Source organism: Misgurnus anguillicaudatus, chromosome 4, assembly GCF_027580225.2.
Source record: "Misgurnus anguillicaudatus chromosome 4, ASM2758022v2, whole genome shotgun sequence".
In the NCBI taxonomy this organism is placed as follows: Eukaryota; Metazoa; Chordata; class Actinopteri; order Cypriniformes; family Cobitidae; genus Misgurnus; species Misgurnus anguillicaudatus.
Genome location: NC_073340.2, coordinates 20,763,345 through 20,874,224, shown reverse-complemented (window position 1 = coordinate 20,874,224; position 110,880 = coordinate 20,763,345). Strand labels below are relative to the sequence as shown.

Sequence of the window (110,880 nt, the reverse complement as noted above, 5' to 3'; positions counted from 1 at the left end):
GCCAAATTTTGTCATATCCTAACAAACCGTACATCAATGGAAAGCTTATTTATTCAGCTTCCAGATAATTTATGTATAAATATCAGGCAAACAGACAGATAGACAGATGCATATTCCAGTGGCATGGTGGAGATTTATTGTATCGTGTATTGTTGCATTGACCCCCGTCCTTTGAATGATTTGAAAATAATGCACACCCACTGAATAATGGCCCCTCCCCATCACATCGTGCCACTTAAAGGCGGGAAAAACACTGAAAAGGGGAGTCGGGCCGAGTACAAAAACACACTTGTAGCCAATCAGCAGTAAGGGGCATGTCTAAATATGTCTTTTATAAACATATATGACATTATATTTACAAATTATTCAATTTAAAGATGGGGTGCATGATTTCTGAAAGCTAATGTTGACATTTCAAATCACCAGCCCCACACATACGCAACCCAGACAACGATGTCAGTTAGTAGACATGCCCCTTACTGCTGATTGGCTACAAGTGTGTTTTGGTACTCTGCCCGACTTTTTTCCAAAGCGTTTCTCAAAAATCATTTACCCCGCCTTTAATAGTGTGTTTGTGACATTTGAATGTCTTCTCTTAAAATCGAAAGTAAACGGGTTTTCCTCGCGGAAGGTATGCATTCGTAAAAAAGAAATGAGATAAATAGCCGTGTAATAAGCAGGATAATGTACAGTCAGCAGGTTGTTATCGCGAAATAAGCCCCTTTGCTGCGTGTCAGGTCTACAATAACAACTTGCTGCCTATACATTATCCCTTACATAACATATCTCAGAATGTTGTGACTGGCCAATCAGAATCAAGTATTTTAGAGTCATGTGTAATAATAACAAATAACATTGCTTTAAAGCCCTTAGCTGTTCTCATGGCTATGATGCACTTGTGAGTTTATTTTCTGACAGTGTAGGAAAGTGAGGCATAAAAAGCCTGACAATTTGCACTACTTACAGTATATAAATTACAATGAAGAGTTGTGAAAAAATAAATACCAGCTGGACTGCATTTGCAAATAAAGTAGGTTGCTTTGTGTAAAATTATAGGGCAGGCTCAATCCAGATGCCCCAAAAAGTCCAGCGAGGTTTGTCCTACAGCGTAGAATAGATCATACCTTTATAAAAGGGTTTTGTACTATATTCAGCAACAAGTGGCATTCAGGAGTAGTGTTTTGCATCAGCTGTGTTCATACAGATCACTGAGACTCATGATATGAGACAGTTGAGTGAATTGATTTAACTCTGTGAGTCAGATGCATTAACTGTTGAAAGCTGGATCAGTGCTTCAACGTCCCCTTCAGGGCCACGTGTGTACAGTATGTGATGTCTCGGTTTGGGGATGCACACTGAAGGTCTGGTCGCGGTGGGAGCGAGAGTGCTTGTAAAACTGACCGGTCGTGGGGTGTTTAACACGCTAAGTGTGTCTGGTCTGCTCCGTGTTGTGCATAGAACCGGTGTGCATTCCCTGGAAGGATAAAAAAGGCAGGATTTTGTCAGCGTTGAAGGCCATGGAGGAGCGCGGCTGTCAGTGATTAATGGCTGGCAGGGTTTACTGTTCTCTGGGTTATGGATTTCCTGTCTCTCCGCCTCTGTGGTGGCTGCCTCTCATTAAACACCGCAATCAAAGGAGCCCCGGCAAGACCCGCAGCTCAAGGTGGGAAAGAGAGTTCACAAACAAACCGAATACAGGTGCCGGACGGATGAAGCCAGCAGAATGACCAGAGGACGGGAGAAGAATGGGTTAACAAGTGTTATAAATCAAATAGCCCAGCAAACACAGATGATCCATGTCCAAAGAAGAGCAGGAGATTATGTCAGAAGACGGATATATTTTAGCAGAACAAAAAAGGGAGGGAGTGGCTCTGCGCTTATCTTGGCGTGTCCGTGTGGTGTTTTGATTGAGAGAGCATGCCCAAATCTAATGAAGTCATCAGAGGCACTGGGAAACCAGCTATAGGAAAAGGAAATGAGTCAAAGCACATTTGAGTGACAGATCGTGTCTCATGACAGCCAAAGGCCCACACCTCATAGTCTTTTCAGCATTAGACAACAAATGAAGGATGCGTCCACTGTACACATGCAGCCTGAAAGTGATGGAAACAAGATCCATTCTCAAGCTCCAGAGATTTCGAGGTCAAACACGGTGCATGGTGGCTGCCGGTGTCTTGAACTTGAGAGCTTAAATTATAGCATTCATTCATGCTACAGGACAGGGCATTAAATTCTCGAATCTAACAAAAAATCGTAATATCAAACATGCTTATAAGGAAACTAAATATGGCATACAGTAATATTGCACAACGTGAAGCGGAGTGTCTAAAAACTCAAGAACTGTTGTAAAAAACTATAATGCATGCACTCAAGAGAATTTATTGCTTTTATAAAACACCAGCAAGAAACAACATGACAGTATATTCAACATTTTATTTATTTGTTTGTTTGTATGAATAATAAATAAAGTCCCTTTAGAGGAGTCACACCACTTGGCGGCCATGTTTGCGATGCCTCTGGGCAGTTATTTCAGTCATGCAAGACGAAAGTCCTACATGAATGGGGAAACTAAAACTCTAAAGCCCCTTCCTTAAATAAAAAATTAATATAAAATAAATTAAAACATTAATTAAAAATGAAGACATATTTTTGACCAATTTTCTAGGCTCAAATTGCAATAAATCACTTTATTTTGAGGTCCATTCACTTGCTCACAGGTTGGCCTCACGAGACTCTGTACAAAACCTTTCCCCAAAGGATCATCAGTCTTTATCAAATGACGACTGGCTCTTATATCAAAAGGCGGGACTTCCTTTACTAGAGTGGACATATTCACAGTTACATATCCCTTCATTCATAGTAATAGGGGTGAGCGGGGCACAAACTAACACGGGGTTAATTGTAAAGCAGCTACTTTACATATTTATATAGGGCCGAGCAATCTGTGCTTTTGGTCTTTTTTCTCTTACTGTCAGAAGATGACCTCCTGTGAAAAGTTTTGATGTGTTTTGGATAAGATATTGAACAAAAAGTGTTTTGGAGGCATAAAAGTACATTTTTTAAACTATGGGCCAAGTGGCTTGGCGAAAAAAAAATAGCACTGATTAGTTGAGGATGCTTCTATTTACAACATTTACGGTTATAAATGTCACAAAAAAGGACATATCCCTCTGGTGCAGAGAAAAGAAAAAGGAAAAAATCTGAGGAAGAGAAAAACAGCAAGATAACTTTTGTTTACTGTTAACTTAAAGGATTAGTCCATTTTCTTAAAAAAAATCAGATAATTTACTCACCACCATGTCCTTCAAAATGTTGATGTCTTTATTTGTTCGTAAGAAATTGTGTTTTTTGAGGAAAACATTCCAGGATTCACAGGACCGGAGATAGATGAGAAGTTGTAGTTTAAAAGTGCACATTTTTTATTTTTCTTGTCAAAAATGACACTCGTTTCGCTAGATAAGACCCTTATGCCTCGTTTGGGATCGTTTAGAGTCCTTTGAAACTGCAATTTTAAACTGCATTAAAACTGTTAAGTGTTGGGGTCCATTAAAGTCCATTAAAATGAGAAAAATCCTGGAATGTTTTTCTCAAAAAACATAATTTCTTCTCGACTGAACAAAGAAAGACATCAACATTTTGGATGACATGGTGGTGAGTAAATTATCTGGATTTTTTTTTAAGAAAATGGACTAATCCTTAAACTAAACTAAGTTAGACTTTGTTGAAAGCTAATGTTAGCTCTCTGACGTTAGTTAATTATAGCCTCGTAGCATATCTTCTTGTTTTAGGAAAGTTCATGTTTGAATAAACGTCGTCTTGACATATTGACTCAAACATATCTCCTGACTGAAACTTAGAGTACTGAATCTCCTGACCAGGTGATACACAGGTGAAGAAGCAGCAGAAACAAGATAGCATATGTAATCGTTAGCATTGCATAGGTTACATAAAAATAACATGATCATCAACATTAAATGGCATATAAATCAAAACTAACTGCCTAATGTTACTGAATGAAATGTCAACACATGATGAGATATAACTTGAGGTTACTATTCCATCTGTGTTTTGATCATCAATCTGAATCTGATGGTCTTTGACAAAAACATGATTTTATCAGGCTTTTGCTCAAAATCTTGTTTTTTATGAAACTACACCACATTCAAGTGTTAATTAACTCTTTCCCCGCCATTGACAAGTAATCTCGTCAAATAAGAGAAAACATTTGCATAAAAAAACGTGTTCCTGATTTTAAACTCTGTGTATGTTTTGATAATCGTTCTGAATCTGATCTCTAACAAATTTCCTTCACAATAATGCAATTATTTCAGCTTTTTGCTAAAAAAAGTGTATTTTTAAAGAGAAATACCCATATTTAAAGGTGACATAGAATGATTGAACGGGGTATTTAACCTTGTTCTGTGATGTGACATGTAGACAAATTTTTTGTTTGGGTCTGTAATGCCTTAGAAGCTTCCTAAAAACCTCCCTCATATAGCTCAATTAGGGTGGGGGATTTTAAACAAGTGGTTTTGCACCTATTTGGCTCCCCCTACTGGCTTAACTTGTAATCTCATTACTGATTGGCTGACTTTGCTGCCACTCAAAAAATGTAGCCAATTATTTTAAAGTGGAGGGGCAGTGAGATGCCTGTGATGTCATAAGCATCAGTTTTTCAGATTGGGCCGTTTTCTGGCTGACATCTAAAAGAGGAATTTCTATGAGACTGAGATGTTTAGCATGTCTAGCACTTTTTGTATGTTCGTGAACACGGGTAGACTACCAAGACAAGGTAAAGATGGGTTTTCATTCTCTGTCCCCTTTAAACTTTTGTTTAAATGTAGCTTAAATAAATTGATTGCAACCACTTACCTTAAAAAAAATTAGTAAATTGAATGAATAATTTTTTTCTTTGTATGTTTATATACAGTATTTTTAGATTTTGTCCTGGAAGGCATTTTGTAAAACTTTTGTGAAAATCACAAAAAAATGTTGGGTGGGGCTTTAAAATGCTGGCTGGGAATAAGTTCAAGCTAGAAAAAAAAAAAAAAAAAAAATATATATATATATATATATATATATATATATATAAAATATGTTGTTTAAAAGAACAGGGTCTGTTTTTTCTTTTGATATATTGCATGTTCAGATATTCATAAACAAAATATTGGGGCTGTTCCATTTTTGTGAAAATGATCAAAAACACTGGTGGTGGCTTATTATTTATACTTATTATTATATATGATTTATTTGAGCCGTTTCAAGCCTATTTTTGTATCATTCACTAAATACGATTTAAAAAGTAATAAGTAATTAAATACTTTTTGAAAAAAGAGTAATTTGTACAGTAATCTAATTACATAATTGAAGATGTAATTAGTAACTAGTAATTCATTTTTCTGAGTAACTTACCCAACACTACACAGAGGTCCATGATGGTAACAAAAAGTGCACTTTTTTTTGTCCTATTTTCCTGACATAACAGTGCATAACAGTTTGTGACTGATAGGTAAGATATAATCACTTTAAGATGCTCATTAACACATTGCAGCACAATTGTTGTTTAAAAACTGCAAACAGAACTAAACAGAAATTGTTACCGAGCCAACAGGCAACAAATCTGCAGATAGCTCTGTGAAGTTCAACAAAATAGCATCCCTGACATTTTAACAAAGCTATTCAGATTACAGAGTTTACACATCAGTACACATGAATTAGAGGCGACCCTATGTTACCGAGCTCCCTGGCAAAATTAATTGCTAATAAAAATGCGAGCAGCAAATAAAATCTCACGGTTAAACATGCAGAGCGCTTGTCTATTATTTCAATAGCCGTCGATCATTTCTTACTATTTAGCGGTGGGAGTTTTGCCTTAAGTGTGTCTGGACAATAACTAGAGGAGGGAATCCAACTATTGTTGTAATAATTATGGGCAAAACTGCATTTAGGGCCAGAGGATAATCTTTCACATAAATAGTAATCATTTCTCTTCCTTACGAAAACAAGTATTTTACTGTGAGTTTGGCCACAGGCGATGAGTCAACTTGCGTAGGCAGTTCTGAGGAAAAGACAGAGCCAGTTCAGGGTCTTAAGAAGAAAATATGCCGAAAGTTTAAAAAAAAGACTAACGGGAAAAGCTCAGATGGAGACTGAGCTTTGTTACCGTGCACCCCATGACTTCTTGATAACTAGCTTCATCATACTCGACCCTAGATTGGGTTTGCGAGCGTTTTCCGTGCAGCCGCCACATTTTTCTCTCGTTTATCCTTCCTTAAAGTGTGCATTGATTAGCAAACATGCCTGTAGGCTCTGGAGATGCCTACCTGTCTACTCTATGAGTCCACAGTCTCTGAGAAACATCACTCATCAGCTTAAATGTCTGACATCTTCCCTCACAGAAACTGACATAGTCTTTACTGCCTACCTCTGAAACAGGCCATATACTACTTCTTAATGTCCCAACAGTAGCACATCTGAAATCCTATATACATAGATATGTAAAGTTATGTAAATAAACATTAGTATATAATAATATTGCGTGCAGTTTGTGTCGCACAGATGGGCGAGCATTTAGGTGGCAGTTGACAACTCTGTAAATAATTGAGCGCCGTTTCAGCAGCACCATCATAAGGACAGCGTATAATGTAGCTTTCGTAGCAGTGCTATTAGACCCGGGCCTTTTATGAGCGCAGACCTACATGTCACATTAAACATCGGCACACAGACATCATGATTGAATAACGTCCCTGTGTCTATATCACGTGTCAATTTCACAAGCCATTACATAAAAAAAAATGTGAAAGGGTGAGAAGGTTTATAGTCACGCCATGCAATTTGTGAGTGGTGTCAGGGTGTGTCACATGGTAGTGTTGCTCTAAATGCTTATCTAATCACGGCCCTCCGTCTTATGTCGGGCTGCACCTTATTACATTAGCCATGACATGGATCAGAGCACATCTAATTCGACTACGTGCAAAAGACGGACGTAAAAAGAAATGACGTGCAGGACGCCCTGAATCCGAATCTTGCAGTGCTAGCTAGAAGCTTTAAACGCTGATGTTGGCACGCAGCCCGAAATTTGTGAGTACAATTGGCTCGCGCAAGATCAGCGAGGCGTGCATTATAATGACACATGTAAAACTGGGAATTCTGGGAAAATCGACTGATTATACAAGAACTCTGGTCTGTGGGACTGCGGCTTTCATGTTGCATCAAGATAGCGATTCCACTGCTGAGTGAGACTCTTTTCCGGATGATTGATTAGACACTAGTCTTGTGATGAGAGTGATCTGGGACAGAGCTAAAACACTGCTTGCTGAGAGGTTACATGGTTCACTGGCCAGAGCTTTGAAAATGGCAACCACCAGCTGCCCAAGGCTCCATTGGAAATGCTTCAAGACACTAAACAGGCCAATTCGAACCATGCATTTTTCGAAAGAAGTACATTTTTTAAAATGATTATAATGATTAATTATAAGCAAACAACGAGTGAATAGTTGAATTTAAAGGTTTAGGTAATGCACATTTTTAGAATTTCACAGCTTCTTTTTGTATACACCAGTGGCGGCCGGTGACTTCTTTTTTCGAGGGCGCTCGATGCGAAGTTCGTCACAACATGTATGTAGCTCGTATGTGCGGTTCCTTTTTTCAAAATATGTGTTCTGCATGTCGAGTGTGCATCACGTGTCTTGTCAAAATAAGTGCCTGCTGCAGACGCTTCTAAAGGGTTTATGATAAAAGAGATGTTTGCCAGATACTCGCATAATCTCATGCATAACTGTTAAGGGAGTGTCTTGCATGTATTTTGTGAATGTGAGCGTATCTTTTATTATAAACTGTTTTGACGTGTGTGCAGCAGGCACTTATTTTGACAAAACACGTGATGCACATGGTTTACATGATGCAACAAACATATTTTGAAAACGCAAGAACTCCGAACACTTGTTTTGAATTAACGCCCCTCGAATGAGCAGTCACGAGCCGCCACTGGTATATACGCTCTTAAAAATAAAGGCTCTTTGTCAGGTTGGTTCCATATAAAACCTTTAACATCAACAGAAACTTTCTTTGGTAAACCAAAAATGCTTCTTGTATATGGCATAACTATGAAAAAGAATTTTTAGCACCTCTAGGTAGCGTGCAAACCAAAGCATTTATGGTGGCGGCCGGCGTATGTTTTCAATTGTTTTCAATGAAAGCGCAGCGCTTTTCAAAAAAAGCCAGCAGCTGGCGGGTTTTGTCCACGCTGAGCACCAACACTCGGCAGTTTTTATGTGCTTTGCGCTGAGGATTGAAAAATGTTCAACTTTGGGTAAAACGCTCAGTAGGGCTGGGCCGGTTTGGATTTTTTTTTTACCGCGGTCGGTAATCAACAAATTCCCGCAGCTTTGTGGTTTATTGGCAAGACAACGAGTTAAATAACATGCATGATTTATTGATCTTCAATACAAAACACGTGCAAATTACTTAAGGAACATTTAAAGTGAATATTATTTCCTTCCACATTTCTTCAATTTAAACATTCAACAACTTGAACAATTAATATTATCAGTTAAAAAAAATGTTAACGCATTGTGCGTGTCCACACATGCCTACAGACATTTCACCACTTTTCTATCCTTAATTTGTGAATAGCCTGTAAATGACGCAAATTATTGCTGCCCTGACGGTCTGGTAAAATAACCATTTGTATGAGAAATCACTTGTACTGCATATGTGTCCATGCTTGAGTATAGCTGGGAAGCTGCACGGAGACACGTGTGTGTGTGCAAGATGACGCGGTCCGTCTGTCTCACGCGCGCCTGGGCAGTCCGCGTCTGTCTCGCGTGCTCGGACAGACCGCTTCTGTCCTCGACCCTTACCATAAACATCTGTCTTTTTCCACAAACAGAGAAAGAAGACGCAAAAGCAAAACTTTTTGAAATGTGTCCTGCTTTAGAAATGGCCACTGTTGTAGGCTAGATGAAAAAGAGACAATCTAACCTCTTTGGAAAATAATCCTCGGACTGATCGCATGCTTTTTATGTTACGTGAAAATTTGATAATGTATGAAACCTGATTCTGTTGTTGATCTGTTGCGGCTGTTTGCACATTCAAATTAGATAAAATGTTTGTACTGTATTACTACTCAATGACAATTTAATATTAAAATCATATCATTTCATGTTCAGTTAACAAGTTGCGGTTGTTAACAAGCTGCGTGTATAACATCCCTACATATACACACAAGTGCAGGCCAATGTTTTTTTTTTTTGCGGTTATGACGGTGAGGAGCTTAGACACGCGGCATGGGTCATGTGACCGCGGTATGGCGGTAATCCGGTTACCGCCCCAGGCCTAACGCTCAGCAATCACAATGGAGGAGATGGCAGGACAAATATCGCAAAAAACAACCGACACATTGTCCAACAATGACTGATAAAAAAGCAGAAGTTACCAATGCGCTCAGCTGAAAAAAAGCTGGCAAGCACCTACACTGCAGTTTCAAATGGCTCTGAACGATCCCAAACGAGGCATAAGGGTCTATCTAGCGAAACGGTTGTCATTTTTCGCAAGAAAAAATAAAAATATGTACTTTTAAACCACAACTTCTCATCTTGCCCCAGATACCTCACATAATACGTCATCACATCAAAAGGTCATGGATGACCAGTGGCGGCTCGTGACTGCACTTCCGAGGATGCGCTAATTCATAATAAGTGTTCGGATTGTCACGTGTGTGGTTCCCTTTTCCTGTGTACATCACGTGTTTTGTCAAAATAAGTGCCTGCTGGAGACGAGTCAAAACTGTTTATGATAAAAGAGACGCTCGCGTTCCCTAAATACACGCAAGACACTCCCTTAACAGTAAACTCTGATTACGCATGAGATTGTGCGAATATCTGGCACACGCGAAGTTCAAGTTCAAGGCAGCAGGCACTTATTTTGGCATGACACGTGATGCACACACGATCTCTCAAAGCGCAGAACACATATTTTGAAATGACGAACCACACACATGACAAGCTACATACATGTTGTGACGAACTTCGCATCGTGAAAAAAAGAAGTCACCAGCCGCCACTGTGGATGACGTATGCAAAACTACCGCCCCAGACAGTTTTTACAAGTGTTGAGAATGAGGACCGTTTCGACGTTGTTTTATGTGGAATGATACTAATGTCTTTGTGTCAGTTTATTGTTTAAAAAAGTCCACAAATGTGCATTTCATATATGTAGCGCGTGACCTTTTGACGTGCTTACGCAATTACGTGAGGTCGCGCTGGCACGTCACATGACTGGTGCATGAAGAGAAGTGGTTTAAAAGTGTTAGTAGCTGAAATCAAAAGTTAATGATCCTAATCTCATATTTAGATTATGAGCCTTGTGACAATATATTACAATGTAGGTAACATACACTGTACCATGTCAGTCATTTCCAAAGATGCTAACCTACTCACAAACAATGAATGCACATCACATGGATGTTGTGTTAAACTGCAACATGAACGCTTTTGCAGTCTTTTGCAAATGACATCATACGATGCATTTTCCCTTCAGACAATTCTTAATTTAATACCCAGCTGAGCTCGCTGTGGAGGAATGGCAATGTTGGGTTTGAGTGATGTTAGTCAGTTTTGCGTTTATCCCAGGGCATTCATCGCCTGCTCTTTAAGCACAGGGCCGTGAGTGCAACTCGCTTCTCGTGTCGCATCAGCACTCTCCATGCAGCCGGCCACCAAACCTCTTTAGCGCATGATGAACATTTAACAACAGCCTTGCTTACATCTGTTATTGTTCTTTAAAGTAATTTCTTTCTCTTGCTCCCTGAAGCATGGTGGAATTGGAAGTGGTCTGCTTTGAATTAAAGCCAAATTACTGCTTGTCCTTAGCACACACACATAAACAAACACCCACACACACATACACACAAACCCGTTTTACTTGTGAAATGATAATATGAAGTTGATTATGATTCTTGCATTATCCTTATGGACGCTATCATTAAACTGGGAGGTTCTTAATTTTCTGGCTTGGCTCAGAGAGCGTTTGATTCTCAGTGGAAATTAATGTTTTATGGAGTCAAAGTTAGCGGAGGCTCACTCTGTACTATCCTAACATTGTGATGATGTGCTTTTTTCTCTTACTTTTTTCCTCCAAAGACTCATCAATTTAGTGCCACGATTTATCTATCGGTGTACTGTAAGTGCAACCAAGATAATTTGGCCGACTGCACGATAACAGAAAACAAGGCTCGCTGGTGCCACCTCTGGTCGGTAAGGGGAAGCACACAAATAGCAGCACCTGACAGCGGGAGCCAATTTCTCCAAATTACTCCTCTGACCTCCACTTTCCATGTGTGATGGTTGAGAGCCAAATGATGGCAATTTCCCTCAAACCGCTCTCAGCTGTCCTGTGTTTTGGCAAGTGATATTGCAATTCCATCCATTTAGATTAGCTACACTGGATAAGATATGACAAAATGAACAAGGGATGTAGTTTGTGTATAATTTATAAGGAGAGATACTTAAATGTGCTTTATTGATTTCCGCATTCACGCATCACCGCTGCTACGCCAAGAATGTTTGTCGGATGACGGTGGGGCCCATTGCGATGCAAAAGGTCCGATCTCTGCAGAGGTGAGATTGACAGATTTATTCTTCAAATTGATAAACTATCTGATTGGTATGCGCCATAATGGCTGTGCACACTGCCTGAGAATAAATCTTTCACATCATTTTTCTGTACCACCACAAATCCAACGCCAGTCAGCCAATGCAGGAATGACAGCAGTAATTTTCGCACTGTCCCACAGTGGAGGAGCCTCATCTTCACGGCGCTGCACCGTCAGCAAAATACGAAGCGGAGTAGAGGCGCAAACCACCCATGCATGAAACACAATGCGCACACACAGAAACAGACACAACGTACCTTCACAGCACCCAAAAGAGAAGAGAAAGATTCAAAGTAATGGGTGTTTGGGTGGTCAGCTTCAAGCTCGAGGGCAATAATACAGCCAGCGCAATTAGCCCAAACATGAAGACCGACTGGAGGAGGGTGAGGATTTATGGCCCGCAGGTCAGCACTTATCGGCCCAGGGCTCTTTCTGACGCTGGATTAATGGGAAATGGTTTTTACAAGCCTCACTGGTTCCCTGAACCAATTCAATGACTTCCAATAAAAAGTACATACATTGAAAAAGTATATATTGAATTTCCTCTTATAGTCTTATAAGATTCTTTTTCAGTGTAAAATCAGCAAAGCAATAAGATTTTTATTTGTTTGTTTAAGTATTTGTTGCTCCGTTTAGCATTCGGTGAACGTCTTTTGAGACATTTACAAAAGTAGATGTGGTTAAATCCTAGCAAGCAAAGTTACGTGACCATTTGGGGCACAGCAGAGCGATTTATACTGGACAGCTACACCCAGAGGAACATTTTGTTGCACTTTTAAAGCGTTAAAAACACACTGGACATCTTGTGTTGTATTTTGAAGTAGCAAACTTTGTCTTAAATGTTTTAGAAATAAAACTAGAAACAATTGAGACAATAAATACTAAGTTCAAGTTTAGGTTTATTTCTAGCACATAATTCATATGTTAAATAATAATAATAATAAATATTGGGTTGGTTTAACACGTGTTTGGGTTGTTTGAACCCAAATGCTGTGGTGTTTCAACCCATGGTTGGGTAAGAACAAACCAGCATAGGTTTATTCAAAACCCAACAGTTGGTTCTGTCCAATATTTACCAGTGGCGGCTGGTGACTTCTTTTTTCGAGGGCGCACGATGCGAAGTTCGTCAAAACATGTATGTAGCCCGTCATGTGTGTGGTTCGTCATTTCAAAATATGTGTTCGGTGCGTCGAGTGAACCTGTGTGCATCACATGTTTTGTCAAAATAAGTGCCTGCTGCAGACGCGTCTAAAGGGTTTATGATAAAAGAGACGCATGCGTTTGCCAGATACTCGCATAATCTCATGCGTAATCAGAGTTTACTTTTCAGGGAGTGTCTTGCGTGTATTTTGTGAATGTGAGCGTCTCTTTTATCATAAACGGTTTTGACACGTGTGCAGCAGGCACTTATTTTGACAAAACACGTGATGCACATGGTTCACATGATGCAACAAATGCATATTTTGAAAACACGAGCAACACACATGACACTCCGAACACATATTTTGAATTAGCGCCCCTCGGAAGAGCAGTCACGAGCCGCCACTGATATTTACCTAACCATGGGTTAATTAATTTCTGTGTAGTGTAAACACAGTTTATGAATTAAAATACAGTACATTATAACAGATAATGGCCAGCTATTTCATCCATTGCAAAGTCTTGGCCTCCCCTCCCCTGGTGTCATGGATGTCCACAATCTCGCTCCCGTTCATCAGAACTCTCATTCACCCGAGTACTAACTCAGAACTTTATTTCCCATCATGCTATGTTTCACATGATCACCGCCACATCTGAATGGCGTGACCAGGGCTATAAATAGCCGAGAGTTTCACACACTCACTGGGTGCATCCGAATGCTCTTAATTTGTGCCATCGGAGAAAAAATTCCAAGGCATGAGTGCATCAAAATACGTCCGAATCCAATGTTTGGTTTATATCCTGTCTCCTGAGATACCTTCATCATCTTTTATGAATGGGCATGCATGGGAAAAGTGATTGGTTGAGCCTGGTCGAGTTTGAAAAAATAAAATTGAGGTCAAGAAAGCGGCACAAATTTAATGTAAATAAAGTTATATTTTCACTTCTTACACCTCTTGATTAAATGTCTAGCGCAAAATTAGTATTGAAGTTTTCAAATATTGGATTAGTTTGCACAAAGGCGCTCTTTGTTTATATTTCAAACAGAAATCAGTTACGCTGCCTATGAAAGCTGTCCGAATGTCAGTTTCCCGGAGCTGCCAGCATGCCTCCATAGTCATTGCCTCATGAGAAAGCAAGGCAACAAGTAAAGGTCTTCTTGGGTCCACATAAATCGAATAAACCGAATCACTTTATACCCGAACCCAACGTGCATAAATATTTTTTTTAAAGAAAGCCCCGAGAAACACCCAAGAAAATTAGACCAGAGTCCGACCCGAACCAGTGGCATTTTTTTTAACCCGACTGGACCTGAATGTAAATGCCACTGACCGACGTGTGTGCAGTCTGCAGCCCCCCACGCAGGGGTCAGACAGAAACCCCGCTGGTCTTGCAACCAATTTGGCGAGCTGCTCCATTTGTTTTACTTTGTTATCTGAGAACGACACCCAGGTAATCGCTAAAATGTATACATTTAAAATTGACTGACATGTCTGTCTCAATGAAAATTAACCTACCGCCAGCCGCACAATAGCCGTTTCTCAATGTCAAGGAAGGATCCTCGGAAGCTAGAATTTCGAGGATGCTACGTCATCGACGTCCATCGAAGGACTGTTCCAATGTCGAGGATCCTTGAAATTTCAGCCAAGGACTGAGTCCTTTGTTCGAGAAATATCCCATATACAGGAAAGGATGCAAATTTGTATCCTTCGCGCTCTTCACGCGCTGAAATCACCCACAATCCTATTGTGGATGCACCGAAAGCACACCTTTCAATCACGCAATGACGTAATGACGTGTACTTGCTAGCCTGTTCCATTTAACGTGTTCTCAGAATGCTTAAAAGGAGCGTCGCCTAGCCTCTGAAGGAAGTGACTTGTAAGGACTAGTCCTGCCAAGGAAGTATCCTTGACATTGAGAAACGGCTACTGTCGCAAGCGCTCTTGGCAAACAGAGGAGAGGTTTGAAAAGGACATTGACACACACACGTGAAAGAGTTTGGGTTTTCTGGTCCGTTCGGCAAAAAACACATTAATTTTAAATTACCCGAGACCCGATGCCGCTAATATTGTACCCGACCCGTGTCCGAGGCACACGTGAAACTTTTAAACCCAAAGCCGATCGGGTCTTGGGTCGGACCTCAGGTTTGTGGATCTAAGTGGACCCGTGAAGACCTAAGTCTTGCTTTCTGGTTACCTTTGGTCTGTTTTTCTGTGTTTGATATCTGCCTAGACTACACTCTGAAGATTGTTCGCTGCCTGCCCTGATCCAAGCCTGTTATCTCTAAGTCTGTGGATGTTGTATTCTATATTACTGCCAGTGTCATCCCTTACATACTGTCTTATCATCCTTGTGCTGCAGTTAATAAATTGAACTGCACATAGATCATACCCGATCGAGTTTATGTTACCAAGGATTGCAGGCCAGAGTAAATATTGTCCATTGCATTATCTGAAGGAGATTACATGGAGGGGTTAGGTTAAAGGATTTATAAAGAAACAGCAAAATTTTAAAATTGTTTGTGTATCAAACTGTTAGCCAGTGTAGAGAGCGTATAATGGGTAGGAGAGATGGAAGACAAAGGCAACAAGTTAAAAACAAATACAGTAGTACACTCTTCGAAAAAATTGTTCAACAGCTGTCACTGGGATGTTACCCTTTTAAAATGTCCTAATATGTACTGTACAGTGTAGGTACAGATTTTTATACAATATACTGTACAGTATGTACATCTGAGGTACCAATATGCACTCTTTAGGTACAAAGATGTACTTTTTGAAAGGGTACCGTCCCAGTTGACACCTTTGCACCTTTTATTCTGAAAGTGTACAGAGATGTAAAATTAGCTTAAATTATTCAAAAAGAAACTTGGTGAGAAACACCAAAATCTGTGACTTTGACTGATCTGACAGTTTGAAACATTAAGTTTCAACTGAAACTCTAAAACAGACACGTCAGTCACTTTTTCGCCTGAGAAAAATCTGAGCAGAAGACTTAATTCGCTCTCCATTTAATTTGATTGTTGTCTTGGAGAAACATTTGAAACATTAAAGAGATCTTATTTGTGATTTTTCCTTCCTACGGGCATCCACCATAGCAGAAATGTGTGCTACAAGCATCGCACACTGTCAGAATGAAAAATTCATCTTTTCTGACAGCACTCATAAATTCCATATTGTCTTATTTCATTTTTTTGTCTCTTTGTGTCTGTTGTTCTCAGTTTCTCATTTCATAGCATTTGCATAAGGAAAGTGACCCCATGAATGTTCTGATTCCAAAGGTTAATGACATTTTGACCTGGTTAAGACATTTTTTAGGATCCATGCCATTATAATGGCCTTTGATCTGCGACACGAGGCAAAAAAAATCTATACACCTATTTTAATCACAATATAAATTGTTTTACTGCAAGGCATGAAAATGTCATTCTGCTCTTTTGTTATTGCAAATCACAACAAAATATATGGTCCAGTCAACTGCGCCAAATCTCATGAAAGATTCATTTTCATTTTTCATCATTGCTTACAAAGGACCCTGAGGACATTGGCAGAACATCTCTTTAATACCTCTGCTATGTGCGTAAAAAGCGGCTATGCAGACTCTACCACAAGCTGAACCAAACCTCATTTAAAGTTCACTTAATCACCAGACTCAAAGCACAATCACAGGAGCCGCATTCATCGCATTCACACCACTGCGACCTTCATAAGACACGCCGACTGAATAACAGACAAGCTGTCATGTCATCTTTGACAAGGCAGATTTCTCCAAGCATACACATACAGATTCAGGGGACCAGAGTTATTTTTATTATTACTAAACTCCTATAAAAACATATTTTAAGAGAGATCAGGCAACACGAAATAAAACAAAATAGGGCTGGGCGATATGCAATGCATAAAACATTAGATGTAATTGAGATAATTGTGCCATAGATAGTCAATAAAAATTATTTATATTGTTGAAAATTAACATTAATGTGCCAAAGATGCTACACTTCCAAAAAATAAAAATGGAAGAACCATTTTTGCTTCCTCAAAAAACCATTCAGTCAAAGATCTCAGAATTATTTAAAGAGCTCAGATGCAAAACCCTCTAAGTGCGTCTGAGATGTTCTTTTTTGTAAATTAGCATTTTTACAAGGCTCTTAATGGATCCTGCCAACAAACCCGTATTTCTGAATTGCCTGAAGCTGGGATTGTATGCATTTAAAGCTAAAGTATTTGATGAACGCATAATACATGCAGAGAGCATTCGGTTACTATAAATATATCAAATTTTTGACAGAGGTGGCGACGGCAACCGACAGGTGTGAAAAGAGACAGGAATGAATGACGCATTAGTTCCCAAAAAGAATGTATAATCTGTAATATTGGGATGGATTGGTTTGGTTTTCAGAAAACAGATACTAAACAAATCATTATCATTTTCAACAAGACAACTGCGGCGGTAGCATAACCAAAAAGCAGGATTTTCATGTGTTAGCTTAATAAAAAGAAAGTAGGAATAGGAAAAAGTAACCTTTTTTGGCTTTGGCCAAATCATTCAATCTATTATTTAATTTTTTAAGTTAGATTAAAGGCAGGGTCCATAATCTCTGAAAGCCAATGTTGACATTTAAAATCACCTAAACAAACATGCCCCTACCCCAATAGAATCTGGACCTTCTGTTGACAAACCCGCCCCACACATACGCAACCCAGGCAACAATGTCGTTAAGTAGAAACGCACCTTACTGCTGATTGGCTACAAGTGTATTTTGGTAGTCGGCCCGACTCCCTTTTCCAAAGCGTTTTTTATATATATTGTGCACTCTGCCTTTAATGATTTTTTTATAGAATCAACACACACATCTTGCTACAAATAAACACTTAAAGTTTGTTTGTGGGACACCATTATCGTACAATTACACCGAAAGTGTCAGGAGTGCAAACGTTAAAACTTACACCATAGATGGTTGTAGCACACAATAAAATTCGGTCTATATACTGATATTGTTTATATATCTGCCTATTATAGATAGATATCCACACATTCATACATCCATGATCCTTTTATTATGCATATCATTTTTTTTGAAAGGGCTTCACAATTAAGACAAAAACAATCAAAACTTTTCACAAATTCACAGGAGATCATCTTCTGACAGTAAGAGAAAAGACAAAAAGCGCAGATTGCTCTGCCCTGTATAAATATGTTAAGTAGCCGTGTTACAATTCGTAATGAGTAATGGGAGTGTTTTGTGCGTAATGTGCAATAAACCAATGAGCGTATCATCTACCATCCCCTTTAGAAGATGCCGATTACCTATTTAGATGGCGGAATTTGTAAAAAAAAACTAAGCAGAGGAAGAAGACCACCAGTTTAAGAAAAATTTGCGTTGATTTTATTTGTATTGAATTTTTTTTGTATTAAAACCTTTGGTTTCTTTTTAAAAGTCATTTTCTTTCAGTCGTGGAAGTAAAATGAGCAGGCTTTTAATTGCTGTAAATATATGGATAGCCAACATGATGGGTGTAATCTAAAAGAATAATTAACAAATATGCAAGAAAAGGTTTGTACTAAGGCTGGGACAATTAATCGTGCAAATGCGCGTTTTCTGAATGAATGAATTTTAATGAATTATCCGCTACATCCAAAAGCCAGAGGGCGCTCTCATGCAGAAACTCCATTTGTGCCACAGAAGAATTTTACTTAAGTGGCGCTGTCCCGCTCACGGGACACCTATGTTTACGTCAATATTTTCCATATAAATTTTATGTATATCACAACAAACTATATATTGTTGGAAAGGTCTAAGCCTCTAGAATACATAAATCAACAGTTTTTTATAAAATAAATTATGTAGGTAGAGTAATTGATTCAATTTTAAAGAGAGTTCGCCTCAAAACATTTATAACATTACTTAAAAAAGGTTCACTAGAAAGGATGTGTAAACTTTTTACACATCTTTGTGTGTTAAGCTTTTAACAAATTATGTGCAATTTTGTGTTGATTTTGTGTTAAAATATAACACAAGTTGTGTCAAAAGTAACACAAAATGTGTTGTTTCAATAATAACACAGAGATGGGTGGATTCTGAGACAACACATTTAGTGTGTTTTCCCAGAATCAACACTAATGTGTTTTTTTTAACACCTTTTGTTATAAGAGTGTTCTCATCTAACCATATCCACAGGTACAAAGTCATCATATACAATGAATCCATGTTTTTTTTTAAATCAAAAATAAATGCAATATTTGCAGCTCTTTACACCTTATAACATCTATTAATCAGTCCTTATTTATGTCCAAGAGACTCAATAATAATATTGTACATTTTAATCATTTTAATTTTTATATTTAAAAACGTTTGTGTGCTGTCCATGTGTGTAAAAAGCAAATGCGCACTGTCCTCTCGTTTATACAGTAGGCGCATATTACTAACGCGCTCTTTAAATAACAAAAACAATATTGCGTAGCCTGTTTTAGGTGCCTCAAAATAGCAATGCACCAGCAATGTGCTTGAACACACCTCGTTTTCAGACCAGAACGCCCATAGGCGCAAAAATGGGCGCAAATGTATTTGCTATGTAAAAACGTGGCACTGAACGTGAAAATGACAACTGCGCCGGGCTGAACCAGCAAAAAACACTTGTGTCGCACTTTGCGCTACATTGCGCCAGGTGTATGATAAGGCCCTACTTTTTTTTTACAGAAAACATTTTAAAGTTAATTAACAAATTAGGCTTTTTTAAATTTGCGCAAAAGGACAAACTTGAATTATTCTGTATCGTCCATTCCTAACAAACAAAACAAATCTGGACCAAAGAAGCCTTGTTTCTAAACTCAGGCACCAATGCACATTTTGTGGATTAGAAATGGTCATTTACAGTTATTTAAATCATAACATACAGTATAATGCTAAATAGGTGTGCAACAAACCAATCGATGCTTTATGAATAAATAAGTGAAAACAGTGAAGGGGCCAATCCACCTTGCACACAAAGTATAGTACAATGTCAATCTTAAGCTCTTTATCCTCTAATGCATCTCAAAACACCATGACAAACTGCATGTTTCATCCATTATTCCTATAGGAAATATCCGGATAGGCTGACAGTGGCAAAAAGACAGCAGGCAATTATTCTTATGGCAACAAATGCAAAACATGCTTTTTTGCCTTGAATAAAAGCCCCGATCTCATTCACTGCCAGTGCAGCTGAAATACAGCACATTAACATTCATTATTGACTTCTACCTCTATCCAGATTCTGTAATTAGATCTCCAACGCTGGACTTGATGGAGAAAGAGAGGACAGCAAGCCTTGAACTCAGCATGGTAATGCTCCTCTTCCATCCATCTCCCGGCCTCTGTGGAATGGATGTAAAACCGAATGTGGTTTCAGGAGGACGCAAGCTGTTCGGAAATGATTTAGCCGTCCATTCCCTAGACCTGGAGATGTGAGGTAATGAGGGCGTGACAGAAACCAGGGGAGCCGTTAAACGTCGGCCTAGAACTGAGTAACGGCACACTACCGTGAATGAACGGCTGCATTCATGAACATGTTGTTAATTATTTAGATCCACTGAAGGTAGAAAACAGGAGGGGGAAAATACAAGTGATTCACTAATGCAATAGCAATACAGTGTAAATGAATTTCCTCAGGTCACTGACATTAAATGGCTTAAGGGCCCTCGCTGCGACGTGATGTGTGCGCTCGCACAAGTTGCCGAACGGCTGGGATTGCAAACACAGTTAATGAATTTATTCATTTTAAACCATTTAGCCAGATAATGAAAAAAGCCATTTAGAGTTTGACGCTCACCATTCAGAATGTAATTGCTGCATACTTCCGCTGATACTGAGAACGCCTGTGCCGCTTACTCACCGTAGAGCGGTAGGAAATGGCCATCTGCCACACTGCGGCCTCTTAGTACATGATTCTTATCCTGAGTATTAATGTTCTCTCTAAACACACCATCCAGAACTAAAGGGATATTACCTTGGGTCTATTACCTCCCGCCATCTGTTTTTTCCATTCGCCTTTCAACATACAAGGAAATATTTGACACAGATGCTGAGTCATTCCCAAACCGATTCAAATTAACTCGATGCGGGTGCGAGGTGCAGATTTTAGCACTCTAGAAATGGGGTTTGACTGCGTGCTTTTCTTCCCATTCCTTTTTTTATACAAATAATGTAGAAATCAATAGCTGTTGTCAGCGTGTGCTTTCGGAGCAGTGGGATTTCGATTTCAGCAGGCGAGTTCGAAGGGAAGGAAAGCAGAACATCCGATCGGACCGCTGAGCGAGACCAGCTAGCAACGGCATTCTGAGAGTAGCGCTAACCACGCGCGCTGCTTCTTTCATCAGTCAATACATCATTTTACTTAGCCAATAACAGAGTCGCTCTCACAAAAGATAATGGATGTTCGTCCTGGTTGCCGCGGGAACTGCTGCAGTAGTAATGTAGATTAATTCACTGCAAACAGATTGATTTTTCTTTCTCTGTCAGAGTCATTTGTTTTTTCCTGGACGCTGTGGTCAACTACTGTAACTGCCCACCTGTGCGTAGAGACATTGACTATTCGGGCAAATGGGCAACTAAAGGTATTAAAATTAGCGCTTTCCCACAATCCTTTGCTTTCCATTCCTCTTAGCACGCTGGGGTGACAGATGGCGTCAGAGGCTGATGGAGACATCAGTGACCCGTGTCGACCCTTCATCACTGTGCAGTCAGCAGTTTTGTGAGGTCAGGGCCAACGCACCACGGAGTCTCCCATTAAATATTTGAGGCCAGTAGGAAGTTGTGATAGAGAAGGATACACAACTGCATTTTTAATACTTTGTTCTGCTGCATGAGAGATCGAAAGAAGAAAACAATTCTGGAATCAAAAAGGTTTCTGCCAAGGAATTTTTTATCCTGTGTGCATTGTTTCATGTGAATGCAAGCCACCGCCACCCATTTACTCTATGATGTGGGACTCTTCGGAAGGGTGATCGGGGAAGCAGAACAGATCTGGGTTCTGTAGAGATGCATCCCACAGCTCAGATACGACTCCGTGTGGAGTTTGTTTGGATATCAGTATGGGTTCCCCTCTGAGACTGACGACTACTGGAATGCAAATAGAATTCAAGAATTCAACAAAGCGATTTTTCACTTTTATTTATTTTAAAAAATTGGTGGAAGCATGTGATCTAATTAAATAATATACTTTAATAAGTAATGTTCCTATAATTGATCATAAAATATGTTCTTATTGGTTTCTTTTCATAATGATTGTGAAACTCACAATGTCTAAGAGGCTTTTTACACGTGGTCACTTCATGCATTTTCTCTGATGCAAATGCCCCCCGAAAAAATTTCGAGACAGATTTAAATCCAGTTTCATCTGGTGGATGAAACTACATATGTCAGCGCATAACTCCTCCCCAAGGTAAGCACGCCACCCGGAAGTTAGCCGGCAAAGAGGCAAACAAACAAAGACGACACACTCATTGCTTCATGAACCGGGTAAAAAAGCTTCCTAGAACTAATAAAAGAGTCCAATGACTAACTTGATTGACATTAAACATAGAAATACAATTTTGAGAGAGAATTTTGTGAACGCTTTTCCCGGTCATGGACCTGTACAATATACAGTAAATATACACTAAGTGCTGCCTTTTGTTGCATAAACGTCATCTTAAGTTTTTTTTTAAGGTGGAGTAATGAATAGTGTGTTTGCATTTTGTGTGGGAGTAGAAGATCTGATTCATATCCGTTTTCGCCTAGATGCATTTATGTGGCCAAATGTAAATGGAACAGTTTCAACAAATCAGATAGCTATCCAAGCTTTAGGTGACTAATATCAGAATGTTTATAATGCCTTTAAGTAATTTTATTCTAAACTTTTCCATTTGGTCAATATTTTTTGATTATCCCGAACTCAAACCTAACATAAGATTTGTCAAACCCTGCAACCACTCAATATCTTTATTTTCTGCTTTTATTGCCTCAGGAAGTTTTATGCTACGTCACACCAAAAGCAAATATGACTATTTGCGCTAGGAGATTACATACAAATCAATGTAAAGATGCAAATAGACTCAAACTTGGGCTATTCGCCTCAAACGTGTCTTTCGCACAAAAATTATTTAACTCAAAAGGAAAATTACGAAAGTACTTACATCCTGTGAGTAATCTAGAGCGAAGAACGTGATGCTTTATGTTTGTTGTGTACGCAGCATTATAGTTCTCAACGAGTCAGGTCAGCCCGACAAACCCGACGGGACCCGCATGTTTGGGTTGTGTTCGGGTAAAAAATATAAGCAAATGACTCGGGTCGGACATTGGCTTAATCTTTTCTTCTCAGTGAAAACAAATATATTAATCATCGCTGCTGTTCACTGTTAGGAAAATCTGGAGGCTGAGTGCAACGTGCATCATGGAGAGGGGCGGGGACAGACCTGACCCCGCTGCGTGCAGTGCACACCTTTAGACTGGAGAAGAAGATGGAGTTGGTGAACTTGCCGCAGGTGAATTCCCGTCGCTACTACAGGAAGGTTACCCGCTGGGTGGGTACATGTTTGAGTTCTTTTTATTTATTATTGTATGATTTTTATTTAAGGCATATATATATAGGATATTTATATATTTAAAGTTTATTGTTTCAGTTGTTTGTATTGTTAAAACGCGTGAACATTAAAGTTTAATTTGAATTCCCATCTGTTGGTCATGATAATACGCGGAGTGCCTAAAACCCCCTTAGCTGTTATAAAATGCACTGTAACACCACTGCTTCGCGGGGCTTATTGCTTTTATAAAACGGTTACTTCATAGGCATAGCAGGATTTCTTATAATTACAACTCATTTGTGTTTTATTTTATTACAAATAGTACAATATAGTACAATAGTACAAATATTACTCTTCCGCCAAACTAGGAAAATATGGATTTGAAGTAGAAACTCCTCAGAGAACTTTTTTTTCTATTTATTGACGAGATGACTCAACAATATTTATTGACATTTATCTGGATATTGACATTAATTGTGCAATTGTAGAAAAATAAAAAAATATGATTAAAGACTGTGGTGTATATTTTCATGAATCAGTACGCAGCAACAGTGGCACGATACTTATGTAATGCGGTCTGAACCGTGGGGTTACCGGGGTATTTTATCACGGCTAGAACGCGTTTCAACCAATCAGATGAAGGACAAGAACTGCTCGTTTTATAATATCAAATTCGCATCCATACATTTTTGTGACTCACAACCACATTGACGCAGAAGTCCTACTGTGTCAACGGAAGCGTATTGGAGAACCAATTATCTGTGACATCACCTGACAGGTACACAGTGCATGAAGATGACTGATATGTAGAACTGCTTCGTAGTCAATCTACCAAACAACTACACTGTAATGAAATAGTTTGTATTGATGTTTGTAAATTGTTTCAGCTGCAACAACATAAATAAATGGCTTTTATGGTAGTGATGGGAAGTCTTCCAATCTTTTTCGTGAACAGGTTCTTTTAAACAGTTTGTTTCATTTCATCACGCCTTGTTGTACATCACTACGTCCAATGCGAGTAATATTTAAAAATGGACAGTGTGAACCTAGTCTTTGACAATAAAGAGAACATTTAAGTAAGGCAGCTAGATTACAGATTATAATAAAGTCTTTATTAACTGACATGTCTATGTATTTACAGTAAATGTATCAAGCACTACTGTACATATACTGTAACAACTGTATTCTCCAGTGAATACAGACTCTCAAATGTAATGTGGATCAAAGTAGGGAAAGGAAATGGTTGTCCCTTCTCTCTGATAATTTCAGAAAATCAATCTCAGTGGATCAGTGCATATTATGTAAGTGTATGTGTGTGAGAGAGAGAAAGTGCACATGCCTCATTGCTCATGTCTTCAACACCTCAATCTCTCTGTCTCCTCTGGTCCAGGTGGATCTCCCATGGCTGCTGCATTGTTTATGAGCAGCAGATTGCCATGGTGATAAGAAGGCCTCACCGGCACACTAATAAGGCAGAGCGGGACTGCTGGAGCCAGGCTGAGGGCCATAAGAGCCCAGGCCCCTGATGAGCATCATTCTGATAAGGTCGATGAATATGGTACATGCCTGTTGATGTTTGCGGAGTGCAGTAAGATGCTCTCTCTCCCTCTCTCTCTCCCTCTCTCTCTCTTTCTTCTCCACACGGCCTCGCTTGCAGATTACTAATGCATTCGTCTGGGGAGGCAAACTGGTCGTCAATACGTTGGAGTCGACGGCAGCCTTGAGCAAGAGGAATCTAAAACGAGGAAGGAGAGAAGAGCAATTTCTAGGCAAATAGGGTAGAGGGAGATTGATGGCAGGATATTCAGACAATATTTTGCTGAGTTTGTCTCTAGAGTTGATCTGCACACGCTTATAACAGTGTAAGTACATAGTAATAACCAACCCTTACAAAAAGTAACCATGTTTTTTCTGTGGTAAAAGTGTAGTAACCATGGTTTTTTGGTGTATTGATTACTATCAGCAAAATCATGGTTTTACTACAGTAATCTTGTTTTTTTAACTGTAGTAAAATCATGGTTAATTTTCGTAAGGGAACATTTGAAATTTTATTTATTTTTTATGTCGTCTTTGCTTCACATTACATGTAATTAATACTGAAATAACAGAAAATTATGCATGGTTATATGCAATTAACCCTAAACCAAACCCCAACCCCACAGTTGTTAATTTTTATTACTCAGTACTTAAAGGGACACTTCACCCATTTGCATTAAGCTTTGTATAGTTAGAACCCCAGTCATGTTTTTGAATGGTCATGCATCATTCCCTCAGTTTCCCCTGAGACAGGAGAAATACAGATTTCAGTGTTGCACTTCATTCTTTCAATGATGTAAAAATCATCATATTGCATCATTGAAAGAAGGAAGTCCAATATCTTTGTTGAGGGGGTGAGACTACAAACACCCATTTTCTCAGTCAAATAGGCACCAAATTCGAAATGTATGTTAGATTTCGACTACAAATATGACACACTTTCAATAAAGATTAATGTTTCTACGGGTGAAATGCTCCTTTAAAGGTACAATGTGGGACTTTAGAAGGATCTTTTGACAGAAATGCAATATAATATACATAACTATTATTACAAAATGAACAGTATGGTTTTTATTAGCTTAGAAAGTGCAGTTTTTATCCACATACACAGTGGGTCCCCTTACATAGAAGTCATCATTTTGTGCCGCCATTTTTCTACAGTAGCCTTAAATGGACAAAACAATAAAGCATTGCGCCTACACCTACTTCTACCTTCTGCCGTTCCTATTAATATTTGTTTGGAAACACATAAACTTTCTTTGGCATATACTTTAGGTGTGCTAAAGAATGGTTTTAAAAAGCCATTGTCAAGTGTATGGAAAAGGTTAAGACTGTAATATAATTTTAATGAGCTCTATTGTATATAATATTTCATCATTTTCACTGCCAATACAGCGTGTAGTTCATGCACCAATCAATTTGAAAAAAGCGGTTTGGTGGTAATGGCCTTTTCCATCACACTACAACCTGAGCTGCCATCATTTTAGGCAAGCGTAAAACTCGCTGGGTTTTTGATTATCACTTAACCATTTAACATGTACATTTGTAATAATTATAGAGCGTGGAACCAAATCTTTCAGACAATACTCTGACTGCAAGTAGATGTGGGTACGTACACTGTTACATAACTGCACATTTTTTGTCACCTGGGTGGTACCCTAACTGTACGTTCACACCGCCGCAGACTTGAGCTTCACAATGGCGTCAAATTGATTGGCGTCGCGTTTGGAGCGACCAGATCATCAATCAGAAAGTTGAAAGAAGCTCAACTTTATGGTAATGAGCTATGACGCAGTTCAGCGGCAAGCAGCGGCAAAACACCAGCAACCAATCGGAATATAGGACAGACGTTCTTCGCTGGCTGATTCCGGAGAAACATACGATGTAAACCAAAACATTAGTTCCAAGAAAACAGACTTCAGAGCGTCAACAAGCTTCTCTGTACTTTTTGACAAGCGTCCTTGACCGGGCAACCTGAGCTTCTTGGAAGCTCAAGCCTGCAGTGGTGTGAACGTACAGTAAGGGCGCACTCACACTATCCAAACCAAACCATGCTCGGGTGCATTAACCCCCAAAGCCTGGATCATTTGACTAGTGTGATCACACCCTGGCCAGCTTACAGAGGTGGGCTGGAGCACGGTTCACTTGGGCTTAAGCGTGGAAGGCTATAGTGTGAGCGCAATCGAGCATGAGCGCGATTCAGAAGCAGAGATATCAATTGCGCGACCATTTACCTTCATTTGCCTTCTTAAAGGACAAGTTCGATATTTTACACTTAAAGCCCTGTTTTCAGATTGTTTATGATGAAATAGAACGGTTTTGAATGAAGTTTGGACATATGATGCTGGCCTGAGAATTTTGGGGTGTTTGTTGTATCACCTCCCACCTCTACAATGGCTGCATAGGAACAATCCTTCCTAAAATGTATTAAACTTTCGTTTACAAAGACGTGAAACTCACCGAGTGGTCAGAGGTGTTCACTGATATGCTCACACAAAAATCGCTGCAAAAGATGCTTTCCAAATACAAATACACGAAAATTCTCGGGTATGTCTCCCGCATATGTCAAAATTTCTTTTAAAACCGTTCTATTTCATCATAAACAATCTGAAAACAGAGCTTGTCCTTTAAAAACCTTCTGATGCGCGCAGCAGGGTTACGTGAATGTCCGAACTGCACATCAACTAAGCAATATGATGGCATGTAAGAGGGCTGTGTGTCATCGTGCACCAAACGACTCTGAATAAAAAACACAGACTTAACATTACAATGGGTTTCAGTGTTAAGAAAGCACTTTACTTCCTGCTTTGTTGAAGAAAACAATAACATCCTGATGACAAAAGCGCGCCCGGGCTCGGATCGATAAAAGTACAGTGTGAGCGCGTGCTTCTGGGGGAGTAGGGAGGGGGGACAATCACGCTGGGCATGGTTTGGATAATGTGAGTGCGCCCTAAGGGGCCAGTCACACCAAAAGCGTTTATGGCAGTTGCAGGCGCCTTTTTTGAATGATATTCTATGGGTGTTTATGCGCGCCGAGCGCCTTGCGGTTTTTTGCCGCCTGCCGCGCACGCATTTTTGAAGGAGCGCTGAGAGCGGAGAAGCGCCCGACGTCATTCGCGTCTTTCCATTGTCCAATCGAATGCCTTACGTTGTGGTATGTGGTAAGGGAAGTTTACAGTTGCTTTAAAGAACCGGACTCCACTCGCTCACTCTCTCCTGCGTGTTTGTGCACCTCTCACCCTCAAACAAGGTCAGAGCAAGCGCCCTCTTTTTAAAGTTTCTGCTAATATGACAGTTAACAGCAAAAGAGCGCTCACGCTTCAATATTTGACTGACAAGACAGCTGACTCGGTGGTTGCTTAGCAATATGAAAAGCCGCGTCGCACTGCTCTTTTTTTAAAAAAAAAGGCAGTGCGTCGCGCCTTGCGTTTGCAAGCGTTTAAAGCGATTTTGGTGTGACTGGCCCCTAAGAGTGGTCCCTAACTCCAGTCCTCGGGCTCCCCCTCCCAGAACGTTTAAGATGTCTCCATATACAGTATAAAACACCCGACTCAGTTCATCAGCGTGTTAGTGTGTTAATAAAAGAAGAGTTTCAAACATTCTGAGGAGTGGAATCTGGTGTTTCATATAAGGAGACAGCTAAAACATTCTGGGAGGGGGGCCAAGGACTGAAATTGGGAACCATTGCCCTAAGGCTTTGTTTTGTACCTTTACATGTATATTAAACATAATACAATGTTGTACCTTTTTTGGGTATATTTCCGTACCTTAAAGATTGATTGTGTACCCCAAAAATTGTAACTGGTACAAAATTGTTCCTTATGGTACACAATAGGTCTTAAGGGTATGCTATTGTAGCCAAAAAGGTCCAACGTTTTAATAGTGTTGTATACCCATAAAGGAACCTTTGAGGGTACCACCCCAGTGACAGAAAATGTACAGTTTTTTACAATTTATTAATGTGCCTATGTGTTTTGTCTTGCTTTGCCGTGCGCAGATACAGTATAAGTCACAGAGGAAGATTTATGCATTCACAGCTGTCTGAGCTCCAGAGAATACAACACTTTCCACATCATACACACTGATTAGTTTTTTCTCTCTCTCCTGATATTGTGCTAGTGTAGACGGTAGATATGGTAAGCAACCACAAACATGACAATATTGTGTGGGGGAAAACTGGGGATGAATTCACTAAAAATAAATTGCACCTGGTGATGGTGTTATTTTCAGAAGTTTAATTTATCAAGTAAAATCGCAGCCCAAAAATCGTGCGGAAAACAATTTGAGCTGCACAACGCAGCGTCTTGGGATTCTGTGAGCAGCAATACAGTAACATTAACTGATCCAGGTGAATAGTGCAGACTTTTGTACTCTATAAAAAGTATATTACCTTGTATAATCTTTGTGCTGAAATACACACACACACACACACACACAGTGAAATTGGTACATTTGCCCCCTGTGTATCGTTTAATCAGTACAGTTTACTGTAATAAAAAACAAAAAGTTTAACTTCATCAAAAAAATAGAAAGCTCTGACTTGGCCACTAACGAAAACCACAATGTTATTTTACCCATGTGTGTGACAAGGATGCATCCTGTCTTTTCCTCTGAGGCTTTAAAATAGCCCTGCCGTTATCATCTACATCGCACAAAGCTTTTGTTGCTTATTCCCTTGGAATTAAGGCTATTGATGCGTTAGAGACAAGGCTAATAGATCACGCTGATGAGAGAGCCTGATGGTAATTCTTACACTCGGGATGGGGCCGCTCGTCTTTGGTGATGACTGAATGCATGATTGCGACTTCTTGAGGGGACAACAATAGCTTCTAATGTGTCAGACTAAAAAAAAAAAAACAAGTGCTGACATCACATGTCAGTGAGAAAAGCAAATCAGGTCTCTCCATGATACTGTGGCCCTCACACCATCTCTATCACATTGTTACAAAGATGATATCAGGAGAGAAATGCAAGTATTGAGCCTTTTAAGAGAAACGGAATTGTCACCCTTTATTTTCAAATTATGGCCAGAACTCTTTATAATAATATTTTTAATAATACATAATTTTAGGGACAGATTTACTAAACGGGGTAAATAAGCACAAGAGCGCAATTCCAAAAGAATGCGTATGGGAATGGTAATTTCTGTGAGTTATTTACTAAAAAGTGCAAATTAAATAACACAGGCACAACAGCTGATTTCCATAATGACCAACGCAATCTACTAAGAGCAGCGCAAATTAATTCAGGGTCCCAAATAAGCAGCACATTGCAGTGGAAAATTCAAGGTGTGTAATCACAGCTAACGAAGCCATAATACACTGAAAATAACTGGAGGACAAAAAAATTAAGTTTTAAAACGTCTGGTATTGTGTGACTTCTCCTAGTGACTGCTATTTTATTTACTTCAGCAATTAAAAAAATAACATGGCTTGGTAAACAATATTTTTGAATATTATGTTCCTCTGGCATTCCAAAAAACTGTTACATGTTAAAACAATCATCTGAATTGTGTAAAGCGTTCTCTGCTCTCTATGGTGCTTATTTTTAGCAATAGTTGCCACTATTTCAAGCGCAAACTCTGCTGACCCTGTACAAGGTCCAAAATTAATTATTATGACTTATAATTATTCCTTTAATTATAAAATATTCCTTTAATTTTTAATGGTCTGTCATGGACCCTGTACCACACATGAGATACTGTTTAAAAGCTTAGAATCTCTACTTTTTGCAGATATGCATCACTTTGACATATATTGTATTTTAAGAAAGTTATTCACACTTAATTTACACTATTCCACCATTGTTTTACAGTTAGGTCCATAAATATTGGGACAGAGGAACTTTTTGTGTTATTTTAGCTGTTTACCAAAATGTATTCCAGTTACAGCCACATTATGAATATTGTCTTACAGTGCACACTTTTAGCTTTATTTTGAGGTTATTCACATCCAAATAGGCTGAAGGATTTAGGAATTACAGCCGTTTAATATGTAGCTCCCCCTTTTTAAAGGGGTCAAAAGTAATGGGACAGTTGACTTAAAAGCTGTTTTATGGACAGGTATTGTCTATTTGTAAATAATTTCCTCATGAATGACAGATGTTAAAGGTCTGGAGTTGATTTTAAATGTGGCAGTTGCATTTGAAAGCTGTAGCTGACATTTGCTGGAATCAAACAAAATTGTCTGCAGGTTGCTGGAACACCCAGGGCCAGAGTTATACACTTAAATATAGACTTCCAGGCGGAAATCTCCAAAATAGCCTCAGAGTGACATGCTTTTATATTGGCGTTAAATAATATCGCAAATACCGGTCATAACACACGCCAACATTAGTTAATAGCATTGCGTGAATCATTTAAATAATCTCCTCCCCAAAATTTTGCGTCTGAATGGGAAACTCCTAGAAATGTATATGCAATAAGGCCAGTCGCAAAAAATAGTCCCGACAGTCATTATTTCAATTCAATTAAATTTTATTTATATAACTTTTCACAATTGTTAATTGTTTCAAAGCAGCTTTACATTAATAGATGCAGGAGAAAACACAGAAAAATTAATGGACAACATAAGCAGCAGAACAAAGCGGCAAAGATTAAACTGTACTATCGAGTGTATTGTGTGTAATAATGTAACGTATAGAAGAGGCTGCTAAGCCAATGTCAGCTGACTCCCCAGGGGTTGAAAAAATACAAAAAAACTGTCATTTAATCAGTGGCGGCTGGTGACTTCTTTTCGAGGGCGCTCGATGCAAAGTTCATGACAACATTTATGTAGCCCGTCATGTGTGTGGTTCGTAATTTAAAAATATGTGTTCTGCGCGTCGAGTGCTCCTATGTGCATCACATGTCTTGTCAAAATAACTGCCTGCTGCAGGTGGGTCTAAAGGGTTTATGATAAAAGAGACGCTCACGTTTCCCAGATCAGAATCAGAATTTACTGTTAAGGGAGTGTCTTGCGTGCGTTTTGTGAACGTGAGCGTCTCTTTATCATAAACGGTTTTGACCGTTTAACACATATTTTGAATTTGCACCCGTCCGATGAGCAGTCACAAGCCACCACTGCATTTAATACTTACCCACGTATCTTGTGATGGTAAATGTTGACCATCTAGCCTTGACTTTTAAAATGCACTCTCAACCTTTTAACATCCAAATGATATTCTAAAGGCATATATAAAAGCAAATCCAATGAGTAAAATATTTGTATGTATAAATGTTTGTTTGTTTATTTGATTGTGTGTGAATATACTTGAAACAAGAGTGGGCTCCTAGGACCCGTTTGAAATCCTGCAGTAGCCCTGGATAAGTGGAGCAGCTGGCCGAGGGGTTTGTTACGGTGTGCTGGGCTTCAAACAAGCACAGCCATCTGGAGCTCCTCCACCCTGAACACTATCACACGCCTGCACAGGGGTGAAAACAAGGGTGTAATGCCATCGTTGAATCCTAGAGTGTTTCCTCCGTACTTAGAGAAGCCACATAAGGGGGATTATGGCTATCCATCACTAGAGGCTTGGTCTTCTATACTGTAATTTTCCCTGACAGATAGTGAGGGGAATACAGCTCGTCCTAAACGTCTCAAGCTATTTGATGTGTAAAGAGCAGCAACCTTTTGTGATGATTTAGAATGCAGATCATTTTTCTAAAGAAATGCCACCCAACACTCCTAAAAACGGTTCTCAAGTCAGATTCTCGACGAATGAAGCCTGGCACATGGCTTCTTTCATACAGTACATTCCCAGAGGCTCACCAGCGAAACTGAATGGTTATCCCACACAAATAAGAAAAAGGATAGAGACATCTAAATGGTGGCAAAAGGCGGCTGTTTTTTTTAAAACTGCCCACATGTGTACTCGCATACACATACACATGCAAATGGGTGAGATGTTTGGAGATGCATAAAATTTCTGCAATCCTGAAGGGTCTACTGTGTCCTGCCTGCCTGTGTTTCCATCCTGAGTAGATGTGTAATTGATTTTTGGTGGGCTTGTCGCTATTGTTTAAGAAGTGATAAATGTTGAAATGGGTGTCTTGTGTTACATGTGCTCTGGAGAGCGTCTGCTCCCCCATAATTCTTCTCTCTGTACGAGGAAGCCCGAATGACCAGATTTAATGGCTTCTCTATCTTTGCCATAGTAAATTACGCTCCAGTACACAATCCGTGTCCCTTTCGCCGCAGATGCTTTACAGTCAATAATAGCTGAAACAATCCCTGAGAGGAAATGATTATTAGTCAAACAGATTTGATTGACATTCCTTTTACAAATAGATTAATGTGGGACTAACGACTGGGATCCAGATGCTGTTAGCTCTACTTTGATTTATCAGGGAAAGGGCAGAAGGTCTCCAAACAGACATCTCACATCCAGGTCTTAAGTGCCATCAAAAAGCTTTTTTCCATCATCTTGTTGAAGCTCTAGCTTTTAAAGGGCAAGTCTCCCAATTTACAACTAGCAGCCATTTTGAAGTAGGTCAATAATAACTGGTGTCTAATAATAATGGGTCTACTTTAAGCCTGTTACTCTTCGGCTGTATGCTTCGAATGCTGTATGCGGTACAAACACGGAGTTAATTCATATTCAGTTCACTTTCAAAACCTTCACACTGACTGTCCGTCGATGGTCCCAACCTTCACCTGTACAGGATAATCCACTGCAATCTTCAAAAATGACTGGAAACACAGCACTGCCAGGAACACTTGACTGACTAACAACCCTTTTTTGCACTTAGAAAAAAATGCACTTGCACTTCTGCTAGCGCTGTACTACTCTGGTACTTACAGAGACAAGGTACAGTAGTACTTCTTGTGTTTATAATAAATGAATTGCTTCTACTGAATATTCTAATTTGCTTTGGATAAAAAACAATTTTTTATATAAAAGTATGATTAAAGAATAAATTCTAAGTCTAAGAATTTATCTTTAAATTACTTAAATACAGTACCTTGCAAAAGATGGATGGATGGATGTATGGAAGGATAGATAGCTAGATATATTCAAAGGTTGTTCGTTTGCTTAAGCAGTTTAGTTAAATGCTACACATTTGTTTTAGTTTTATGTTCAAACACAATTGCAATGCATAATACTGACATGGGTAACCAGTGGTGGCCGGTGACTTCTTTTCTCGAGGGCGCACGATGTGAAGCGTCACAACATGTATGTAGCCCATCATGTGTGTGGTTCGTCATTTCAAAATATGTGTTTGGCGCATCGAGTGAAACTATGTGCATCACGTGTTTTGTCACAACAACTGCCCGCTGTAGACACGTCCAAAGGGTTTATGATAAAAGACGCTCGCGTTTGCCAGATACTCACATAATCTTATCCGTGACACAACAAACACACATTTTGAAAACACAAGCAACACACGACACTCCGATCACATATTTTGAATTGTCCCTGATTGGCCAGCTAATTTGTATGCTGTGATTGGCCTGAATACCTCTGACATCAGCCGGAAACGTGACGCTCCTTACCATGTTTGAAAGATTTGCTCACAATGCAATGCTAACAGGAGTTAATTTACAGGCTGTAAGTCCAAGATGGAGGAATTATGATAATGTCGGTCTTGTCCATGTCAATAGGCCCAGGAAGAAATCTGTTGCCTCCAATCCGTGTATTTGTTGTAGTCCAAGAAAAGAGTTTAACGTTGGAAAGGATAACTCGCGTCATTGTTCACCTTGGGGTTTGTACCCTTTGCATATCGTTAACATGTACTAATACACACTTACCGTGAGTTCACACCAGCCGCGTTTGAGGCGTCAAATTCACGTGTATCGAATCTAGTTTGCCGCTTGAACATTTTGAGTTTACTCGCTTCATTCGCGTGTGAAATTCTAGTCAACGAGACATTCACGTGGAAAATCATGGTATGGGAGGGGCATCTGTGACTCCGCTTGCTTTCTGTAATTACGTCACTACTAGAGCAAGCTCATGATTGGTTACCATGGCGCGTTTTTCCAAAATTTTTCAACTCGCGTGTTTTCCGTGGCTGAATTCGCACCATTCGCATAAATGAGGCGGAATCGCGTCTGCCGCGCTAAGCGCCTCATTTGCACCGCGAGACCTCCAGACGCGGGTCAACGTGTCTTTACATTGACTTAACATTGAAATCACTCGCCCTTGACGCCTCTACCGTGGCTGGTCTGAACGCAGCATAACACACTAAAGGAAATGTAAAATCCTGAAACGGACGATAGATGCTCTTTGAACCAACAAGCAATTTTTTGAGTGTATTCGGTAAACCTGATTTAACCAGGTAAAACTCTCCATGCACTTAGAGGAGTTTGCTGAAAAATCCAACAAGCCAACAAAGCAAATTTCTACCTGAGGTTGGAATGAAGCGTATTTGAAGAAAATGTATTTGATGAAAATATAATAAGTACAGAGAGCATTCGGTCAATATCTTTTTTGACGGACGTGGCGTTTAGTGGCTTTTGCATCTGAGCTCAATAGATATACTGTAGATACAAACAGACAGACAAATAAAGCACCATGTGGAATCAGCCAATTATCTTCTGACGCGATTTGACTCCATGACTATTTCAATACAAAAACAAGTAAGAAACGAGTAGCTAATTTGGTAGACAGATTGGGTAAAAGCATCTGCCAAATACATAAATGTAAATGAGAAAAACTGACTTTATGGATCATGTTCTCAGTAGATCTCGCTACAAAAAGACCGTAATACTGAATTGAAAGAATTCTAGTAGTCTGGTTCGAAACAAACCAAAGAGAATAACATATGAAAACATCACACAGCATACAAAAATAGCAATGCACTGCCGAAAGAGGGTTGTTTAGTTTTTATTTGATGGGAAATTATGGACGTAGACCTAAGCTGCAAGCTCGCATCACATATTAGCTGACATTTACATAGTATTATAGATTCTGGCAAGTGTGGGAAGTGGCTGTTATCTGGGTGGCAGAATTGGCAGTCTAATTAAGATAAAGCACCCTTTTGATATTTAACAGAAAATCTTGCGCATACTGTACTTTAACTTCATACCTATTCCATTATTATCCGTATTAGCTCAAAATGTTGTTTACTGGATATATTGTCTTTGGCTAAAGAGTTCATTTAGTGCTGATGAGTATTGTGATAACTATTTGCTAAAGTGCTCGGCACACAGGAGCCATCAGCATATGCGGATGATGCAATGCACAACAGCTTTGCTAACCCTATACCCACAATTCCCCTCCACTACATGCAGGCTATTTTCTTTCACATTTATTTAAACGTACCATTAGCTTTCCTGTATTTAAAAGCACATTTCCCTAAGGGGTAAGGTGATGCACACACCGTGTGACAGGGGCTGCTCAGCACTGGGTTTTTTTCCGCCGAATACATTTGATTGTGATTCACGCAGAGCAATGTTTAGAAGTAAACAGGGAATTCACACAAACATTTTCATTTTTGAAACAAATGATGATAATTTCTACCTATTTAAGCACGCAGAATGCAAATTGGGTATCAAAGACTTTTAAAAAGAGTAAATCCCTTGGAATCTGCTATGCATAATGACAGTTTCTTTGTATTTTTTTATTTTATTTTTTATATGTTTGGATGCAATACTGTAGCTTGTGATGTTTGTGTATGCGAGGATGGCATGATCTAAGATTGTTTGCGTATTTCACCGCAGTGAGGCTAATAAACCGACAGAAACAGGGAGTCAAATAAGGCAGCGTGTGTGCGTATGTATGCGAGTGAATGTGCGAGAGCCTGTGTCATGAATACAAATGAGAAAACAGCCGGGTTTAAATCTATACCGGTTAACGGTTCTTGAGTTCTGTCTTCCCAAAAGCCCAGTCAGCAAACAACTTGAAGCTAAAAACAACAACTATAAAAAGAATCTCTTTCAACTGTAACTTGATGTGAGAGTTAATTACATATTCAATCCATCCGCATCTATCTTTTTCACCCAATTCTAGCTGTATTTCGTTTGTTAAGCAATCGTTTGTTTAATTATGCACCAATGCAGAGTAACTACTGTTTTATTGGGCTTGTTAGTTTAGCTCAGAGATTACAAACACAGCATGTGGGTAATATGATACAAAAGATGCCAAACAGAAGCTGGAAGATCCCTTAGTGTACTGAAGATAGACAGACATAATATTTACTCTGATGTGTATGTCTGCTTTACTAAAGCACTCTTTGAAATTCTAGTTTCATCATTCAAGCTCTCATGTTGAGCTTATGATACATTACAGCTTAACCCTCAGTAAAGATTTGAGTTTTTTTATTTAAAGGGGCCATATCATGACATATCGGACTTTTTCCATTTTTAAGTGCAATAATTGGGTCTCCAGTGCTTCTATCAACCTAGAAAATGTGAAAAAGATCAACTCAGTAGCTCCCCCTGTGATATCAGAAGGGGATAATATCGCCCCTTAATCTGCACTATCCAACCACAGCACTGCCATTTAGTGCAGAGATCAGCTCATTTGAATTTTAAAGGACACACCCAAAAACTGCACATTTTTACTTACAACTACAAACTGGCATTTTTAACATGATACAATAAATGATCTATATGGTATTTTAAGCTAGAACTTCACATATGTACTCTGGGGACAAGATTTATTTTACATCTTAAAAAAGTCTTGTGAAATGGTATTTTTTGTGATCCCATTTTTCTCTGCTTATAAACTCTTAAATATTGGTATTTTTCTTCAAAAATATATATATATATATATATTGCAAAAAGCTGAAATAATTGCATTTTTGTGAAGGAATTTTGTTAAAGATCAGATTCAGGACGATTATCAAAACATACACAGAGTTTAAAATTTGTAAATAACGTTTTGACTTCAGTTATTTCACAAATTGAGTAATCTAGTGCATAATCGTGGTATTGCAGATTAACATAAAAATATATCAGGAATATGGATGTTAAAAATAAATCGATCTTCGATTAAAAGTCTAATAAGAATTAAATCGATAAAGCTTAACGATTTTCGAACGCACGTGTGTGCGGCGCCTGCGCAAAATGCATATAACCAGAGAAAAAATTAAAGGAGCGCAAAAGTTAAACCAGCCATGATCACAACCATGCTCGATGACAAACACACACCTGGGCTTTTTAACGTCATGCGAGACGACGCTGGCTGCCAACGCAATGAAATGGCATCCGCAGTGGATCTGAGACGGTCTGATACAAAAAATGCAAATACGGTTAGCATACTGAAAGCAAAGACCCTCTTCAGGGAAGCCTGCAAGATTAGCATAGCAACGCTGCTATACACAGGGAAGGAGACAAGAAGTCGTTTTTAATGAACAGATTAAAATGTAATCTTAAATTCTGGCAAGAAACTATAAATGTAAACTGTAACTGACTGTTGTTACACTCTGAACGCACGCAACATATATCATTTAACAATCATTATTGAGGCGCTACACGCTAGCCAAATTGACCGTGTTTTCTAATGGAATGTTGTCATCTCTATAATATAAGCATCTTTGCTGAAAGGACGCGGCAGGTAAGGTGACGACAGGAAAAGTGCTCTTTGTGTGCTTCTTGGATATATTGTTACAACAAACGGTGTATCAACGACTCGGAAAGCGAGGTGAACAACGAAAAAAATAACACATGATGATAATGAAACTTTTATTTCGACACGTCATGGACGCATGGATATGCGACTGTTGCAGAGTTATACAGTTATACACTGTGTCTATTAGTCATTATTTTTCATTACGAGATTATTTTAAAATTTTCTCATTTTACAATCCCACTAGCATGTTATTAAGTCAAAATAAAATCTATTTTGCGTGAGGAAGCTGGCATTTTTAAGACACTTTTATGTCATTGGCTATATGCCACTGCAGTAAAGGCTTATTGCATTATTACAGTTAACGATTATTTGATTGATTGATCGTTAATTTAAACAATCATCGAATATGGGAAATTCCCTAAATTGACATCCCTAATCAGGAACACGTTTTTTATGCAAATGTTTTCTCTGAATTGACGAGATGACTTGTCAATGGCGTGGAAAGAGTTTTTTGGCCTTTCCTAAGGACAGCTTCCTCAATCTGGCGTGACCTTTCCGGACAATGTGCGCTAAGATGCTGTCGAATCACAACACACTGAACCAAGCTACACAATCAGAACAAGGAAGACATCAGCTCGTTTTATGACAAACAGCGTATATTATAGAGAAAAGTAAATTGTGTGAAAAATACTTTGCACCATAACACAATCATACCTCCGAAAACACAAGAAAAAACGGCACCTTTACAAATCTAAACAAATATGATATTGTGCCATTGACAATTTATAAATACATGTAGGGCAGGCCGGGGCTAGTTTTATTTCCAGTAAATGCAGCACAGTTTAGGTGTATTTTTAAAAGCAAATGTTTCTAAAGAGTTATTCCTTGAAAAAGCTGTGCTAACATTTCCACTGTTTCTAACATCTCCCATACAGAGGAGAAAAGATACAGGTCGTTTAGCACGAGAACCTGTTGTTACAACGCTCGGCAGTAACACAGCATGTTGTCATACAGTATGGGGTAAGTGTCACAATGGGAACCCACCATTAAATAGACTGTTAAAGGCTATTTAATGGCCTTTCAGCAAAATGTAAACAGTAAAATTTTACCAAGCACAAAATGATTTCACCCAATATCCACAATTCTCCTTCACTTGCAGGATGAAGAACAAAATTTACAGAAATTAAAATTAGATTTTGACATCTAAAAGACCCTCAAACTCCATTTATGAGTCTATCTTTCTTAATTCAGCCCCATGTTGCTCACATCCATTCTGCCTGTCTGTTTCTTCTTTGTCCCCTTAATCTCCAGTGTGCTGTGTGTTCGATAAGGAGAGGTGGCTTGGTGTGAAGAGTCTGGCTTCACTAAAAGGAGAGGTTAATAAAGGGGCCATGCCTTCCCATCCATTGACTGCCAGAGGCCTTCATCTGTGAGGAATGCCCAGCTAAGATGTTTTAACTGAGAACGCAGCAGAGAGAGAGAGAGAGAGAAAGTATCAAGGGAGGGAGGAGAGCGAGAGAAAGGAAAAGATGAAGAAATATTGCTTTCTTACAATAACAACACACCACACTTAGAGTCAGAATGTCTTCATAGGTCACGCTGTGTTACTCGTTGTATAATCTGTATAATCTAAGGGGAGCTGCTTTTAAGCGTCAAAAAAACACCATATTTGGTTCACTGCACAGAGGTGCAGGCAGCCATTCAGAGCACAGTTTGCTGAACAAATTAGACCAACAGGGCTGTGCTCAAAATAAGAGCGTTCCTACATATTCATTGCAAAGTGAATGGAGATAAATGAGCACATTCAATATGTCAAACATTTACCAGCGGAGACATCTTATGTCTAGAGGTCCCTTTTGATTTAACACCGGTTTCTGTTGCAATTTATATTCGCATGCGCCTTAGCCAATCAGACAGGATCAGAATAAATCAACATGAATAAGATAAGCACAAACACTCAGACCTGGCTGACGTTTACATGCCCGCTTTCACCAACACACACTTGGCACACAGCAAAACTGATACGGCAGCACATCAGTTAAACACACACCTTGCCGCAGGTTGGAAGCCCAGAGGTCTTTATTACAGTGTGAGCTCATCATCATTACCATAACAACTGTATTAATCCTCTCCAGGCACAGACATGAAGAGCTTTTCATAATCTCAGAAGGCTTGACATATCAACCAGTGCTTCTCTCAAAACTCCAAATTTTCCCTCTCCTAATGAACCTGCTTGTTATTGAGCAAAAATTAATTGGCTGTATCCATTTTCCCCTTTAATTCTTGAGGACTGTTTAACGGTAATTACCGTGTACCAGAAGGCACGGAGATGTGCCGCGTTGTGCGGTGAGGAGTCAATTCTTGACGCTGGACTGTAAACCTGCAAACAAATCAAGACGCCTGCTGTGAGCCTAAGCGAACGCGAGGTTGCAGATCCTTTAATACAGAGAGCTGATCTCTAGACGTCTGACATTTTTTAATAAACAGTTGTTGTACTGGATACGTCCGTCTTAATTAACCATAAAAACAGGCCTTGCGATGGAGGGCGGCGCCGGGCTCATGAGGGACATCAGCAAATGAGAATCTAATGAAAGTGTGAGCTACCTCCCACTCCTAAGCCTTGGGACCGAGCGCAGGAGCCCTGAGCTCTCGCGTTGAGCCGCAGCAGGAGTTAGGATGCAACAGTGCAGAGTATTTACTTCAAAAAGCTTAATTAGGTCCAGACTCAGTGAGCCGCCGCTGCAGAGCCGGTGCCATGGGAATAAAGCATAACGCCTCTGTCATTCTCCCTTAACTGCAAGACCACACCCCCTGTGATAGGATACACAATAACATTAACAATTTGGTTGGGTTACATCTTAGAGACGAATGCATGATATTGATGATGTCATCACATGTGATCCTGAAACCCAGCTGAAGTTATTTTATTATTTTCTGTTTTTCTACATGATGTAAAGAGCATTCTGTAAAAATACAACTTTGATATATTAAATATTAATGAGTAGGGTCAAAATCAATGTAAAATCAATGATTGAAATCAATTGATGCTCCTAATCTTGTATCGTAAAATCCATAAAAATTACTAGCATAGAAACACCAAATAGACACATAAACAACATTAAAAACTAAATTTTTACAACAGGGGGTTTTAAATTGATATTTTGGTTTAAATATTTTATTTAGAAATTACTGCACTATAAAAATACAGTATGGTAACATCGTTTTACAGGATGATATTTTCAGGCCTGTATATTTTACAGTTCATTACGTTTATTTCATTAACTGGTGTAATGGAAATACGGCAATCTACTTGAACTAATAAAATTTTAATATACCATCCACTTTAACTACTGTATGCTTTGTAATTCAAAATACACTGATAACTAGAAAATAATATACTGTAGGTGATAAAATAAATGGCCATGTGATTAAGTCAAACACAGGCCTTTCCGTGAACTATAAGACCCGAACTTTGGTTTGTCTTTTTTCAGATTTCTTCCAGCTATTTTGGGGTTAGGAAGAACCAATAAATAAAATAACCAAATATTTTTTTTTTGAACATGAAGCAGTGTAATTGTCCATGTTTGTGTACAACAGTTCCAGTTACACAGAATTAAGTATTATGGTGCAAACAACAAAATGTGATGTCCACGTATGTGTTACAAAACCCTGTAAGGGTAACACATGAGTGTACTAAACTAATGTAGGGGAGAGCGGGGTAAGTTGTCACACGGGTAAGTTGTCACACTGTTAATAACTCCAACACTAGAGGCTCTATCTCAAAAATCAAATAGCCACTTTATGTGACTTCTTCTTCTATAGTCAACTTCCTGTTCACATGTGGTCAAGATCACTGTAATCTGAGGTTAGCACAATTTTCTTATTTTTCTGCTTAAAAAGTAAAAAAAAATCACTTTACATTTTATGCAATACAACTTTGTTAGGTGTGAATGTTTAAAATGATTATTTTGCACAAAATAGAGGAGACCGTAAAGTGTCTTTTGATACTTTAGCTAAAGTGATATGATGAGCTAAACTTGAGATTTAGACAACATTAGCACACAAGTAAGTATGGGGCAAGTTGTCTCAATGACTTTGGGGCAAGTCGTCACATCTGACAACTTGCCCCTGTACAAACAAACACATCGAACATGCTCAGAAAACATGATATAGAAAAGAATAAGCCTCAATCTAGCAAAAAGCTGTTTCAAAAGAAAGGGAAGCAGAAATCTGGACCTATGAAAAACAAGGCAGCTAAAAGAAGAAAAATCATGCAAGAGTCATCATCAGATGATGAAGAGTGCTTCTGCCTCGTCTGTGTAGAGCCATTTTCAAAGAGTCGTCCAAAGGAGACCTGGGTAAAATGTGTAAAATGCAACAATTGGGCCCATGATGCTTGCACCTCAGGCCAGGCAATTTATGTGTGTCAGAATTGTGATTCTGGAGATGAGTCCTATTAGTCATACAGGGCATCTGTTTTGTTCAGAGGTTAAACATGTTAAGTTAAGCAAGTTATCTGCAGCGTTCCATTCAGTTATCTGGTTTTATGTGAAAGCCATAGAACATTTGAACCAAAGTTCAAAGTAAAGTGGTCTTGCCACTTAATTGAAATGTGCATTATTTGGATTGAAATAATTGTTTTTCCAGATTCTCCAGGCACGGATGTTTATATTTCCAGTTTGGTTTGAGTTTAAAAATTAAAATCAATATTCACAATTAAGTAGTTGTGTTCTTATTTTTAGATAATCTAGTGTGACAACTTACCCGCCCTAGTGTGACAACTTACCCTCCGATGGGGCAAATTGTCACAAGTGCACAGTCACTATTCAACAGTCTACAACTCTGTAATGAGATAAGATATAAAGATGTTATGAATACAACATATGTGCCCAAGACTTCCTTCTTTCATTTGGTATGAGATTTATACCATTTTGATGTATGGTGCTCAGTAAATGTTAGACAGTGTGAAAAGTGTGACAACATACCCCGCTCTCCCCTAGTAGCTAAACATTAAACAGCATAAGACATACAAAACAAACAAACATAACTACAACTTCAACACAAATTAGAAAAAAAATACTTTCATCTATTTGCAGGGTTCCCCCACCTTAGTTAACTTAAGGACCAGGTCCAATAAATACCCTCAAATTCAAGGACTAAATGTGGACACACATTTCAAATTAGAGCAAGGTTACATCGTGTTAGCTTTTAAGATACATTGTTACAGTTTCCTTTCGAGGGAACTCGCGCTGCGTCACTGCAGTGACACTTTGGGGACGCCTCCAGGAATAATTGCGTCTGAATGTCTATATCAATTTTAACCAATGGTGAGGCTTAACGACAAAGACAGGGTGACGCGGGAGCCAGGAAGTATATCGCTATCTGAAATATTGCCAAAGACTGTGTTACAGGGACACAGGAAGTATGGCAAAGGAGACGCAGCGTCTCGTTCCCTTCTCAGGGAACAATAGTTACATACGTAATCCGAGACGTTTTCATGTGTCAAGCACAACTATGCAATAAAGCATTTTGGTATGAATCAATATTCGCATATATAAGCATTTAAAGCGAACAGTTTAGCACGTGTGCTTAAAAAGTCTAGAATTTTTATGATATTATCCTACAATACACAGGGAATATGGATTTTTTTTTTTAGAAAACTTTCAATGACCTGTATCTATGAAGGCCCTGGGAAGTTTTTGAAAATATACATAAAATTTTTTCCCCCAGATTCACAAACTTTCAAGGATTTTAAGGACCCGTGGGAACCCTGTATTTGCTACTTACTACCGAAAACTAATATTTGCGACACTGCCTGCAAAACCCAACAAAAGCCATTTTTAGTGATTTATTATTTGCTAAATAAAATCATCCTACGTAATAAAGAACATATACTGTAAAAATTTTACCTTGTTCTTTAATCTTTAATAATGACTGAGTAAGGTCATGTCAAATATTAACGTAAAATAAGACGACATGTTTTTAACAGGCAATGTCACATATTATAAAAAATATTTAAATGTGATGTAAAAATTTACATTTTCACCATAACTTCTGTTGTGATTCATACTTGACACTTTCGTGTTCCTTTATAGTGTACGCTAAATGTAATTTTTTTTGTTTAATTCTTAAATCTACAATCTTCACTATCCATTTTACAGTAACAGTTATCTACATAACAGGTTTTTACTCTAAAACCGTGCAAACATCTTTAACAGTGTAAGTATACATTATCCAAAGTATCTGTATAAAGCACATTTTGTGTCAACAGAAGCCACTGCAGATTAGCACAGTGAACATCGCTATGCCCTCTAAATTTCATCCTATCCTCCTGGACTGAGGTACCACACTATTAATCATATTTAGTCAGATCACTTCCCCGGAGCATCTCTATCCCAGGAGGTTACGAGTACAGGAGCAAAGGTGCAAATCTACATTAGACCAGGGAGAGTGTAATTATAACCTAATGATAGCTTTTATATAAAAATGGATCATTTATGGAAACTATTTCATTGAATTACACTGGATGGAAATAGCAAATTACAGTGTGGGTATCTTTCTGTTAGTATCACATTAGTGAAGTAATTTTATTGTTATTTAATTAGTACTTAGAAATTTAAATCTACAGAATGATATTTCTCATATCCCAGTTTAATATTCAAAGAACAATAGGCGAGGCATTTGCAAGTTGATTTCCTTGCAAAGTGTAAACACTGTGGCACTATTAGAATGGATTTAAGTGTATTAAGAGTACAGTATGTTTTGAGTGTTTTAAGTGGATTTGATCACAATAACACTTATATGCTTATATGCTTATTTTCCAGCTTCCCTAGAATAACTCTTTGGTTATTTTTTAATGCGATGCTAATGGTATAATCAGATTCAATGGATTGTGCTAAGCTATGCTAAAAGTGCTAGAGCCAGACCCGGAGATCGGCTGAATGGATTCCAAAACGGTAAAAATCAAATGTTTAACTCCAGGGGAGCAGGAAAAGAGCATATTTTCAAAAAAAAAAAAAAAAAGTGGAGTGTCCCTTTAAGGTAGAGTATGAAAGTGAAGAGGCAAGATGATAATGTGCAGTTATTTCAATAAGAACTGAATGTACAATACTGTGCTAAACAATTCATAACGTTGCAATACTGTCCATTTAATGCTGTCTTTGGAAAACTTGGTAAGTGCAATACTGTACGAAACAATGCCTTTTAAACAATAATGATTGTGCAATTATGAACTAAACAATTCAATGGACAATATTTTAAAAATCATAATGTGCAATACAGAACTAAAGTGTTTGGCATTTAGTGGGTTAACCTTTATTATTTATTTATTAAAAAATACACTATTAAACTAAATTAAGCATTGCAGAGAAAAGTTGCTTGTGTGAAAACCCAGCTAAAGTCATTTTTTGTGATTTACTGTTTCCTACGTAAAGTCATCCTAGATAATGTAAAGAACATTCTGTGAAAATATAACCTTGATTTCTTTAATATTGACTGAGTGAGGCCATGTTAAAGATTGAAATTAAATTAAAGTGTGAAATTATTGATTCGAAAAACTTGAATGCACCTAATCTTATAATTAAATTATGAGACTTTATTAGAGATTGCACAGACAGGGTCACAAATGTATAAACACACACACAAGCACCTTATGGGGAAACGATTTGAAGGCACAACAACAAAAATGTCAGAGCTCATTCTGGATAAAGGTGCATGCTGGGATAAAGCAGTAACCCTACCTCTCGTCTGATCCATGCTGTCATTTTTGTTCATAACTTCGAACAGCAGCACAGCCCCTAAGGAGGCCGTGTGTGGCCTCCGTGTGACTCTGACCCTCTTGGCCTGACCGGCTCATACTTCCCGTAGCCGTCCTTCACAATACTGTCATGAACAGGGAGAAAGAGTGCACAGAGCCCAAAACACCAATTACCTAATGGCCTCCTATAGAGGCTTTGACAAAACAGTTTTTTCTGCTTTCTTCTGCTGTCTTTCTCCTCTACTGTTTGTCTGTCTGCCAACCTGAGCGAGGGTTTGTTGTGCTTCAGTCTCACTTCTTATAGCTCATCTCCTATCAGCACCAGCTCATTAGTTCAGTCAATACCAGTAGTGCTAAGAAACGCATAGACAACTCATAAAATAAATAAGCCATGGCTAATTTTAAACATGAATCATACGTTAAAGCCGAAGTTAACCATTGATTTCTGAAAACTGTAAACTCTGTCAATCTGTGCTATTAAAATCTTACTTGCATTGCTTAAAGGACTTATTTCTACTTGGTCTAACCCTTAGTTGAAAGCTTGACAGGTTAATATTGTTATACAGGATATTATTTTTGACATGGAAGGAAGATGTTTTAAAGGGGACATTTCACAAGACTTTTTTAAGATGTAAAATAAATCATTGGTGTCTCCAGAGTACGTATGTGAAGTTTTAGCATAAAATACCATATAGATAATTTATTATAACATGTTAAAATTGCCACTTTGTAGGTGTGAGCAAAAATGTGCCGTTTTGGGTTTGTCTTTTAAAATGCAAATGAGCTGATCTCTGCACTAAATGGCAGTGCTGTGGTTGGATAGTGCAGATTAAGGGGCGGTATTATCCCCTTCTGGCATCATCATTTCAATGACCTATTTTTTCATATGCTTGCAGAGAATGGTTTACCAAAACTAAGTTACTGGGTTGATTTTATTCACATTTTCTAAGTTAATAGAAGCAACGGGGACCCAATTATAGCACTTAAACATGGAAAGAGACCGATTTTCATGTTATGTCCCCTTTAAGAAATGTTTGTAACCAAACCAATCAGAAGCCCCATTTACTTCCATAGTATTCATTTTTTTCTGCTATGGAAGTCAATGTAGCCTCTGATTGGTTACAAAAATCCCTTAAAATATATTCATTCGTGTTGATCAAAACATAGAAATGAATACATGTTTATAACAACATGAGAGTGAGTTAATGATGACAGATTTAATTTTGGGGTAAACTAATCACTTAATATAGAAAAATTAGTTTTAGTACTTTTTAAGCTACACTGTCAAAAATAAAGGTGCAAAAGCTGTCACTGGGGCAGTACCCTTTAAAATGGGTCCTAATATGTACCATTTAGGTACAAATATGTATTTGAACTACCAATATGTACTTTTGAAGTACTAATATGCACTCTTTGGGTACCAATGTGTACCCTTTTGTCCCAGTGACAACTTTTGTACCTTTATTTCTGAGAGTGTAAACTTAAGATTAACTTTGAGAGACTATTTATTTCAATACACTAAAAATCTGTTTAAGTACTGGTATTAGTATACTTTTTCAAGTGCCATGAAGTAATACTAAAGTAGACCAATATTTTAAATTAGTGCATTTATAGTAACATTTTTGCAATTTATTTAGCACAAAAAACAGAGTACATTTGTAGTACACCATTATTACATTCAAGTATACTATATTTCTATTTGGGAATGGAGTGTGTTTAGGGTGGGGCTGTCTGTTTTTCAAACCAATGGCAGGTAGGGGGTGTGGTCAGAAAAAAACCTGTCTGAAAATAACCATTACTATTTGCAATTTCTTTCGATGACGAAAGAGATTGCACACTTTAGGTTTTGGTTAAATGAAAATGTCAACTCGCAGAAAGAACTCCAAGATTCAGAATGACTGGTAAGATAATATTGTCAGTTTTCATCCTTCTTCATAAAATGTTGCTCGGCCTCGGACACACATCTATTTCCCTCATTTCCCTTTCTTTCATTTTTTTCTACTTTGTGCGAGCTACAGTCGTGGCCGGATGTGAAAGACTGAAAGGAATTTAATTGAGCTAGCGTTACATCCCGCGCAAATTGCGAAGCCAAAAAGTGGCACAGGCAGCAGTTCGCTTTGGAGATAATTCATCAGAAGATGAAATGCTTAATGCAAAGCACGTAATTTGTAAAGATAAACGTACGTTTCCTACCGCACACACTTTTACACACATTTAATAGAGCTGACAGCGCAAAGAAAAAGGGGGGTGGGAGTGCACGCGTGGGGGGAGCGAGTGAGAGTGAGTGAGTGAAGGAAATATAAAGGCTCTATTTTGAGATTGAACCGCTGACACTCGCAGCAAAAGGGGGTGAGAAATTTCAGTGCTGACAATGGCTTGACTTGTGATGTATTTACAACGTTCGCACCTTCAACGCAACTATTTCAACCGTTTGAGCACTGCCACATAGACTCGATTACGAAGACTATGAGATGCGAGAGTATTTTATGAATGATGGCAGCAAATATGTACGATGGTGAAATGGTGATAGCCTACAGATCTTGGACAGATTAGATGAAGTTGTCAAAAGAGAAGCCATTTTGAAAGCTCTCTTTCTCTTGCTTTTAATGCAAACCATTGCCGCCCTCCATTCATAGCATCCCTGCCCTCCTTTTTTCCCCATCAGAGAGAACCCATTCTATGATGTTTGCCATGCACACTACAGCGTGACGTCTCAATAGCTCAGTTCTCCCTGATGATCAATGGCTTGTCAGACTGACTAACTGAATTAGCTGTGGAGGTACGCCATGTTAATCTCCATCAAAAGGTCACTTTGAATATGAGCATAATGTGCTCGGCGCTGGCGTCGCACAAATGGGGAGGAGGAATCTGAATCACAGCTTTGGACTATTGTGCTATTCTATTTTTGTTTAAAGATCTGAGTTATGACAAACCGCAACAAGTCTGCTGCTTTGTCAACAGCTCCAGTTTAATAATACCGGATAAAGATATTGTCGTGAAATGTTTCCAGTCAGTGTTTATAATACTGCCTGTTATTTTATGACATATTTTACCGCCTGTAGTACGAAGATTAAAAGCAGACATATTTTTTATATTTCTTTCGCATTTTCTCTGTGTGTCAGTGTGTTAACCTGTCAAAAGGATCTCTATTAGGCATTAGTACTATATTTACGTTCATTCGTTTGGCACATGCTTTTATTCAAGCGACTTACAGTGCATTCATTCATGCATTCATTCCCTGGGATTCGAACCTTGACCTTTTTTCTGGTTTTATTAATGAAAGCTGCTTTGAAACAAGTGAACTATTGTGAAAAGTGCTATATAAATAAATTGAATTGAACCTTGGTGTTGCTATGCTGTAGCATACTCTACCGGTTGAGTATCATTAGTAAAATATTTAAAGGGTACCCAACTATGAAGACTTGTGAAGCTATGAAATATATATATTATAAAGCTATGAAATTTGTTTAGAACAAATCCTTTAATTCGTTGCCTGCCATTGGTGCTTTTTGTAACGTGGTTGCAACCCATTTTTCTCAACGTGACTCTCATAAAAAAACATGGATTTATTATTTATAGACCCCTTAAAAGTTTGTAAATATCACAACGTTTTTGGGTGGGCGGGGCTTAGCTGGAGGCAAAAAGAGCAGCGGACGCAATGTTGCCAAGTGTAAACTAGCACATTTTAGGAGGGATTTATTAAACATGGATGCGGAAGAAGGTTCGGAACTGTCCGAATATGTACAGTCACTAATTCTGCGGGACCGTGACAGCTATTTTTGTAAATTAACTCTCGCGATATTAACCGATATTACTTTCAGGTGGTTTGGGAAATTTTGTCAAGGCTTATTGTAACCTATCGCTGGGATAACTATGATAAGCAATGTGGATTATTTTAAAGGAATAGTCTACTCATTTTCAATATTAAAATATGTTATTACCTTAACTAAGAATTGTTGATACATCCCTCTATCATCTGTGTGCGTGCACGTAAGCGCTGGAGCGCGCTCCGAGCTTCGATAGCATTTAGGTTAGCCCCATTCATTCAATGGTACCATTTAGAGATAAAGTTAGAAGTGACCAAACACATCAACGTTTTTCCTATTTAAGACGAGTAGTTATACGAGCAAGTTTGGTGGTACAAAATAAAACGTAGCGCTTTTCTAAGCGGATTTAAAAGAGGAACTATATTTTATGGCGTAATAGCACTTTTGGGAGTACTTCGACTCGGCGCAGTAACACCCTCCCTCTCCCATTATGAGTGAGAAGGGGAGCTGACTTTTCAGATGCGTCGAAAAATAAGTCACCGGCCGCCACTGCTCAATTCAGATGTTTTATGAGCTGATATAGAGTGAGTCAAAACAAGTGTACAATGGATAAAATGCATTTCATAATTGTTAAATGTATGCTCCATATACAGTTATAAATTCAAAAGGCATACGTCTTCATAGTCGGGGGCCAAAACCAGCCGTCTTCCCTCCGAATCCAGTTATCGTGTAATGTCAGCAAAGCTACCGTCAGGTACATCAGGGATTATATCACATATACAGGTTATATTATGATTAATAACAGTGTCACATTGCATTTGACACATCTGACTTAAATAATGGCGTACGCCAGACATCTCTTTATATTTTCAAATAATAAGACTGAAAAAATCATTGAATGATGCTGTCAGCTGAGGCTTGTGTTCAATCTATTGCACAGTATTACAAACTATAATCACTGGATCGCTTTAAATAGACTGTATTTTATCATACTGGCATTACACACAGGTAATAAAACTGTGCTACATGTGGTATCATCTTAATGAACTTATTTGAATTCAAAATCGGTATGTAAAGTAACGAAATAAACTTGACTACATTAGGCCTTAGTTTTTAGGAGAGTTTAGGTTAGTAGTTTTTACAAACATATCTTACAAAAAAATTATACTGGTGTGCATCTTGAGACAAAACAATGGTACTAATATATCTGTCCCCTTTTTCCTGTATTTTTGAAGCTATGATTGTGTTTAAGGTGCGCAATATAACATATGTTCATGTTTTGTGTGTAAGAAAACACAGTATTTTCCACACAGTTTACTTTTTCACTGTCCTAAAAACGGGCTTATGTCTTCCTTGTTCTATGAAGTCCCTCCTTAAGAAAAACGTAACGAGTTCTGATTGTGTAGTTTGTTTAGTGTGTTGTGATTTGACAGCAGCTTAGCTTAGCCTGAGCCGTTTGTTGGCGACTGACGTATTCCTGTGGGCGGAGTTTAGTCAAAAACTCTTCTATTGACGTCATTCATACAGGAAGTAGAGGACTGTAGTCCAAACCGGCCGTTCGCTGTAGGCTTTAAAAGGGAAACGCAAATACATCGCTTGGCGTTGAACTTTGAGCTTTTTGATTTTACAGGTATTATTTATGCTCTAACAGCAACATTACACACCAACTTAAGTTAAAAAAATGGGATCAGGAAGAACGGGACCTTTAAGATATGTCATTGCAAGGTGTTTTGAAATTAAAGCAACTCGAACACGCATTTAAATCTAGGATTACGATAAGTCTTGTCCGTGAAACTGCCCTCAAGACATTTGAACTCTTTCCCCATCACTGACAAGTATTCACGGCAATCCATATTTCCGCTAATATTCAGTAGTTGCCGCTTTTACCCAACTTGTAAAACACTAAAGCATCCATGAATTCAAAAATAGTAAAAACTCAGTGTATGTTTTGATATCTAACAAAAGTCCTTGTAAAGGTAGAATGAAACACATTTCAAGAAAGAATACATTTTTTCTAGAAGGCATTACACTTTTGTTAAAATCATAAAAAATGCTGGTGGGGAAAGAGTTAAGAAAAATTCTTCTTAAAAGTTATAACTGGTTATATAACTACAGTAACTACACTGGTCATAGTCATGGTTTAACTTTAGTCTCTCTCTCTCTCTCTCTCTCTCTCTCTCTCTCTCTGCGTGCATTTGTGCACACGTGCCACATATCTGTGTGACTCATTGTGAACAGTTTCTATCAAGAAATGTTGGCATTGAAATGCCTGTGAACGTAGAAAGTGATGGTGTGTTGAAAGAGAATATTCTCCAAGGGGAAAATAAAACATTAAAGTTAAATAGGCAAAACAAAGAGAGTCCATTCATTAACATTATCTGCATGATAACACGTCAGCATTTATTAATCCAAACTTTATCTTAACTATACAACTGTACAATTCAATAATTTATTAAAGGTATAGCGGAGGATTTTCTTTTTTTGGGTGGATCATCAAGACTACTGGTCCTCTTATTGTCAATCATTCTGGTGATATGTTTACGTAAGGCCGTCGTACGTGCTCGTAGGTAGTTTTCGCTTTCTGCACATGCACACTTTTAGGTGTATATGTGTGGTGAGCTACGGTTTCAGCCATTCATTGAAGCACGCCGTGGCACAAGTCACGCACCGCGCAGACACAGTAAACATCTCAATTTAGTCAGAGCCGATGGTGTAGTGGGCAGTGCTCCGGCATTTGGTGCTTTCCATAGACTGTAAAAAAGATGGACGATGCGACATCGCCTCCCTCCATTGTAATGAATTGAAGCCAAAAATGTCTGACCATGGTCGCCAACATGTTACGTAAAAACTTCAGTTTGGAGCCAAGGCATGCACAGAAGGAATCGTCCGTGGAGCCAGAGGCGGAGCTGCGATATCTAACTTCCGCCTAAACGCTCACGCGACCAATTCAAGCACGCTAATCGACACGCCCCATTTCTATAGCATCAAATTACTAGCTAAAATGAAACTTATCACAAAAATGAACAATTAAACATATATATATATATATATATTTATCAACTACTTGAAAGGACCAAAACCATCTTTCGGAAACTGTTATTGGAAGTGAAATTATTTATTCCAATTTGCTTGAATGGAGAGGGCGGGGTTTATGACTTGTACTGCAGCCAGCCACCAGGGGGCGATCATAGAGCCAGAGGCTTCACTTTTCAAGACTTATGAGGCACACCTGGTGCTTTCGCACTTTCGGCTACCCGAGTTCGATTCCCAGCTCGTGGTCATTTGCCGTATCCATACCCCTCTCTCCTCCCTGTACTTTGCTATCTTCTCATCTATCACTGTTAAATAAAGGCAAAAATGGCAAAAAAATATCTCAATTTGTCTAAAGTAACCTTATGGTAAAATATATCATGCTGAAATGTTCTAAAACGTTGTGTGTTCATTTTTGATAAGTCCAATGTGTTCACCTTTTGGAAGCTTGTATGAGCCATGCCGACAGCAACTTGTAAACATAGCGTGCACGAGAAGAACTAGGCTTGTGCATGCTCTCTCGTGCACACGTTTAATAGGCGTTCCCTCTCGGGAGCAGGTAGAGTGTTGCACAATTGCATTTTTTAAACGCTATACCTTTAATTTAATACAACTAGTTAATACAACTAAAGTCAATGTTAAATTAAACATTAAATTATTAAATGCTTTAGAAGATATTCTTCACTTTTAGTTATTGCTAATTAATGTAGATAACTAATGTTAACAAATATAACCCTATTTTAAATTGCTTCCCAGAACTATAACTCATTTATAACTAAATATAACCAATAGAACTGGATGATTTTACCAGAGCATCATCAGGGTCCACATGACATTCTACAAACAAATGCCTTCCACAGTAGTTAATTAATACAACATAATTAATAAAATAATTGTCAAAATAAAAAAGGCAATAAAATTTAAATTACAAAAAGATATTTAGTTTGACATCATGAATTTAATTGTGTACTGTATATGTAAGATATAGGTCTGGGAACATCAGATTAGACAAGGTGCAGTAATTCTGCCTCTCTCACCCCACAGAGAGAGAGAGAGAGAGAGAGAGAGAGAGAGAGAGAGAGAGAGAGAGGGAGAGAGAGAGAGAGAGGGAGAGGGAGAGATAGAGAGAGAATGAATGCCTGCTGGGGCTGCTGGGAACAGCAGGCTGGCAGACGCAGCACGTTGTACTGTGTTCTCTTTCATGGTTTTTAATTAACAGCCTGGGAATTTCCAAATTCCGGGGGAAAAGAACTTGAATAAATGAACAGTTCTGTGAGACAGCTGTTCGGCTGTGCCACAAAATGAGAGAACGAGGGGGGGGATAACGTCTATAAATATGCCATGCACATCAATCAGAATATATTTATCTTAACATGAAAAAGCAAAACAGTAATGTCAATAAAATTAAGCTCTGCATTTAACATTCAATGGACGACGTCTACTCTGGTAGCTTGGCTTCAAAACGTGGTTTCGTGAGACACAGTTAAAGGTACACTATCGACAATGTCTAGAAGAAATGATCTTTTTTTGAGTCAAGGTTGATAACATCTGCAAGATGGAAAATTTCAAAACATAATGCTTGCTTACACAATCAATACAAACTATAGAATGAAATATGATGAGTCACAATCGGATTATACAAACTGTCCCATAATGCCTGCAACAATTAATCTTTATATCTGTGAAATGAATAGCTGGTATTTCAGTTAATATCTTTACGTCATGGCATCATATAAAAAGAACATTATCAGACATTTAAAGTGTGTAAAGTTACTATATTCCTGTAGCTCAATTGGTAACGCATTGTGCTACCAGCACAAAGCTTGTGGGTTCGATTCCCAAGGAAAACAAATACTGATTAAAATATACAGTATCTGCCTGTTTTGTAACATGTTGAATAAAAGCATCTGCACCAAATCCATTAATGTAAGTGTATAATAGTCTGGTAGTTTTGCATTATATTGATTGCTTACTTATTATTCTTTAAAGACTATTGCCCCTGAATACACTATAGCTGCTCTGCTCTAAGGGATAAAAGTGCTATGACAGCCTTGTATTAATGCATTATAAACATAACTGATTGTTTTCTCCATCTGACATTTTACTACACAGCAAACATTACAACAAACACGGTAAAAATAAAACAAGGACACATTGAATACATTAACCAAGGTTTGTTGTGACAAACATCTAGCGCCACAGGAGTTTAACATGCAGTCTGATTAGTGGCACATCATTATTCACTGCAATGAGATGGAGATCAAACTACAATCTTGAATCTGACTCAGACTTGAGTCATACATTTGAAAATGTAAGATTTCTCCACCGACTACTTATAAAAAATAAATATATAGTACATTAGTGTAAGGCATTATAGCCCTGGTTCTAAAAATAATGATGTATAGAATATACCACCAATTTCACAGACAAGGCTTAAGGCTAGTCATAGACTAAAACACATCTTTGACAGATCTTAACATATGCAGTGCAATTGATTTGTCTCAAGATACACACAAGAAACTTCTTTCTCTAATGCATGTTTATGAAAGATGCTTAAACACGTTATTTTAACTAAGGCCTAGTCCTGGCTTGAGCTAAACCTTGACTGTAAAACCCCAAAATTAGATATTTTTGGTAAAGCTCTTTTTACCAGGTAAAAGCTCTTGCACCTTGACGTGTGTGGACTCTCCCAATTAATTCTTCACGCATTTAGGGGACGTTGCTACTAAATCATCATGGCATTTAATGGATTCTGCCAACACCCCGATGTTTCTGAATGGCGTTACACTGGGATTAAGCTGATATATCGTAAAACTACTTGATGAACATATAATACGTGCCGAGAGCATTGAGTTAATATCATTTTATAATTTTTGATGGAAGTGGCGTTTAGTGATGTCCTGAAAAGTGAAGCCAAAACATTTGAATCGCCCCCTTGGTGCTAGCTGCTGGGTAGATGAATAAACTTCATAAACGAATACGGTGAAAAAAATCCCAACAATGGCTGTTATTTTGGTTTTGTTTTATCGTGTACTTTTAAGTGTTTGTTTTTCTAAAAGTTTGGTTTAAAGCTCACATAACACATTGTTTCTGCATTTGTGATGTTAATCTGGAGTACCTATAGAGTAGTATTACAGTACATCCTTTATATCACCGAAGAGTCTTTAGTTTAATCAGATTTATACAGTACAAAAAAATGAAGAAGGAGGAGTTACTACCACGGGAGGAGCGAGTACGAGTCATGCAATACTATACAACACTGTTTAACTTATGATTCACCACATGTTTGTGTCATTTATATAATATGCACGCGCCTATTTCCAACATAACACAGAAGTCTTACTTACCACATGCAACTCATGACCCGGTTGGGACTTTCAATAAAATCCAGCATTAAACAAACACACAAGTAAAACTCTGCTGCTACCCCGGATAATTAACTATATCTATTGTTTACATAAAGCTGACTTTTTTCTCCTTACATCCAAAAACACACTTCTTCATTCATGCCATTGTTGAGTTTTGAAATTAAACAAAGCTGTCGTGTGATGTCATGTTTGTAAGTTCTAGGGTCTCACGCTGATTGACGGGTGGGCGGGGTTTTCCGGGGGAAGTGTCCATATAAAGAAGTGATACGTATAGAAACCCCTGAAATGTCAGCTGGACCTGTAATCGGAAAAAAATTCTCAAAACTTGTACAAACCTTGGCGAAGTGCATTCAGCACAGAAATACTCTGTAACACGCCCAACTGCTTTTTTGACACTTTGCCTACATTTAGCATGAGGAAACAACTCTATAACTGTATTAATAAGTCAAAATGCATGAAATAGCATTGAACCACCCCTTTAAGATGGTATAATTTTATCTACAGTAGATTAAACATGCAGCAAAAAGGAAATTGTGTACTTGAGAAAACTGAGAAATCGAAGGAATAAATACTACTAAATATTATCACTTGCCGGATATATTCAAGGTGTACATAACTCGATGATAAAAGTCATACATAAGAGTCTTTGTACTTGAAAGTCTTTAGGCTGAAAACTCTGAGCTATTTTTCTAGACTTGACTCAATGTGACAGGTTTTGTGCCTCTAATCTGTCGGATTGACTTTGAAGCATTATTTCCTCACGACTCATGTGCTATTGATGTTTGTGTAAATTTTGCATCTTGTTCAGTGCCTGAAATCCTTCTCTATTACTCACTTCCAACACACTCATCAAAGACTGAACTGATGCTGTTACTCTTCTGTCTATAGCTGTCACTGAATCTTGACACATGCTTAAACCAATCAACAAGCAAGTCCTAAAACTCCTCCCCCATCAGTTGGGTTTGGTTGGCTTACTTTTAGAGGCTTTTCCAATGGGTACAGTACAGTACGTATTACACAATACTTTTTTAGTACCACCTCGGTTGGGGTTCGCCTGCAGTTTGAGGCGGCACATACGCGATGAGCATGTATGCATTTTTGCAACTTAGTGGAGTGAGTCGACTGACGCTGCGGGTGTTTGTACAGAAACTGTCATGTGAGACAGAGGTAGTAATAAACGTGATGTGCAAACATCTATTAGTGGTGGTCAATTGTGATTGACAAATAAATGAATGAATGGGAAACACTGCATTCCTACGATGCTCGATCTCACTTTTTGTATGATGTCACAGCAGTAGGCAGCGCAAATATATCGACACGCCTATAATCCCTCCCACTCTGAAGTGGCACTACACCCAATAGAAAAGCTAACCAGGCCAAAGACCTGACCTGACACGACCTGACCCGTGGGGTACTATGCAATGGAAAAGCCCCATTACAGTCTCTGCTACACTGACTAAGGGTGTCACGAAAAATGGAATCGTCGATGCTGCTACGCCCCCATGTCACGTCCGGACGGCTTGCCAAGCGTGAAAAAAACATGTGTTGAGTGCTGCGAGTCAACCTCCTCTAACTTAGCTAGCTACAAAGATAGCATGGCAGATGCAGGAGACACCACGCGAGCTGGTCTTTACATGCGAAACAAAAAAACAGCAGGCGCTGAACTCAATCAGAACAGAGCACAGCAGAATGGCATCTGTGCCAGGACCGGTTGTTTCTCTGAACTGAGATCTGTTTAAGTGTCACAACAACTTATTTCAGTTGCTTAAGAGTTACGAAAACAGCATTTAAACATGAATTATTGGGGTGCAGTCTCACAATCTCGTCTGACAGTAATAAAAGCGCGTTTTTGAGGTGCAAAGTACTGACAGGCAGAGTCCTGCAACGGGTCGGGTACCCGTGGGTACCCGCGGGTACCCGCATAAAAGTGTCTCCAACGGGTGGATTGTGACATTCCTAAAATTCACGGGCGGGGCCGCGGGCGGATAATTAACTCCGCGCGGGCGGGTAGTAGTGCAAATGAAAATATGTGCAAAATTTGTATGTCTAAGGATGTGCACACCAAACTTTGAAACATGGCTGTTTTTTTCAGCCAAGCGCTTTTTCAGCCAAGCTGTGAGCCGGTTGGTTGTTGTGATACTTGTCCCGCCCTTCCTCCACTGTGATTGGACGGCCGTGTGACAACTGACATTGACGAGGGGAGCATTTCTCCCAAACTTTAATCTCTTTCAACTCTCGACGCTCAGCTCGAGCGCGGACAAAACGCTGACCGCCGGCTTAATTACCATTACACGCGGAACATATGACATTTGACCCATCACGTCACCACCACTACAACAGTGCGCGACCAGTTTGTTGATTCTTCTCGTAGCCCGGTTTGAGCGAGCGTTGCAGGACTCTGGCATAAAGTTTTGCTTTTGATAGCCGGAAGCTGAACGTCTTCTCTTATAAAGCATTTCGAGGATACGAGGATAAATAAATCGAGAATCGAATCGTGCAATAAAAAAAAATTTAATCGAATCGAGGATTTGGAGAACCCTGACACCCCTAACACTGACTATGGTTGTTTAAAATAAAGCTTTCGTGCTGCGTTCACACCAGCTGTGGTAGAGGCGTCAAGCGCGAGTGATTTCAATATTAAGTAAATGTGAAGACGCGTTGACGCACGTGTGGAGGTCACACGGCATGAATGAGGGGTTTACCGTGGCACGGGAGACGCGATTCCACCTCATTCCGAGTCTAGTTCGCGCAAATGGCCGCGTGAAACGCGCGAGTTGAAAAATTTTAACTTTGTCAGAAAAACACGGTGCGTTAACCGATCAGGAGCTTGCTCTAGTAGTGACATAATTACAGGAAGCGAGTGGAGTCGCAAAAGCCCCTCCCATGACGCGAATTTCCGTGTGAATGTCTCGAACTGACATGACTAGAAATGACTAGAATTTCACGTGCGACTTTCACACGCGAATGAAGCGAGTAAACTCAAAATGTTCAAGCGGCAAACTAGACGTGAATTTGATGCCTTAAACGTGGCTGGTGTGAGCCCACGTCAGACAATTTTCCTGAATTTCGACAGTTTTAGACGGCCCTGGAAATTGAATAATGCTAAAGCACACTTGCTAAACAGTTTGCTGGGTTTGCCTTGTATGTTTCCCCGCATGACCTCCATGTGCTAATTGAGAAAAATCAACAAGAAAAACAAGATTTCCAACATTTATTATATTTAAACCCCAATCTCTATAAGCATGCTAGGTTGTTTCATCCCACTGACATTTCTGGGTTAATTTAAACCAGAGGTTGGGTTTGTCCATATTTTATCAACCCAGCACTCTCAAAACGCAGTCAACATTTTTGTGTTGCCTGGGCCTTTAAAATCAGTCAGGGAAAGTCAAAGGAGCTCATGAGGAGGAATATGGGGAATTAAAATTCAAAGACAGTCTCTGACATTCAGCGAGCACTTTGGGAGCGAGTCTGGCTTTTTCCTCTTCCACGTGCGCAGGACGCAAAGTCTGAGCAAACAGAGCTATAAATAATATGTTGGGAAACCGTCACCCTACTTACCGGCTCTGGCGGGCACAACTATGGTGGCTTTTAGCTCCGACAGAAATGGAATGTGATTCAGAGGACCGGATCCTTTAAACAGAAGCAGTAAAGCTAAATCAAATATTTTATTTATCAGGCTGTTGAATGCAGCAGGACATAAAGTCAAGAGGTCACAATATACTGTGTTTATTTGCAGCCTTGTGTCAATACAACCCGGCGCTTCTTACTGCGGTAGAAATATACAAGCACCGGGCCAAAGCCATGTACCGTAAAGCAGTCACAGAAAATAGCGGCTCGACATTTTGAAAGGTGCTTTGCCGTGTGCGGTTGTGTCTGGTGGTAAGGAGGACTCACTGGGGGAGCTGTCTTTATTTTTGCCATCCGCTTCTAAGCTCTGATTCATGCTGTCTGGGAACGATGACCAATGCTGTACCGCAGACCCTCGCACCCAGAATCCTGATCCCTCCATTAGTACATCCATGCGCTGGTGTGTGTCTGCATGCTGAAAAGGGCAGATATGGTGGGTGACAGGACCTGTCTGGTTGGGAGGTACACCTGCCTTAGTGTGTGAAAGAGATCAAAGTTTCCTCCAACCCTCCTCCTTATAAATCCAGCTCACACATGTCATCTTCCCCCTCATGCACTGGGTTTAAAAATACAATGCAAACCTCTATTTGAATATATTTCTGGTGCCTTCTTAATGTTTCCAGAATTTTAACTCATGCATTTAATCTAGTCCCTTGAGGTCTGCTTATAATGGTATAAATACGTTTATATAATGGATTTACTAATTTATTATAACCATTCCCCAGCCAGTTTCTGATCCAAAGCGATAAAACTATTTTTTGCTATCCTGTTCTTTTAAAATGCTAATGCAAATGCTCTTTTTAGCATACAGGAAATTAATTTCCTCGTGAGCTGCAAGCCGAGTCCAGTGTAGTTTTTAACTGCTCCAACCTTCAATAACAACCTCTTAGCAAAGCATGCTTGACATTGCGACAAGTTCACAAAACAATGTTGAAATGTGCCACTCAAACAGAGATGATACAGAAATGATCAAGGATCTTGTTAAAAATAACCTTCAGCTTGCATCTAACAGCATTCTTCGCAAGGACACTATATAATTGAGAGAATAATAACACGTATCTTATTTTCTCTATATACCCAACTCTGTTTGGTGAAGCCAGATTACTATATAAAACATAGACAGGCATTAATAATGTGAAAAAAGAGTAATCAATGCACGTTTCTTTTTTAACTGTAGAGGACATTTTAAGGTTTCGGAATGTTACCGTTTGTTTTCATAGTACGATGAACTCTTTTATCTCACAAGACCAAGGAAAATTAGATTTTTTATACGACATGACCCCTTTTACCCATTTTCCACATTTATACCAGAGGCAATATGTTTACTCATTTGGCAGAAGTGAAGCAATAAAATATGAGCTGTAGTGCTGTGGATGACGCACGTACTGTAGGCCCGGAGCAGGTACCACGCCCCTCCGCCCGCCCCGCCCTATCAAAGGGTGACCTTATTCCACCAGCAAGGCTGCCACCCGCTTATCGGGTCAGCGAAAGCCCGCCGACACGTTTTCACCTCATTCTGCTTCAGTAAATTGAATTTTAAAATACAATCTCTCCTCTGTTCGATATTGATGCGGTGTGATTTTTCTCCCTCCCTCCACAGGAGGAAGGGTTGAGTGTATTTCATATGGAAAAGGAAGGGTGTGGCGGGAATGTTATGATGCTGTGCATCTCCCCCTCACACACACATACGACACATGGTATATGGCCTCGCAGCGGATTCTACTTAACCTTTACTGTTTCTGAGGTCAGGCATTAAATTCACCTTTAAAAGAGCACAATGGCAGCTCCGACAGGGCTCATGGGATTTCTGTCTGCAGGGCCGGCCTGCCTTTATTTCATCCCGTGCAGGGTGTCACCTCCTGCGGGCGTTTTTTCCTGCAGAAATGCTGCTGGCCAGAGTTATTTGCGGGCATGTGATTGACTCATGAATCTGTTAGATGGGAGCCGCCGAACAGGCTGCTCCGCCTCACACTCTATCAATCACGGACAGCACGGTGTGGCTAAGCTGTGTGCATTCTTGTGAGCGTTCAGTCACTTACACAGGAAAAACATGGGCTTCGTCGGCATGATTGTGGTGAAAATAGTTAAAGGAGAAAGTAATGCTATATATCGAAAATATATCACAGTCATTTATTATAATTGGATAATACACACATAGTAACTTTATGTGGTGGAGGCTGAAGGAGACGATAACGACGATAAATATAAGCACATAAACTTAAATAATAAAACAACAACCAGTATGTCCAGAACATTAACCAATAACCGACAATGAAGGGGAAGACAGAGAGAGTATAAATAGAGGAGCTGATAAGAGTAGTGGCTCGCAGGTAAGGAAGATTGACAATGACGAACAGGTGAAGAAGAGTAGAGAATCATGGGAAATTAAGTTTAATATGCAATACAGGGGAAACAACACACAGGGAAACAGAATATGATTTTAGCATACATACATACACTCACCTAAAGGATTATTAAGAACACCTGTTCAATTTCTCATTAATGCAATTATCTAATCAACAAATCACATGGCAGTTGCTTCATTGCATTTAGGGGTGTGGTCCTGGTCAAGACAATCTCCTGTACTCCAAACTGAATGTCAGAATGGGAAATAAATGTGATTTAAGCAATTTTGAGCGTTGCATGGTTGTTGGTGCCAGACGGGCCGGTCTGAGTATTTCACAATCTGCTCAGTTACTGGGATTTTCAAGCACAACCATTTCTAGGGTTTACAAAAAATGGTGTGACAAGGGAAAAACATCCAGTATGCTGCAGTCCTGTGGGCGAAAATGCCTTGTTGATGCTAGAGGTCAGAGAAGAATGGGATGACTGATTCAAGCTGAAAGAAGAGCAATTTTGACTGAAATAACCACTCGTTACAACCAAGGTATGCAGCAAAGCATTTGTGAAGCCACAACACGCAGAACCTTGTGGCGATGGGCTACAACAGCAGAAGACCCCACCGGGTACCACTCATCTCCACTACAAATAGGAAAAAGGCTACAATTTGCACGAGCTCCACAAAATTGGACAGTTGAAGACTGGAAAAATGTTGCCTGGTCTGATGAGTCTCGATTTCTGTTGAGACATTCAGATGGTAGAGTCAGAATTTGGCGTAAACAGAATGAGAACATGGATCCATCATGTTACCACTGTGCAGGCTGGTGGTGGTGGTGTAATGTTGTGGGGCATGTTTTCTTGGCACACTTTAGGCCCCTTAGTGCCAATTGGGCATCGTTTAAATGCTACGGCCTACCTGAGCATTGTTTCTGACCATGTGCATCCCTTTATGACCACCATGTACCCATCCTCTGATGGTTACTTCCAGCAGGATAATGCACCATGTCACAAAGCTCGAATCATTTCAAATTGGTTTCTTGAACATGACAATGAGTTCACTGTACTAAAATGTCCCCCACAGTCACCAGATCTCAACGCAATAGAGCATCTTTGGGATGTCGCGGAACGAGAGCTTTGTGCCCTGGATGTGCATCCCACAAATCTCCATCAACTGCAAGATGCATCCTATCAATATGGGCCAACATTTCTAAAGAATGCTTTCAGCACCTTGTTGACTCAATGCTTAGAATAAAGGCAGTTCTGAAGGCGAAAGGGGGTCAAACACAGTATTAGTATTGTGTTCCTAATAATCCTTTAGGTGAGTGTATATTCCAATTATAATACATTACTTTGATATATTATTCAGTATAAGAACAAAATTTGAGGAACACTGCAAAACTTTTATTTTGACAGCTTCATTACCATACAATTAGTTTATTTTTAGCCCACAGCAACATAAAGTAATATCACAAGGCACAACTAATGGCTCTTTTCTAGTTGACGTCACTTTGCTGAGTCGCTACCTTTGCAGAAAGCCTGCTGTCTAGTATGTGCGTCATGCCAGCTTCTCAAGTAAGAAATAAGTGCTCAGTTATAATTCTGCTTTACAGCAAAGCGTCTCTGTCGGGGAATAAATCATTTATTGTGATTGGAATAAAACGGCACTATAGGCTACTTTAAGGGGGCTTAACAGTAAGATTGCTTCTTTCTGTAATCAGACCAGAGTACCATTTTACCACTTACAATGCCAGCAGAGTCCAGAAACCAATCCTGGCTACAGCATATGGTACCCACCAGCATCACTAATGTAATTATTACATATAAAAACAACAACTGGAACAACAGGGCAATTGAAACAAGGAACACCTCTTAGAAATAACTGGCTCTAAAGCTCTGAAATCCATCCACACAGGGTTTTGGTCTCGTAGCACCGGGCTGTGTTTCTGTAGTCGAGCCACACTTGGACTTGAATGTCAATGCGTGCTGTGTGAGCAAGCCATGCGTCGAATGAGGGGCATACAGATGAGCTTGCCTCTTAACAACCACTGATAATGATGAAGAATGGTCTGCTTCACACGGTTGTAAAAACACAAGGAGCTTTAGAAGCACCAATAACAGCCCCAGGCAGCCATTCTACCTACTGCTTCCCGTCTCTATCCACATATTTCATACTATGCATATGTGAAATAATGAATAAACAGCACTGAGTAAAAACATATTTAGTGAACAACTGTGAGTCTCACACGAAAAAATAGCTAAAAGATGATAGGCAATACCAATATCCAAAATAATCTCCATTTCATGTTTGAAGACACCATCTTGAAGACACCTTGTGCTTGGCATGTGTCCTACATAAAAATAACAGCACACAGGATTGGAAAGTCTTGAGGGTTGACAAAACTGACGTATTTTTACCGTTCCTTTAAAACACAAGTTTAAGATACAGCATACAGTACAATGCTGTCTAACCTGAATCATACAAGGCCAAATCAATTCTCACATGTATTTTATTCCTACACTCCGCATGTCCCCGATTTACAGTATGCCCGTAAGGCATTGTCACCGAACTCACTGCTGAGCTCCATATCTTTGAACAAGGAGGCTAAACTGGGAGAAGACATACATAGCAACAGCAAGGTCACCATGGATGAATCCTTCCTACATTATTAATATGAGCAGAAAAAAGAGAAAAGGGTGAAGAATATGCATTGAAATGAAATCGTGAATGCCCTTAAGCTTCAAGCAACACAACCTTTACCTAATGTTCTACTGAGAAGAAAAAAAATGCCTTTTTTACACCAGGTCCTGTCTGATGCAACAGCATATTTATCACCCAACTGATCTACCTCCCAGCTCTTTGATTGCATTAATTAAATACTCGTCGACAAGAGCCTTGATTTTTTTCGCATCAGGGTCATTCTTGTTCTTTTTCACAATGTCATCTCATTACTGGAAATTCTTGCGATGATTTGCATATAAATGATTACATCTGTAAGTACCCCGCTTCACTTGGTCAACTCCAGACGCAGAGACACGCTCACAAAAAGAGTCTTATTTTTCAATGATGGAGTGAATGCATTTAATTAGGTTTTAACCACACATGCTGCGTTTGGTTTAGTTTAGTTACGTGGTTGGTTATTCCGTCAGTCTCTCCGTGAGAAACGAGGGATAAAATGTATTCTTCTGGTAAGAAAACAACATAAACAATTACTAGCTCAATTTGAAAAAGAATAAACGAAACTAATATGCCCAATGTTTGGAACCTCAGTTGCAGCTGCAGCTCAGAAATATCAAAGTCACACAATAAAAAAAAAATATCGCCTGATGTTCAATGTCTTTGATATCTAGAAGGGAGGTAAGACCACAGGAAAGGTCATACACAGGAGAGAGGCTTATACTTTTGATGTGTATATCAGTTCATTTGTAAATCACAGTGTAAAACAATCAGAAGCAGAGACCAAATTGACTTGAATGATACTTAATAGAAGTCCTCAAATGTATATTTACATTTATACGTGCTAAATACAGTAATCTGACACATGCATGTCTGTCAAAACTCTATCCCATGAGTCAAAGACTGGATATTGTATGTCACTATCAGGGTTAGAGTTTGCTCCTTTGTCTACTTACAGTTAAACAGAAAAAGACCATTAGGGGCTGATCACACCAAACGCGTTTATAGCAGTTGCAGGCGCCTTTTTTGAATGATGGCCAGGGACCGTTTGCGCGCTGTTTATGCACGCCGAGCGCCTTGCGTTTTTGCCGCCAGCTGCAGCACGCACTTTTTAAGGAGCACTGAGAGCGGAGAAGTGCCCAACGTCATTCGCGTCTTTCCATTGTCCAATCGAATGAGGGGAGAGGGGAGAGAATGCTGCGTCTTCTAGTCAGGTGCGCCCTGTAAGTAAGTTTGAATTAATTTTGACATTTATGAGGCAAGAGACAACATTACCGTCTACAGCCGCGAGAGTCCGCCATATGCTGCTTCTGTATTTATGTAATTCAATAGATTCAGTGATGTGTAATGACGAGTATGCAAACTTCACCCTAGTTGGCTTGTTCGGTTAATTTAGCCTATTCAATCTTCCAGGTAAGTTCTGTATGTTATGGTTTATCATTTAAACAACTGATAATATTACTTTTAACGTACAGACATCTATTTATCCTGCTGTTCTGTCTGCTATTGTTTAGTTGAATAACTTGCCTTTCCAGATTAAATGTTTGTTCTTCGGCTTGGATTTTGTGAAATAATTTTCTAAATAAATGCAATGTATAGTCCAGTGTGACTTATATATGCTATTTCGTCTTAATGACGCATTTTTGAATGATGCGGCTTATACTTCGGTGCGGCTTATAGTCCGGAAAGTACGGTAGCTATTATGCCGGGTTAAGGTCAAAACCCCACATCACCCTGACATCCAGATGTAATGTCGGGTTGACGTCAAAACCATCGTTGGTCTGACGTCAAGCTGTACTGTCTACATGTTTTTCATGTCAACTCAATGTTAAATCTGGACGTCAGGCCGACTTTGGGTTTGATGTCAGCCCGACATTACAAGTTGACATCAACCCAAAGTTACCGCTTGACGTCAGACCCACATTAATTTATGACATCAACCTGACGTAACAGCTTGACATCAGTCCGACGTTGGTTTTTGACGTCAACCCAACATAACGCTTTGATGCTTTGGTTGGGTTGACGTCAGCCCAGCGATGCATCTGATTGTATCTTACCGCCCCTTCATCTGCGCTATCCAACCATAACGCTGCCTCGAATGCGAGACAGAGAGAAAGAATGACTGACAGCACGACGTATTTGTATTCCCTCAAACACAAACAGTAACCTACAATCTTATAACTTGTAGTTTTAATAATCTTTCTAAAGGTTGAATTAACGTTCTAAGGATTAACTTTACCTTAGTGCAAGAGAGAGAGAGAGAGAGAGAGTGAGTGAGAGTGAGCGAACAAACGAGACACCCCATTCAGACAGACAGCGACTAGCAGTAGCGGAGCGACGCAATCTCATTCATTTCAATGGAAACCGGGCGACTTCCGGCAGCACGAGCGAAAGTGACCGTTGGCAACCATGTGGGCGTGTCCAGCGACGCGAGAAAGTTCAGAAAAGTTTAACTTTATGCAAATGTCGAGCGAATTTCAGCAGCGACTACCAATGAGAACGAAGCAGTGGAGTTCACGTCATCCTTCTCTCGTCAGTTACTGGCGTGGATGGTACTCATTTGTTTATGACACGCTGATTTAAAAACGGCTCATTGAAAGAGACGGGCGACACACGGCGATAACATCGCTGGCTGTCTGAATGCGGCTAGAGAGAGAGAGAGAGCAACATCGGTTCACTTTCATCAATACAACAATTATGTTGTTTAATATGTTTCTCTGAAGTTTATATGAATGAACACGAGGATTAATACACTGCACCAGACAGAGTGAGAGAACAACCCGTATTCACTATCAAACACAATAAGCATAAATATGTTGTTTAATGTTTCTCCAATGTTTCAAATATATACGAGGAGTTAAAAGATGGAGAGTGAGAGACTGACAAACGCGAATGTGTTCAATCATACACAATAAACTTAAACATGTCATTTGATCTGTTTCTCTAAAGTTTAAGCATTAAACGTGTTGTTTTATTACAGATCATTTAAATGTGCTCGTGTGGTTTGGTCAAAAAGTAAACTTCTGAGTGTTTGTGGACGTGTATTTTATTGTAACATGCTGAAAATCATTGTGCCTGTTTAAAACACTGGCAGCATGAGACTGAAAAGTCTTTATTTTTATTCCACAATGTTCCCCATCTGCTGATAAACATGTATTTAGTATGCATAAAACAGATGATTGACTTTTTAAACTTGTTCAAATATATAATGCTGAACATAATTTACTTACTTCTTTCGTGATAAAATCTCCCTATCTTGTCTACATCGCGAGCGCTTGAGACTCCGTCCACCTGAGCAGCTCATTTGGATTTAAAGGGATACACACAAAAACGGTGCATTTTTGCTCAGCCCCATAAAGTGCCTATTTTAACATGCCAGAATAAATTACCTATAGGATATTTTGAGCCAAAACTTCACATATGTACTCTGGGGACATCAAAGATTTATTTAATATCTTAAAAACGTCTTGTGGAATGTCCCCTTTAACATTTATGCATTTTGGCACTTTTATTCAAATTAACTTACAGTGCATTACATTACAATGTATACACTGACCAGTATGTGTGTTCCAGTGGGATCAAACCTACAACCTTTGTGTTTCTAACATTTTAAGTTGACAAAATCGAGTACATTATACCCTCTAGAAAACAGAATTTAAAAAAATTCATACGCATTTAATTCATCACCATAGTGAGATTTCTACATAAAACCATTTCTGTTCCAGATGATAAAAACTAGGATTAATTAAAATGACATTTTGAAGAAGAGAGACAGAAACCAATGGAATCAAGAGCAAAGGCTTCATAAAACCTCATATTCAGAAATCTGCAAGCGGACCATTCCACATCGTTTTAACATCTGAGAGCGCAGGACGCTGTGGTGACAGAAACCATCTTGTACATTCACAGAACGGCCCATAGGGAAAGACAGTGGAGACAGGAGACAGCGATTTGGTTCACTGGCAAAGTGGAATTCCAAAGCTTAATGGGCCTGTGTAAAAAAAATCAGGCTGCCATGCAGCAGGCAAGTGGACCGTTAGAGAAAGAAAGGGGGTGGGATTTAGCAAAGGGATGAGAGAAGGGATGGGAGGGGCTGAAAAACCCAGTACACATACTGCACCCCATGAGTAGAATACAAATTGCAGAAGGTAGTAGGAGGAGAACCATAAAATGGTCATTAATGCAGGAAACAACTCTAGCCGAACTTTTTATGGCACAGTTTATGTAGTCTACAGTCATAACCATTCATAAAGCTCGACATAAATTGCTAATGATTGTTCTCTGCAGATTAGGGACGATACATGAAAACCACAGAGCAAAACTAACGGTATCTCTGAATGCACAGCTAGACACCTGAAGTCACATGTGTTTTCTTTAAGAAATCTCTTTTCTGAGAGTACAGTAGTGAGAGAGAGAGAGAGAGAGAGAGAGAGAGAGAAAGAGAGAGAGAGAGAGAAGAAGAACTCTGGGAAGAACTCTGTCCTGGATTGACACAAAACAACATTATGTTGCATACTTAACATACTGTACATCTTGTATGACATGAGTCTTCAACAGGGGGTCCGTGATGGTATTACCAGGGGTGCTCCAAATATTGTTTGAATTCAAAATAATTTATGAAAAAAATTAATTAGGCATCAATCAAAAAATGCACTTATAGGCAAATAATGAACGATTCAAATAAATATTGTTTTTTTGGTGAACTATTAAGAGTAACTAAACCCTTAACCTACTTTTTTTAGTTAATGATCTGTAAGAATAATGCTTTATTAGTGCTGTTCATTGATTTTAGTACGTTTTTTGACATTTGGATATAAAGTGTTTCAATGCTACAATATATGGTGTAAAAACGTCTGAGTAATGCCCTCTTCAGGTTGAACGGTGGCTACTGCATTTGAATTTTCCTATTGGATGTTGGGTCCAAAAAGTAACTCATGACGTAAGCAGGTTCAAGCTCACCACATGCTTGGTACGAGCTAGTTCGTCCCCTCTATCTCTGTTGGGATCTGCCCACTTTTCTTGCATTTTTCAAATATTGCCAGTGGGTGGAGTCAGGCTCTGACCAGGGGTTTAGTTATGCTTTAAACTACGGCTGCATACCAATTAATCACAACTAATCGTTTGCATAATAAAAGCTATTGTTTACATCATATATGTGTGTGTACTATGTATAATAATTATGTATGTATAATTAGGTATGTATGTATGTATGTATGTATGTATGTATGTATGTATATGTATATGTATATGTATATATATATATATATATATATATATATATATATATATATATATATATATATATATATATATATATATATATATATGTGTGTATGTATGTATGTGTGTGTGTATGTATGTGTGTGTGTATGTATGTATGTATGTATGTATGTATATGTATGTAATATACAGCACAATCTTGAAGTTCTTCCAGTTTACCTGACAAAGGCTTTTAAAAACATTTTCTTGCTCGACAGATCCCCATTTCACCCATTTCCCATGATCACATAAGCAGTTTTGATGCATCTGAAGAGCTTACATCATTCACTGATATTTCAGGGGTGTATTAACTCCATCATCAATCAAACTGTAGGCCGTCTAAACGCTTTATGATTGCTGCAATGTGTACATTCACATTAACTAGCTAGTTTTTATTACCAACAAATCCCACTTTAAGTACACTCAACACCTTCTGTTCCACCAGCTACAGTATGTGAAAAGAAGAGGGATAATGATTTTCTTGACACCTCTAGGCATTGCGTGATGTCCACATCATGGCTTGTTATTTTCAATGATCAAAGAGTAGGACTGCATTCACCGAAAATCTTGACTCTAAAAGACCAAAACCACATGGAAAACAGACACAAGAAATGACAAAATGAACTTTAATGGAAAGTAGGGATTAGATTGGCTGGGCCCAGGTTTAAAACACAGCAGCAGTAAAGACCCAAGCCAGAGGCGATTTCTGCTCTCCCGCACAAACTGTAAGCGTCATTGCATTGGAGCATGTGCATTTGAAGAGCTCAGATGCAAAAGCCGCTAAACGCCACCTTTATTATTAATAATGGGGGTGGCCGATAAAATGGTTGGTATATGATAACCGGTAGAAATTAGCCAACCTGTAAAGATTTTGGGCTATCGTCTTTATCGAGATATCCTCATAAACATGATGATTAAGTTCTTAAGAGAAAGTAAACAGTTAAAAAAGCAAATGCACGTGTAAAAGTATATTGGGTCCGGAGTGACTTTGGTCTTAAAGGGACACTTCACTTTTTTTGAAAATATGCTCGTTTTCCAACTCCCCTAGAGTTAAACATTTGATTTTTACCTTTTTGGAATCCATTCAGCTGATCTCGGGGTCTGGCGCTACCACTTTTAGCATAGCTTAGCATAATCCATTGAATCTGATTAGACCATTAGCATGGCACTAAAAACTAACCAAAGAGTTTGGATTTTTCCTATTTAAAACTTGACTCTTCTGTAGTTACATTGTGTACTAGACCGCAACAGAAAATTTAAAGTTGTGATTTTCTAGGCCGATATGGCTAAACTATACTCTCATTCTGGCGTAATAATCAAGGACTTTGCTGCTGTAACATGGCTGCAGAAGGCGCAATGATATTACGCAGCAGTCGCAAATAGTTCCCTTAGTAACTTTCAATGGCAAGGGACTATTTTCAGGCAGTGCATAATATGCCTCCTGCAGCCATGTTAGCGGCAAAGTCCTTAATTATTATGCCAGAATGATAGTATAGTCCTAGCCATATCTGTCTAGAAAATCGTATCTTTTAATTTTCTGTTGGTCTTAGTAGACGATGGAACTACAGAAGAGTCAAGTTTTAAATAAGAAAAATATCGAAACTCTTTGGTTATTTTTTAGTGCGATGCTAATGGTCTAATCAGATTCAATGGATTATGCTATAAGCTATGCTATACCGCCAGACCCGGAGATCAGCTAAATGGATTCCAAAACGGTAAAAATCAGAAGTTTAACTCTAGGGGAGCTGGAAAATGTGTAAGTTACATAATTTTTTGGTTAATTTAGTTCCTGTCTGTCAATCATGTTAATCAAACTGCTCTTGACTAAATCACTTTTCTACCTTTAATAAGATGTTTTTTGTCTTCTTTTTTATGCTTGTATAAGTTTTTGTGAGAAATATGAAAATTCTATGGCATTAAAGATTTTAATAACATAAAAACCTTATAAAAAGAAAAAAATAACTCTACCGTGATATATACCGTTATCATGATATAAAAGGAACTCTGTCATGATATAAGATTTTAGTCATATCGCCTACCCCTCATTAATAATAATAATAATAATAATAATAATAATAATAATAATAATAATAATCGAATTTTCTCGGCATGTATTATGTTTCGTCAAATACTTTCGCTTCAAATCTGCTTAATCCCGGCCTCAGGCCATTCATCTTGGCAGAATCCGTTAAATGCCACATCGCTTTTTCAGCAAAGGCCTCAAATTGCACAGATGAATGTGAAACAACTGTGGATCACACTTGAAACTTGGGTCCCTCGTGAGTACTTGGACCTATACAACCTGAATGTGGCAGCCACAGGCATTACAGCGCCCCCTAATGTCTGGTTCAGCATTTGTAATGTTTGCATGATGCATCTTTAGTGAGTCTTGTCCAAAGAAGTGGATTTTTTAGAAGTTGGTAGTGCTTGCATTATATATATATATATATATATATATATATATATATATATATATATATATATATATATATATATATATATATATATATATATATATATATATATATATATATATATATATATATATATATATATATATATATATATATATATATATATATATATACACACACACACACACACAGTCTTGTTCAAAATAATAGCAGTACAATGTGACTAACCAGAATAATCAAGGTTTTTAGTATATTTTTTTATTGCTACGTGGCAAACAAGTTACCAGTAGGTTCAGTAGATTCTCAGAAAACAAATGAGACCCAGCATTCATGATATGCACGCTCTTAAGGCTGTGCAATTGGGCAATTAGTTGAATTAGGTGAAAGGGGTGTGTTCAAAAAAACAGCAGTGTGGCATTCAATAACTGAGGTCATCAATTTTGTGAAGAAACAGGTGTGAATCAGGTGGCCCCTATTTAAGGATGAAGCCAACACTTGTTGAACATGCATTTGAAAGCTGAGGAAAATGGGTTGTTCAAGACATTGTTCAGAAGAACAGCGTACTTTGATTAAAAAGTTGATTGGAGAGGGGAAAACCTATAAAGAGGTGCAAAAAATGATAGGCTGTTCAGCTAAAATGATCTCCAATGCCTTAAAATGGAGAGCAAAACCAGAGAGACGTGGAAGAAAACGGAAGACAACCATCAAAATGGATAGAAGAATAACCAGAATGGCAAAGGCTCAGCCAATGATCACCTCCAGGATGATCAAAGACAGTCTGGAGTTACCTGTAAGTACTGTGACAGTTAGAAGACGTCTGTGTGAAGCTAATCTATTTTCAAGAATCCCCCGCAAAGTCCCTCTGTTAAAAAACGGCATGTGCAGAAGAGGTAAAAATTTGCCAAAGAACACACCAACTGGCCTAAAGAGAAATGGAGGAACATTTTTTGGACTGATGAGAGTAAAATTGTTCTTTTTGGGTCCAAGGGCCACAGGCAGTTTGTGAGATGACCCCCAAACTCTGAATTCAAGCCACAGTACACAGTGAAGACAGTGAAGCATGGAGGTGCAAGCATCATGATATGGGCATGTTTCTCCTACTATGGTGTTGGGCCTATTTATCGCATACCAGGGATCATGGATCAGTTTTCATATGTTAAAATACTTGAAGAGGTCATGTTGCCCTATGCTGAAGAGGACATGCCCTTGAAATGGTTGTTTCAACAAGACAATGACCCAAAACACACTAGTAAACGGGCAAAGTCTTGGTTCCAAACCAACAAAATTAATGTTATGGAGTGGCCAGCCCAATCTCCAGACCTTAATCCAATTGAGAACTTGTGGGGTGATATCAAAAATGCTGTTTCTGAAGCAAAACCAAGAAATGTGAATGAATTGTGGAATGTTGTTAAAGAATCATGGAGTGGAATAACAGCTGAGAGGTGCCACAAGTTGGTTGACTCCATGCCACACATATGTCAAGCAGTTTTAAAAAAACTGTGGTCATACAACTAAATATTAGTTTAGTGATTCACAGGATTGCTAAATCCCAGAAAAAAAAATGTTTGTACAAAATAGTTTTGAGTTTGTACAGTCAAAGGTAGACACTGCTATTTTTTTGAACACACCCCTTTCAACTAATACCCTAATTGCACAGCCTTAAGAGCGTGCATATCATGAATGCTGGGTCTTGTTTGTTTTCTGAGAATCTACTGAACCTACTGGTAACTTGTTTGCCACGTAGCAATAAAAAATATACTAAAAACCTTGATTATTCTGGTTAGTCACATTGTACTGCTATTATTTTGAACAAGACTGTATGTCTCTCACAGTACATCTCTTTAAATGGAAAAAATACCAAAAAAGACATACTGTAAAATGCACGCCTTGTGTAAAATCTGATGTAAAATATCTGCTACATTGTTAATCGGTACAACAGAACAATAATGTGAAAAAAGCGAAGCATCCCAAACTCCTACATTTAATGAAAAACAGGATTTATCAACTTTCCCAGCTGTGAGAAGAAAGTGTTAATCAGACCTATACCAGTGAGAAAATCCCCACTTTAATTTTAGACAGCTGTTTTTAGCACATTTAAGAAGCAGTGTTGCCAAAAGTACACTACACTGTTTTGTGGTGAAACATGCTATTTTAGTCCTATCGTGTAGTACTGACTCCTGTGTTCCAAACATTCATTATGGTTATTAAGTGTTTTTAGTGTTAATCCCTTTCCCTCTTTTCATAATTAAATTCAACATTAACATGCATGTACCACATAATTAGTGACTTAATAATGAACACATGATGGGTGTATATACAGTAAAAAATCATGCTGGCGCTCAATCAACATTTGTAGTACTACACCAATTATAACACTAATCCTTCTGTTCTCTCTTTGTTGACAGTAGCAGATGAAAATAAAATATTCTCTATAAAGATGTAACACTAAAAAAGCCCTATAGATTGCATTGCCGGCACATATTACACTATTTCCATTAGTCTACAGAGGGACATTCAGCATGCACATCAAACAATAGATGATAGTGGGCAGATATTACAAACCTTGAGATTGTAATTTTCACCCAAATGCCTCACACAGTTATATTTAAAATATGTCTCAAGTGCTTCAAGTGAATGCCACTTGGGCATAAATGAAATTAGACTGCTTTACACGCCTCATGTGAGACTGTGAGTCCAGGGAGCTTTTCTCTTTTAAAGCTCAAAGACACCAAAAATACAGAGAAGAAATACACAAGCCATTTTTATAAATGTTTACTTGTTAAAAAATATGCAAACTTGATGGGACAGATAAAAATTCTAAGCTTAATAAATCATACACTCTTGGAAAAACGTACAAAAGCTGTCAATGAAATGTTATCCTTTTCAAGGTTACAACTTAAAGAGTGAATATTAGTAACTAACAGGTTTTGGTACATCACAGGTACACATCTGTACCTAAAGGTCACATACTAGGACCTTTAGAAAAAAAGGGTAATTCTGTCATTTCTCCATATACATGCAGAATTCTGGGTGATGACAATGCAAAATTATTTATCAAGCCTTAAAGTGTCTGATGCTGCTTTTGCTGAAACTGAATAGGGATGGAACGGTTAGCAAATTTCATATCATGATTATAGTGACCAAAGTTATCACGGTTATCAGTATTATCATGGTTTCCTAAATTGAGATGGAAATGTTCAAAAAGAACCGATACACACACTGAAAACATTTTAACAAGTTTTATTTTTGAAAATCAGCAAACAACAAATACAATTAGCAGCCATATGCACTTTTTTAAGCATAAACATTAAATGAGGGGTGTCCAGCCTTTTTTGTGTGGCAATCTACTTTTAAAATGGTAAAGCCTACAAGACCTACCTGCTAAAAAACACTGTTTCATTTTTTAATAACACTTTAAATGTGTGTTAGGAGGACTATTTCTACGTTGAATTTAGGGCTGTCACCATTACTCCATTCTTTTTGAGGAGTTAAAAAAATCATTGAGTACATGCCGAGTACTCCTTTTAGCGAAATAGCGGAGATGCGGTTTTGATGAAATAAACTAGAAAATTTCAACATTATCAGATGCATCTCTCTTTCTCTCTCTCTCTCTCTCTCGTTCGGTCGGTCGGTCGCGCGCACATACAAGAATGTGCATCCAAATTTCGGAAGTTAGACGACTCACCTGCAGCAGGCAGGCATAAGATTGATAAAAACACACTTGAGAAGAAATGCGCAGCAACTCAAAAAGACTTGTTTCTAAGACCATAATGCCAATTTGGCGCTTTTTTTAAGTAAAGGGTGTGGACGCGTAGAGCAGCATACAGTTATTAATAACTTATGTGCGATCTACCGGCATTGCATTTGCGATCGACTGGTCGTATTGGACACCCCTGCATTAAATGAACATTAACATGGAGCCCTGAGATGTATGAACCTGTTTTAATGAACAGTACCTTAAATAAGAACATCAAATGCACACATAAGCAACGCATTAAAACACAGTGCAACTGTTACTGCCTTCCGCCACGCCATCTCGTGCAAAAACCAATGTTGCACGCGCGTGCGTCAAGCTGATTCTGACTGGAAAGGATTTACCGGGAGTTTTCAAAATCACGGTAATCAAACACGGTTGTAATAATAATTACATTTTAAACGATAATACTAACCGTCAGGACATTTTATCATGGTTAATCGTGAAACCGGTAATCGTCCCATTCCTAAAACTGAAATTGGGTGTAATCTGATTGTATACGATTGCTGGTACAAAATAGTTTTTCATGCATGAGCTTTTTTGCAAGTAATATTTTTATTCCAAATTATATACAATTATCTACATACACTCATCTAAAGGATTATCAGGAACACCATAGTGTGTTTGACCCCCTTTTGCCTTCAGAACTGCCTTAATTCTACGTGGCGTTGATTCAACAAGGTGCTGAAAGCATTCTTTAGAAATGTTGGCCCATATTGATAGGATAGCATCTTGCAGTTGATGGAGATTTGCTATAAGCAAATTAGGCGTCAAACTACATCGCTCCAGCAGTGCACGTGTAACTGATATAAACACGAGTTTTGTCTATTAGCATTATGTGCAAGAAGAACTCTTTATTTGGCGACCCGTTGCGCTCAAGAAACCTCTGCCTGTCAGAGACCGGCTGCATGAGCACAGAGGGAGGGAGAGAGAGAGATTCGCTGGAGACCCGAGGTGGATTCACTGGCGCTTATTATAAAAATAACACAAATAACTCGTTCATTTGTAATGAGTGGATTGTTTTACCTATAGATCGCAGCTTTGAGCGTTTCTAGAGTCTTCAAAACAACCGCTTGCTTAACGTTACTGACCGCTATGTTCGTTGTTTTAATGTCCTTCCACCTCGCGCGCATGCGTGAATTCAATGACGCGGCAAGTTTAAGTTACTAATTATTAAATCGATCCTCTGAGTTACGGATCGATCTTTAGAAATTAACTTGAAAATCGATTCAGAATCGGTGAATCGATTTTTTCAACACAGCCCTAATGTTAACGACATGCAAAAGCTACAACCCCAAGGTAAATGATGACGCAAGTTATCGTTTCCAACGTAAATCTCTTTTCTTGGACTACAATAAACACACGGATTGTAAGCAACGGTTTACTTCCTGGGCCTGTTGACGTGGACAAGACCGACTTCATCATAATTCCTCCTGCTTTGACTCACAGCCTGTAAATTAACTCCTGTTAGCATTGCATAGTGCACTATCAAACATGGTAAGAAGCATCACATTTCTGGATGACATCAGATGTATTTAGGCCAATCAAAACATCCAAGTTAGCTGTAGGGCTGTGCCGATACATCGCGTCCCCCATTAAAATGACCTGCTTGAAATCGATAGTGTATCGCAAGGCTCCAATTCTGTGTTTCATGCACAGCTTGTGCGTGTACTACGGCTCTGTGATCAGTAGAAAGTCCTTATCAAACTTAAATCACTTAGACTTTAAATTGTTTATAACGTGCATTTAAAAAAGCAACACTCGCCAAACAAAATAATTCAAAATATTTTTATTATCATGAAAATACCTGAAACAATCTGAAGAACAGCGATATAAATATCCCTTTAGACACTTCCTGGAATAGTGTTTGGTATGCTACTTCTTCTGTGGCACAAATGGCGTTTCTAAACGAGAGCGCCCTCTGGCTTTTGGATGTGGCGGCGTTTCACCGTAATCCATTCAAATTCATTCATTGAGAAAACGCGCATTTGCACGATTAATCAGCACAGCCCTAGTTAGCTGGCCAAAAAGGGACACAGCGCTTTTCAGATTGATGAGTTTTGTACAAAATCAATGTGTTTGAGGAAGGCAGGATATATGGAGCTAAAAAATGTACAGTATGTGGAAAATAACGTGTTTTTTAATCATAAACCACACAAACACATTGTATTATACCAAAAACACAAAATAACGTTTTTAGCAATGAAATAGGTACACACAGGTTTCTGAGTAGCAAGTTCAGTCTGAACCTGCAAAACGTAACTATAACAAAGAACTTCAGTCTAAACGCTAGCATATGGCATTAACTAGCATATAGCGCCAACTCAGTAATTACAACCTTGTTTTTAGCATTGTAACAACATTAAATTACATACAATGTGTTATTTAATGTTGGGGCGTACATCACGCCTATAACGTCACAGTTGGTGTTATGCTGAGACTGGCCATTTTCCAGCAGTCTTTTGCATGCACAAGATAACATATAATGCGTTTTGAGATTGAGGGGTGAACTGTTGGTTGCAATTCGTTATCTCACCACTAGATGGCCTTTAAATGGTCAGTAAAAGGTTTGAATTTGTTAATGCAAGTAATTTTTAATCATGTTTGGCATCTTGAAACAAAGATTGTGAGAAAATTACCAATATAATTTGTATAAATGTCCTTTTTTAAATGGAAGAGAAAAAGAGAGAGAGTTCACATTGAGCATTATATTTGAAGGTTTGTGTTAAATGCGATCAGTGGTGCATTAGACAGCGGAAGGCAGAAGTGTTGAACAGATGTGTGACTTGGCCAGGCGTAACTGATTTGTGCTGTAATTAATGAGCCCTAACACTCTACTTTTCAAGAGTCTTCTCAGATCTGAACTAAGACTTCTAAATTGCAACAGAAAGAGCTAAGGCTTTAGTCGTAACCATGGCAATAATTGCACGTTTTATTCAATGTCCATTCACAGGATCACTGCTGGCCACCGCCATTGTGGGGGCAATGCAGAATAACCAATTTAAGAATTGTCACACACTGCAGCGTTGTCTGAAAGAGCATCCCATTGATATTTATAAAGAAAATAAAGTGCACTAAGAGTTTTATACTTCCTCGACTACATAAAATGTTTCGACAGAAATGCATGCTCCCACACGTTTGCTTTATATAATCACCTTGATTTAATTTCGCCACTAATTTGTTGTGCCTGCTTCATTACCGCCTGCTCTGCCGGTCAGCTAGAATTGTTTTTGTTGCTTTGGTCGATGGAAAATGAGAATGACTTTTGGAGGCAGACTGACATTAGCATCATTCAATATTCACTAAAGGTCTCTCTCCACAGGAGGGGAGAGAACTGGCTGAGAACATTACTAACTCATTTCAGACGTCCACCATTTTTCTGCTCGTATCACCCACCCCAAGACCCTCATCACAATTTTGTGTATTTAACCCTTCTTTGGTTTATAATGTTTAAAAGGTCAAACTTTTTCGTGTACCAATCCATAGAGACTGACATTTTATTACTTCATTTACTATATTTAATGCATTATCTATTTTAACCACACTGTCAGAAAAGGTTTAAAACGTTACCTTTTCTGTCGCTGTGGTAAGGTTCCGGTTTGTTCCTTTACAGGTATCCACCTTTTCTCGAACGTGGAAGTAAGTGATGTGACATATTTCCTGTCCGGTCCGTGATTTCCGGTTCAATAGCCAGCCGATAGAAGTAATTGCAATTTTTAATGGACTTGTTTATGGCGACACATCAAGCTTAACGCGGTCCGACACAGTCAGCAGTGTCATTCGCATTCAACACATTGTAAGTTATTTGAACAAACCATAATAAACATATTTAACTAATCCATGTACTGAGTATTGTTTTTGTTTTATAAAAATATTATTACATCGCTTCTTACGCACTAACATTAGGTGGAGACATGAGCTTATGAAAATATTTGCTTACTTTTTAAAGTATTTGCTTTTTCATTCTAAACATAACAGAAGTACGCGCAAACACATTACGAACTATGATAAACATTAAAGGGATACTTCACCGATTTAGCATTCAGCTTTGTATCTGTAGAAACCCGGCAGTATTACTGAATGACCATGTTTCCCTCCATCATTTCCCCCTGAGAGGAGAGATATCTGCATTTTGGTTCTGCAAAAAAGTCCTCCGATGATGCAAAAATCGTCATATTACATCATCGGAGGACTTTTTTGCCGAACCAAAATGCAGATATCTCTCCTCTCAGGGGGAAATGAGGGAGGGAAACATGGTCATTCAGTAATACTGCCGGGTTTCTACAGATACAAAGCTGAATGCTAAATCGGTGAAGTATCCCTTTAACTAAGCAGATTATGTCGTATATATTCTGTACTGTAATCGCATTTTTGTAATAATATATAGTAGCAGAATAAATAAATCCGCTAAATCAGTATATTTTTATCAGCATAATATTAGTTGTTTTTAAACAATTATTGTATTTATTGTTTACTGGCAGTTTCTATGAAAGGTTTTACTGGATGGATTTGTAAATAGAGCTGCAACTAACGACTATTTCTTCTGTCGACTAATCTAGCGATTATTTTTCCGATTAGTCGACTAATCTAACGACTATTTTTATTATTAATACAGTGTTCTTTTTTTGATTAGCTATTTAATCTGTTGGATAATCTGATGAATGCTATTTTCACATATTATCTGTTCTGTTGTCAGACATATAGTGAACTGTTTTCTGCATCCTTCAATTCATTGTATTTTTTAAATAGATAATTTCCAAATCAATGCAAATACAGTAAACAATTATGCTATTTATATTATTCAATTAAACATATTCAAAAGCTACTAAAAGGGAACAAATGTGTTTGTGTTTTCCCCTATATTTCTTTTTAAAAAAAGGTGGGTCTTGAGATTACCTGTTGGGTTGAAAATGTTAGAAACCCCTGATATAAATACACAAGCAAGATTTATCAAGTATGCAGAGGAACAGGAGAAAAAATAAAAATCATTATCTTAATTTTAGTACTTGGATCATGTACATTGCCAAATACCTTGTGTCATAAAAGAACAAATACTGACTTGTTTTACTTAAGAAAACTTTATATTCATATGAACGTTTTAAATAAACTGATGAGTTTTGCATCAAATAAGTTTTTGTTATCAAAAGACGATGAATAATAATGACTATTCATAGTTCATTCATTATTGCATCTATAATTTTAAAAATTACGATTTGTCTCATTTTCCTTTAAGTGGCCGTTCGTATCAGGTCGCGCATCTAGACGCGCGGCAAACGCCCTCAAATATAGACGCATCTGAATCTAAACTCGTGTTCACAGGCGAGCGCTTTGAAAAGCAACCCGTGCGTCTTGCGCTAACATTTTAAAGCCGGCAAATTACGCGAGTGGGTCTGAATAAGTGCTGGCAGCAGCAACCTTCAACCTGGTGGCATGACAACTCACAATTCGGCGCAAATTAAAAAATTGCCATTATACAGAGTTACTTCAGAAGGCATGCGCGGGCATAGGAGAGAGAGAGCTCGCGCACAAGCACATAGAGAACCAGTGTGGGAAAACACTGCTAACCTTTTTATGATAAACTCGAATCAGTCATCTTCTCTGCCAGTAACATCTGACGTTTACGTGAAAATGCAAGTACAAAACACAGCCAACTTTTAATTCTTTCACTCAGTGTCATGTATGAGAGGCGCTGTCTAGGGGCTTCACGCAGAGAAAGAGAGAGAGCGCGTGTGCACAAGAGAGGCACCACCGAGTGCTCACAACAATAAATGAAGCTGTTTTAAATGAAAATAAAAATGTAAATGTTGCGGCCATTGTTGATTTTGTGGTGCACACAAACAAATCAATGTATGGATAACACTGCCAGGAGCAGAAGCTGCCATTACGCGAAATGAATGTAAACAGCAAAGTGTCGACGCATTTTACGCATGTCGACGTATTTTCATAGTCGACGTAATCGATGACGTCGACGCGTCGTTGCAACACTATTTGTAAATACAGATCATGTGCGCCACATACACATTCAGTTCTTTTGCATGGATTGTGGTTAAAACAAATGTTTTGTAGAGATTTACTGCATTTGTATTAGCTATTATGGCAACCCCTAACTGCACAACTTATGTCTGTCATCCTGGATTTCATAATAAACATTATACAGCCAGTCAAAACGGCACACTTGTGTCCTTCGCAATAGACTAACCTCACCAGAAGTCATAAACCGGAAAGCTCAATTATGGCATCGCTGGCATTTACGTGAAGGGACAGGTGGATACATAAAGTAATACAATGTTGTACCTATGTTACTGTGTACCTTAAAAGGTACCGTTAAATGTTTTGTACCCCTAATATTAAAATGGTACAAAATTGGTCCTTAAAGGTACACAATATGTGCAGGTCCTTAGGTTATAATATTGTTCCCTAAAAAGGTACAAAATTTCAATGTGGGTAAAAAAATTAACTATTAAAGGTACCACCCCATACCTGTATAAATTACATTTCAATAAAACACAAAAAAAAATTTTTTAATAATGGTCATGACTGAGATTGCCAGCGCCTTACAGTATATTGTGCTTAATATCTCCTTTCATGTTTTATGACAAGAAAGTCACAGGGCATTTGAGATTACATGAGGGCAAGTTTTTAGGTTAACTATCCCTGTAAGGCACACTGTATTATAAAATGCATTCTGGTTAAATCCATCCAGCTCTGTCTATCACCCTGTTTAGTATCTGTCCTTGAGAGTCTGTTTACATGAAGTCAAAGGTTTAGCTGCACACTGTCAAAAAGGTCTTCGTCCTCTGCTACATGACATGTCATTATCACACTGGCATAGGTTTAATGGCTTCATAATGATGTCATTGACTAGCATTGCCGTATCTCCCTGGCTGTCGTGCTGGACAGGGTCCACACTAGGACACATGCTCCTAGCACACATCTGCTGTATGCAACTGGCCCATTAGCACAGCCCTCAGCTCGAGGTCAAGCATCCCGTTTAAGCAAAAAACAAAAAAAAAACAGCACAGACACATGGTCTATCATGCTGTGTTAAAGCTCATTAACAAATTCACTCTCTTTTTCTCTCATAGTACACAAACACACCGGTGCACAAAACATGCGTGAGGACAAATAATGCAGTACACCAATTAATTAATTATACCCTGTCAGTTTGATTCCTTTTATATCCGGCAACACATAAATAAATTCATTACATCATTCATTTATCAGTCCCGACAAATAAAAAACAGAAATCGCACTAAGATCCTTGAAGGAGTCATATAAAAAACACATTGGTTTGAATCTTTTAAAATTAGACTATGTACAGTAGTGTACTCTAAAAGCATAGGCCTACTGTAACCTTATTCAAAGCTTCACAAAAACATTTGTATTTTTACAAAAATGACTCAAATCTAAAATCTTTGGATTTCTAACCCCCTAAAAATACTAACGTTTAGCCTTACTTTACACCTCAATCAGTATTGTCGCTACCTATACGCAGAGTACACAGTTTGAGTAGGGCACCAACTCCTCCGGGGGGGCACCATCTCGGTTGCTCAGTAAATAAAAAGTTTAATTACATACATACAAACTACATGACGTTATATATAGCATTTGCGATGAATAAGCAGATGACCGGGTGCGCCATCCCCGCATCTGCCACCCCAACCCTTAAGTGTGTTTGCTGGCGCTGTGCAGATCGATCCTCAAAAAAACAGTAAAAGTACAGCGAGAGTGATTAGAAAGCATGCAGAGCAGTCTGCTCTCGCAATACGTTGATATCATATGCCATACTTTTATTGTCATGTGACGCCTATGTCCTCTGACCTATGACGTAATCAGAATACCCGCAACCATAATTCACTTATGCGTTGTTTAACAGTACAATTACATCATGAGAAATACAATTATTGGTATCTAAATTACTTTAAATGCCACATGGTTAATACATTTGGTTTAGTCAGTAGTAAATTCTTTAAATATGAAAAGATAAACTACTTACATGCTGTGAGTCAGAAGCGGGCAGAATTATGCTAATGTCGGGTGTGTCCACGTCAACAGGCCAAGGAAGTAAACTGTTGCCAACAATCAGTGTGTTTGTTGTAGTCCAAGAAAAGAGATTTAAGTTGAAAAACGATAATTGGCATCTTCGTTTACTTGTACTATTTGCATACCGTTAACATGTATCATGAATCGGATAATAGGCTTTATGCCCAGCTGCACTACTTCCTGAACTTCAGCCAGCTCCTTGTTTCCTGTCTGCCATTATTGGACAAACTGATTAATCCAGGTGTGCCTGACCTTAGTAGTCACAAACAAACTGATTATTTCAGGTGTGCCTGAACTCTGTAGTCACAACAACAATAAGACACACCTGGATTAATCAGTTTGTCCAATAATGGCAGACAGGAAACAAGGAGCTGGCTGAAATTCAGGAAGTAGTGCACCTGGGCATAAAGCCTATTGGTGCATCTTAAATATCTACTATTATTCCTTTTCTAAAAGACCCAAAGTTAGATTTCCTCATTCCTTCAGCCATACTTTAACCATTTGTGCAACACATTGTTTTGTGTACCTGTTAAAATGTAATGCAGGCTTGGCAAAGCTGCTGTTATTGAAGGATGGGGCTGTTTAAAACGACATTAGACCCAACAGCAAATCTGCACCTAATGCTGATTTGACAACTTGTGAAAGAAATGCACTGAGGAGCCTGATTTTCTGGAAAAGTATGTGACCAGAATTATTATTATCATTGCAGGATTATTGACATGTTGACAAAGGGAACAAAGTCAGATGTAATTAATGAGAGAGAGAGAGAGAGAAAGAGAAAGAGAAAGAGAAAGAGAAAGAGAAAGAGAAAGAGAAAGAGAAAGAGAAAGAGAAAGAGAAAGAGAAAGAGAAAGAGAAAGAGAAAGAGAAAGAGAAAGAGAGAGAGAGAGAGAGAGAGAGAGAAAAGAGAGAAAGAGAGAAAGAGAGAAAGAGAGAAAGAGAGAAAGAGAGAAAGAGAGAGAGAGAGAAAGAGAGAAAGAGAGAAAGAGAGAGAGAGAGAGAGAGAGGGAGAGAGAGAGAGAGAGAGAGAGAGAGAGAGAAATGGCTGACATTACTCACTACAATATTGATCTAAACAGTGTTTAGCTGTACATAAAGACAACAATGAACCAAAAAAGATCACCCCTGCTACAGTATTTGACAGTGGCATTTTTTAACTACTTGTTTGGTAACATTTTATGAGGTATATGTGTATGTACAGGTGCTGGTAATATAATTAGAATATCATGTAAAAGTTTATTTATTTCACTACTTCCATTCAAAAAGTGAAACTTGTACATTATATTCATTCATTACACACATATATTTCAAATGATTATTTCTTTTAATTTTGATAACTATGACAACTAAAGAAAATCCCAAATTCAGCTAATTCTTAACTCTAGTCAGCTAATTAACTCAAAAACAAGGCCTTTAAATGGTCTCTCAGTCTAGTTCTGTAGGTTACACAATCATGGGGAAGACTGCTGACTTGATAGTTGTCCAAAAGAGGACCACTGACACCTTACACAAGGAGGGCAAGATACAAAACGTCATTGCAAAAGAGGCTGGCTGTTCACAGAGCTCTATGCACATTAATAGAGAGACGAAGGGAAGGAAAAGATGTGGTAGAAAAAAAGCGTACAAGCAATAGGGATAACCGCACCCTGGAGAGGATTGTGATACAAAACCCATTAAAAATGTGGGGGAGATTCACAAAGAGTGAATTGGAGCTGGAAGCAGTGCTTCAAGAACCACTTCGCACAGACGTATGCAAGACATGGGTTTCAGCTGTCGCATTCCTTGTGTCAAGACACTCTTGAACAACAGACAGCATCAGAAGTGTCTCGCCTTCAAAAAGGACTGGACTGCTGCTGAGTGGTCCAAAGTTATGTTTTTTGATTTTGCATTTCCTTTGGAAATCAGGGTCCCAGAAGAGGAAGATATGATATGCCAGACCAAACAATGCAGAAGAGTCTGTAAGTCTATAAGTATTAATGTGACTTTTTCAAAGTGCATTTTTTCCCAAGTTGCACATTTACTAAAGAAGCTGATGGTTAGGAATAAAACAAATTTGTTTAGGCTACATTTTGAAATATTCTTGACTATGGAGACATGCATGCTGCTTTCATTGCTCTTCATAGCTTAGCACTCTGTATTATAGCTCTTTAAGTTTTATAACCAATTCGTTGTCTGCACACATCATTGCATACTTAATGATATAGTCTTTTGGCCTTCATTAAGCTTGAGACGACGGCAGCATTGGCTTATTTTGATTTATAAAGCAATACTGTTTAAACGTGCTTCTTATTTGTCTAAAATTCTTTCACCTACAAATAGTTGCTACTGTATGATTCTCACTCCTCTAGTTTTCTACTCCTCAACATTACTACCTGTAGGTTTAGTTCAAAACTAAATCTACCTCAAAAAAGTCATTTAGGTAAATAAACTAGTGGTCGACCGATATGTTATTGTTTTTTAATCGCTGATGCAGATATTATGGCCGCTTGGCCAATACACTGCTGGGTAAATATTGGACAGGATACACATGGGTAACTAAAAATTACCCAATGTTAGGTTGTTGTTATGCAACCATGGGTTATAATAACCCATTAGTTAGGTTAAAAGAACCCAGCTTTGGGTAAATTTTAACATAGCGTTGTGTTCTGTTCAATATTTACCAAGCACGGGTTAAAAATAACCCAGCCATTTTTAGAGTGTACGAGGCTGAAATGACACAACTAGCGCAAAAAGCCAGATTTCCATTGAATCATCCAATTTCCTGTATTTTCTGGTTGTATTCCAATAGAGACTGAGAGATATTTACATATGATCCTTATACCATTACTAAACCAACAAAATCTAATGGTGGCCTAAGACTTTTGCACAGTACTGTATATATTTTTTGAAACTCAATTTACTTTCTTTAAATCCAGAAAAAGCTTTATTCTCTCTTCTGTGGATATGCGCTCCCTCTTCTGTGCTTCTTCCAGCAGAACAATATATTCATGAAGAGTTTCAGGGTTTAGGTCTTATCGCCGTTCAGAGACAGACAGCACTTGTCAGGGTAACTTAATTACTTTTGACCATGGATGTATTTCTGTGCTTGTATCACTAGACCTTACTGTTGCATAGATCATAAAATATCCTTTAGAAAGGCTTGGGAGGGCCATTTATGAGCTGAATTCAGAACATTACAGACTAGATGAGCAGTAATTTTCTCCTCATCATCTCTAATAAAATATGAATCACTGAACCTATAAATAACATCTGAGTAAATGTACTATGTACGCAACAGTCTCTGTTTTGATGATTTCGTGTGCCACAGGTCTCGGTTCCTGGCAGTGGTTTATAGATGAATTCAGTTTTGCCCTCATTAAAAAAGTTTTACATAAGAAAACTCAAAAATGTGTCAAATCATTTACATGAGCTGCACAGTCCTGTCACATTATTAGTCTAGAAAAAGCCGTTTTATTTTACATGGAGTGACCGCCTCGGGATGCAAACCTGAACTTTCCCTCGCAGACAGTTTTTTACATTCATTTTTCAATACAGAGCACAATTTTTATACAGCATCCTTTTCTAACACAGGCACACCAGTTAATCTCTTTTCCAAAATCCACCAAAATACTTCCACATGTGCCACATACATCGGGGAAAATAAGTATTTGACGCATAACTCCTGAGCAATGCACATGACTGTCCATACAAGAGGCGTCTAGAAGCTGTAATCACCAACAAAGGCTTTTCTACAAAGTATTAAATTAAGTGTGTTCAATACTTATTCCCTGTGTCATTTCACTTTATTTATTACGACTCAACTTGTATACTTAAATGTTCTGATTTCTTTGTATGAATTCAATATTTGGCTTGATGGCTACATCTGGTGGAAATTTGGTGTCAATAGCCCACTTAGAAATCCCCTTACTGATCTCACAATAACCCTTAAATATTACATACTAGTACTGTAGGCTTACATGATATATTTTTGCATAAACAAGAATTTCTTCAATAAACAAAGAAAATATTACAAGCCTCTCTGTCTACACTTACTGTATATTGTTTCCATCTTTCAACATATGTTACAATAAGTACTGTATATAGATGAAAATAACACTATTTAGCAATGCTTTTTTTATCTGATGTCTTCTAGATCTCACTATATGCTCACTCTGATACACATGAAGATGCCCTGTCAGCAATGTTTAAGTGGCATGACACATAACAACAAAGGTGGTAAAAAGATCATATAAAAACTACAGAAAACACTGATGGAACAAGCTAAACTAGGTCTCACTGTTGTTTTTTATGATCAACTTGAGATTTTCCTACTGTAAGTTAAAATATTAAGCATTTTTAGTATTGAATTACTGTAACAATAAAGCACACTGCTGTCTTGTTTAAATTAATTTACTGCTATGCTTTGAGAAAATGTATGTTAATGAGCGCATATGGGTTATAGATAAAGTTTTGCTAATTTAATTTTTGTAAAAGCTGTCACTTAATGCATTTTATATGGAAAACAATGACAAATTGATCCACAGTTTAGTCCATACAGGTATACACACAGCAGCTGTGCTGACTCGTCTGAAGAGTCTGGAAAACAATATTGAGAAATACACTAAACTACTTGTGAGAAAACTGTTAATATGGCAATATAACTGCAAATACTGTACAGTCATACCAGAAACCTTTCTTTTTGTGTAATCCTTTAACCTCACGACAATATAAATAAAAATTACTGACTGCACCTTTTAAACTGCCACATTAATAGCCATATATAGCCAAGATATGAAATGTGCATTTCAGGGATTGAAATTAACACCAGGCAACACGGCAATTGCAGGGGGCAAATCAACTGTGGCGGGTAACGCATATAAACTCACTAGCCAATTTTGCGCATGACGGGTTATGATTCATAAATATATGTTGTATCACTTTGCATGCCATGGGTATCAGAGCACCTCGCCAAAGAGAAGCATCTAATATGAGCAAAACAAAGCGTAAAGAGCAGTGACGAACACAGAAAGTGGATGATGGGTGGGCCTCTAACAGCGTAGGTGGGCTGGATAATTTACTTCACCCCATGTTTTACAAACGGGTTCATTTGGGAGAAAATAAAGTATGGAGTGCAGTCACACCAGTGGCAGGGGGAAATCTGTAATCTACAACCTGAAGCCTAGGCAGAGATAATGAATAAAGGAAAATATGACAGAGTCAAAATTTGATGACAGATGACGAGTGCCCACACTGGGGTTATGTCCACCGAAGCAGGGTTTTTTTTCGTCTGAAAACTCCAGCTGTGCGCTTGAGAGCACTTTTGGAAGCATTTTTACAGATGAGACGCTTTGGTTGCTATACTACGAAACATCTGGAGAGGTAATGTGTTATTAGTATCTGATTTTACAGATAGTTTGTTTGATCAAAAAATTTTAATATGTCGGTCTTAATACACGATGTAACTACAGAAGAGTCGAGTTTTAAATAGGAAAAATATCAAAACACTTTGGTTATTTTTTAGCGCGATGCTAATGATCTAATCAGATTCAATGGATTGTGCTAAGCTATGCTAAAAATGGTAAAAAGCTATGCTAAAAATCAAATGTTTAACTCCAGGGGAGCTGAAAAATGAACATTTTCAAAAAAGTGGAGTGTCCCTTTAATAAGTTCGCAATCTATATTTTCAAATTACAATGAAATGTGGTTTAAAAGAGAAATTGTGAAAAATGTTGTTTGTATTTCTAGTTTATGGCATCCACAAACAGTGACTGACTCCTATAAAGCTGAAAGTCTTTCAATAGTCCCTTTCACACATACAGTCTTTACTGGTAATTTACTGGTAAATTGCAGTTAACAGATCATGTGTGAACAGAACCTTTCCGGTAAATCAGTGCTCCCAATTTACCAGTAAGACAGGTTGTAAGATTACCAGTAATTTACCGGTAAGCGCTATGTGTGAACGAAAATTATAGGATTACCGGCATTTAGAACGGACGACGTCAGACCGTGCTGACAGCTTCGGGCCAATCATAGCGTTTTATACAGATGACACGTTTACCCCCGCACTGTTTACTGACGTTTCCACACACATGCTGCTTGAAAGTTGAGCACACCTGAAGTTTACGTCCACATTTCTTCACCAAAGTTGTTTAAAACAGCTTACCGCCGAATTGCCGACGTCTTTAGCACGCCCTCTGTGAAGCCAACGTGCAAACAGTAGTGTTGTTAAAAACGCATTTTCGGTTTGACGTCGTCTCATTTAATGTTGTTTGGTCATGAGCAACTTCGCGACTGTTTACCACAGACGTGAAAACAGCAAAATACGGACCGTGGATATGAACGACGTGGATTGTTTACAAATACAACACTGAGCTCGCCGCGTGCTACAGGTACTTCCGCTTTCTCAACGAATTTACCGGTATTTTGATACTGATGTGTGAATTATGTCTTACTGGTAAAATAACGGAACGCCACTGCGTGTGTGAACAGCACATTTTTGTATTTACTGGTAAATTCATTCTGGTAAATTCATGGTAATTTACCAGAACTACTGTGTGAAAGAGGCTAATGACTCATAATTAGATTTATTAATAATTGTATAGTTAAATCTAAGCGGTGACTAATCTAAGCTGTCAGCTGGTTTATTTCTCAGATTTTTGTTTCGGCTAATATTGAGATGTTCTGAATGGTCTGTTTTATAGCCAAATTTGCCAAAGTTCATTTTAAACCCTGATGCATATCTGGAGGACATTAACATAATGAATTCATCCACTTTAACTGACTCACAATACTGTGATGGACTGGCAGGATGTTCCTTTGTATCCATAAGCAAACTTCTGCTGGTCTGATATGCAGTAGCCAGAGCTTTTAACACTACTAAATGTTTGCACCTATAGCAGTGCTTTTAACTAAGCTACAGTAGCCGTTCAGCTTCTAGTTGACTAAAAATACATCTAATGAAAGCATTAAATGATATAACCCACAGTGCCTGAGAGATCTACATGTCTTAAAGCCTTTTGCACCCCCTGCAGTCACAAAATGTGGGTGTTTTTCATAAGCAATAATAGCAAAATCCATAGCAGACGGCAGAGCTTATGTAGCTCCTGAGCTTACTGTACATCCCCTGCCTTTCTTCATCTTTGTAAACACTAAAGGATCTATACTGTATAGTGTATACAATATACTCTGGTAACTTAATGCATCCCAGTAATGGAATCTGGACATTTTACTTGCATCTCTTTTACTCTCTTGACTGCTGTGCTGTGTTATCATACAGTTAGTAATTCAAGATAAATCCTTCCATGAAGTGCCAGAGAAAGATGCCTTCTGATGATCTGCCAAATGCATAAATGTACTTTAGGACTATCAGTATTGTGAAAAGTTGATAAAAAAACAGAACTAAAATACATTGAATTATACTACAGGTCCACTGAATGCTTGAATCTGATTGGCTGATGAACGTTCTAGGGTGTGAAATTATTTTCTGGGAAACGAACAGCGAACGTAGTTCCAGGCAGCTTTTTTGACCACATTACAGTTCTGTATCATTTTGCATAGTTAACTGTAATAACAGACTAACAAAAACAACATGACAGACGATTTTCCGAAACAATGACAGCGCTGTTTGGAGACGCACAAGGTAGACTCGTTCACCCTATCTCTCGCGTCCTCGTTTACTTTGGGGTTTGTACCTTTTGCATATTGATAACATGTACTACTACACACTAACACACTGAAGGACATGTAAAATCGAGAATCGGACCATAGTTGCTTTTTGAGACTTCCGATGTCATACCGCAACCTTGTAATTGAAATGATTTTATCAATCGTTTATCTGAATTACTGAGAGCTTGGGTGAATGTCCCTAAGATTTTAAGCACTTAATTTTTCATCTATTATGATATTTTTGTGGTATTTTCATCTTGACAAAGCCAGTCTTCACTCACCTTTATTACATGGTAAAAAGTGGCTAAGATATTCTTAAAAATTCACCTGGTGTTTCACAGAAAAAAACTCATACAGGTTAGGAATGACATGAGGGTCATAAAATGTCATTATGTCAACAATGACAGAATTTTCATTTTTGGGTGAATTGCCCCTGTAATTTCCCCCCATCCATTTTTCTTTCATTTTCAAATAGTATTGCAAGCGTCATAACAGAACTATACAAATTTGACTTATACAGGATTAAATGCAGAAAAGCAATTATGCCCTCAGTCCACTGGTCAAGTGTTCTTTTGACAGAGTATGCCTCCTTGATCTTAAAACTGGCAAATAACTTGTCAGTGGGACTTTTTAAAAGAGCCATAAGCGACGCATAAAACAGTCAATCTTTTTGCAATTGCTTCCACTGCAGAAGCTACGCATTTCACCTTTAGGTGCTAGACGGGCTTTTTGATGAGCTTTTAGAGACCTCATGAATGGCTTGGAAAGTGCAGTTTTCGTTCTTGTGTTGTCATTTTTCTTATTAATACTGGAATTTTTGGAGGGAAAATGGCTCATTCAATCCTTTCTAAAAGTAGTTAATAGGCTTCGGAGTGAACTATGATTAGCTACTTAGTAGTCAGCTACAGGAGATATTTTATTTTAGAGAGAATCTGATTGGACAGTCTGTGCAGTGCAAGATGTGTCATCAAATTGTTATGTTATCATCAAAGAGGAAATTTATGGTTTAAAGTGACTTGCTGTGTCATTATACTGTAGTGCAACAGCATAACTAGGCATGGGTGGGTATAAGATTCTGGCTTTATGGTAACCTTTAGCAAAAATACCACGGCAATACCGCAACACTGTGAAACCATTGCAATAGTGTTATTTTCAAATGCCATGTAAAAATTAAAGCCTTTAAGTTAAAATATGCTTTCAAAAAATAAATATTTTCGTAATGTATATTAAATGTAAACATCAAATCAATCACATGACTTAAAGGACAAGTTTGGTATTTTACACTTAAAGCCCTGTTTTTAGATTGATTATGATGAAATAGAAGGGTTTTGACTGAAATTTGGATATATGATGCTGGCCCGAGAATTTCCGGGTCTTTATTGTATTACCCCCCCCACCTCTACAATGGCTGTATAGGTGCACAGGAACAATCCTTCCTAAAATGCATTAAACTTTCGTATATAAAGATGTGAAACTCACCGAGTGGTCGGGGGTGTTCACTGGTATGCTCACACAGGGATCGCTGCAAAGGATGCTTTCATACAGGTTTTATCGTAGTTTTTGTCCAACTCCATTGACTTGTATTAGATGTGCTGTCAGGTACGGTATTACTCCGCGTCGGGAACTTTGTTTGTATTCTTGCAGTTGGTAAAGGCGGATTATCGCCACCAACTGGGCTGGAGTGTCTATTATTCAAGCTCTCAACGAAAGAATATACGGGTGTGAGGCGTTTGGAAAAATAGGTCCACAAGTTTACAACGAATGCTAAAAAACCTGTTGGAAAGCATCTTTTGCAGCGATTTTTCTGTGAGCACACCACTGAACACCCCCGACCACTCGGTGAGTTTCACGTCTTTGTAAACATAGGTTTAATGCATTTTAGGAAGGATTGTTCCAATGCACCTTTGCCATTGTAGAGGTAGTGGGTGATACAACAGAAACCGAAAACTCTCGGGCCAGCATCACACGTCCAAATTTCAGTCAAAACCGCTTTATTTCATCATAAACAATCTGAAAACAGGGCTTTAAGTGTAAAATACCTACCCAGTCTCCTGAGGTTGCGTATAAATAGCACGAAGTGTAAAACTCGTGCAATACATACGCCAAATTCCGCTTTGGCGTGCATGTGGTGCGCACGTCCTTCCCATTCGCTTGGGCGGGGCATCTTTTTTTGTCGTTTTATGTATTGGTTTCTCAATTTTTTTCTGTTTTTTAAACCATTTTCGCTTGGGTTTAGGGTTAGATTTCAGATTTGCTTAATAAGGTTATTTAATATACAGGTTTCTCTATGTTTTGTCCATATTTAAGCCATGGTCGCTTGGAGTTGGGGTTAGAGTTGGGGTTTGGCTTAGGATGTCATTTTTAAATAACAAAAAGTTGTTCTAACCCTAAACCCAAGCGAAAATGGTAAAAAAAAAAAGCAAAAAAATTGAGAAACCAATAAACAAAACGACAAAAAAAGATGCCCCGCTTAAGTGAATGGGAAGGACTTCCGTATCATATGCACGCCAAAGTGGAATTTGGCGTATGTATTGCACGAGTTTTACACTTCGTGCTATTTATACGCATTTTCAGGAGACTGGGCTGAAAATACCGAACTTGTCCTTTAATGATTTGATGAATTTTGTATAAACACAGCTCATACCTTGGAAACAATATCACAGAACATTTTAGTGGTTTTGAAACCTTGACTGTTTAAAACCTCGGTATACCTTGAAACCAGTAACTGTCCCATGCCTAAAACACTCTTGGACATAAAACTACAAATTCCTAATTTTGTTATCAAAAGAAAGACCCCAAGAGTACAAAAATGACACACCAGAAAAACAAAGATAAAAACTGAAGCTGGAAAATAGATGATATTTAGGAAATGAATAACAGAAAATTAAGGAAACAATTATGAAGCAATTGTAAAGGATTGACACAAAGGGCATGAACCACTATCGTGTTTTCTATTCAATTATGCTCCACTAAAACAACAGCCAATAAACCTCCACATGGACTTCAACTAGGCTGCTGCCAAAAGGAACAATAAAACTTTTTACTGAGCTGAAGCCTTTTAACTTGACACCATTGACAAAATCTACTCCACTTTCCAGAATAAAGTACCCTTGTGGTGAAAGCTTGAAACGGTGTCTGAATCTTTCGATACAAGATGGCAAAACCTCAAGAGACCCTCATCTAAAAGCCGAACATGCACTTCAAGAAGCCAGTATTTGGCTAACATAACTCCCATGAGCTTAAGACGGCATGACTCTGTTCCAAAACCAAGTGAGTTGCCTACGAAGGCAGCATATAAAGACATCATAGGCGTGCTCAGAATGCAAAACGGTTCCTACAGGTTCCTACAGAAATCCTATAATGCACTAAAACACAGTCAGTGAATAAAATGAAACTGAAAAAAAAACAAGTAAAGCAAAAGATGCTGTTTAAAAGGTCATGTTCTTTTTGATCCCATTTTTTAAACCCTAGTTCGTGTGTAATGTTGCTATAATAGCAAAAATAATACATGTAAAATGATAAAGCTCAAAGTTCACTACCAGGCGATATATTTTCTTTACCAGAATTCGCCTTTCAAAGCCTACAACGACTCTTGGACTACAGCCCTCTATTTCCTGCTTTAATGATGTCAACAGTTTTTTGACTAAACTCCGCCCACAGGAATACGTCAGTCGCCAGCTAAGCTAACGGCAAGCTAAGCTGCTATCAAATCACAACAAACTAAACAAACTACACAATCAGAACTCATTACTTATTCTGAAGGAGGGACTTCATAGAACAAGGAAGACATCAGCCCGTTTTTAGGACAGTAAAAACAGCAGTATAGAGATAAGTACATTGTGTAAAAAATATAACTTTTTTTACACGTGAAACATGAACACATGTTATATTGCGCACTGTAAACACAATCAAAGCTTCAAAAACACAGAAAGAACGGGACTTTTAAATAAACAAATACAGAAATACTTTTAAACAGTTAAAGGTGCAAAGTGGGACTTTTAAAAGGATTTTCACAGAAATGCAATACATAACTATATTATAAGTGGTGTATAAAGACATTACAAAATGAACTGTATTGATTTTATTACCTTAGAAACGTTTTATCTACATATATCATGGGTCCACTTACATGAAAGTTGTCATTTCGTGCTATCATGTTTTTACAGTAGCCCTAAACATAGAAACTATAGAGCACATTTTGTTACTACGTTGTCTCAGGCAATGACATGCTTGTCCTGTGGCGGCTACCTTAGCTTCGCTATGCGTTTCGAAAGGGAGGGGTGAGCTGTGGACTGAGCCGTTGGTTGCAATTTACAGTTCCACCGCTAGATGCTGCTAAAAATCCCACATTGCACCTTTAAACACAGTTAGAAATGTATTTTTACCCGATATGTCTGTGTTATACAGCATCAGAAAAATACAAAAAACTGTCCCAAGCTGCCACTGGGAACAGGTTCAGGTACAGATATGGTATACATTTGCTACCAATATGTACCTTTGAGATACTAATATGTACCTTTGACTTTGAGGCACTAATTTGTACCTTTGAGGCACCAATAAGAACTCTTTTGATGCAAATGTGTACTTTTTGAAAAGGTACCGCCTCAATGAAAGTTAGAGACCATTTTTCTTAAAAGTGTATACACGTGCTTTTAAAACATTGTTTGCTTGTTTATTAAAATAAATTCTGAGTCAAATGATATTTGTATGTTGCGCAGTTTCTGCTTACATAAAGTTCAAAGACAGTAGACGGCAAGGCAGCTCCCTTGGTTTTGGAACAGAGCCCATGTGTGATGTTTCAGGCATGCTTTAAAATGCCTGCCAACGACTCTGCCAGATCTCTCATTCAAGATTTGGTCCGGCAATTTTTTATTCCAATACTATACTTCTGCGCAAAATTTTCTGACCTTTGAAAAAAAATAGCCAAGAAATTATGAAAAAAGCTTAAAGGATAGACACAGACAGTCACCTGCGCATTTGATGCATTCAACCATAACAGACCCACACAAGCATTCATGGAGTATGACAATGGGCAGCATGTGCTCTCCTGGGTCCATCTTAGCTGTTTCCAACCTGGTGCAAAATGTTCTTTCGGGTTTATAATTTGCATCGGATCAACTCGTGACTACTTTAATTTATTAAAGGAAAAGAACGGAAAAGAACAGAAAAACCCTGGGTTAGATATTGAGAGGTTAATTAAACTGGTTTGATGTCTCACACTTACATTCATTTTATGTGCAAGCAACAAAGCCTTCTTCAAATACTGTGTTATCCTTTAAATTTCACTGCAAATATCCACAATCTCAGGCCATATTTTTTGCCAACAAACCATAAATCTTAAGCGTATATTGCAATGACACAGGCTCAGATGAAGATTATCAAGTACTTGAGAAAATCTAAATGTTTACATTTTTATACATGTCCCAATCTCAGTGTCATTTTCACAAGACCAAGTATTTTATTTCCCTGTTAATCACTGGCAATTATGCAAATATATTGAATTTCCTGACTACGCGATTTTCCAATATGGTGAACTTGATGCAATCAAATTCAAAACTTGAAACAATATTTCAATTACAAACAAACCTAAAGTGCGCAAGTTTCTGTGTTAGTATGCAAATCGATGTCTGAAATGAAGTAATTAAGACAAAATGGTAACATGGTCTCCCTCCTTACTATAACTCGGTCAAGGATGTCCCTGAGGTGTACCTGGCAACTCTAAAAGACAGAAGCACTTCAAGCGAACATACACCTCTGACCCGCCCGCGGGCAGCTCTGTTCGCCACAGAGAGGTCAGGGATTGAGGTTTTCACGACCGCACAGGGTCACAGGGTTTTCAGAGCGTGTCCGTGACAAGCTGCACGGCCTCAAGGAAAGACAGATCAGCCTCATACTTCTGCTTTTTTCCACAGCTTGACAGAGGTAGCTTTTACCCTTCTCTTCCGGACAAACCGTGTCCTTTTTTCCAGACTGTCAAATTCTTCAAGTTGAATGACCAAACAACAACCCCAAAACTTACAAGTTGGACATGTTTTAGGAGGGATTACTTCAGTTATCTGTAAATCACTATGTCCCCTCCGCTCAGCATTAGGCTGTGCAGGAGGGATGCTGTGAGTCAGAGCGAATGCCTTACCACCTCCTTTCACAAAGGAAAAAGGCAGAGAATATGAGGGATACATGAGTGGGAGTTTATGATTTTATTTGCGCAGGCAATTAAGGTTGACTACTTTATAAATTCATATGCTTGTTTGTGTATGACTGTTTCCCCATGTAGGATGTGCAATCATGAACTCCTCTGTGGCCATCTTGATGGGGGCTGTTTCATGCAGGCTGGCAACTATTTAAAGCCTTAAAGTTTTATATAGCGTCATGGTGCGTAGAGCAACGAGGGATTGAGAACATGCAGGCAATGAGACATAATGGTTTATTAATTATTTTACGGCTCTCCCACTTCAAAATGGCCATTAAAGCTTTAGCCAGCCTTCAACACAGACATGTAAACACATGAGTGGTACAGCAAATGCAAATATAGCATTTCCTTTATAACTCACAGACTACTACAAATCTACTACATTCCAAAAATACATTTTTGCTATATTTGCTATATTTGCATTTGCTGTACCACTCATGTGTTTACATGTCTTTGTTGAAGGCTGGCTAAAGCTTTGATGGCCATTTTGAAGTGGGAGAGCCGTAAAATAATTAATAAACCATTATGTCTCATTGCCTGCATGTTCTCAATCCCTCGTTGCTCTACGCACCATGACGCTATATAAAACTTTAAGGCTTTAAATAGTATATTATAGTTTTAATAGAGAAACAAATAAATTAACACCACAAATATTTATTCTGCATATGCCATTTAAAAGGTTTATATCTGTTAAAAGTAATGAAAATAAAACACTTCACAGTCTGTCTGTATGAATTAAATATACACGCATTCGTATGAAGTTCTTTAGTCAAGAGCAGAGAGTGATTTTATTGAGAGATGAATTGGGTTACTGTAGCTTTAAGACGTGAGAGAGATCACTCTGTTCACTGATGACAGGCTGCTGTGTGTGCGTGCGGCGGGTTTACGCAAACAAGAGCAGCTGTGAGGAAAATGAAAGTTTAAACTATCAAAACTTTAAAACGCATGCAAATAATATATTTTCGGCATGAGTATGTGATGTCTGCGAAAGATATGTGTTGTATACAGATAAAAATGGTCTCTAAAGGGGGTTCACACACCGAACGCGCAGCTCAGCCCCGCGCTGCACCATTCTAAAAAAAATCACATAGTTTAAGATTAAATAACATCATATTTGTCCCAAATCATTAACGATTAACATTGGCTGCTAACGTATATTTTGCATTTTGAAGTTGACACTATCTGACTAAGCTCATGCTATTTAATGTGCACTTCCGGTGTACGATACCTAGTTGTCCTAGACACGACTCGACGCAGCACGGCGCGACGCTGAGCTGCGCGTCCGGTGTGCGACCCCCTTAATTGCAGCCGCATTCAGGAGCCCTACGATGACAAAGTATGATGACATTTAATGCTGTTATCGGCCGATCGAGTCATTTAATGCCGTTATCGGCAGATTCTGATCCCTACTGGACACTTTGAAATAATGCACTGTTAACCCAAATAAAAAAGCACACTTAAAGAGATTTAAATTCTGTCAACATTTTCTCATCTTCGTATTGTTTGAAATCTGTATTAAAAAAAATTCTGATGAACACAAAATGATAAATGATAGTAAACACACAGCTGACTGTAACCATTGACTTCCATAGTAGGAAAAACAAAAATATGATGGATTTCAGTGGGTACCGTTAACGGTGTGTTTACCTTCATTTATCAAAATATCTTATTTTATGTTCATCAGAAAAAAGAAATTCATACAGGTTTACAACAACATGAGGATGAAAAAATGATGACCGAATTTTCATTTTTGGGTGAACTATCCCTTTAACCTAAACCCTGAAATTTTTCCTCCATTACTCATGTGTTTTAGTTTAATGCACCAATTGAATGAAATCTTTCATTCAACAAGAAATTTTGAGTTAAATCAGTTAATTTGAGCTTATTTAGATCCTCAGGATGTAAACATTTTACCCATCATGCATTGGAGTTTGCATAAATTACCTGCTACTGTTATATAAGAGTTGTTAAACTAACAAGAATATATTGCTGGACTGAGACATTTTACGTTCAGTGAACGAAAAATGTTAATTGCCTGTTCAGCAATCTAAAGTACATTTAACCTAAAGTTACTTGTTTGTTTAACAAGGCAAAACTGACATTTTAAGGGCAGCAATAATAATATGTTTTTTAAGTTGAAGCAACTTGTCTTTGCTTACAGTGTGGTTATTACACATTAAGGATTACATTTTTAAATGTATGACTATTTTTATGTCCTAGCCAAGGTAAAATTTTATTTTGTGTTTTCATGTTAAAATCATGAATAGTATGTTAAAACATGTTACAACCCTGTGAGCTAGCAACAGTGTTAGGATCTGTCATTCACATTAACCAACAACACAGCAAATAGAGAACTTTACAGAGCATCTGCATTTACAGTATGTGATTCTGATTTATTTGTGATTCATGAAATGCAACGTGTTACAACTGCGACCTGTCACCTCGTACATGAATAGTGCAATAAATGCTGAATTTAGAAAAGTGCACTGAGTGTTGTTTTAAAACCCTCAAGACACCTAGTTCACATTTTACAGTTTTAGTGAGCTGCCACTGGGGTTTTGGTCCAGCACTCACCGGATCGAACAGGCATTTGACCAGGTCGTTTAAAGTAGCCGGTGGGCTGGGACAGAAATCGAAGGCAGACCGAAGCTATGAACAAAAGAAGGGAAATGGCTGCAAGAACCACATTGACCCCAAACATGCACGCACACACTTTAGCATTTAAACATCTCCTCTCCACAATAACAGTCTATGTACACGCACTAATAGATGTTTTAGTCATCTCGAGTGTGAAACTTTAGTCGACCTGCTCGGTAGTGCCTAGACTCATGAGCTCCATCAAATACGCCTCCAGCACACATCTGACAGCACAAACCGAGAAGAGAGCACCTCTGCTTTCCACTCATATTCCGAGGTGCTGTTACCATGGCAACAGCCTCCTAATATCCTACAGCGAGGTTTCCACGGCAGGCTCTCTCGCTGCACCCATAATCAAAGGCACATATTTGCTCAGTCAAATCTAGATCTCGTCCAATCCAGCTGTTCTGTAAACATTAGCGATGACACACTATGACTGGATGGGCCATGGCACTCATTCTTACATTAGCATATTTTCAGAAGAGAGCAGTGAAGACGTCAAATGTCAGATAAATGTCAAAACGCAATAAAATATTCAGCCTTTAAATCTTTCATCTGATGCTGAATGAGAAGCGTGCTCACTCTTCTCCTGCGGTGTAACGGTATTATCTGTAATGCGTTTGAGATTTTATTTAACAACTGAAACACGGGGCAGAATTTAGTGCCGGCAATTCCTGCAGACTCGCTGAGACGATAACGGTAATTACAGAGGTGTGAGTTTATACTGTTGTCACCTACGTACTGTTCTGGAGAAACCGGGATGCTTGCAATGACTTATACCTCTGCTAACTGTCAGAGAGAGTGGATCAATTCTGTCATTATCTACTCACCCTTATGTCATTTCAAACTCATATGACTTCCTCTGTGGATGTCCATCTCGCTTTCACCTGTACAATAAAAGGGAATAAAGACCAGAGTCTGTCAAGCTCAAAAAAGGACAACAACATAGCATTGTAAAATCCCCTTTTGTGACTCATGTGCTATATTGGAAGTCTTCTGAAACCATATGATTTATTAAAAGAACAAACTGTAATAGAAGTAGATATTCACCACTATTAGACACATTAGCTTATAGAGATACTCCACTTTTTTTTGAAAATATGCTAATTTTCTAGCTCCTCTAGAGTTAAACATTTGATTTTTATCGTTTTGGAATCCATGCAGCTGATCTCGGAGTCTGGCAGTACCACTTTTAGCATAGCTTAGCATAATCCATTGAATCTGATTAGACCATTAGCATCTCGCTAAAAAATAACCAAAGTTTCAATATTTTTCCTTTTTAAAACTTGACTCTTCTGTAGTTACATCATGTACTAAGACCGACAGAAAATTTAAAAAGTTGTGATTTTCTAGGCAGATATGGCTAAGAACCAATACTCTCATTCTGGTGTAATAATCAAGGACTTTGCTGCTGTAACAAGGCTGCAGCAGGCGTATTGATATTACGCACTGCCCGAAAATAGTCCCCTTGGTTACTTTCAATAGCAAGGGACTATTTTCAGCGCTGCGTAATATAAGCATGTTACAGCAGCAAAGTCCTTGATTATTACGCCAGAATAAGAGTATAGTTCCTAGCCATTATCGGCCTAGAAAATCGCAACTATTAATTTTCCGTCGGTCTTAATACACAATGTAACTACAGAAGAGTCAAGTTTTAAATAGGAAAAATATCGAAACTCTTTTGTCTTTTTTAGTGCAATGCTAATGGCCTAATCAGATTCAATGGATTATGCTAAGCTATGCTACAAATGGTACTGCCAGATCCGGAGATCAGCTGAATGGATTCCAAAACGGTAAAAATTAAATGTTTAACTCTAGGGGAGCTGAAAAAATGAGCATTTTTCAAAAAAAGTGGAGTGTCTCTTTACACTCTAAAAATTGCTGGGTTGTTTTTAACCCAGGGCTGGGCCACTATTGGACAGAACACACTGCCGGGTTAAAATGACCCAACTGCTGGGTTATTTTAACCCAACTACTGGGTTGTGTCAAGATGGTTGATTGACAATAACCCAGCAATTGGGTTAAAACAACCCAGCAGTTGGGACATTTTTACCCGGCAGTGTGTTCTGTCCAACAGTGACCCAGCCCTGGGTTAAAAACAACCCAGCATTTTTTAGAGTGTAAACATTCTGCAATAAATAACAAGTTAATCTCTTCCACAGAAGTAATATGGATTTTGAAAAGAGTGTCAGTAAATGATTTGAAATTTATCATAACAAATTATTTATTTAGAAGAGACACCTTTATGGATCTTCTAAGATCCGTTCAAGAGGAACTGTAAGTGAATGTTGTCATTTGATTCGCGTAAACTTTGAAGTCTTAATGTTGATTCAATAATATTTCATGGTCAATAAAATAAGTCCAAAAGATTTCTTTCACACTAAAGGTGGAAAATTTGTAATGCAGGTCAACAGGTCAGTATCCTTCGTCCTTTAAACCTAATGGTCTTGCTCTTTAAACAACGCTCTTGACATTTACAAACCTATTTACCATATGGATTCAGTACTGCACAAACAGCTGGCATATGAGTGCCTTGAGCAGAAACAGTTCTCATTTATCATAAAAACTGCATTACATTTTGCAGACTATCGCACTATTATGTATTAGCCTAACCGTGATGTCCTGAATGCTGATTGACACACTAGCATGTGTGACTTGCAACTAAAAGGCTCATACGCAGTATCCAAAGATTTAATAAGTCTGCCACAGTCTTACGATAGCATGCGTGTATGTCTTCCATTAGCACGACACATCATGTTGAGAGAAATGAAGAATAGCACAGCATTAGACCGATTTTACACGCAGACATTGCCTGCTGAGTTAAACACCCATGCTAACCTTGAGCAACGCAAAACATACACATAACGCAGCACTTCAAGCTGGAAACATACCATTAGCTGCTATTACATTAGGTCAAATTCTGCATGGTGCCATGAAATCATTGTGATGAATATTACTCACTCTGTGCCTGTAGGCACCGCAGAATATTTGTGTGCAAACCATGCTGTCAGGACCACGGACAGCAGCCACTGTGTCAAAACACAGGCATATGACTGGAACGTGAAAACAGGGTTCAACAATAAGTGTGACCTTCTGGCCTAGGGACAGTGTGAGCAAGTTTCAGACAAGCTGGCTCCCTATTGGATCACTGCTGCATTGTCTATCATTGATCATGTTTATTAATACTATGTTGTAGATAACATACTTGTGACCAGTTAATGTACCTTGCTGGCAATAAAAATAAGGATTTGTTAATCTTACATAAAAATGTATCTTCTTGTTACATGCTTGTGTATGCATTTGTGTGCCTCTCTCCTTAATCTCTCTAGAGCGGTCCTAACTGTCCTAAATTTAATAAGTACACTTTATTTGTATACATGATTGAAAATACACTTATTTAGAACTTTACAGGAAGTAAAATAAATTAACTTAAGGGGATAGTTCACCCAGAGGTGACAATTCTGTTGTCATTTGCTCAGTCTCATGTTGTTATACTCTTGTATAAATGTCTTTGAACATGACGGTAGATATTTTGAGAAATGTTTGTAAACAAACCAATCAGAGGCCCCATTGACTTCCATAGTAGGAGAAAGAATACTATGAAAATCAATGGGGCCTCTGATCAGTTTGGTTGCAGTTGCTTTTTATCCAAAGCACCTTACGAAGGAGGAACATAACAAGCACCTTTAATATTTGTAAATAAACTTTCAAACAAGACTTTTTTCAGCATTTAAAGTAGGGCTGTGCAATTAATCCTTTTTCGATTTCAATTTCGATTTTTGCACATTTCGATTGCAAAAACAAGATAATCGAGGGAGATCGATTAGTGTGCCGCATTTATGTTATTTCGTTTTGAGTCATTAATCCAACGCGTCATAAGCAGCTGCGCCTCGCACACAAAGTAGAAATCCTCATGTATTTGTTCAGTTTTATGCTTTTCAAGCGAGTGGAGGCAAACTATCCCTCACGTTTAAAATATCAGCTGGATCGTGGCGCCGCTCTCCATGCAGAGAGCTGCGCGCTCAGTCATCTGTTTTAAGTCAGGTCACTAGGTAATAATCCTGTTTATGTTTGTAAAGTTATATGCATTTCAAGCGATCGTGTTTAAAATGTGAATCGCGTTCTGCTGGCACTTAAACACTACTGCTTTGACACGTGTAGCCTTCTGCAGCAACACTAAACAATGCATTGAATGTATGCAGGGCTTGACATTAACACCCGCCAAATGCGGGTATATTTCGGCTGCGACCGTTTGTGGAGACGTGCGCGGGTTCAGCGGAGCGTTGCGGACCAAAGCGCCACCTCCCAGAGAGCGTGCGAGAGGTGATGGATTTGCGAATGCACAAGAGGACGCAGTCTGAGCGCATACACACTTCGGGAAAGATATAACAATTGCATGGAAGTGATTGGAGAGATATATATTGCGTGCACATTCTCAGGGCAAGAGCGGAGAGAAATTCAGCGCATTCCTGAATGAACACGAAATCAAATGAAACCCGCCAGCTGAGAGGTTCGCGCATCATTTTAATGTAAGCTACTTTGGGCAACAATAATGCCCTCTCGACAGTTGTCATTAAAAGTCTTAAATCACTTTTAACAGAAAACATGATCAAGCATATAAAATCATAGGTGTGATTGGCAAAGGACAAAAAAGCAGGAAAATATACGGCACACCTACCATGACGTGGCGACACACACACACACACACACACACACACACACACCACACACACACAAAATGAAATACAGTTGAAATATAATTTGGGCTCAAAGTTGATCGATCTGAGTGGCCAATCGTCAATCTGCGTGGGCAAGTGCCACCCTGACCATTATGTAGCCTTGCCACTGCTTCAGACTGAACAAAATCATTTTGTGCATTTAAAGGTAAATACAACAATGTGGTGCATTTTGAGAGTAAAAATAAGTGACTACATCTATGAGGATTTTTATGTTCTTGTAAACAAATTTATGCCCTTTTAGTAAAATCTTTGGTTGCCTATTGTAATAATAATAAGGCACACAAGCCACATAAACATATGATAAATGAGATTCGCCATTAGTCAAAACATGTTTAATGTTTATAGAATAATTAGTGGGGGCATTTAATACAGATTAATTATTGATTACAACATTTGTTACTTTATTCAAATGTTGTGACTTTCTGGAAAGGCAGTCAAGTGCATTTGTCTTTTGCATAGTTCTTTTGGCAAAGCATCTAACAGACAAAGCTACGCGTTTCACACACCAGATCCATGAATGTTTGTGCTTGTCATTATATTATTCTGTAATCGCAAGCGTTACTGCCAGATTCACAAACCATTAAGTGGAGCAAACGTATGCGTGTGTTCGTCAGGATGACATTGGATCTGATTCGCGTATATGCGCGCGTTAACGTATGTGATTACAGTATAATATAATGCAAGCAAACTTTTTGACAAAAACGCAACTTTATATTGATATCGCGAGACCGCATTTCACCTCGACGAGAAATCTGTTATTTACATTACTGGCATAGCCTGATTTGAAACGGACAGTTTTGTCAAAGCAGCAAACACCTGGTTCTCTTAATTTCTTCCTACTAAAATACTGTTTGTCTCGGCCTATTCCTTCTATCCATGCTCAGTGCCACTGATTTAAGTCCTTTATGAATTAGGTCGTCTTACCTAGGCTTCATAAACTTACTCTTCATCCTGCTGACTCAACGTAAACTTATGACTTCACCGCGGCCGCGCGGCATCTGTAGCTGAGCTGGACCTCAGCCGCACCTCAAAGACCCCTCCCTATTCTACTTCTGATTGGCTAGTTTGTTAGTTTGGTTGAGAGTGAAAGACGTGTTTCTCTCATACCATTTGTAGGCGAACGCATGATTTTTTTTAATTCGCAGCCAACAACACACACCGGAGATCGGACTGCAGGCTCTGTGAACTCTGCTTTGAATGAAGTTCCATCGTGACAAATAAATAGATTATTGCGGAGTGATATGCGGTTATTTATAATGCGGCTTTCACATAGGATGCGGTGTGCGCTGCGCTCGCCGCTGGGTTCGGCGCAGCCAAGCGATTTGTGCTCTGATGGCCAGACCAAAGTAGGCGGGGTTTTCAATAAATTACTACAGTGTTTATATTTGCGTTAAATAGTCGACGAGGAATACAGAGACTGATGTTGCTCGTCTCCATTTCACGTAACTTTAAGCATACCTACAACAAGCTGCTTGACTTAAAACACACCTGACATGCCAACTTGAATTGCTACGTGTTTCCATGAGACGGCTTTCCTTCCGATGTATCTGTAGGAGCATAAACTTGTATAATAAAGCCCTTAGAATCCCGAGTATAAGCTTTCGTCCATTTTGCTTGTTTGGATGCCCCGTTTCTATTGGCCGCGCGGGTAATCGTCACAGAGCGCAGCGCAAAAGTTAAACTATGTTGAACTTTGACCGCGGCGGGAGCGCAAGCTGCGCTCCGCTGCGCTCGCGCTTTGCTCGGCGCAACAAAAAACCGCCCTCGCGCGGCGCAAGCCATTGAAATGAATGGGTTTCATAGCGCAGCGCAGCGCACACCGCATCCTATGTGAAAGCCGCATAACGGTGCCTTGCAAACCCCCCCCCCCACACACACACGCAAAAAATTGGATTTGCATGATTCACGAAAGCCTCATTTTCAGGTCGGAAAAGCCGGAATTCCGGATTTATCCGGAAGAATCACACCCCTGAAAATACAATCTGCATAAACAAGTTGAAAGTAAAATTCATGTACATTTCTTGACTGCTGTTGTTAATAAATATTTAAAAGTGGTTGTCGATGGGTTTTGTGTATATCTTTTCAGTTAATCTTCTACACCCCTGCTCCACTTTTAATATATTCATTCAATGTAAATCTATTTATGCCTTACTAGACTGTTTTTATGCACCTAAATATATGATATGATCTATACTGATATACCTGGTATATACCAGCTAATGTTGTCCTAATTTGGGTGGTCAGACTGCATTTGAAATTCAATCTGCATCTAATTTAGCTAAACCAAGTAAATTTGCTCAAATTAAAGTCATTTTAGGATGCCAAAGTCAAGTTTAATCATATAAAATTTATTTTACCAGCAACAAAATTGTGGCCTGTGAAAATGCTGAGTGGCTAGTAACTTTGGAAAACAACTAGCTACTTTGGCTGGTGAGCAAAAAAGTTAATATCAAGCCCATGTATAAATGCATGTTTTTACAGTCATTTAAGTAATCGTGTTAAGTAATCGAGATTAAGATTTCTATCAAAACAATCGGGATTATGATTTTTCCCATAATCGAGCAGCCCTAATTTAAAGTATGCTGAATTTCTAAATCCATTGATTTTCAACTACTTTTCCTTAAAGAGCACCTATTTCTTTGCTAAATAACAATGTTATTTGAGTATTTGGTATAATACAATGTGCTTGCGTGGTTTATGGTTCATAAAACACATTATTTTCCACATACCGTAAATTTGTGTAGCTCCAGATTTCCCTGTCTTTCTGAGACCCACTGATTTTGTACAAAACTAATCAATTTGAAAACAGTTGTGTCCCTGATTGGTCAGCTAATCTGTACGTTGTGATGGGCCTGAATACCTCTGACGTCAGGCCGAAATGTGACACCCTTACCATGTTTGAAAGATTCGCTCACAGTGCAATGCTAAAAGGAGTTAAAGGATTAGTGCATTTTCTTAACTCTTTCCCCGCCAGCGTTTTTAAAAAAAGTTGCCAGGCAGCGCCAGCATTTTTCATGATTTTCACAAAAGTTTAATGCCTTCCAGAAAATGTTCTTCTTTAAATATATAAACAAACAATATATCAGATGAAAGAACAGACCCTCTGCTTTCAAACAAAAAAAAAACCGTTTCATCCTACCTTCATTAGTTCTCTTGTAATCACCTCTCAAACATGGGTAGGTTTCTTCAAAAACACCCAATTTTGAGCAAAAAGCTGAGATAATTCCATTTTTGCGAAGGACTTTTGATAGAGATCAGATGCAGAGCGAACTTTAAAACATAGGTGAGTAAATTATCTGGATTTTTTTTTAAGAAAATTGACTAATCCTTTTATTTACAGGCTGTGAGTCCGAAGTGGGAGGAATTATGATAATGTCAGTCTTGTCTATATCACAAATCCCAGGAAGTAAACTGTTGCCTACAATCTGTGTGTTTGTTGTAGTCCAAGAAAAGAGATTTACACACTTACACACCAAAGGAAGTGTAAAATGGTATGTGCTCTTTAATTTCAAAAAGCAAAACTGCATAATTTGCATCATTAGGTTTCTGACCACAATACAAATTCGGGAATAAAATCTGAGTTGCTGAATTCAAATTAACTATTGTGAAAAGCGCTATATAAATAAAATTGAATTGAACCCGAACCCCGCCGTCACTTTGTGACCACTCCAGTTTCCATTATTCCAATGCACCCTTCTTCAGCATACCACCCTGGGAACCTTTGGCATTCAGACACAAGAGACTCTGCCATGTGAATTTTTATTTTAATGTGCCTCTCCTGGGCATTTCACTCCTTGCCCTCATTGTCATTTCCTGCCACATTACGTAATGCAAAAGCTGATTTCTTCGGTGCCCTGAGGTCTTTCAGCTTTCTCAAAGTATAATTAAAGCGATATACTACAGGTCTCCTGATTTAAAAATGTCATTACTAGCGTTTCCCTTTCCGCAGCTGAAAATGAGAATTAAGCAGGTAATTCTGCAAATCACAATTCCTTTGATGTGAAGTAATTTAACACCTTGAAGGAAATAGCATACAGAATGATTTTTAAAACAGTAAAGGAATTGTGCATTTTCAATGAAAAACCCATCAGATGGGTCATAACAAGCGTTTGTGCTGAGTTTCACAAAAAGAGCAAAATTGTTTTAATTTTGATTGTCAAGTTTCTCCCTAATTGCATCATTCTTAGATATGCCTCATTGTTTCTCTATCTATGAAGCTCCAGGGGATCTGGCGCTACAGTAATAACAGTTAAAAGATGTGGAATTTAGCAACATGATGGCATCCATTATTAAAGAAAAGAAGAGCAGTTTACTACAGTAATAGCTTTAGATTTAACCAAATATTGTCACTTACATACTCACTGCCTATCAACTCCCACGAATACCATCTCATAATGATTTGTAAAATCATGAGTAAGCAATGATCAGTAAATTATTTATTTTTGGGGTGAACTGTCCATTTGAGCACTATTCTTACACTATGTGACAACTAAGTGGTAAACGTCGAGTTGTGCGCCACTACACTAGGCACTGATAATCTGTGGCTTGATAACAACGAGATTAGAAATCCAGATGATGTTTATGAACAACACCGCTACATAAAAGGTTATTCCATACATTTTGTACATATTATAAAGCAACATCGATTTTGTAAATTGTAAATGTACGCAGATTTGTAAGGCCTCTTTCAAACTGCACATGGTCAGCACTTTGCGTTACAAACTCACCTGTGGGACGTGACGATGTTCCTCATGCACTTGACTTTAATTTGCCATCCATATCGCTCATATTTCCCATAACGACCGCCAGTTACATACACAAACCGGTTTGTTGAATTGACCAAACCATTTTTTATAGAGGCATATTGGACTTCATGCGGCGCTGCGCAAACCGTTTGGTGTCTGACATTAAGGGCAATTTATAGTCGTCGTGACTCGTGCGTAAGTTATGGCGCGGACGGTTTAAGGAACAGCTTTCGAATAGCTCTCGCGAGACTTTAACTCTTTCCCCGCTAAAAAAAGCTTTCCCATTGGCTGAAAAAGAAAAAAAACTCTTTCCCCACCAGCGGTTTTAAAAAAAGTTGCTAGCCAGAACCAGCATTTTTCATGATTTTCACAAAAGTTGAATGCCTTCCAGAAAATGTTCTATGTTAAATATATAAACAAACAATATATCAAATGAAAGAACAGACCCTCTGCTTTCAAACCAAAAAAACTTTTATCCTACCTTCATAATTCCATTTTTTTGAAGGACTTTTGATAGAGATCAGATGCAGAGCG

At 38.5% G+C, this 110,880-nt stretch overlaps 1 long non-coding RNA gene across 1 annotated transcript; it reads right to left on the bottom strand.

Annotated features, from left to right (window-relative positions):
- Nucleotides 1-24,428: 24,428 nt before the first annotated feature.
- On the bottom strand, nucleotides 24,429-110,538 carry LOC129421087 (uncharacterized). Its single transcript, XR_008636978.2, has 3 exons — nucleotides 110,329-110,538; nucleotides 101,693-101,749; nucleotides 24,429-25,067 (listed from the first exon to the last, which is right to left on the bottom strand). It is a non-coding gene; the product is annotated as an uncharacterized lncRNA (long non-coding RNA).
- Between the last annotated feature and the right edge of the window lie 342 nt (nucleotides 110,539-110,880).